Genomic DNA, 144,179 nt, shown 5'->3' with positions numbered 1-144,179 from the left:
AAAAGCCTTCAAATAAAATAATTTACCTTTGAAGAACTTCGGATGTTTTCAATGAGGAGACTCTCAGTTAGATAGCAGATGCTCAGTTTTTCCAAAAAAGATTATTTGTGAATTCGAAATAGCTCCGTTTTCTACATCACATTTGGCTACCGAAAAAAAAAGAAAATTCAGTCCTCAAAACGCGAACTTTTTTCCAAATTAACTCCATAATATCGACTGAAAATATGGCAAACGTTGTTTAGAATCAATCCTCAAGGTGTTTTTCACATATCTCTTCAATGATATATTGTTCGTGGAAGCATGGTTTCTCCCCTCAATCAAATGGAAAAGTACAAGCAGCTGGCGTTTGCGCACCGAATTCCACGCAGGACACCAGGCGGACACTTGGAAAATGTAGTCTCTTATGGTCAATCTTCCAATGATATGCCTACAAATACGTCACAATGCTGCTAACACCTTGGGGGAACGACAGAAAGTGTAGGCTCATTCCTTGCGCAATCACAGCCATATAAGGAGACAATGGAAAACAGAGCTTCAGAGATTCTGCTCATTTCCTGGTTGACGCATCATCTTGGTTTCGCCTGTAGAATGAGTTCTGGGGCACTTACAGACAATATCTTTGCAGATTCTGAAACTTCAGAGTGTTTTCTTTCAAAAACTGTCAAGAATATGCATAGTCGAGCATCTTTTCGTGACAAAATATCGCGCTTAAAACGGGAACGTTTTTTATCCAAAAATGAAATAGCGCCCCTAGAGATCAAAGAGGTTAAAACCTCTTAAGTCTACCCCCTACTTTTTCGAACATTCTGTTAAAAATCGCGCAACATTTCAGCGTCCTGCTACTCATGCCAGGAATATAGTATATGCATATGATTAGTATGTGTGGATAGAAAACACTCTGAAGTTTCTAAAACTGGTTAAATCACGGCTGTGACTATAACAGAGCGTGTGTTTCATCTAAAAGCGCAAGAAAAACTGGTCACTGAAAGCTGAAAATAATATCCATGCGCCACTTGCATGTATTGTTTAAAGGACACCAAATTAAATATGGCCACGGATGCAATTCCTACAGCTTCCACACGATGTCACCATTGTCCGGAGAGTTATTTATTGGTCAAACAAAGGAACTGGATTCCATTTCTTCCGGTCTCCGACAGGATGTTTTGGAGGAGAGATTTTCGACCATTGATTTCAAGACGTGGAGCTATTGAATACACATCGCCCCGTGATCATTTTGATAGATTATAAACGTTTTCTAATACCTAAAGTTGGATTACAAAAGTATTTCGAAGTGTTTTGTGAAAGTTTATCGTCAACTTTTTTAATTTTAAAAAATGACGCAGCGTTTTGAAACAATGTTTTTTTCTGAATTACACAGTTTCCATAGATGGCTATTTTGGGTAAATATGGACCGATTTAATCGAAAAAAAGACCCAATAGTGATGTTTATGGGGCATATAGGAGTGCCAAGAAAGAAGCTCGTCAAAGGTAATGAATGTTTTATATTTTATTTCTGCGTTTTGTGTAGCGCCGGCTACGCTAATTCTTTTGTTTACGTCGCCTTCAGGCATTTTGGGGTGTTGCATGCTATCAGATAATAGCTTCTCATGCTTTCGCCGAAAAGCATTTTAAAAATCTGACTTGTTGGCTAGATTCACAACGAGTGTAGCTTTAATTCAATACCCGGTATGTGTGTTTTAATGAACGTTTGAGTTTTAACGAGTACATTTAGCATTTAGCGTAGCGCATTTGCATTTCCAGGTGCCTAGTTGAGACATCTGCGTCTCAGATAGGAGCAACTGGTTTTAACTGGCCTCTCAAAGCACTTCATGATGACCGAAGTGAGTGCTACGGGGCAATAGTCATTTAGTTTAGTTACCTTTTCTGTATTGGGTACAGGAACAATGGTGGACGCCTTGAAGCAAGTGGGGGCATCAGACTGGGATAGGGAGAGATTGAAAATGTCCGTAAACTCTCCAGCCAGCTGGTCTGTGCATGCTCTGAGGATGCGGCTAGGGATGTTGTCTGGGCCGGCAGCCTTGAGAGGGTTAACACTTAAATGCCTTACTCGTGTTGGCCACAGAGATTGAGAGCCCACAGTCCTCGGGAGCAGCCCGCGTCATTGTCACTGTGTTATCCTTAAAGTGTGCGAAGAAGGTGTTTAGCTTGTCCTGGAGCTAGACATCGGTGTCTGAGACGTGGCTGGTTTTCTCATTGTAATCAGTGATTGTCTGGAGTCCCTGCCACATATGTCTCTTGTCTGAGCTGTTGAATTGTGACTCCACTTTGTCTCTGTACTGACGTTTTCCCTGTTTAATTGCCTTAGAGGGCATAACTGAACTGCTTGTATTCAAACATATTCTGAGTCACCTTGCCGTGGTTAAATGCAATGGTTCGCACTTTCAGTTTTGCACGAATGCTGGCATTTATCCATGTTTTTGGGGTTTGGGTACATTTTAATAGGCATGGTGGGAGCAACATCCCCTATACACTTCCTGATGAACTCAGTCACCGTGTCAGTGTATGCATCAATGTTATTCTTAGAGGCAAGTGTTTAAAACAATCTTGACACATGGATTCCGATTGGTCAGACCAGCGTTGAATGGACCTTAGCACAGGTACTTTCTGTTTGACTTTCTGCCAATAGGAAGGGAGGAGCAGAATGAAGATCTGATCTGATTTTCCAAAGGGAGGGACTTTTAAAACAGAAGTGCGAATAACAATGGATGAGAGTTTTTAAAGTGCTAGTACTACAGGCAAAGTGTTGAGAAAATGTTGGTAGCGTTTCTCACATTTGCTTTGTTAAAGTCCCCAGCTACAATACATGCAGCCTCAGGATATGTGATTTCCAGTTTGCACAAAGTCCAGTGTAGTTCCTTGAGGGCCGTCGTGGTATTGGCAGGAGGGGGAATATACACGGCTGTGACTATAACCGAAGAGAATCCTCTTGGTAGGTAATACGGTCGCCATTTGATTGTGGCATATTCTAGTTTGGCTGAACGAAAGGACTTGAGTTCCTGTACATTATCACAATCGTACCATGAGTAGTTAATCATGAAACATACACCACCGCCCTTCTTCTTCCCGGAGAGTTCTTTATGCCTGTCTTCGCAATGTACTGAGAACCCAGCTGGCTGTATGGACGGGGACAGTGTATCCAGAGAGAGCCATGATTCCGTAAAACAGAGTGTGCCACAGTCCCTGATGTCTCTCTGGAAGGAGATCCTAACCCTGAGCTTGTCTACTTTATTGTCCAGGGACTGAACATTAGCAAGTAATGTACTCAGAAGTGGTGGATGGTGTGCACACCTCCTGAGTTCGACTAGAAGTCCACGCCGAATACCTCTTCTCCGCCAATGGCATCTTGGGGCAGCATCTGGGGTCAGTTCAATTGCCTTGGGGGGTACGAACAAATGATCCAATTCGGGAAAGTCATATTCCTGGTCGGAATGCTGGTGAGTTACCACCGCTCTGTTATCCAAAAGTAATTTCTGGCTGTGTGTAATAACACAGAAAACTTTCTGGGCTAATAATGTAAGAAATAACAAAAATGTATATATATATATATATACACCGCAAAGATGCAGAGTGATCATGTCTGTCTGTGCCATCTCACTACATTGCAGCAGGTGTTTTCAGTGTAAACAAGACATTTTATGTTGGTAGTGAAATTCATCCTGCACTGCGGCAGTCTTTTATGTTGAATAATGTGTGCTATATGGACAGCTGGGCTATAGAATTGCAGTAACTAGCATCGACCTAGCTAATAATACTGCCGATAGCTACCTAATATAGGAAAGCAAAGCAAATCTAGTTCCGTCTGTTTGATAACCTAATTTTGATCTAATGTGAGCATAAAGACGTCATCATTCAACATCACTTATTTAGCTTGACCTTTTCTTACATCTAGCTACAGATGGGCTGTGGACCGTACCTCTCTTTCCACTAGCTTGCTACCGCGTTTCACGCTCACTCCCCGTGTCGAACAGAGTTGCTCGTTGCTGTGTTGACTGCCGGTCTGTGTTTCCAATACTGTACCCTGAAAAGTTGAATATGGAGGGTACTGCATCTGGTTTCAGGTTATGGGTCTTCATCTTTCTTTAGCATCCCAGAGGCATTTCACTTTTTTTATTCACAATCTGAGTATTTGATGTGGGCACTGCAAACTATGAATTTGTGAGTAAGAGGTGGGCTTTGGCGCTTCATAGCCACAAGCCATTGTTGCAACCCTGATTGTTGCTTGAGTGGTAGGGCATGGTAGTGGACTCCTTCTGTTCTGTAAAATTCATTATTACAGCCTGGGGCTATAGAGTAAAAACACCTTTTTGTCTCTTTTGAGCTGGTTCTGTTGAAGCGATTTTGAGATAGGTGCCATCTAGAGAAGCTATCAGTGCCACACACTGCCACTGCTTGCTGTCAGTGGGAAGTGACCATTCAGATGACATCACCGACGGTCAGTGAGAAGTGAGCATTCCAGGTGAAGCTGTCATCAAGTCAAAGGGTGGCTACATTGAAGAATCTAAAATATATTTTGATTTGTTTAACACTTGTTTGGTTACATGATTCCATATGTATAATTTAACAGTTTTGATGTCTCCACTATTATTATACACTGTAGAAAATAGTAAAACATAAAATAAAGAATAACCCTTGAATGAATAGGTGTGTCCAAACTTTTGACTGCTACTGTATATACAAAAGTATGTATATGTCTTCAACATAGTACTGAGCAATTAACCGAAATGGCTTATTTGTTTTTTAAACTAATTGTCTGACATGTTTTTTTTTTCTGGGTCACTGCCCAGTTTCTCTAGAATTTAATCAGATCAAGCCCTAATTGTGCGATGTAGTAGGGAGTTGATGTTTCCAACAGGCCAATATTCCACATTGTTTAGTGCAGAAAACCTGGTAATTAACTAAAAGGACCATAATCCATTGCGCACCTACTTGTCCTGTCTGTGTGTTTCTTTTACGCATGCTACATTAGCTTAGTTTAGCGCAGACACGGAAAGGGAGAGAAGAGAATACGTGATCGAGATGGATAGGGAGCAGTTGCTTCGCGAGGTATCTCGTTTTTCCACCATTCATTTTTCCCCATGGGGGATTTTAGAAACACTTTCAAATAAGGGCTGTGTTTCGTCTGGGCTTACCCTGGCGTGATGTTTTGATAACTATGTAAATCTCTCTTGGACAAAGTAACTTAATATGTTCGACTTGATTTACGCTCAGATAAGGAAAATGCTGATTAGCATCAAAGTAGCCCTCTTCCCAAAACTACAAATTCCTGCACGTCGTCGCTAGCTGACACCTTTGCTAACAGGTATTGTGACAATTTAAACTTGACAGTTCACAGAATTGTCAATTTAAAGAAATGTTGCCAATTTATGAATTACTACATTTAGCATTATAGTTAATCCAGAAATTCTTACCTTTGCCTCAATTCGCCAGTCTCGTCCAGATCATCATGGCATTTGTAGTTCATTATGATAGCCACATTAGCATTTCATTTTTGGGGGGAAAATAGGCAAATATATTGATAAAAGTCACGTTGTCCTAGAGAGATTTACATGGTTATCAAAATGTCATACCAGGGTAAGCCTACAAGAAACCACAGCCCTTATTTAAAGTGTTACTAAAATCTCCTATGGGAAAAATGAATGGTGGAAAAACTATTGGAACCATTTCCTTGTTTGACCACAAGGTTTTATGGGTATTATGACCTGTACTGTGGTACCCTATACCCATAAAGTAGCTAAACCACATAGTTGCCTCTGGTTACTATCATTAAGCTATCCCAGTCACTTAACTCAATACAGGTGTGGGTGACACTATAGGTCATCTACAGTAGCTGTTGTTGAGCATTGGTTAAGAAAGTGTTACATAGTCCATATTTAGTGTATCCCTTGGTTGTAAAAATGTATGTTGTAAATGGAACATAAAACAGACTTACCATTCTTAACATTGTAACCCATTCCGTTCAACACGGCTAAATCAAATGGCAGTAGAGTGCAATAAAAAAGGAACAACATCTTGTTTTTAGCCTGACATGGGCAGTCCCAAGTCAAAGAAAACGTATAATAATCATTAAAAGGAATGGCAAACTCATCCGTTAGTAACAGAATAAGTATTAACAATACCAGGCTATATAATAACATAACAAAATCTTGGGTGAAGCACAGAGCTTTTGCAAGTGTGTTAATGAATCACGGTTGCTGGAAGTGAAATATTTCAGGAGGTTATCAACACTTCACAACACCCAAAGCATATCTTAATATCTTAGTTTGAAAGATAAAAAAAAGTTTTAAAAAATAAAACACATTTTTGCAGAAAGTGGACAATGTTGTAAACCCTGTACAAACCAACATAGACCCAACTAAATAAGTGACTAGCCTCTGTAGTTCATTCCATTGAGTCTAGTCTAGTGGTGATAGTCCAATTAGAATGCATGACTAGGGGTGGCCAGAGATAATCTTTTACAGCTGCCTGGGCTGATCCTGGACCTGCCAGGGCCTACACCCTCAGAGTAAGCCACTGCTATTAAAGACATTGTCTGGAAAACCAACATTCAGCCAACCTGTTCAACAGTGGGGAACTGTGGTGAAATACACATTTCTACATCTACCCAACCTGCACAGTAGTGGCAACTGCTTCTTTCACTCTCACCCCTCCATTTTAAAGTAATTCAATGAGATCAGTTTGGAAGCTCTGGGTCTTGTATGAAGCATGTTATAACATGACGTGTGCTACCATGAGCTGTCGCCGCGACAACTATAAGCTGGATGGTTCTCGATGGATGAATGGATGACCTGACCACCTAACAACAAGGACAAGCTACCTCTAGATGTGGCTGCTCTACAACACGGCACAGTGTATATAATAATCAGGACTGGTTTCATGACAAATAAAGGAGCTTAAGGTGTGTCGATACCGCGTTCCCTCAGATCAACAATCAAGTCATAATGCATGCATTTCCCATCACTGTGAGGTATTCACATTATTGTATCTATATACTAGAATTCCCCCCCCCCAACACACCGGAGTCTCTTTTTTAAACAGACACGACTTTGGAATGGCAGTCTGTTCCATGCAAACCTGAAAACTCTTGACTAACGACATCTCTTTTTGACCAACCTAACTCTCCTATGACTCCCTTAACGACCTGCACACAGCGGTTGACTTTTAAAAGCATAGATCACATTCGCTTTAAATGCCGCAGATGTCGACTCAAGCAGTTGAAATCATCTTTAAAAATGTCAATCCCAGTGCAACAGGACATATATCTATTGTTCAATCTATTTGGATTCTATCGGATCACAATTTGTCAGATACTCTGCACATGTCGGCTCAATCACAATTTCCCTTTAAATGTCAAGCGGGCTGTAACGTAAATCTACAGCTGATCGGATTGAATTCCGGCATAACTCCTGTTTCACCTTCTCTCCCCTGAGTAATGGAAGAAGATTGCCTTCCTCTGAACATACCAGCCCAGCCACTTCCAATAACAACCGGCTACAAACGTCTCCAAACAAATAGGCATAGAAGGTAGTATCGATTTGATGGAATCAATTTGCCCTGCTACAATCATGACAACTTCTGTATTATTGCCAAACAAAACAGAAATCGTGGTATAGTTGCAATGTATACACCCTTCAAACAAATAGTATGGAAAGCGATCATTTAAAAATGGCTGCTACAGTTGTGGTGAAAATGATTCAAGGCTGGGAAACGTGGTTTTTGAATCAATGAAGAGGGTTAAGATCAGTTTACAAATATGAAGATTCAAATTAACCCTGAAATGCTCCATTTCAATAGAATGATTTTAAAAAATGCTTAAGTACAGCTTAATTAAAGCAGACAGTACTGCAGAGATCAATAAAGTGGAATGAATGAGTGCAGAATGTGGGGCAGTAGTAGCAGAGATTTAAATCTAACAAAACAGTTCAGTGTGTATTTTGCTAAAATACATGTTTTAATATTCACATTTTTTATTATTTCAAAACAAAATAGAGCTCTTTCATTATATATTTTTTTAAATATGAATTGCATATAACATTTTTTTCTAATTTATTTTAAATGGATTTTTTTTGTATCTCTAGCACCCTTGTCTTCAACTAAAGGCTTGCAGAAAAGAAAGTCATGCAGAGTAATCATGCTGGTAAACAAAAAACAAAAAAATGCATTTTCATTTCTTCATTTGTTTAAATGCAGTGTCCACCCACTCTGGCCATCCCCACATCTTTTCTCACTCACGAGTCCATTATTCTCTTTCTTGTTGGAACACAGATGCTAATGTCCACCCATCACATCATCTTTCCAAAAAAGTAATTTTCGTATATTATTCCTTCGCCTTTCCCTCTTTACTTCTTGCAAAACCAGTTCCGATATAGATCTTTATAATATTAACAGACATTTGCAACTGATTTTCCAAATAGCATTTTTTTGCTAGGAAGGATGTTCCTTCTCCATCTGAAGCCATGGATAGTTTATCAAAATATACATTTGTTCTCTTTGTACACACCCCCACTTTTGTACTTTCCTTGGTCCATTGGTCCTCGGTTTTCCTTTATTAAATGGTCTCATTTGGAGGGCCATCCCTATCTTGTTAGAAGCTTGACCCCTAATGCAGTCATTGGTCATTGATTGGCAGCAAGGGAAACGAGAGAGATGGGGGCAGTATAAGCATTAGGGGTCATATTTTCCTCATTGGCAGTATATATGCATCTGGAATAATAGTAATAAGTACATGTTTGGTTTCTTGCAAAAACCACAGAAGAGAACTTATTCCACCACCGGACACATTTTGATGCGACTTCAAGGTGTCCTTATTGTGGAGACGTCCTCTGTGCTGTAGTTAAGTTAGAACCGTAATCCCGCTGTTGGCAGGTCTCTGCATGGGACTTGACCTCAGTCAGTCTGTGCTCCACTCGTGATTGACTTGAGCTGTTGTTAGTCCATTTCTAGTGACCGATAGCAGTATCTGTCATACATGTGCATTAAGGGTTTTTGTTCAAGAAGAATGTAATTGTAATAAATAAGTCAATTCAATCCGTTTAAAAAAAATACTCAGCAATTACCTCTGTTATATACATTAATGGCATTTCTTACTTGTACTTTTGTACGAAAGTAAGGCGATAGCCAAGGTACCAAAGGCAGTTCAAAGCTTTGCTCTAGATATATGGAATGTTCATCCCATAACAGTATGGGCTGCTGTTACTTTATAGGCTGGTCATACAGCAAGTGAATGCGCAGGACCGCCAGTATATGCCACATAGATTTTAAAGTAAGTACGTGAGAGACAGTCTTGTTTATCCATTTTTTCTAGGGGGAAATACACTACATGACCAAAAGTATGTGGAACATCTCATTCCAAAATCATGGAGTTGCCCCAACCCCCCGTCGCTGCTATAACAGCCTCCACTCTTCTGGGAAGGCTTTCCACTAGATGATGGAACATTGCTGCTATAACAGCCTCCACTCTTCTGGGAAGGCTTTCCACTAGATGATGGAACATTGCTGCTATAACAGCCTCCACTCTTCTGGGAAGGCTTTCCACTAGATGTTGGAACATTGCTGCTATAACAGCCTCCACTCTCCTGGGAAGGCTTTCCACTAGATGTTGGAACAGTGCTGCTATAACAGCCTCCACTCTCCTGGGAAGGCTTTCCACTAGATGTTGGAACAGTGCTGCTATAACAGCCTCCACTCTTCTGGGAAGGCTTTTCGCTAGATGATGAAACATTACTGAGGACTTGCTTCCGTTCAGCCACAAGAGCATTAGTGAGGTCGGGCACTGATGTTGGGCGATTAGGCCTGGCTCACAGTCGGCTTTCCAATTCATCCCAAAAGTGTTCGATGGGGTTGAGGTCAGGGCTCTGTGCAGGCTAGTCAAATTCTTTCACAACGATCTCGACAAACACTTTCTGTATGGACCTCGCTTAGTGCACTAGCCATTGTCTTGGAAGCACAGAATCATCTAGAATGTCATTGTATGCTGTAGCGTTGTTTTCCCGTCACTGGAACAAAGGGACCCAAACCATGAAAAACAGCCCCAGACCATTATTCCTCCTTCACCAAACTTTACAGTTGGCACTATGCATTGGGACAGGTAGCGTTTTCCTGGCATCCGCCAAAGCCAGTCTGTTGGACTGCCAGATGAAAAGCATGATTCTTGTGTTTCCACTGCTCCAGAGTCCAATGGTTTTACACCACTCCAGCTGCGCATGTTGATCTTAGGCTTGTGTGCGGCCACTCGGCCAAGGAAACCCAATTCATGAAGCTCCCGATGAACAGTTCTTGTGCAGACATTGCTTCCAGATGGGCGGCAGGTAGCCTAGTGGTTAGAGCGTTGGGCCAGTAACCGAAAGGTTGCTGGATTGAATCCCTGAGCTGACAAGGTAAAAATCTGTTGTTCCACCCCTGAGCAAGGCAGTTAACCCAGTGTTCCCTGGGTGCTGAAGGCGTGGCTGTTGATTATGGCAGCCCCCCCAAACCTCTCTGATTCAGAGTGGTTGGGTTAAATGCGGAAGACATTTCAGTTGAATGCATTCAGTGGTACAACTGACTATATATATCCCCTTTCCCAGATGCAGTTTGGAACTTGGTACTGAGTGTTTGAGGATGACTTTTACACGCTTCAGCACTCGGCGGTCCCGTTCTGTGGCCTACCACCGAGCTGTTGTTGCTCCTAGACGTTTCCACTTCACAATAACAGCACTTATAGTGGACCAGGGTAGCTCTAGCAGGGCATTTGACAAACTGACATGTTGGTAAGATCACATCCTATGATGGTGCCACATTGAAAGTCACAGTTCTTCAGTAAGGCCCTTCTACTGCCAATGTCTATAGAGATGTCTATAGAGATGTCTATAGAGATGTCTATAGAGATGGCTATAGAGATGGCTATAGAGATGGCTATAGCATGGCTGTGTGCTTTATTTTATACCCCTGTTGGCAACAGGTGTAGCTGAAATAGCCGAATCCACTAATTTGAAGGGGAGTCCACATACTTTTGTATATATATCTATAATACTAATAGGTTCTCGGTTGATGCTACATCCATTTGGTATTGTCATCGACATACAGTATGCACTGTATCATAGTGTAATAAGCACATATGTTGGTGTCCTGGGATCATTGTTCCAAATTGAATGGAATACATAGAGATTGGTTATCATTCAAGCCTTTAACTTCCACAAGTCATGAACTCATGAGGTGGGAGAACAGACATGTCTAAATTCAGTTCTCTGTTCATTTAACCGGTTTAGTTGTTGTTACACATTTTACAAATAAACTTTTGAGGTGGAACCTGTCTTTGTCTCTCATGTACAATAGTTTCTTGTAAAGGTAAGTAACACAAGAGGAAAAAGGCATGTAAAGTTGAGATTCGGTGCGTATTTTCACATCACTCTGTTCAAACTGTTGATGGATAAGGCCACGACAATAATTTCCCTTCCAACAAATGCTACAGTGTTAGCAGAGGTGCTACAAAGTCAGTTAGACCTGCTCCCTCGTGTATAGGTGAGTGATAATTCATGGATTCTCTAAGTTACTCAGTAGATCAGCACGGCAGTCTGTTAATTGTTACTGTATGAGATGGTTGAGCGTCGCAATATACCGTCTTCTGGAATGTTGCAGTAGGAGTCCTTTTCTCTGCAATGCTCAGTCAGTTATTGTGATCTGTCGGACAGTCTTCAAAAGGGTGGTCGGAGTTGCCAAGAGGCTGCTTTGGTAACAGCATAAAGATCCAACCTAATGTTCATCTTGATTCCCCTCCGGTATTGCTCGTCACACCAAAGATCCTCCTTTTAACTGTCCATCTGTGTCACACGTCTTGGTAAAGTGGCTCCCTCCGATAATTTCTGATTAACCGACTCAGTATGTCTTCAGAGAAAAGGCCGATGCTAGAAACTTAACACTGCAAAGACAAGAATAAACAGCTGTTAATGTTGTACACTAAGATCAAATAGGATTACAATTAAGAAAAGTAATGCATTTGGGCAGTAGTATTAGAAATGAGCGTGCTATCAATGCTACAGTGTGTATTTCTGAATATAAAAGGTTAAATAAGGCATTCAACTGTTGCATCATCAACATAGTATTACAGAGTCCTTAGATTTCTCCACAAATGGGATTAAAATTATTTAATAAAATTAATAAAAATACTCTGTCAAAAATGGAAGAATAAAGCCATTTATTTTAAAGGAACATTTAAAAAATGATCTAGTTCATATTAATATCCAGCACCATCCCCAAACCAACACGTGAAAATGGTGTGTTTCTATATTTTGCAATGCCTACTCATAATTGGTAAAAATCACATGATGTACTCATCACTGGAAACCCTCATCTTCCTCACTACAAAACATAGAAACGCTTCATTTTGACATATGTTGACCGGTGGCGCTGGAGATGAATATGAAGTAGAAACATTTGGAAATTTCCCCTTTAAGAGGAATAAAAAAAAAATAACTACAATATTTGTTGCCGAAGTATTCAGCCCCTTCAATTAGGCAAGCTTAACCCTTGAGGTGTTCGTGGAACCCATTTTTTTAATGACATTTTTTTATTTTACTAGGCAAGTCATTTAAGAATAAATCGTTTTTTACAATGACGGCCTACCCTGGACGACGCTGGGCAAATTGTGCACCACCCTATGGGAATTCCCAATCAAGGCCGGATGTGACAGGCTGGATTTACAATCTTTACTAAAATAAGAATGAATAATTCTTTCAACCTGAGACTCATTGGCCTTGGCTCATTTTCAGTGAAGAACATGTACAAGGACACATTTTCATTGAGTGCACCCCCCAACACATCTATATTACATATGTGGTGTTTGGGTCCACTGGACCCGAGGGTAATACATGTGTGTGTGTGAAAACAAGTGCAAATTCAACAGAAAAAGGTTGGCCGTTTCACTCTGGGCCTGCTGTTTCATCATAGCACCAAGAACCTGCCTGTCTCCCTCTTTTCTCACACTCTTTACCCATTGTTAAGTGTGAAACTACACAATGTCTTGCGGGAACCTCCACAATGTTATTATAATACATCATAAACAATTCAGTTTTGTTCCGACACTCGACCCCAGCCAGGTGCAAATTGGAGGAGGGACACAACAGATAAACAGCTTTGCATGTGTGGCTCCTTACCACAAATCATTATGGCAAAAATATTCTCTGCTCAGAGGGCCTTAGAAATAAGTTTTGCTAGTGTGGAAAGTGACTATGCATGTGATAAACAGAGAGCAGCAGCAGTGTAAAAAAAGGGATGGGGGGGCGCACACAATGCAAATAGTCCTGGTAGCCATTTGATTACCTGTTCAGGAGTCTTATGGCTTGGGGGTAAAAACTGTTGAGAAGCCTTTTTGTCCTAAACTTGGCACTCCGGGACCACTTGCCATGCGGTAGTAGAGAGAACAGTCTATGACTGGGGTGGCTGGGGTCTTTGACAATTTTCAGGGCCTTCCTCTGACACCGCCTGGTGTAGAGGTCCTGGATAGCAGGCAGCTTAGCCCCAGTGATGTATTGGGCCGTACGCACTAGCCTCTGTAGTGCCTTGCGGTCAGAGGCCCGAGAAATTGCCGTACCAGGCAGTGATGCAACCATGCTCTCGATGGTGCAGCTGTAGAACCTTTTGAGGATCTCAGGACCCGTGCCAAATATTTTTAGTTTCCTGAGTGGGGTATAGGCTTTGTTGTGCCCTCTTCATGACTATCTTGGTGTGTTTGGACCATTCTAGTTTGTTGTTGATGTGGACACCAAGGAACTTGAAGCTCTCAACCTGCTCCACTACAGCCCCATCGATGAGAATGGGGGCATGCTCGGTCCTCCTTTTCCTGTAGTCCACAATCATCTCCTTAGTCTTGGTTGCGTTGAGGGATAGATTGTTATTCTGGCACAACTCGGCCAGGTCTCTGACCTCCTCCCTATAGGCTGTCTCATTGTTGTCAGTGATCAGGCCTACCACTGTTGTGTCATCTGCAAACTTGGTGTTGGTGTCGTACCTGGCCATGCAGTCGTGGATGAGGAGGGGACTGAGCACACACCCCTGGGGAGCTCCAGTGTTGAGAATCAGCGTAGCAGATGTGTTGCTACCTACCCTCACCACCAAGTCCAGGATCCAGTTGCAGAGGGAGGGGTTTAGTCCCAGGAACCTTAGTGATGAGCTTTGAGGGTACTACGGTGTTGAACGCTGAGCTGTAGTCAATGAATAGCATTCTCACATAAGTGTTCCTTTTGCCCAGGTGGGAAAGGGCAGTGTGGAGTGCAATAGAGATTGCATCATCTGTGGATCTGTTGGGCGGTATGCAAATTGGAGTGGGTATAGGGTTTCTGGGATAATGGTGTAGATCTGGTCCTTTACCAACCTTTCAAAGCACTTCATGGCTACGCACGTGAGTGCTAAGGGTCTGTAGTCATTTAGGCAGGTTGCCTTTGTGTTCTTGGGCACAGGAACTATGGTGGTCTGCTTGAAACATGTTGGTATTACAAACTCAGACAGGGACATGTTGAAAATGTCAGTGCAGACACCTGCCAGTTGGTCAGCACACGTCCTGTTAATCCATCTGGCCCCGCAGCCTTGTGTATGTTGACCTGTTTAAGTTCTTACTCACGTCGGCTACGGTGAGCATGATCACACAGTCGTCCGGAACAGCCGATGCTCTCCTGCATGCCTCAGTGTTGCTTGCCTCGAAGCGAGCATAGAAGTGATTTAGCTCGTCTATTAGGCTTGTGTGACTGGGCAGCTCGCGGCTGTGCTTCCCTTTGTAGTCTGTAATAGTTTGCAAGCCCTGCCACATAAGATGAGCGTCGGAGCTGGTGTAGTATGATTCAATCTTAGCCCTGTATTGGCGCTTTGCCTGTTTGATGGTTCGTCACAGGGCATAGCAGGACTTCTTGTAAGCTTCCGGGTTAGACGTCCTCGATGCACTTATTGATAAAGCCAGTGACTGATGTGGTGTAATCCTAAGTGCCGTCGGAAGAACCCCGGAACATGTTCCAGTCTGATAGCAAAACAATCCTGTAGTTTAGCATCTGCTTCATCTGACCACTTTTTTATAGACTTTTTTATAGACTGAGTCACTGGTGCTTCCTGTTTAAATTTTTGCTTGTAAGCAGGAATCAGGAGGATAGAGTTGTGGTTGGATTTACCAAATAGGGGGAGGGTGCTATGTACACGTCTGTGTGTGGAGTACAGATGATCTAAAAAAAAAAAAATTAGTAGAATTGATTTTAGTTTCCCTGCATTAAACTCTCCGGCCACTAGGAGCGCCACCTCTGGGTGAGTGGTTTCCTGTTTGCTTACTTCCTTATACAGCTGACTGAGTGCGGTCTTAGTGCCAGCATCTGTCTGTGGTGGTGAATAAACAGCCACGAAAAGTTCTAGCTTGCCGGTGCAGCGTGTATGCCGCTAGCTGAATATCCATGTCGTCATTCAGCCACGATTCCGTGAAACAGGATATTATACAGTTTGATGTTCGGTTGGTAGGATATTCGTGATCGTACCGACAGCTTTGCACACTCTTGCCATTCTCTCAAACATTTTCATGGGATAGTTACCTGGGATGCATTTCAATTAACAGGTGTGCCTTGTTAAATGTTAATTTGTGGAATTTCTTTCCTTCGTAATGCGTTTGAGACAATCAGTTGTGTTGTGACAAGGTAGAGGTGGTATACAAAAATAGCCCTATTTAGTAAATTACCAAGTTCATATTATGGCAAGAAAAGCTCAAATAAGCAAAGATAAGACATTCCATCATTACTTTAACACATGAAGGTCAGTCAATCCAGAAAATTAAGAACTTCGAAAGTTCTTCAAGTGCAGTACCAAAAACCATCAAGCGCTATGATGAAACTAGCTCTCATGAGGACCGCCACAGGAAAGGAAGACCCAGAGTTACCTCTGCTGCAGAGGATAAGTTCATTAGAGTTACCAGCATCTAAAATTGCAGCCCAAACAAATGCTTCAGAGTTCAAGTAACACACACAGCAACTGTTCAGAGGAGAGCGCATGAAGCAGGCCTTCATGGTTGAATTGCTGCAAAGAAACCACTACTAAAGGACACCAATAAGAAGAGACTAGCTTGGGCCAAGTAACACGAGCAATGGACATTAAACTGGTGGAAATCTGTCCTTTGGTCTGATGAGTCCAATGTGAGATTTTTGGTTCCAACAGCCGTGTCTTTGAGAGACGCAATGTGGGTGAAAGGATGATCTCCGCATGTGGTTCCCACCCACATTATATATACTTCAGGCGCCGACAGATGTGGCCGCCTTGCTTCGCCTTGCTTCGCGTTCCTAGGAAACTATGCAGTATTTAGTTTTTTACGTGTTATTTCTTACATTGGTTACCCCAGGTAATCTTAGGTTTCATTACATACAGGAACTACTGAATATAAGAGCAACGTCAACTCACCATCATTACGACCAGGAATATGACTTTCCCAAAGCGGATCCTGTGTTCTGCCTTCCACCGAGGACAATGGATCGGATCCCAGCTGGTAACCCAAAACAACGATTTCGTAAAAGAGGCAAACGAAGCGGTCTTCTGGTCAGGCTCCGGAGACGGGCACATCGTGCACCACTCCCTAGCATACTTCTCTCCAATGTCCAGTCTCTTGACAACAAGGTTGATAAAATCCGAGCAAGGGTAGCATTCCAGAGAAACATCAGAGACTGTAACGTTCTTTGCTTCACAGAAACATGGCTCACTCGAGAGACGCTAACGGAGTCGGTGCAGCCAGCTGGTTTCTTCACGCATCGCGCCGACAGAAAAAACATTATTTCTGGTAAGAAGAGGGGCGGGGGGGTATGCCTTATGATTAACGAGACGTGGTGTGATCATAACAACATACAGGAACTCAAGTCTTTCTGTTCACCTTACTTAGAATTCCTCACAATCAAATGTCGACCGCATTATCTACCAAGGGAATTCTCCTCGATTATAATCACAGCCGTATACAGTATATTCCCCGCCAAGCAGAAACATCGATGGCCCTGAACAAACTTTATTTGACTCTATGCAAACTGGAAACCACATATCCTGAGGCTGCATTCATTGTAGCTGGGGATTTTAACAAGGCTAATCTGAAAACAAGACTCCCTAAATTGTATCAGCATATCGATTGCGCAACCAGGGCTGGTAAAACCCTAGATCAATGTTATTCTAACTTCCGTGACGCATATAAGGCCCTCCCTCGCCCTCCTTTCGGAAAAGCTGACCACGACTCCATTTTGTTGTTCCCAGCCTACAGACAGAAACTAACACAAGAAGCTCCCGCGCTCAGGTCTGTTCAACGCTGGTCCGACCAATCTGATTCCACGCTTCAAGACTGCTTCGATCACGTGGATTGGGATATGTTTCGCATTGCTTCCAACAACAACATTGACGAATGCGCTGATTCGGTGAGCAAGTTCATTAGAAAGTGCATTGACGATGTCGTACCCATAGCAACGATTAAAACATTCTCAAACCAGAAACCGTGGATTGAGGGCAGCATTCGCGTGAAACTGAAAGCGCAAACCACTGCTTTTAACCAGGGCAAGGTGACCGGAAACATGACCGAATACAAACAGTGTAGCTATTCCCACCGTAAGGCAATCAAACAAGCTAAGCGTCAGTATAGAGACAAAGTAGAGTCGCAATTCAAAGAGGTATGTTGCAGGGTCTACAGTCAATCACGAATAACAAAAAGAAAACCAGCCCCGTCACGACAGACTAAATAACTTTTTTGCCCGCTTTGAGGACAATACAGTGCCACTGACACAGCCCGCTACCAAAACCTGCGGACTCTCCTTCACTGCAGCCGATGTGAGTAAAACATTTAAACGTGTTAACCCTCGCAAGTCTGCAGGCCCAGACGGCATCCCCAGCCGCGTCACAGCATGCGCAGACCAGCTGGCTGGTGTGTTTACGGACATATTCAATCAATCCTTATCCGAGTCTACTGTTCCCACATGCTTCAAGAGGGCCACCATTGTCCCTGTTCCCAAGAAAGCTAAGGTAACTGAGCTAAACGACTACCGCCCCGTAGCACTCACTTCCTTCATCATGAAGTGCTTTGAGAGACTAGTCAAGGACCATATCACTTCCACCCTACCTGACAACCTAGACCCACTCCAATTTGGTTACCGCCCAAATAGGTCCACAGACGACGCAATCGCAATCACACTGCACACTGCCCTAACCCATCTGGACAAGAGGAATACCTATGTCAGAATGCTGTTCATCGACTACAGCTCAGCATTTAACACCATAGTACCCTCCAAACTCGTCACCAAGCTCGAGACCCTGGGTCTCGACCCCGCCCTGTGCAACTGGGTACTGGACTTCCTGACGGGCCGCCCCCAGTGAGGGTAGGTAACAACATCTCCATCCCGCTGATCCTCAACACTGGGGCCCCACAAGGGTGCGTTCTGAGCACTCTCCTGTACTCCCTGTTCACCCACGACTGCGTGGCCATGCACGCCTCCAACTCAATCATCAAGTATGCAGACGACACAACAGTAGTGGGCTTGATTACCAACAACGATGAGACAGCCTACAGGGAGGAGGTGAGAGCCCTCTGAGTGTGGTGTCAGGAAAATAACCTCACACTCAACGTCAACAAAACAAAGGAGATGTTTGTGGACTACAGGAAACAGCAGAGGGAGCACCCCCCTATCCACATCGACGGGACAGTAGTGGAGAGGGTAGTAAGTTAAGTTCCTCGGCGTACACATCACGGACAAACTGAATTGGTCCACCCACACAGACAGCGTCGTGAAGAAGGCGCAGCAGCACCTCTTAAACCTCAGGAGGCTGAAGAAATTTGGCTTGTCACCAAAAACACTCAAACTTTTACAGATGCAAAATCGAGAGCATCCTGTCGGGCTGTATCACCGCCTGGTACGGCCACTGCTCCGCCCACAACCGTAAGGCTCTCCAGAGGGTAGTAAGGTCTGCACAACGCATCACCGGAGGCAAACTACCTGCCCTCCAGGACACCTACACCACCCGATGTCACAGAAAGGCCATAAAGATCATCAAGGACAACAACCACCCGAGCCACTGACCCGAGCCACTGGCATCAAAGCAGGAACCGAGAGACTGAAAAACAGCTTCTATCTCAAGGCCATCAGACTGTTAAACAGCCACCATTAACATTGAGTGGCTGCTGCCAACACACTGACTCAACTCCAGCCACTTTAGTAATGGAAATTGATGTAAAAATATATCACTAGCCACTTTAAATAATACTACTTAATAGAATGTTTACATACCCTACATTACTCATCTCATATGTTTTTACTGTACTCTATACCATCTACTCCATCTTGCCTATGCCGTTCTGTACCATCACTCATTCATATATCTTTATGTACATATTTTTTTATCCCTTTACACTTGTGTGTATAAGGTAGTAGTTTTTGGAATTGTTAGGTTAGATTACTCGTGGGTTATTACTGCATTGTCGGAACTAGAAGCACAAGCATTTCGCTACACTCGCATTAACATCTGCTAACCATGTGTATGTGACAAACACATTTGATTTGAGATGGTGTGATGGTGCTTTACTGGGAATTTGTTTTTAACCAGTGTGCACTACTTATGACTAACGATGACAAATATATTGTAGGTTCCTGCATCAGTCATTGACAGTCTATGTTTGCTGTGGAAGTATAGAGCCGTATTATAGAGAGGTACACAAAGAGCATGTACAGTGCAGTCGGGAAGTGTTCAGACCCATTCCCTTTTAGACTTATTCTAAAATTAATTATTTTCCCTTAACAATCTAGACACAATACACCATGACAGACTTACCTTTTTAAATGTATTTTTTACAAATTCCTAAAATAAACTTAAATACCTCATTTACAGTATTCAGACCCTTTGCTATGAGACTCAAAATTGAGCTCAGGTGCATCCGGTTTCCATTGATAATCCTTGAGCTGTTTCTACAATTTGATTGGAGTACACCAGTGGTAAATTCATTTGAGTGGACATGAACCGGAAAGGCACACCTGTCTTTTTAAGGTCCCACAGTTGACAGTGCATGTCAGAGCGTCATACCCAAGAAGACTCGAGCAGTAATCCCTGCCCAAGGTGCTTCAAAGTTCTGAGTAAATGGTCTCCATACTTATGCAAATGAGATCTGTTTTTGCCTTGCCATTTTGTGGTATTGCGTGTAGTTTGATGAGAAAATAAAAATGATTTAATCAATTTTAGAATAAGGCTGTAACATAACGAAATGTGGAAAAAGTCAAGGGGTCTAAATACTTTCCGAATGCAGTGTATACTTGGGATTTTCTCCTACTGCTAGGTGGAAAACATCTAGCATGCAATGCATACTTCCTTGATGTCTACAGTATTCCCTCTGGTATACAATTTGGTTTCCTCTCAGGTTATGGATGTGTCACTGCAACCTTAAAGGTCCTCAATGATGTCACCATTGCCTTAGATTCTAAGCAATGTTGTGCTGCTATTTTTATTGACTTGGCCAAAGCTTTTGATACAGTAGACCATTCCATTCTTGTGGGCCGGCTAAGGAGTATTGGTGTCTCTGAGGGGTCTTTGGCCTGGTTTGCTAACTACCCCTCTCAAAGAGTGCAGTGTATAAAGTCAGAACATCAGCTATCTCAGCCACTGCCTGTCACCAAGGGGGTACCCTAAGACGCGATCCTAGGCCCCACGCTCTTCTCAATTTACATCAGCATAGCTCAGGCAATAGGAAGCCCTCTCATCGATTTATATGCAGATGATACAGTCTTATACTAAGCTGGCCCCTCCCCTGATTTTGTGTTAAATGCTCTACAACAAAGATTTCTTACTGTCCAACAAGCTTTCTCTACCCATAACCTTGTTCTGAACACCTCCAAAACAAAGGTAATGTAGTTTGGTAAGAAGAATGCCCCTCCTCCCACATGTGTTTATTACTACCTCTGAGGGTTTAGTGCTTGAGGTAGTCACCTCATACCAGTACTTGGGAGTATGGCTCGACAGTGCACTGTACTTCTCTCAGCACATATCAAAGCTGCAGGCTAAAGTTAAATCTAGACTTGGCTTCCTCTATCGTAATCACTCCTCTTTCAACCCAGCTGCCAAACTAACCTTGATTCAGATGACCATCCTACCCATGCTAGATTACGGAGACATCATTTATAGATTGGCAGGTAAGGGTGCTCTCGAGCGGCTAGATGTTCTTTACCATTCGACCATCAGATTTGCCACCAATGTTCCTTATAGGACACATCACTGCACTCTATACTCCTCTGTGAACTGGTCATCTCTGTATACCCGTCGCAAGACCCACTGGTTGATGCTTATTTATTAGACCCTCTTAGGCATCATGCCTATTAACATTTTTTTATATATCTGAGATATCTACTGCAGCCCTCATCCTCCACATACAACACCCGTTCTGCCAGTCACATTCTGTTAAAGGTCCCCAAAGCACACACATCCCTGGGTCGCTCGTCTTTTCAGTTCGCTTCAGCTAGCGATTGGAACGAGCTGCAACAAACACACAAACTGGACAGTTTTATCTCAATCTCTTCATTCAAAGACTCAATCATGGAAACTCTTACTGACAGTTGTGGCTGCTTTGTGTGATGTATTGTTGTCTCTACCTTCTTGCCCTTTGTGCTGTTGTCTGTGCCCAATAATGTTTGTACAATGTTTTGTGCTGCTACCATGTGTTGCTGCCTTGCAATGTTGTTATCTTAGGTCTCTCTATGTAGTGTTGTCTCCCTTGTCGTGATGTGTGTTTTGTCCTATACTTATGTTTTTTTTTTAAATCTAAGCCCACGTCCCCGCAGGAGGTCTTTTGCCTTTTGGTAGGCCGTCAATTGTAAATAAGAATTTGTTCTTAACGGACTTGCCTAGTTAAATAAAATAAATTTTAAAAAATGGGATAGACAAGGAGAGACAAACTTGTCATGAACCTAAAATAAACTGATAAAACATATTGTACATGGAAACACTATATTATGCCATGTCTTTTCAGACCTAAGTTACAATATCTTTTAGCAAACCCAATTAAGCAGATATTTTTGAAAGACTTCAAAGGATAATTTGAAGTCTTTCAAAAATATCTGCTTAATGTGGTCTGCTAAAAGATCTTCTGAACCTAGAAATATAACACTTGTAGAGTGAAAAAAGTTAACTAGTATGGATAACACAATAAACATATTTACTTGTCAGTTTAACCCTAGTTAGAAGTTGGGTAAACTGACATGATTTAAATGGACCCCCACTCTCAGAAGAAAGGGTATGGTTAGGCTACAGTATTGTTGCTAGGGGTACTAAAATAACAATACCCACCACTGGTCACCAACCGGCCGATCGCGGTCGACTTGTCCATATCCATGCATTTCTAGTCGATCGCCAAACATTTCTGTAAAAAAAACAACGATAAAGCCTTGTGTTCCCATTTTTTTTAAATGAGTCTCAAGCTGTTGGTGGTAAGTGCAGCCAATTCAGCAGCCCTGCACACCGGGTCGGCAAACTGTTGCAATTTCATGTTTTCTGAAGGTGCCTTCCTGGTGGGCCTGGAGAGGAATTCAAGTGCAATATGCCACCGCTGGCCAATCAGACTGTGCAGATGACCGAGTCTGCAGTAACGTAGCAGGTATTAAAGAAAGCTACGGCAAACTTGATACTGTGAGATTTCAAAACCGTGACTATCAACGAATACAGCAAATAGCTGCTGTTTTTTTGAGTGAGTTCATGTTTCAGTTCTTACTCAGCACTGTCAACACTTTCATAACCCATAAAATGCGCGTTTTTCCTATTTCCACTCAGAGCTACAACAAACGGTGCAGCAGTAATGAATGAGTAGTACTCGAGGACCAGGGTTGGGGGAACACTGATATAGAGAGACTTAAAATGCTACTAACATAATTTAAGGACTGCATATGCAAAGATATAAGAAAGAAACCATGGGCAAAGCACACCAGTTTGAGAGCGCAATAGGGAATCCCACTTTATAACAAAGAAGGGAACACATCGTTAAGCCATTATTATTTCAGCTGAGGCAAATATTTTGGGTTTGTTCACCTCATTTCTAGCCGTTTGGTATTCAATTACATTTTTGGTCAATATGAGATTGAAGAGCAATGCTGCTCAGAGGCATTTTATTATTGGTTCAGGTTCACATGGATGCAATGATATTTCACTAGTATTAAATGTTACACATTTCAGGTTATAGAGGGAGGTCAAGGTTCTGTGGTCCTTGAATCACCCTACAGATATCAATACTCTAAGAATTTTTGAGGGCTGGAGGTTGGCATATAGAATTGGCACAAATATCGTAACGGGGAAGAACTAACTCCTAAAATGTTCTGGGTGTTATAGCCGTCTCTCAAACCAAACCCTTGTACCGCGATAACAAGAACATTAATTCAGTAAACACTGAGTGGCATCCTAACACCCTCTACGGCTTCCTGCTTAAAATGGCCTCCTTTTTGGTTTTAAAGAGGGATTAAATGTAGGTTTTATAGAAATAAAAAAAATCCATCACCAAAGCAGTCAGAGGCTTCCAAGAGAGGAGTTCAACAACTCAAGGCTTGCGTACCTTAAATCAGTGTATCCCAACCTTGGTCCTTGAGCACCCCCAATAGTACACATGTGTATGGACATGCACACCTGATTCAACTTGTCAGCTAATCATCAAGCCCTCAATGAGCTCAATGAGGTGTGTTTGTCCAGGGCTACAACAAAAATGTGTACTGTTGGGGGTAATCGAGGACCAGGGTTGGGAAACACTGCCTTAGTTAGCAAGTTGTCAGTCAATCGGACTGTCATAGTCCCGAGTCGCACAGCGGTCTAAAGCACTGCATCTCAGTGCAAGAGGCGTCACTACAGTCCCTGATTCGAATCCAGGCTGTATCACATCCGGCCGTGATTGGGACTCCCATGGGCGGCGCACAATTGGCCCAGCATCGTTTGTGTTTGGCCGTGGTCGGCCATCATTGTAAATAATAATTTGTTCTTATCTGACTTGCCTAGTTAAATACAGGTTAAATAAATAAAATAAATACAAATACTGTCTGTCTGGCAGTGTGATGTCAGAGCCAATCAGTGTTTCAGTCACTAGGTGCAGCTTACTGTATTGCTTTTGAACTACTCAGGTCACTACACTACAGACATATGATAATATGACTGAAAATGTTGTTCTAGTCCTGTGACCTTGGAGGCTCTGCTGACCCCACTGACCTTTGACCGTTGAAAGATGGCCACTGTTCATCATCGTATTCAAAAGCATCCATTATGCACGCATAGCAGGAATATGTACATGTCGTTCCATGCTAGAAATATTTGAGACTGAACATTTCGGCCAATGCAAAGGGAGATTTCTCCAAAGAGCGATGTGTCTTTTGTTGTCTGTCAGGGTGAATGTCAGCTGGGTAGAGACTGGCACCAGTGACACAAAGAAATAACATAGTAAAAGCCACAGACAACAGCAACACAAACACTCAGATGGCAATAAAACGTTTGATTTGATTCGGAGTAGGACAGAGACACAGTGTAAAGTGTAAGGAGGAATAAGCCAACATACAAATGCGTGAAATGATACAACCTGAAGAGAGACACAACAACACAGAGCACATTAAGACAACGTGTGACCCGCTGTTCCTGATACCCTGCATTAAATATGGAAAACACAACGTAGATCGTTGTTTCATAACATTACTTTTGTTACTCTTTTTACATGTATGGACAAATGGTTGGTGTATGTACATTATATGACCAGTTATTATAAGAATGTCATTGAGTTCATACTTCATATGATGTAATTGTGGCGCATCAGGCAGAGGTTTAGTTAACAACAAAAAAGATCAGGTTATTCTGAATAATAGATTATTCTGATTGGATGATACTCTGAGCAATAGAATGCAATTGGCTTTGATATTCGAATTACAGTTTTACCCAACCTTAGCTCAATAGCTTGGTGATGTTGCTTACCTATCTGTTGACTCCACTATTCAAACTCACTTACATTCACACAGAATGCAATTCATGGGTGATATTTAAACTCTACCAAACGTACTGTACAAACACAACACAGTGAACACAGTGGGTAATAATTGTGATTTGCAGTCATCTAGTGTATCTGTGAGTGTGTTCTGTGTCCAAGTGTGTCTGTGGGTGGTATGTTTGAGTGGCAACTGCCAACAATCAATGTCATGGAGCTGAGAGAACATTAAATGTTTGGCTGACGGATTAAGTAAAAAAATGATGAAAAAACAGGGTTCCATTTTGGTTACCTGTGATTTTAAGGTGTTACCTCTTGGCCTATAGTTTTGGAGGTGGAGTTTGCATTGAGGTCCTGATGTAGCAGAGACCCTTCCAGCTTATACCATTCTTCAGCCAAAGGGGAGTCTGGGCCGGCTGACAGGGCTGGTGCCTGTAGTTTAGTGTCAACAGGGATGTGGAGGGTTTGGGAGGAGTGTAAAGGAAAAGTGTTTGATGCAGGTTTGGTTGTAGGTGGTTAAAAAAAAGTTTGTTGCAGCGATAAAGAAATGGAATGCGGTATTGGATTTCAGAATGAGCAGAACAGTATACATGGGGTAAACAGGGGTAATTAAGGTGTGTTTTGGAGAGGAAAGAAAAGGAAGGGGGAAAAGAATGGGGGCCAAAGAGAGAGGGTGGGGAGGAGCATGAAGTGGGAGTCAAAGCCAAACAAGGAGGCGGAGGGGAGACGAGAGGGAGAGGGAGAGCATGAAACAGAAGTGACAAGAGGTAAATTAATGCACGGTCAACTGTCTGGGTCCAAGAGACAGAGATAGAGAGAAACAACGAGAGTGAGAGATGGCGAGGAGACCGAAAGAAATACAAGGACAAAATGGAGGATGACAATTTGAGGCCATGAAAGGGGGACGGAAAATACAGACAGGAGGAAAGGAAAGGCGGTACCAAGTGGATGAAAACAAGGACAGTATAGAGGTTGTCATGGTTTTCTCTATGTGAAGGAGAGTCAGACCAAAATGCGGCGTGGCTATTGCGATCCATGTTTAATGAAACTGAAGCAACACGAATCCAATACAAAACAATAAACGTAACGAAAACCGAAACAGCCTAATACTGGTGCACATACACACGACAGAAAAAGGCCATAAGGACAATCACCCACAAAACCCAACACCAAACAGGCTACCTAAATATGGTTCCCAATCAGAGACAATGACAAACACCTGCCTCTGATTGAGAACCATATCAGGCCAAACTAGACAAACTAGACATGTAACGTTGAATGCCCACCCAGCTCACACCCTGACCAACCAAAACATAGAAACATACAAAGCAAACTATGGTCAGGGTGTGACAGAGGTGAATAAGTGGAAACATAGAGCGGAAGAGTAAAGGTGTTGGTGTAGGTAGGGCGTTGTTGTGTCCTGTCAGAACATAGAGTTCCTCCCTGTCACACAAACACAGTCATGTCTCTCCCCATGATGCTGTTGGCCGTTGCTTGTGTCTGCCTGTGTGTTCTCTCTAATGAACCACAAATCAGTTCCCATATAGGCTGTATTTGATCATGTATACATAATTAGTGTGTATGTATTTGTGTCTTGTGCACCTTCTCTGTTGGCATCTTCTATATAGGGAGTATCTGTATCAGTGCCTGTGCCTTATGGCATCTTATGTGTAGCTCTGTTGACTACGTGGTGTGTGTTTACAGTTCCGTCCGCTGCGGGACCGACATACCTTTCCGCACATTCCCATCTGTGGCACGGAATTCCCTGGTGTTGAGCAGGAAGCAAGCACGGTCCTGCTGGTAGCGTTCCCGTGTTGTTCGGGCGCCCTCTCGCTCCGGACTCAGCACCTGGTCAATGGTGGGGCAGTCCTCGTTCGCCAGGACCGCAGTGGCAGCGTCGCCGTTCTGCTTGGACTCTTTTGGAAAAGAAGGGGAGATGGGGAAAGAGGGGAAGGGAGAGCAAGGGAGAAGGAGAGAGTAAAGGAGAAGGAAGGAACTACTAAACAAAAACACAATGCAATAGACTATTTTATTAGGACTTAAACATAAATGATCTTTTCACTGTGTGTGATAAAGTAAATGGCATTAGTGAAGAGCAGTCGTTTCAAATGGAGGCTAAATGCACATGATGTTGCTGAGGGGAGGACGGCTCATAATAATGGCTGGAACGGAGCAAATGGAATGGCACCAAACACGGAAACCATGTTTTTGATGTATTTGATACCATTCCACCTACTCCGCTCCAGCCATTACCACGAGCCCATCCTCCACAATTAAGGTGCCGCCAACCTCCTGTGGCTCTATGTAGTTTAGAGCTCAGGGCCGAGTACCATCTTCTACTATGATATGTAATTGATAATTGCCAATGTGTCAAAGTTCATGTTTATCCTGGCTTAGCAAGACGGCATGGTAAACTAAACACTGGACGTAGTGATAGAAGAGGTGGTTCGGGGTGCGAGTTGATGCTACAGGGTGGCTGGTGCATATATGCTCAGACACAGCTGTCAAATCTTATCTCACATGACTTCCTGCTCATGAACTTACTGACAACCTACAACAAAACTCTTATAAAAGAGAGTGTGAAAGATAGAGAGAAAGTGGTGGGGTACTATAGGTGCTGATGCAATAAAATACTATAACTGCAGACTCACTGTTGATTTCTCAACAAAATACACGACATGTGCCATATTGTCGTGTGTGGATATTGGGTTCATAGGTCATACACAATCATGCCAAATGAAATAGGAAGTACTGCACATATTAGGTACTAAATATTTCAATTCAGTTTTTCTACAATTTTTTGTCTAACATTTAAACCAAACCATTGAACTAAATGTAAGTATATTAGGCTGTTGTGAAGAGATCAAAATTAGATTTTAAAGTACTGTGTTTGTTTTATGCAGACAGATGGAGGCCTGTCGGCAAAAGTGGACTCACCAGTTGATCATCAATTCTGATGGGTTAGCTATCTCTCAAGGGCAGATTCAGAATCAGCCCTCCTCTCTCAAGGGCAGATTCAGAATCAGACCTCCTCTCTCAAGGGCAGATTCAGAATCAGACACTGCCCCCCATCCCTATCAGAGTCACCCACAAACTGTGAAAATCCCTGTGCCAAGTTTGATTGAATGGATGTCTATTGACACTAAACTGTACAATTTGACAACATCTTTGCCAAAAATATAATATTTTGCCAGGGTAATTTGAGTTCTACGCCCTTGTTGGAGGCCAGTAGTGGTGTGCCCAGATGCTCAGCGAAGCTCCATGTTGTGTTTACAAACTAATACCAATCTTATGAGTCAAGGTCGAAGCAATTTTGTTAACTTGCAGTCTGTGTCTTAAAATAGGGGGCTGAGGATTAAAAATAGAAATGTCTCACCTCGGTTGATCTCTGTGATCTCCTCTTGAGCGAGGGGGCAGTCAAGGCCTCCGGACCAGATCACCTCGCCGAGTACATTACCCAGGATCCTATGGGGCGAGGCAGTGGCCAGGGCGAGGGCGTCGGGCTTGCAGTAGTTGGGCGAGCCTGGCATGTTGGGCCGGGGGATGTGCTTGCCCTTTTTCTTGGGCAGCTTCTGCTTAGCCATGGCCAGTGAGTAGTACATGCCAAAGTTGTTGACGATGACGGGCACAGGCATGGCGATGGTCAACACCCCCGCCAGGGCGCACAGCGCGCCCACCAGCATCCCCGACCACGTCTCGGGGTACATGTCCCCGTAGCCCAGAGTGGTCATGGTGACCACAGCCCACCAGAAGCCAATGGGGATGTTCTTGAAGTTTGTGTGTTTGGCAGCCGTAGGGTCGTCGGGGTCTGCGCCAATGCGCTCGGCATAGTAGATCATGGTTGCGAAGATGAGCACTCCGAGAGCAAGGAAGATGATGAGCAGGAGGAACTCATTGGTGCTGGCGCGGAGCGTGTGGCCCAGGACGCGAAGTCCCACGAAGTGGCGGGTCAGCTTGAAGATACGCAGGATGCGGACGAAGCGGACCACACGCAGGAACCCCAATACGTCCTTGGCGGCTTTGGAGGACAGGCCGCTCAGCCCCACCTCCAGGTAGAAGGGCATAATGGCAATGAAGTCGATGATGTTGAGGGTGCTCCTGAAGAACTCGACCTTGTCCGGGCAGAAGACCACGCGTGCCATCACCTCAATGGTGAACCAGACGACGCACATGCCCTCCACGTACGTAAGCCAGCTGTCGGTCACCACCTCGTAGACGATCACCTCGCGCGTCACGTTTCCCTCCGTCACGTTCTCCGTCTTGTTGTAGATGGTGTTGAAGGCCTCATGCGTCTCCATGCAGAATGTAGAGATGGAGATGAGGATGAACAGAAGGGAGACGAATGCGCAGTACTGGAGGAAGGGAACAGAAAGAAACAGAGAGTGGAGGGACAGAGGGAACAGGGGAAAGGCCAAGAGACAGAAGGAAAAGAGAAAGTTGAAGATAGAGGGACAGTAAAGGAGAAAAGAAAGAGGAAGGAGAGAAGGTTTACAGTCATATACAAACAACAGAGCAATACACAGATGGTGTATTGTTCAACAGTTTGTCAGCCCCTACAGGACATGGAGGAAAGCTGGAATGAGAATACAGACGACTACTGTTTCATTGGCGCAGCACGGACACAGAGTAAAGGGGAGTAAAAGAAAGGTGGAGAGGACACAGAAGAAAGGGGAGTAAAAGAAAGATGGAGAGGACACAGAAGAAAGGGGAGTAAAATAAAGGTGGAGAGGTCACGGAGAAAAGGGGAGTAAAAGAAAGGTGGAGAGGACACAGAGTAAAGGGGAGTACAAGAAAGGTGGAGAGGACACAGAGTAAAGGGGAGTAAAATAAAGGTGGAGAGGACACAGAAGAAAGGGGAGTAAAAGAAAGGTGGAGAGGACACAGAGAAAAGGGGAGTAAAAGAAAAGTGGAGAAGACACAGAGTAAAGGGGAGTAAAAGAAAGGTGGAGAGGACACAGAGTAAAGGGGAGTAAAATAAAGGTGGAGAGGACACAGAGTAAAGGGGAGTAAAAGAAAGGTGGAGAGGACACAGAGTAAAGGGGAGTAAAAGAAAGGTGGAGAGGACACAGAGTAAAGGGGAGTAAAATAAAGGTGGAGAGGACACAGAGTAAAGGGGAGTAAAAGAAAGGTGGAGAGGACACAGAGAAAAGGGGAGTAAAAGAAAGGTGGAGAGGACACAGAGTAAAGGGGAGTAAAAGAAAGGTGGAGAGGACACAGAGAAAAGGAGAGTACAAGAAAGGTGGAGAGGACACAGAGTAAAGGGGAGTAAAAGAAAGGTGGAGAGGACACAGACTAAAGGGGAGTAAAAGAAAGGTGGAGAGGACACAGAGTAAAGGGGAGTAAAATAAAGGTGGAGAGGACACAGAGAAAAGGGGAGTAAAAGAAAGGTGGAGAGGACACAGAGTAAAGGGGAGTAAAAGAAAGGTGGAGAGGACACAGAGAAAAGGGGGGTAAAAGAAAGGTGGAGAGGACAAAGAGAAAAGGGGAGTAAAAGAAAGGTGGAGAGGACACAGAGAAAAGGGGAGTAAAAGAAAGGTGGAGAGGACACAGAGTAAAGGGGAGTAAAAGAAAGGTGGAGAGGACACAGAGAAAAGGGGAGTAAAATAAAGGTGGAGAGGACACAGAGAAAAGGGGAGTAAAAGAAAGGTGGAGAGGACACAGAGTAAAGGGGAGTAAAAGAAAGGTGGAGAGGACACAGACTAAAGGGGAGTACAAGAAAGGTGGAGAGGACACAGAGTAAAGGGGAGTAAAATAAAGGTGGAGAGGTCACGGAGAAAAGGGGAGTAAAATAAAGGTGGAGAGGACACAGAGTAAAGGGGAGTAAAAGAAAGGTGGAGAGGACACAGAGTAAAGGGGAGTAAAAGAAAGGTGGAGAGGAAACAGAGTAAAGGGGAGTAAAATAAAGGTGGAGAGGACACAGAAGAAAGGGGAGTAAAAGAAAGGTGGAGAGGACACAGAGAAAAGGGGAGTAAAAGAAAGGTGGAGAGGACACAGAGTAAAGGGGAGTAAAAGAAAGGTGGAGAGGACACAGAGAAAAGGGGAGTAAAAGAAAGGTGGAGAGGACACAGAGTAAAGGGGAGTAAAATAAAGGTGGAGAGGACACAGAAGAAAGGGGAGTAAAAGAAAGGTGGAGAGGACACAGAGAAAAGGGGAGTAAAAGAAAGGTGGAGAGGACACAGAGTAAAGGGGAGTACAAGAAAGGTGGAGAGGACACAGAGTAAAGGGGAGTAAAATAAAGATGGAGAGGACACAGAAGAAAGGGGAGTAAAAGAAAGGTGGAGAGGACACAGAAGAAAGGGGAGTAAAATAAAGGTGGAGAGGTCACAGAGAAAAGCGGAGTAAAATAAAGGTGGAGAGGACACAGAGTAAAGGGGAGTAAAAGAAAGGTGGAGAGGACACAGAGAAAAGCGGAGTAAAAGAAAGGTGGAGAGGACACAGAGTAAAGGGGAGTAAAAGAAAGGTGGAGAGGACACAGAGAAAAGGGGAGTAAAAGAAAGGTGGAGTGGACACAGAGAAAAGGGGAGTAAAAGAAAGGTGGAGAGGACACAGAGAAAAAGGGAGTAAAAGAAAGGTGGAGAGGACACAGAGTAAGGGGAGTAAAAGAAAGGTGGAGAGGACACAGAGAAAAGGGGGGTAAAAGAAAGGTGGAGAGGACACAGAGAAAAGGGCAGTACAAGAAAGGTGGAGAGGACACAGAGTAAAGGGGAGTAAAATAAAGGTGGAGAGGACACAGAGTAAAGGGGAGTAAAAGAAAGGTGGAGAGGACACAGAGTAAAGGAGAGTAAAAGAAAGGTGGAGAGGACACAGAGTAAAGGGGAGTAAAATAAAGGTGGAGAGGACACAGAGAAAAGGGGAGTAAAAGAAAGGTGGAGAGGACACAGAGTAAAGGGGAGTAAAATAAAGGTGGAGAGGACACAGAGAAAAGGGGAGTAAAAGAAAGGTGGAGAGGACACAGAGTAAAGGGGAGTAAAATAAAGGTGGAGAGGACACAGAGTAAAGGGGAGTAAAAGAAAGGTGGAGAGGACACAGAGTAAAGGGGAGTAAAATAAAGGTGGAGAGGACACAGAAGAAAGTGACGGGGAAACAGAGAATATTGTCGTAAAAGGATTAAACGGATGAATTATAAATATCCATGTATCTCAGAGTGCACTGAATGGGTTTCAAAATCAGGATGGGGCCCCTTCATACTGAATGTTCAACATAAAGGGCCTGAAACATGTGTCAATGAGTCTGTTTGTGGCCCAGCATGATTCATTGTGGTCCCAGTTTATGTTCCAATAACTAGCCAGATTATTTGAAAATATGTCATGTTGAAATAACAATTCACACAAAGTGAAAGGACTGACAGCCCTATTGTACATTATGTATTGGCCACCATTTGGACCCTTACAACTACTACATTAATCACACAGTGGAAATCCCTAAAGCCCAAAGTGCTTGAGATAGCGTTCTATTTTAACACTTAATTTCAAGGTAACAATAATGGGGAGCCAATACTCCCCATTCAGTCATGTAATTAACCCCCTACTTTTAAAGAGTTCTGCGAATGCAAAAATGTCTAAAACACCCTACAATCACCCTCCAATTAGCCAGATAGGTACTCCGTATACTCCTTATAATACCACTACCACTATTATGGTGCTACTGTATAAAGCATTGTATGATTGGTAACTGAGTAAATATCAATACGTCCTGTGAGATCCTCTTCATAATACCTTATAAGTAGATTTATTATACGTTTTGAGCAATGCATAACGCCTTACAATGCACTAAAAACTGGTACTTATTTATTAACCATTGATAAAATCAGACGGTACAACATGAGTACAATCAGTCAGAGACATCCAACAAGACCTCAAGCTGAATGAATCAAATCAAAGTTATTTATAAAGCCCTTCGCACATCAGCTGATATCTCAAAGTGCTGTACAGAAAACCCAGCCTAAAACCCCAAACAGCAAGCAATGCAGGTGTAGAAGCACCCTCTCGAAGGGTTCATTTGAGATAACCAAACAGGCAGACTTCATTTCAAACTATATTATAGGTCGCCCTATATGTACTAAAACTGAACGACAACATCCAGTTTATAACAATAGTCATTTAACCATATATGGTTGCAGTGGTCCTGTGTGGCTCAGTTGGTTAGACTGTGTGGTTAGCAATGCCAGGGTCATTTGTTCAATTCCCACAGGGATCTCAGACACCAACTAAAAATGTATGTACTCCACTGTAATGTTACTCGCGTTGGATAAAAGCATCTGGTAAATGGCACATATTATCATTAGCTAATTAAAACATACAGTGCATTCAGCTATTTAATCTGGTTTCTGAGCTGGTCATGGGTGCACCTCAGCCAAGCTCAAGGTACTAAACGATATCATAACCGCCATCGATAAGAGACATTACTGTGCAGCCGTATTCATTGACTTGGCCAAGGCTTTCGACTCTGTCATTCATCACATTCTTTTCGGCAGACTCAACAGTCTTGGTTTCTCAAATGGCTGCCTCGCCTGGTTCACCAACTACTTATCAGACAGAGTTCAGTGCGTCAAATCGGAGGGCCTGTTGTCCGGACTTCTGGCAGTCTCTATGGGGGTGCTACAGGTTCAATTCTCAGGCCGACTCTTGTCTCTGTATATATTGAACGATGTCGCTCTTGCTGCTGAGGATTCTCTGATCCACCTCTACGCAGACGACTCTCTGCAATTATATTCAATGTGCAAGGCAAAATTGAGGCTGTGATTAAGAAGTTGGAGCTCTTCTCTGTCTGCATTAACAAGGACAACACACAGGTCTTTCCATCATTGTATGATTTTTTTGTGTGCAAATGAACTCAAGCTTACGGGCAATGTCAAATGTGATATAGTGAAGCACCTGAGTGAGTTGGGTGCGCAATTACGCAGGTACTTTCCTGAAACGGATGGCACAAACAACTGGATTCTTTATCCCTTTCATGCCCTGCCTCCAGTCCGCTTACCAATATCTGAACAAGAGAGCCTCATCGAAATTGCAACAAGTGGTTCTGTGAAAATGTTATTTAACCAGAAGCCACTGCCAGAATTCTGGAATGGGCTGCGCTCAGAGTTACATGCCTTGGCAAATCGCGCTGTTATGACACTGATGCCCTTTGCAACCATGTGCCTATGTGAGAGTGGATTCTCAGCCCTCACTAGCATGAAAACTAAACACAGGCACAGACTCTGTGTAGAAAATGATTTAAGACTGAGACTCTCTCCAATACAACCCAACGTTGCAGAGTTATGTGCATCCTTTCAAGCACACCCTTCACACAATTTACGATGAACAAGTAAGGTTTTATCTGTAAGATGGTTAAATAAAGAGCTAAATTATTTATTATTATTTTTTATTATTTGTGCTTTGGTCTTTGCTCTTTGTCACTTCCAACTAGCCGGGTTGTGACAAAAACTCAAAACTCTTTCTTATGTTTAATAAATGCATTGTATATAGTGTGTGTGTGGCAGGCTTACAATGATGACAAAAAACAGCATTTGAGAGGGCGCTGACACTGGTGCTGGAGGGGGTCCGCAGCTGGAGGTAATGTTTGAAGGGGTACGGGACTATAAAACATTTGGGAACCAGTGCCATAGGGGAACCATTTTCAGGCTTCTGAAGAACCACAAATGTGATTGCTCTTTGAAGAACCATATAAACCAGAAATGTTTTGTCCCTCCAGGGCCGGAATTGAATAGCCCTGCTGTATGGTTATAAGCCTTATTTGCACATTTCCCAGAGTGCCTTTCGAGTGAATTTTAGAGTTACCAATATCACCCATGACTGTGTTTGCTAGTGACGGAGAAATAGTTGATGCATTCATTCAGTTTCATCGTTGTGGCCTTCACCAAGTGAGATTCTAAGTAAATATGCTGTCATTAAAATGCCATTGTTAAGACAAAAATATTTAATGAGGCCTTTTATTGAGGGCCTATTATTACACTAATACAGTGGCCTGAAACTCCATACTACACCTGCAAGTCACATTATGCTGGCTTGCAAAGTGATGTGTAGTTCCTATTGGAATCCAGCCAGTGTGGGGATATCCAACATTTGGCATTTTTATTCACCCGCAAGTGGCATTCAGAATGACTGCCAGCGTTGGGAAGACTAAGTTATGAGACTACTTTAAACATCTAAACTGGAACAAACATTTCAGTAATGAGTCCAATAAATTCAAGTAACAGATTAGAATAGTTTAGAAAAATTTGAGTAGCATAAGGTTAATGAATCAATCAATGTGTATGTGTAACGGGAGTCGTCGTCTGAAGAAGAGGAATCGGACCAAAGCGCAGCGTGGTAAGTGTTCATGCCTTTTTATTGTAACCGAACACTATACCAAAATAACAGAGAGAAACGAAACCATCCTGTCACTAAACAGAAAATAACTACCCACAAAAACCATGTGGGAAAAGGCTACCTAAGTATGGTTCCCAATCAGAGACACCGATAGACAGCTGTCCCTGATTGAGAACCATACCCGGCCAAAACAAAGAAATACAAAAACATAGAAAAGGGAACATAGAATGCCCACCCAAATTACACCCTGACCAAACCAAAATAGAGACATAAAAAGCTCTCTAAGGTCAGGGCGTGACAGCATGCAAAAACATAGATGTTGAAGCAAACAATTCTAAAAATCAACTGCAATAAAGCATGCTGGGAAATATGTTAAAGATAGGTGTGGTTTTGGTTAAACTCTGGGTGTTAATTTATCTCTTTACATGTGCTATGTGCTATGAAAGGGCCACATCTGCAGGCTTCCATACATTTCAAGAACCTTTAAGAATTCCGAAGATCTGTAGATGCCACGTCAAGGACCCCACAGCTAACTCAAAGGTTCTTAATCTGGCAAGAGTTCTCCAAGGAACCTTAAGAGCTGAGGAAGAAGCATTTAAGAACATTTATTTTCTTCAGTGTATATAATAAACAATTGAAGTCGGAAGTTTACATACACCTTAGCAAAATACAAGAATGTGAAATGTCAGAATAATAGTAGAGAGAATTATTTATTTCAGCTTTTATTTCTTTCATCACATTCCCCGAGGGTCAGAAGATTACATACACTCTTAGGTATTTCATAGCATTGCCTTTAAATTGTTTAACTTGGGTCAAACGATTTGGGTAGCCTTCCACAAGCTTCCCACAATAAGTTGGGTGAATTTTGGCCCATTCCTCCTGACAGAGCTTGTGTAACTGAGTCAGGAGTTGGCCACTCCAATACCTTGTCCTTAAGCCATTTTGCCACAACTTTGGAAGTATGCTTGGGATCATTGTCTATTTGGAAGACCCATTTGCGACCAAGCTTTAACTTCCTGACTGATCTCTTGTATTGTTGCTTCAATATATCCACATAATTTTCCTATCTCATGATACCATCTATTCTGTGAAGAGCACCAGTCCCTCCTGCAGCAAAGCACCCCACAACATGATGCTGCCACCCCTGTGGTTCACGGTTGAGATGGTGTTCTTCGGCTTGCAAGCCTCCCCCATTTTCCTCCAAGCATAACGATGGTCAATATGACAAAACAGTTCTATTTTTGTTTCATCAGACTAGAGGACATTTCTCCAAAAAGTACAATCTTTGTCCCATGTGTAGCTGCAAACCGTATTCTGAGAGTTTCAGCTGTAGTGTTAATTTGATGGTGTTGGTGGTAATGATTATGGTGGAGGCAAGATTTTCTTCTCGTAGGACAATAAACGTTTTTTGATTGGGAGATGATGATGGTGATGGGGATGATATTTAGTAATACTACTCAAAGTACTGCTGGTCATAGCACTTTATGGTCACCATCATTTTCATGTGTATGGAAAACATTATACAGTAGATGGTTTTACCATCAAGGTATGCTAGACTTACCTGAGAGGCATTTATCTTCTCTGTTTGTTTCTCTCTTTCAGTCTCTCTCTCTACTACTCTCTCTAACACACACATGCACACAGTAGACTTGGGTACACATAGCAACAAAAAAGGCCTAACACAGTAAAATGGGTAGAACATCTGATCTTGTATGTAGGCTGTACAGGGGGGCAGACAAGAGGGAGGGAGTGGGGGGACAAGTTGATGTAACAACCACATGCAGGGAATGACAGGAGAACATGAGAGGTGGTTAGGAGGATATAAATGGAATAGAGGAAAACAAAACACAAAAACATGACCAAAAGATAAATGGATGTGTTATCAGAGGACAAGACCGGACAATCTGAACATCCTCTCGTGCCTGTATTACTTAAGTCGGGTAGGACTTGTTAGTGGAAGGCTAGGCATTGGCCCAGAGCTAGCATAGGTTAGGCTAGGCATTGGTCCAGGGCTAGGTTAGACTAGTTATTAGGCTAGTGGTAAAAAACAACAGCATGCAACACCAGGGAAGACAGGAAAAGATGGAGGTAGATTAAAAAATACCTATCTTTTACCAAAAATGGTTGACCAAATTCCTAAAATTTTTGAAAGGTATTGGGGTCAATTACAATACGTAAATCCTATAGAAGTAACGTATGCCTTCAACACATTTTGAATCATAAAAAATGGTCAAACAATGGTTAGCATACATGCAACAACCTGTATATGTTTATAGTAATACCCTACTGTACTGTATATGTCATATACACTAAGGTGAGATTTAAACATTCTCAACAGTCGTGTTTAGAAAAGTGGTGTAAAACTTACCCTGCCACAGTAGTAGCTGTATAAACTATAACACTCATACAGTAGTAATAGTATGCATTATTTTCTCAATGATAAAAATGTAGATCTGTACACCAGATCAAAGATAAAAGCATCACACCAGTCCGGATGTGATTACATGCAGTACAGCTGAAGTCGGAAGATTTCATACACCTTAGGACTTTGTTGTCCTTAAGCCATTTTGCCACAACTTTGGAAGTAGGCTTGGGGTTATTGTTCATTTGGAAGACCCATTTGCAACCAAGCTTTAACTTCCTGACTGATGTCTTGAGATGTTGCTTCAATATATCCACATAATTTTCTACCTCATGATCCCATCTATTTGTGAAGTGCACCAGTCCCTCCTGCAGCAATGCACACCCACAACATGATGCTGCCACCCCCGTTCTTCACGGTTGCGAAGTGTCACACCCTGACCATAGAGAGCCTTTTTATTCTCTATTTTGGTTGGGTCGGGGTGTGACTAGGGAGGGTGTTCCTATCTAGGTTGTTGATTTCTATGTTGGCCTGGTATGGTTCCCAATCAGAGGCAGCTGTTTATCGTTGTCTCTGATTGGGGATCATATTTAGGCAACCATTTCCCCCACTGTGTTTTGTGGGATCTTGTTTTTGTGTAGCTGCCTGTGAGCACGCCAGTACGTCACGTTTATTATTATTATTTTTTTTGTTCGGTTCTCTTACTACAATAAATAAGATGTGGAATACAGATCACGCTGCGCTTCGGTCCAAGTGTGCTTCCAATGACGATCATGATAGGATGGTGTTCTTTGGCTTGCAGGCCTCCCCCTTCTTCCTCCAAACATAACAATGGTCATTATGGCCAAACAGTTCTATTTTTGTTTCATCAGACCAGAGGATATTTGTACAATATCCCCCCACTCCCAAGTACAATATTTGTCCGCATGTGCAGTTGCAAACCGTATTCTGGCTTTTTTATGGCGGTTTTGGAGCCATGGCTTCTTCCTTGCTGAGCGACCTTTTCAGCTTATGTCAATAAAGGACTCATTTTACTGTGGATATAGATACTTTTGTGGAAAAAAAGTAGGAATTGGAAAAATTACTTGTGTCATGCACAAAGTAGATGTCCTAAAACTTGCCAAAACTATAGTTTGTTAACAAAAAAATTGTGGAGTGGTTGAAAAAGGAGTTTTAATGACTTGCATACAACCTAAGTGTATGTAAACTTCCAACTTCAACTGTATATATAGTATTCCTTTATACTATTCTATTGTGCTTGTGAAGTGATAATACACTGAAATACTCCCATGGCTTGACCTCTAATAATATGTACTTCAAGCTATTCATCATTGGCCCGATTCAGAAATCTATTAAATCATCTTGATTTAAGCGTTTCTCCGTAGTTGCTATTCAGACTTGGTGCGTAACGGGCTTTGCAGGTGTGGCTCCCTTGCGACGCTGAATAAATTGAATTCAACCATTGAAAACCCTGCCACATACTGGTCGAACAGATTTTCTCGTGGAGTTTTCATTCAATACGGTTTTCAGTACGTTTATCAAAAGCCTTCCCTTTAAATGCGGTGTACCTTTAATTCGATTCTTCTCAACCTACTATATATCAAGAGAACGGTTTCAGAATAGTGATCAATGAAAAGAAACTATCTAAATAGACACATATTCGTCTCCTTTTCAGCACCAATTGGTAGATTTAAAAATTCTCTGATCTTATATATATATTTTAGGTTTAGGAAAGTATTTAGGAATTATACACAAACAGGTTCGGAGAGCAGTGGGTTTGATTCATCTTGAAAGTTGCCATATTCAGTTGTTCAATCCATGAAATCCTGGAAAGGTAGAAAAGTGTACAATAGGTTGACCCGTAGTCCTATAAATTTAACCTAATAGTCCTCACTAATCATGAAACTGTGATGACAACGTTCCAGTGTCATGAACCATGCGCCAAGCTGCTACGTGTGGTTTGCGTACCATAATTATTAATGTTCCAACTTGTAATACGTGATATGGTCCACTATTGCTAGCGATCCTTAGGAACAACCACACAAACGTGACAGAGGAAAGAATGGTAAATGAACCATGTAATGGAATGATGCCAAATGTAAGGAAACTAACATTATAGTGACAGTTATAAATGTATGTTGGTTTAACTGACGGTGGCTTATATTTAACAATGGTATAAAAATTATGGGAAAAAGTACAGGCATATAATTAAAACATTCTAGAAATCATAAATCAACTCGGTTTGGCGCTATACTGTCATTTGCTTATGGCTACAGATTTCATATCTGCAAGTTATAAGGCCAGCATTTAATAAACTTCATTGTGAAAAAGGTGATATGTTTGTATGCTTCAGTTTGCTGCCATGTGATTGGTTTCACAGTCGTCTCCAGCGATCATATGGTAAAGTATACTGAACAAAAAATATAAACACAACATGTAAAGTGTTGGGCCCATGTTTCATGAGCTGAAATCAAATATTTTTCATATGCACAAAAATCATATTTCTCTCAAATTCTGTGCACAGATTTGTTTACGTCCCTGTTAGTGAGCATTTCTCTGGCATATCAAGAAGCTGATTAAACAGCATGATCATTACACCTTGTGCTGGGGACAATAACAGGCAAGTCAATAGTGTGCAGTTTTGCCACACAACACAATGCCACATATGTCTCAAGTTTTGAAGGAGCAGGAAATTGGCATGCTGACTGCAGGAATGTTCCCCATAGCTGTTGCCTGAGAATTGAATGTTAATTTCTCTACCATAAGCCACCTCCAATGTAGTTTTTGAGAATTTGGCAGTACGTCGAACCGGCCTCACAACTACAATCACTGCCAGCCCAGGACCACATCCGGCTTCTTCACCTGTGGGATCGTCTGAGAACAGTCATCCGGACAGCTGATGAAACTGAGGAGTATTTCTGTTTAATAAAGCCATTTTTGGGGGGAAAAACTCATTTAATTGGCTGGGCCTGGCTCCCCAGTGGGTTGGCCTGGGTCCCAAGTTGGTGGGCCCACCTATGGATGCACACCTACGCAGTCATGTGAAATACATACAGTAGATTAGGGCCTAATGAATTTATTTCAATTGATTGATTTTCTTATATGAACTCGGTAAATTCGTTGAAATGATTGAGTGTTGTGTAATTTCTTGTTTGTTCAGTATAGATATTAAACAATTGTCATTTATATTTACAATCCACTTATCCAAAAGGTTAGCTCTTATCAATAGCTCTTAGCAATTTGTAAATGACAGTGCTGGAAAATTGATTTATTTCTATCTGAAAAAAATAAAGTACATGATGTTGCGCTTGGAACCGACAGGTTGCTTGACCTCATTCATTGTTTCACCTCACGTAAAGGTGGTAGAATTACGAGGGAATTCATTCAAGGTCAGAATACGCCGTCTCTCACCTCTGCCACACCTTCATTTATTTGATCTTCACCCAAGACTGTGAAGAGACTAGAGGTCTAAAAAAAATAAAATAAAAAAAAACACCTTATGGAACAGCGGGGACTGTGAAGCAACACTAACATTGGCACAGACACATGCATACACATACACACACACAAACACACACACACACACACACACACACACACACACACACACACACACACACACACACACACACACACACACACACACACACAATACATGCACTTAGTACTGTAGATATGTGGTAGTGGTGAAGTAGGGGCTTGAGGGCACACAGTGTGTTGTGAAATCTGTGAATGTATTGTAATGTTTTTAAAATTGTATAACTGCCTTAATTTTGTCGGACCCCAGGAAGAGTAGCTGCTGCTTTGGCAGGTACAAATACAAAACTAATAGCGGGTGAATAGCATGCAATTCTCAGGCTTCATTTCAAGGTCAGAAAATGCGTAGATAGAAAGGTGCATAAAAAGGGAATATCGTTCCATTTACGCTTAACTTGGGTCGGAATCACGGCCTCCAAGTGTGTATCTGTGTAGGTCTAGGTGTGTACGTGTACAGTGTGTGTGTGTGAACAGTATGTGTGAGCGTGCTGTCGCACATGTGTGTATAGTAGAAAGAAGATAAACATCCTGGTAGCTACATGAACACTGCATTAAGGCAACCATGAAGGATGGACAGAGGTAGGAGAGATGATGGGAGAGTAGAAGAGAAGGAAAAGAGGAGGAGTGGAAGATAAAAGGTGAAACAGCACTCTGTTACTTCATACTTTTATCTCCAGAGGCATTCTCTCTGTCCCCCCCCCCCAACCCACACAGGAAACCGTAGTATGCCAATTCACTGCGCTTTCTCAATGTCCGTCCATAGATTGCTTTGTGAGTGCCGTATGGACTTTCTGTTCTGTCCAGAACCCCGCCCATCCCTTTTTATACTGTCGTTCTGCCCCTGAACAAGGCAGTTAACCCGCTATTCCTAGGCCATCATTGAAAATAAGAATTTGTTCTTAACTGACTTGCCTAGTTAAATAAATGTAAATAAAATAGAATCTATGAGAAAGTGCAGTGAATTAGCATACTATGCTCTACGGTTCCCTGTGGGAATAACGCAGGTAATATACATTGCAGGAACGTAGTCCAATGACCTTCAAGCCTCAGTAGTCTCTCTGCAAGGCCTGGAATTGGATTGGGAAAGATCATCAACATAAATTGGAGGGGTGGAGAGAGAGAAAAAGTGTTTGAGAGAGAGATGCGATTGTGTGGGGATGGAAAGAAGTGAGGGAGCAAATGTCTGTAAGGAAGAAGGTTAGGAGAGCATTTTCGCTAACCCTTTTCATAACCTCAACCTCAGTCTCCTAACCTTCTAGGTTAATTCTCCTAACCTGCTGCGTAAATTCTCGTCGAAGTGGCGTGAAAAGAGTGTTTCCCTTATTTTGACAGTATTACCAGGACCTGCCTGTGTCACCATGACAACCACTGCATGAGCTAGACCCTCTCTTCTTTCAGCACCAAGGACACCAAGGACACTGCTGGGTTTTAGGAAGCGAGCCTCTGCCAACACTGTAAAACCAAGTGTTTAGGATCTGAACACATAACAGTCATAACAGTTTTGTCTCACCAGGGGTGATGGTCGGATTCGCATTTATCATCGAAGGAATGAGCGTTACACCAAGACCTGTGGTCTGGAGCGGGATCAATTTGGAGGTGGATGGTCCGTCATGGTCTGGGGCGGTGTGTCACAGCATCATCGGACTGAGCTTGTTGTCATTGCAGGCAATCTCAACGCAGTGCGTTACAGGGAAGACATCCTCCTCCCTCATGTGGTACCCTTCCTGCAGGCTCATCCTGACATGACCCTCCAGCATGACAATGCCATGATTGATGATGTAAATGATTTCCTGCAAGACAGGAATGTCAGTGTTCTGCCATGGCCAGCGAATAGCCCAGATCTCAATCCCATTGAGCACGTCTGGGACCTGTTGGATCGAAGGGAATGGCCCTCCATTCCCCCCAGAAATGTCTGGGAACTTGGTGGAAGAGTGGGGTAACATCTCACAGAAAGAACTGGCACATCTGGTGCAGTCCATGAGGAGGAGATGCACTGCAGTACTTAATGCAGCTGGTGGCCACACCAGATACTAACTGTTACTTTTGATTTTGACCCCCTCCTTTGTTCAGGGACACATTATTCCATTTCCGGAACTTGTGAGGTCTCAGTTGTTTCTTTTTTTGATTAGTTTAGATACTGCATTATTAGTGTGCACTTTTCTCAATACCACAAGCAAAGCAAACTTTCAAGCGCATTTATACATTTGAATAGTAAGACAGCAAGAATGATGAAGTGCCACAGCTCCACAATACGAAGACACGGGAAACCATAGCAATGGAGACACCAGATTGGGCTACGTTCCAATGTCCGTACTAGCCACCTACCACTTAGAATGCATGCCCAACACATGCATTAACTGGAAGGCACACATTTGTTGTGTTGGTGAAACACTGTAGTAAGCAGAAAAACAGTTCAAGTGGTAGACAGGGACCCCTCTGCCGCCAGCCACTCCTCTGCTGCCAGTCACACCCCCACCACCCCTGCCTCTTACCTTGGTGGTAAGGGGGACCTGGTGACAGCTACCTGGGGGAAAATGAGGGAAAACGCAGGGCAAAGCAGCACCAGATATACTGGAGGAAGTGTGGAGGAAGGAGCACTGGCAAGGTCAGAACCACAGGTAGACTAGACTGAAGAGGGGGAGAGGAAGAAGACCCAGCAGTGGAGCGAGACTGAGACTGGAAACTCAGGCAGGGGTCACCCAACGTGGGGTGTGATTGTGAGATGCGTGTGTGTGTGAGTGGCAACTTGCATACGCACGTGAGTTTGTGTGTTTCAAAATATTGTGTTTGGGCTTAAGAATACGTGTGTGTGTGTTACATGTGTGTGTGTATTTACACGAGTGTGTAACCTACACGTGTGTGTGCACGTGTACTGTATATGTACTGTACACTGGAGACACACACCAAGGACATGAGTAGAGAGAAGTAGACTGGATGGTAGCCACAGGATGTTACTAATAAATCACATGCTAGTCTCTACTATGTTGTTAAATGACACACACACAAATCATACTCAATGATTAACACGTCACATGTCCATTTAATTTTTTACTGTGGAGTCCAACATAACAAGCAAATGAGTTTGGAGCGTACTATGTGTAGTTTGTCCTTATGACACAGCCCCCCTTGCCCTCTTCGTCCCTTCATCCTCCACCTCTCTTCTCCCAACCCACCTCGTCTCTTCCCCCGTCCCCCTGCCCCTCCCCCCGTCCCCCTGCTTACATAGTCTGAAAGCTAGTTTGGCAAAGCTGTCACTGTTCTATTACCTGGGATGACCGAGTGTCTGTCAGAAAAGACACTGGGCACACAGATGAACTGCAGATTCCCGCGGTTTATGAGCCACCTGTTACATTTCAGAGATCTAACCAGAATCAGCCCACTCACTCGCCACCCCAACCTTCACCGGCCAAAAGCCAATGGGCAAATCTCCAGGTGAATAAAAATGTCCTCGTAATCCTAGTGCCTACGTTGTGAGAACACTCAGAATTGTGTGTTGTGAGGACCATGAACCCTGTAGCCCTTTTCCTGCATCCGATGATCTAAACCCCCCATCTTCGGCCTCATGTGGAATGTTATTCATATTTTTCACTATTTCATCATTAACAAAGTTTTTTTTATGATGAAAATCCTGTGTTCTTATATCAAACAAATTTGTTATATTTCAGTCTTCTGTGATGAATAAAGCTTAGTATTGGGATGCAAACTCAACATTGACTACACCTCAACTCTATATCTGACATGGTACAGGTGTCTTTTTTTAAAGCTCATAATGTGTGTGAGGTGTATACTTTTGTTTCAAAGTAGATTTGTTTAAGACTACCAAGAATCATTCTGCATGACCCTGATTAGCCCATTGTGTTAAAAAGGTGGTCCATCTGAGACTGTACAATTTAAATCCTTCCTGGGACATTTTAATAACCCTTCAATATGACACAATATGACATTTTTTGTTTGCTTGCTCGCTCTTTCCTCTACAGCGACTTACGTGTTGGAACCATCGTGAGCCAGCAGATGGTCACACAGGAATTGTTCTAGTGTCGCACCCTCCCCACTAATGTAATTTTCCATTGGAATGAGCAGGGCTCCAGCTTGACTCTTGTAGTGCCACAGAGAGCTACAGTACAGCGGAACCGAACGTCAAGCATAGTCAAACCATGCATACTCACTCACAAACCTTATACCAGTCCAGATGTACAGATGTACTGCATCTGGGTCTTACCTTCATACCTGATAGTACAAACTGGCCATGACTGACCCAGCAGAACAGGACCAGCTGCTCAACGCCATGTCCTCCCAAGGAGCCTACATTGGTAGGCATGAGGAATTGCTTCGTGAGCTGATGGAGGGGGTCCAAACGTTGGCTGAGTGCCATGACCGGGCGTTGGACATGCTGCTGGTGTCACGTCCTGACCTTAGTTCCTTTTTTATGTCTCTATTTTGGTTTGGTCAGGGCGTGAGTTGGGGTGGGCATTCTATGTTTTTCATTCTATGTTTTGTTCTGTGTGTTGTTTTTCTATGTGTTTGGCCTGGTATGGTTCCCAATCAGAGGCAGCTGTCAATCGTTGTCTCTGATTGAGAACCATACTTAGGTAGCCTGTTCCCACCTGTGTTTGTGTGTAGTTGTTTTCTGTTTTTGTATTCTGTACCAGACAGAACTGTTTCGGTTTCGTTCATTCTCTTTTGTTGTTTATCCATTCAGTGTTCAATTCATAATAAAAGATGAACACATACAACGCTGCACCTTGGTCCTCACCTTCTTCAACCCACGACAGCCGTTACAGCTGGAGCAATTCTGTGGGTCGCCCGCACTGTAGCCAGCTATGCGTTGGATTTCCATGCATTGGCAGCCGAGAGTGCGTGGAACCCAGAAGCACTGTTTGACATGTTCCTGCACGGTATCTCAGAGTACCTGCCACTGCACAAGGGTGAGCAAGGCCTGGTAGACATTTCTCCAGGATCATGGCTTTCCAGCTTCAAGCAGCCCAGAGACTGTTGTACAGTGACGGTTCTAGCTTGGTCGACACAGCCTACACATGAATGAGGAGAACGAGCTGTTTGGGCTTAGACAAGCATATTTTCCTCTTAAAGCTAGAGGGGGTGATTTGTCTGGCCTGACTTCATTTTATGAGTCTGTTATGCAGGCTTGGAGAGTTTTCGTCATGTCCTGTAAGGCCGGCATGCCACCAGGGATTTGGCTTTTTGAAGAACATATTTTTTATAATACTGCCATCCAGTCCCATGCTATGGGTTCAGCCAGCCTATGTTCATGTCTGTTAGGTGTGGGGTGTACTAAGCTGGGTCATCTGAGCAGATCGTTGGAGGAGCTGGGAGAAACAACTACTCAGGAAGGTCGTAGCTGAGGTCTGCGATTCCTTGCCAGTACTTCATCGGCAGTATGTGACTGATACTTACAATTCTGATCGGTGGACGGAGGGTCTGGATTATGTGTTCACTGCGCTGAATGTTAGTGCTGCGGCGGGGGCATTTGAGGAGGAGGGGGGGGAATGATGCTTTCCTTCGATACCCCGGAGCTGGGGGAGTTCAAGAAGTTGGGAAAGAAGGCCATTGTCACGTGTGCTCCTGCTCCTCCCCTCCGGCGTACGATGTCACCAGAGTACTAACCACCGGTCCTGGGGTCCATCAATACACACACCTGGCACTCATCATTACGTGCACCTGTGAATCATTATGATTCACACCTGGACTCCCTTACCTTCATCATTTCCTCCCCTTTATATGTCACTCTCCCAGGTTCACTCATCAGTTGGTAGTTCTTGTGTCTTGGCGTACTGCCTTATGTTAGTGTCGTGTTCTTGGTTTTGTTGTTTTATTAAAACATTTCACCTGCACCTGCTACCGACTCACGGCCCCATCAATCACAGCCATGTACAAAATCTGTGTAAAAGTGTCCCGTGCTTCTTCCATGGAAGCAATAAAATCGACGAGGTGGGCGGGTGTGTTTGGTCCAGGTGCCTCCCCAAAAGGCTGTTGGAAGTCTTTACATAAACTGCCTATTGAAAAGAGGACAGCTGACCTTCAATGGAGGATAATACATGGAGCCATAGCCACCAAAATGCATCTGGTATACCTGGATCCTACTGTTGGGGAGGGGTGTCCATTCTGTGCGAGAGTCAAACTGCCACATCTGTTCTTACATTGTCTCAGGTTGGTCGGGATGATTGACCTGATCACTAGTTGCTTCTCAGCTCTGGGAGAGGTTTTCTCTTCCCAATTGTTAATATTTTGGCTAAAGTACACGTTTAGTCGAAGGGGTGTAGTTATCTTGCTTAAATTTGTGTCAGGGTCAGCTAAATTAGCAATTTGGAAGACACGAAATAATAGTATTTGGGGACAGGGGTCTGTGGATGTGGTGGGAATGTTTTCCAATTACAAAATGGCTAACAACATGAGTAGATGGAGTATTCAGAGGCTGTTGTTTTCAGTTACTGTAGAGGAAGATTTGGTGTTGTATTTTTAATTGATGTGTAACCTTGGTTTTGTTTGAGTGTTTATTGTGTTGTGAGTTCCCAGACCCAATAAAAGTTATTTTAAACTCAAACTCTCACTCACTCCCTCTTTCCTCTCTTTCTCTCCCCATTTAAGGAATTCAGCTTGGCACCACTTTAACCGTTTCTGGCACCACCCTAGCTCTCCAACCACGGCGGTGTACAAGCAGATTTCAGTTTAAAGGGAGTGAGGAGGTTGTGAGGAAGGGGAGAAAGAACAAGGAAGAGGAAGGAGATTGGGAGGGAGCGAGGGTGGGAGTGGGGGGTACAAGGTATTGTCATCAAAATGTGGTATCCAGTATTTTGTTAAACATAATACTTATAAGGATAGTACATTTATAAGTTAAAAACACTGAGTTTTTAAAAAGCTTGTTTACAGTAAGTGCCCAATCAGTTGCAAATCGCGTGATTGTTGTGTCCACTTTTCTTCTTTGGCATGATGTCATGCATCCATCCACTTAAATAGCAACAACAGACAGATAATTATATTGTCTCTACACTAAATACAGGGGTTGGGATTGCCAGGTTTATTCGAACACAAGACGTGAAGACCTGGGCACAATACTTCGTCAAGGTAAATTGAGACCGAACACGATGGATTTCCCAAACGCAGGCACCGAAAAGGGAAGTTGGCTAATCATTAGTCATGCCCTTCCCATGACTCCTCTCATGACAAGCCGTGTACCATAAGAAACTTGCTTGATACTGAGAGTGTCTCCTAAATGAACAACCCTATTCCAGGGCAGCAAAACATTTCCTGTGGAGTCATGGCTATGCATCTTAAAGCATCTTAAGGCTAAGTTCATCGCTACAAAATTTGTAGGAGCATCTTTAAATCTCCAACTGTTTCCCAAAACCATCAACCAACTTTGCACTTGAAACTCTCGTAATCTATTGCCTGCCACAGACCACTCGTAGAACAGAGTGCTGTCCCGCGTCACTTTTTACAGAATATTTCCACTAAACATAGAATCACATGGTTTATCCATCTCTCTGTGACCGCCAATAACTTCAGAATGAAGTTCACTACAAATGCAAAGTTGGCAATGTCTTTGCAATTGATACAAACAAGTGACGTTTAAAAATATGCTTCAAATTAAAACCGAGATGGCTGCATTAAAATATTAACAGTAGGCTGTAGGTGTTTCCCATCATATTGAAATACATTTCATGAGTTGCTACTTGTAAGCTACTGTCTGTAATTTGTCTTGAACATATTTCATGATGTGTAGCCTAACATCGTGCAATGATCTGCCAAATCTGTGAGTTAGTGGATTTAGCATTATAAAGAAGCCTCAATATTTGTTTTTAACCTTCATTTAACTAAGCAAGTCAGTTAAGAACAAATTCTTATTTTCAGTGATGGCCTAGGAATAGTGTGTTAACTGCCTTGTTCAGGGGCAGATTGACAGATTTTCACCTTGTCAGCTCGGGGATTCGATCTTGCAACCTTTCGGTTACTAGTTCAAAGCTCTAACCATATTGCTGCCCACTATTTGCAGCAGCAGGTGGTAATATCGCTCTAGGAGCTGATTGTCATCAATATTGTGAAAAAATTAAAATGGTAAGTAAAGATTTGATTGGAAAAAGCTGATCCGAGAGCAGCACTCCCTTTCTTTCGATCCTATCAGTATCGACACATGCCCCAACGATGCACTTAGTGACCATTCTCTGTGTGGTGTTTTGGGAAATGCATGTTACATCTTTGGCCATTGTAGGAAAGATACATTGTTAAAACACTCGTAAGCCTAAGTTACATTGTTATCGGGAAACCGGACCCAGATCATATTCTGACAGAAAAAGAGGGCCAAGCCTGCAAAGAGAGAATGGGATTAAAAACGTCTCATTATATTTTAAAAGGGATTAAATAGGGGAAAGAGCCAGAATGAAAGTGAAAGGCCATCGTTACAATCAGGTTTTGAATGAACACACTGTATCAATAATAGCGTAGTGGAAGGCAAACTACCTCCTCACAGGCCCTACGATTGTGCCATCGTTCCTCCTGTCCGGTACCGTTCCTCCTGTCCGGTACCACTCCTCCGAGAAGAGGGCTGTATTCTCTCTCAGGTCCAGAGACTGCAGCCATTGAGGGGGTGCTGGCGGCTGATTTTACTTCACCTGCAGGAGCTGGTTTTTTCTTTGTTGGGAAGAAGGATGGGGGATTATGTCCTTGTATCGATTATAGGGGTTTAAATAACATTACCATCAAGAACCGTTACCCCATTCCTCTTATGTCATCACCTTTTGCGAGACTCCAGGGAGCTACGGTTTTCTCTAAATTGGATTTACGGAATGCGTACAAGCTGGTGCGCATCAGACAGGGAGATGAGTGGAAGACAGCTTTCAACACTTCTAATGGACTTTGAGTACCGGGTCATGCCGTTTGGACTTACTAATGCTCCAAAGGTTCTCCAAAGACTCCTCGCTCATCACTTGTTTGTGAAACCCGAAAAGTGTGAGTTTCACGTTCCTCAGATCTCCTTCCTGGGGTACATCGTGTCTCAGGGCTGTGTACTGATGTAGTCCCAGAAGGTAGGAGCAGTGGTCAACTGGCCACGACCCAGCACGGTCAAGCAAGTTTTTTTGGTTTTGCTAATTTCTCCCGGAGATTTGTGAGAAACTTTAGTGCTTTGGCAGCGCCATTGATAACGCTCACCAAGGGCTCGTCTGGGCATGTATGCTGGACCCCTGCTGCTGAGAAGATGTTCCAGGACCTGAAACGTCAGTTTTCTTCTGCACCCAGTCTCGTTCATGCGGATCCTTCTCTTCCCTTCATGGTAGAGGTGGAAGCCTCTGAAGTTGGCGCGCTTCTGTCAAAGCGCTCGGCGAAAGACCAAAAGCTTAATCTCTGTGCCTTCTTCTCCAGGTGTCTCACTCCAGCGGAGAGGAACTATGATGTCGGTAATCGAGAGCTTCTTGCGGTCAAACTGGCTTTGGAGGAGTGGGAGCACTGGTTGGAGGGCTCGGAACATTCCTTTACGGTTTGGACTGACCACAAGAACCTGGCCTACATCAAGGAGGCTAAACACCTCAATCCCCAACAGGCTCGTTGGAATCTCATCTTCACTCAATTCTGATTCATGTTATCTTACCGTCCGGGGTCTAAGAACGTGAAGCCGGATGCCCTTTCTCGCCAGTTCCCCAGCTCCAGTGAGGATCGGCTGCTTGAACCCATCACCCCCAGGACGCTCATCCTCACGCCGGTGTCCTGGGGTATAGAGAATGTAATGAGGGACGTGCAAGGTAGGGAGGCAGTTCCAGACGGCTGTCCACTTAACATACTTTTTGTTCCTCTTGGGGCCCGGTCCTCTTGGGGCCCGGTCCAACTTCAGTGGGCTCACTAGTTGCTTCTCACCTCTCATCCGGGAGGACAGCGAACGCTAGAGTTTTTGAGAAGGAGGTTTTGGTGGCCCTCGGCGGAGGCGAACACTCAAACCTTTGTGGCTGCCTGTTCGACATGCGCCCGGAACAAGACTCCTCGTCAGCAGATTCTGGGGCTTCTTCATCTGCTGCCAACACCTTCTCGACCCTGGTCCCATCTCTCTATGGATTTCATCACGGGCCTTCCATTTTCAGAGGGACACACGGTCATTCTGGTCATTGTGGACCGCTTTTCCAAGGCGGCACATTTCATTCATTTTATGCTCAGCTAGTCATTCAGCATGTTTTCCGCCTTCACAGACTTCCTCTGGACATAGTCTCTGACCTGTGCTCCCAATTTGCCTCCAGAAGTTGGAGGGCATTCTGTACTATTCTGGGGTCATCAGCCAGTCTGTCCTCGAGTTATCACCCTCAGTCCAACGGTCCAACTGAGCGGATGAACCAGGATCTGGAGACCGCCTTACGGTGCTGTGTGTCCGCCAACCCCGCCACTTGGAGCCAGCACATTCCCTGGTTGGAGTATGCACACAACACTCTCCAGTGTTCCTCCACTGGCCTGTCACCATTCCAGGTGTTGTACGGTTACCAGCCCCCCCCCAACCACAGATCTGTTTCCAGATCAGGAGATTGAAATGACGGTTCATCCGCTCAACGCCTCATCTCTCGTTGCCGCCGGACCTGGAAGAGGGCTCGGTCAGCGCTCGAGGTCCTCAGCTCATGTTCTATGACAGCACAACCATCATCACCGCCGAGTCCCCTCCTGCGTCCAGGTCAGATGGCCTGGTTGTCTACTAGGGATCTGTCTCTACGCGTGAAATCTAGGAAGTTGGCTCCCCAGTACGTTGGGTCATTCAAGGTTCTACGATGCATCAATCCAGTGGCCTATTGCCTTTGTCTTTGTTCATCCCACCATCCACATCTCCAGACTCAGTCCTCTGGTTCTGGCCACTCAGCCTCCACCTCGCATGATATGATGCATCCTCTCCAGTCGTCAGTTCTGGCGAGGGTCTCAGTATCTCGTGGACTGGGAGGGTTACAGGCCTGAGGAACGTTCCTGGGTTCCGGCCAGGGACATTTTGGACCCCGGGACTTCCGTCGACGTTCAGCTGGTGGAACGTAGGGATCCATTCCTTGAAGGGTGTGGGTCCTGTCACAGATCAGGTTGTCTCCCTTGAGTGTGCTACCTGAGGTTGCCACTGGAGAGCATCCTTGGGTTACATCTAGTATCCAGGTGACCCTGATTGGGGTTATTGGGCTCACCTGCTGGATGACTATTTAGGTTCCTCTGTGGACTGGGCCAGGTGCTCAGGTCTCATGTTTTGTTCAGTGTTATTGTGTGCCCTTGCGTTGTTGTTTTGCTATGAAGTCCTTATTTAAATATTTTGGATGTACCCTTACCTCTGCCTGCTGTGTTTTTTTGCACCTGGGTCCGAGTTCGTACTAGCACTAATGTCACAATTATGATCTTGAGTGAGTGGTTCCCTTTTAATGAAAGAAACCCTGGCTCTGGAGTCCCTTGATGATGTTGATGGTGATGTCATGGAAATCAGAGCAGGGGTCCTTGGGATCTCCTCCAATCACAGTGCAGTGAGGAGAGAAGAGTGAGATCACACCATGATTGGCTGGGAGGCTCACCATGATTCGCTAACTCTCAAACAATCCCCAGTCACCTTCAGCACGGGTCGCAACAAACACAGACTGCACAGAGTAGGAGGTGGAGTTGCTTCAGGGCAGAAATATGGTATGAAAGAAACTCAGAAGACTATGCAAAATAGGATCTGACCCAGTAAAAAATAGAGAGCCCACAAGCAGTCTATGCTAAACGAGGACAGAAGGATGTTATTGTACATGCTGGGTGGAAGTACGAGTGCTTTCAGATTCTACGCCAATTTAGATATCTACACCAATTATATTTTATTTGAAAGCCTCCACTTCTGTCCCAAACATACCATTCGCTCATTCTCTCCTTTGAGAATTCAAGCTTCCAAGTCCCGAGGTCCCCGAAAATGAACGCAATGTCCCTCACTGAAAAATGGCTAAGTCACCCAAACCCTTCCCCAAGCATTTTGTCCAATAAACCCTATTGACAGGCTACCTTTTAATTTTCTGGTCAGTGTTTTCTAGATACACCCTGTTCTGGTGCTGCGCTGGGTCATACTTGTGTTTATGACAGCAATGTTGCGTTCTGACACTGTGGAAAAGAAAAGTGGAAAAGAACAGCAAACAATGAACCACGAGATCAGGGGGTCTGAACACTCAACTGATATGCAAACGCTGCCTCAACAACACATATAGCCAACACAGCCACATACAGTCATACTGTATGTGTGAGGCTTGAGAGAGGGAACAATGCGATAAGATTATATCAGAGCCATCATAGTTTTGGATGGGAGGGCACAAGAGTGTTGAAAAAGGTATGGATGAGGTTCAAAACAGGGTTAAATTCAGGAAGTAAACAACAAAATTACTATTCAATAATTTAAAAAAGGGCACTTATTTTCAAAGAATACTCAATAAACTGAAAAGTAGAAGCTAATTATGAAAATGAGAAAAGTTAATTTTTTGTTTTATTTTACCCCTTTTTCCCCATATTTCAATCTTGTCTCATCGCTGCAACTCCCTAAAGGGCTTGGGAGGCAAACTCATGCGTCCTCCAAAACATGACCTGCCAAATCGCTCTTCTTTAACACACGCCCGATCAACCCAGAAAACAGCTGCACCAATGTGTCAGAGAAAACACTGTTCAACTGACGACCGAAGTCAGCCTTCAGGCGCCCAGCCCGCCACAAGAGTATGATGAGCCAAGTAAATCCCCCCCAGCCAAATGGACATGGAACATGGAAGAAACCACAATTTACATACCTATAGGCTGCTATAGCCTACATATTTATTTAGTTTGTCATTCTATCGTTTTCATGGAATTTTAGTAGAAATTCAATCATTTATTTTGAATTTATCAGAATGCATTTTTCAGAAATATTTTTTACAGCTCTGTGTATTCTGCACCGCTCCCCCGCACTACGGCATCACTATATCCTGGCTGAAACTGTCTCACGGGATAAAGCATCTGAGTGAGCTGTCTTACTATACTGCACGTAGCACATGTATCTGATGCTGTCTGGACAAATAGAGTATGCCCTACTCTTTTTGTCCAGACAGCATCAGTTACAGGGGATAAACATACTGAGACAAAGGGGGCAATTTCGCTCACTCGGATGCTTAATCTGAGATTGATGGATCTTTCTGTCAGCACGCATCTTGGTCTAATATATTATCAATATTTAAAAAAAAATAATATATATATATATTTTTTTTGACTGGCAAGGAGGTATGGTAGGGCGGGCCAGGCCCCCTAAGGCCGGCCATAACGTTGGCCCTGGGTGGGGCTGTGTTCAGCCCACCAATAGATCTTGGCTGGTATGATGAATACAGTCAACAAGCTACCCTCTGATTTATATAACACAGACTGACATGCTTTAACACACAGACCATCATCAGTAAAATATAGACAACCATGGAGATGGATATGGGTGTAATGAGATGCAGGCAGGTTAGGTTGCACACATGCAAATATGAAACAAAGATGTATGGTGTTGTACAGAATAGTTTACCATACAATATATATGTTTTAGTTACTGAAATATAGTTATTACAGTATAATAACTGGATATCAAATCAAAGTGTACTTGTCACGTGCACCAAATACAACAGGTGTAGACCTTACAGTGAAATGCTGAATACAACAGGTGTAGTAGACCTTACAGTGAAATGCTGAATACAACCGGTGTAGTAGACCTTACAGTGAAATGCTGAATACAACAGGTGTAGTAGACCTTACAGTGAAATGCTGAATACAACCGGTGTAGTAGACCTTACAGTGAAATGCTGAATACAACAGGTGTAGTAGACCTTACAGTGAAATGCTGAATACAACCGGTGTAGTAGACCTTACAGTGAAATGCTGAATACAACAGGTGTAGTAGACCTTACAGTGAAATGCTGAATACAACCGGTGTAGTAGACCTTACAGTGAAATGCTGAATACAACAGGTGTAGTAGACCTTACAGTGAAATGCTGAATACAACAGGTGTAGTAGACCTTACAGTGAAATGCTGAATACAACAGGTGTAGTAGACCTTACAGTGAAATGCTGAATACAACAGGTGTAGTAGACCTTACAGTGAAATGCTGAATACAACAGGTGTAGTAGACCCTACAGTGAAATGCTGAATACAACAGGTGTAGTAGACCTTACAGTGAAATGCTGAATACAACCGGTGTAGTAGACCTTACAGTGAAATGCGGAATACAACCGGTGTAGTAGACCTTACAGTGAAATGCTGAATACAACAGGTGTAGTAGACCTTACAGTGAAATGCCAAATACAACAGGTGTAGTAGACCTTACAGTGAAATGCTGAATACAACAGGTGTAGTAGACCTCACAGTGAAATGCTGAATACAACAGGTGTAGTAGACCTTACAGTGAAATGCTTACTTACAGGCTTTAACCAATAGTGCAAAAAAGGTGTTAGTTGAACAATAGGTAAGTAAAGAAATAAAACAACAGTAAAAAGACAGGCCATATACAGTAGCGAGGCTATAAAAGTAGAGAGGCTACATACAGACACCGGTTATTCAGGCTGATAGTAGTGTGTACATGTGAGGCACGTAGATAGAATATAGATATAATAACGGTCAACTGCAAGACAAGGTTAAAGTTACTGTATATCCATTTGTCAGAAATGCTAGGTGCATCAGTGTAGCTCTGTCCACATATCCACTACCCTCTGAGTCTACCAGTGCATGGTCAACAAACACACACATGCGCATACACACACAATGAGACATATGTAGATCCATAAGTTCAAGCATGTCACCCATATGTCCCGGGTCAAGAAACACTGGACTTAGGGGTGACGGTCGGGAATCGATCCCATTCGTGTAGTCTCCGTCATCAGCGAGAGCACCCAATAGAGAGGCACTTCCTGTTACACTACATTAAAGCCACAGGAAGAGATCAGGTGACCCAATCCAGACTAATGTATCTATCTAACCCTGACACGGAGCTCTTCCTGTGCAGAGACCAGATACTGGACCTGGACAGCTACAACGTTTCTACAGCCAGGTTAGACTGTACTAGAGAGAGAGATGCAGTATGTGTAGGATGGGGTGTGTGTGGTGTGTGTGTGCAGGGGTGGATGTGTGTGTGTGCGTATGTGCTACTTGGTTCTGTATGTTGGCATGTTTTGTTGAGAATGCATGTAATGATGTGTATTTGTATACAGTACCAGTCAAAAGTTTGGACGCACCTACTCATTCCAGGGTTTTTCTTTATTTTTTATTATTTTATACATTGTAGACTAATAGTGAAGACAGCAAAACGATGAAATAACACATAAGGAATCATGTAATAACCCAAAAAGTTTTTAACAAATTAAAGTATATTTTATATTTGAGATTCTTCAAAATAGCCACCCTTTGACTTTGATGACAGCTTTGCACACGCTTTGGCATTCTCTCAACCAGCTTCATGAGGTAATCACCTGGAATGCATTTTAATTAACAGGTGTGCCTTGTTAAAAGTTAATTTGTTTGAGCTATTCAGTTGTGTTGTGACAAGTTAGAGGGTGCTATACAGAAGATAACCCCATTTGGTAAAAGACTACGTCCAGATTATGGCAAAAACAGCTCAAATAAGCAAAGACAAATGACAGTCCATCATTACTTTAAGACAAAAAGGTCAGTCAGTCCGGAACATTTCAAGAACTTTGAACGTTTCTTCAAGTGCAGTAGCATTAACCATCAAACGCTATGATGAAACTGGCTCTGATGACGACCGCCACAGGAAAGGAAGACCCAGAGTTACCTCTGCTGCAGAGGATAAATTCATTACCAGCCTCAGAAATCGACAATTAACTGCAACTCAGATTGCAGCCCAAATAAATGACACATCTCAACATCAACTGTTCAGAGGAGACTGAATGAATCACGCCTTCATGGTCAAATTGCTGCAAAGAAACAACTACTAAAGGACACTTACAACAAGAAGAGACTTGCTTGGGCCAAGAAACACAAGCAATGGTGGAAATCTGTCCTTTGGTCTGATATTTCCAAATGGGAGATGTTTGTTCCAACCGCCGTGTCTTTGTGAGACGCAGAGTAGGTGAACGGATGATCTCCTCGTGTGGTTCCCACCGTGAATCATGGAGGAGGAGGTGTGATGATGTGGGGGTGCTTTGCTGGTGACACTGTATGTGATTTATTTAGAATTCAAGACACACTTAATCAGCATGGCTACCACAGCATTCTGCAGCGATACGCCATCCCATCTGGTTTGCACTTAGTAGGACTATCATTTGTTTTTTAATAGGACAATGACCCAACACGGCTGTGTAAGGGCTATTTTATCAAGAAGGAGAGTGATGGAGTGCTGCATCAATGACCTGGCCTCCACAATCACTCAACCTCAACCTAATGTCACGCCCTGATCTGTTACACCTGTCCTTGTGCTTGTCTCCACCCCCCTCCAGGTGTCGCCCATCTTCCCCACTTATCACCATGTGTGTTTTCTGTCTGTCTGTCTGTGCCAGTTCCTCTTGTTTGTTCAAGCCCACCAGCATTTTGTGTCTCTTCGCCTCGTTTTTCCAGTCTCTCTTTTCTTACCCTCCTGGTTTTGACCCCTGCCTGTCCTGACTCCGAGCCCGCCTGCCTACTCTGCCTGCCACTGACCCTGAGCCTTTCTGCTGTCCTGTACCTTGGCCCCACTACTCTGGATTATCGACCCCGGCCTGCCTTGACCTGTCGTTTGCCTGCCCCTGTTGCTACAATAAACATTGTAACTTCTACACAGTCTGCACCTGGGTCTTACCTGAAACCTGATACCCAATTGAGATGGTTTGGGATGAGTTGCATGCAGAGTGAAGGAAAAGCAGGCAACAAGTGCTCAGCATATCTGGGAACTCCTTCAAGACTGTTGGAAAAGCATTCCAGGTGAAGCTGGTTGAGCGAATGCCAAGAGTGTTCAAAACTGTCATCAAGGCAAACGGTTGCTACTTTGAAGAATCTGAAATATAAAATATATTTTGATTTGTTTAACACTTTTAAACAAATCCATCTTATTTTATAGTTTTGATGTCTTCACTATTAAACCCTTGAATGAGTAGGTGTGTCCAAACGTTTGACTGATACTGTATGTTTGCATGTACAGTACAGATACTTGGATCTCTAATGTTTTTGCTGCAGGTGTCTTTATGTCTGTTGTGTGCCTGTGTTTATATGAGCTACCTGGTTACATACATTCATACAGAGTGTGTATGTGCTTAAGGAGTAGTGTTTTGCATTGTCATAAACCAGGAAAAGTACTGTACTCAAAATAAAAAGGAGTGTGTGTTACCATATGCATGAATGTAAAATCTCTATACACAAAGCAAACCACATGGTCAGCTAATTAGGCATTGCATGCATGTTAATTCCTAAGAGCATGTGGGGATAAAGAACCATAGCCTATTCGATTCAATTATTCAATCCATAATCTTTATCAAAACCCTGTATCATGGGGAAAATAGGAAAACATTAATCTTGTTACCCTTACAGTATATTACACTATATGTGACTTCTGCACTTTCAAGGATAATCATTCATCAAACAGTGAAAGCCTGTGTACATTCCACTCATCGGCTCTCATTACTAATAACTTGAAATCCAACTGATTCGAATCGAAGGCACCTTCTAGGAATTAGGTAAGAAAATATTGCATAAAGGGGATTTATCATTGCCTAAGCTAACTAAAAAAGAGAATCCCCAAGGACAAATGGATAAAAACGAAAAGGGGACTTGTTTTATGTTCAAGCTTCGATGTATAAAGGCTAGGATTAAATGAGCGCTCATTTCCGATCACAACTTGCAGACTTGTTTACGTGTTGCTGTGCGTTTTGTTGCCAACCTTACTTTGCTACCTGACAACTTTACGTTTTTTACTTTTTAATTACCGTTTATATTTTTGGTTTTTCCCTCACTCAACTTTTTTTTTTGTTCAACTTTTTCACTCCGGACGCTTTATCGGGACATGGTTCGTCAGGACCTCCAACAGCCGTAGTAAGTACGTAAGTAAGTAGTAAGCCGTAATGTTACTAAGTAGTAACATTAACATGATGCCTTCTAATTGCAGTCGCTGTACTCATAATATACAGGAGAACGATCGCCTTACGGCGAGGATAGATGTGCTACAAGCCCAGCTTCAGACGCAATCGTTAGGCAAGGGTAATTTCAGTGTAGGAAAGGATGAAATAGCGTCTGTGCCACCAGTAAGTACAGATAGTAATGTTAGTATAAATCCCCTCGCACGGTCCCTGCAGCCGAACAACTTTCTCACGGTTTCTGGAGGGAAATGCTGTAGGAATGCTCAACCGGTGTCGCTCATTCAGCTGACAGAAACTTTCAACCGGTTTTCCCCATTAAGCAACGAGTCGGAGTCAGAGGCCGAGCCTTCTCTTGTCTTTAATCCTCCCGTTACGGGGTCTGAAACGCCGAAGCTTCCAACCATTAGCTCTGACAAATTGAAAACTCTAGTCATTGGCGACTCCATTACCCGCATTATTAGACTTAAAACGAATCATCCAGCGATCATACACTGTTTACCAGGGAGCAGGGCTACCGATGTTAAGGCTAATCCGAAGATGGTGCTGGCTAAAGCTAAAACTGGCGAGTGTAGAGAGTATAGAGATATTGATATCCTCGTCGGCACCAACAATGTTAGGATGAAACAGTCAGAGATCACCAAGCGCAACATAGCTTCAGCGTGTAAATCAGCTAGAAAGATGTGTTTGCATCGAGTAATTGTCTCTGGCCCCCTCCCAGGTAGGGGGAGTGATGAGCTCTACAGCAGTCACACAACTCAATCGCTGGTTGAAAACTGTTTTCTGCCCCTCCCAAAATATAGAATTTGTAGATAATTGGCCCTCTTTCTGGGACTCACCCACAAACAGGACCAAGCCTGACCTGCTGAGGAGTGACGGACTCCATCCTAGCTGGAGGGGTGCTCTCATCTTATCTACCAACATAGACAGGGCTCTAACTCCTCTAGCTCCACAATTAAATAGGGTGCAGGACAGGCAGCAGGCTGTTAGCCAGCCTGCCAGCATAGTGGAGTCTGCCACTAGCACAGTCAGTGTAGTCATTTCAGCTATCCCCATTAAGACCGTGTCTGTGCCTCGACCTAGGTTGGGCAAAACTAAACATGACGGTGTTCGTTTTTGCAATCTCACTAGGATGAAGACCTCCTCCATTCCTGTCATTATTGAAAGAGATCATGATACCTCACATCTCAAAATAGGGCTACTTAATGTTAGATCCCTTACTTCAAAGGCAATTATAGTCAATGAACTAATCACTGATCATAATCTTGATGTGATTGGCCTGACTGAAACATGGCTTAAGCCTGATGAATTTACTGTGTTAAATGAGGCCTTACCTCCTGGCTACACTAGTGACCATATCCCCCGTGCATCCCGCAAAGGCGGAGGTGTTGCTAACATTTACGATAGCAAATTTCAATTTACAAAAAAAAAAATATGTTTTCGTCTTTTGAGCTTCTAGTCATGAAATCTATGCAGCCTACTCAATCACTTTTTATAGCTACTGTTTACAGGCCTCCTGGGCCATATACAGCGTTCCTCATAGAGTTCCCTGAATTCCTATCGGACCTTGTAGTCATAGCAGATAATATTCTAATCTTTGGTGACTTTAATATTCACATGGAAAAGTCCACAGACCCACTCCAAAAGGCTTTCGGAGCCATCATCGACTCAGTGGGTTTTGTCCAACATGTCTCTAGACCTACTCACTGTCACAGTCATACTCTGGACCTAGTTTTGTCCCATGGAATAAATGTTGTGGATCTTAATGTTTTTCCTCATAATCCTGGACTATCAGACCACCATTTTATTACGTTTGCAATTGCAACAAATAATCTGCTCAGACCCCAACCAAGGAACATCAAAAGTCGTGCTATAAATTCACAGACAACACAAAGATTCCTTGATGTCCTTCCAGACTCCCTCTGTCTACCCAAGGATGCCAGAGGACAAAAATCAGTTATCCACCTAACTGAGGAACTCAATTCATCCTTGCGCAATACCCTAGATGCAGTTGCACCCCTAAAAACTAAAAACATATCTTATAAGAAACTAGAACCCTGGTATACAGAAAATACCCGAGCTCTAAAGCAAGCTTCCAGAAAATTGGAACGGAAATGACGCCACACCGAACTGAAAGTCTTCTGACTAGCTTGGAAAGGCAGTACCGTGCAGTATCGAAGAGCCCTTACTGCTGCTCGATCATCCTATTTTTACAACTTAATTGAGGAAAATAAGAACAATCCGAAATTCCTTTTTGATACTGTCGCAAAGCTAACTAAAAAGCACAATTCCCCAAGAGAGGATGGCTTTCACTTCAGCAGGAATAGATTCATGAACTTCTTTGAGGAAAAGATCATGGTTATTAGAAAGCAAATTACGGACTCCTCTTTAAATTTGCGTATTCCTTCAAAGCTCAGTTGTCCTGAGTCTGCACAGCTCTGCCAGGACCTAGGATCAAGAGAGACACTCAAGTGTTTTAGTACTATATCTCTTGACACAATGATGAAAATAATCATGGCCTCTAAACCTTCAAGCTGCATACTGGACCCTATTCCAACTAAACTACTGAAAGAGCTGCTTCCTGTGCTTGGCCCTCCTATGTTGAACATAATAAACGGCTCTCTATCCACCAGATGTTTACCAAACTCACTAAAAGTGGCAGTAATAAAGCCTCTCTTGAAAAAGCCAAACCTTGACCCAGAAAATATAAAAAACTATCGGCCTATAACGAATCTTCCATTCCTCTCAAAAATGTTAGAAAAGGCTGTTGCGCAGCAACTCACTGCCTTCCTGAAGACAAACAATGTATACGAAATGCTTCAGTCTGGTTTTAGACCCCATCATAGCACTGAGACTGCACATGTGAAGGTGGTAAATTACCTTTTAATGGCATCAGACCGAGGCTCTACATCTGTCCTCGTGCTCCTAGACCTTAGTGCTGCTTTTGGTACCATCGATCACCACATTCTTTTGGAGAGATTGGAAACCCAAATTGGTCTACACGGACAAGTTCTGGCCTGGTTAGATCTTATCTGTCAGAAAGATATCAGTTTGTCTCTGTGAATGGTTTGTCCTCTGACAAATCAACTGTAAATTTCGGTGTTCCTCAAGGTTCCACTATTGTTTTCACTATATATTTTACCTCTTGGGGATGTCATTCGAAAACATAATGTTAACTTTCACTGCTATGCGGATGACACACAGCTGTACATTTCAATGAAACATGGTGAAGCCCCAAAATTGCCCTCGCTAGAAGCATGTGTTTCAGATATAAGGAAGTGGATGGCTAAAAACTTTCTACTTTTAAACTCGGACAAAACAGAGATGCTTGTTCTAGGTCCCAAGAAACAAAGAGATCCTCTGTTGAATCTGACACTTAATCTTAATTGTACAGTCGTCTCAAATAAAACTGTGAAGGACCTCGGCGTTACTCTGGACCCTAATCTCTCTTTTCAAGAACATATCAAGACTGTTTCAAGGACAGCTTTTTTCCATCTACGTAACATTGCAAAAATCAGAAACTTTCTGTCCAAAAATGATGCAGAAAAATTAATCCATGCTTTTGTCACTTCTAGGTTAGACTACTGCAATGCTCTACTTTCCGGCTACCCGGATAAAGCACTAAATAAACTTTGGTTAGTGCTAAATACGGCTGCTAGAATCTTGACTAGAACCAAAAATTGTTATCATATTACTCCAGTGCTAGCCTCCCTACACTGGCTTCCTGCCAAGGCAAGGGCTGATTTCAAGGTTTTACTGCTAACCTACAAAGCATTACATGGGCTTGCTCCTACCTATCTCTCTGATTTGGTCCTGTCGTATATACCTACACGTACGCTACGGTCACAAGACGCAGGCCTCCTAATTGTCCCTAAAATTTCTAAGCAAGCAGCTGGAGGCAGGGCTTTCTCCTAAAGAGCTCAATTTTTATGGAATGGTCTGCCTACCCATGTGAGAGACGCAAACTCGGTCTCAACCTTTAAGTCTTTACCGAAGACTCATCTCTTCAGTGGGTCATATGATTGAGTGTAGTCTGGCCCAGGAGTGTGAAGGTGAAAGGACAGCCCTTGCTGTCTCTGCCTGGCCGGTTCCCCTCTTTCCACGGGGATTCTCTGCCTCTAACCCTATTACAGGGGCTGAGTCACTGGCTTACTAGGGCTCTTTCATACCGTCCCTAGGAGGGGTGCGTCACTTAACCTAACCTACTGTTGGGTAGGTTAGGTCGTGAAATACAGCGTGCCTAGGCGCATCATAAAACAGGCTAATGGAGAATGTTGGGTAGGTTAGGTAGTGAAATACAACGTACCTAGGCGCATCATAAAACAGGCTAATGGAGAATGTTGGGTAGGTTAGGTCGTACCTAGGCGCATCATAAAACAGGCTAATGGAGAATGTTGGGTAGGTTAGGTCGTGAAATACAGCTTACCTAGGCGCATCATAAAATAGGCTAAAGGAGAATGTTGGGTAGGTTAGGTCGTACCTAGGCGCATCATAAAACAGGCTAATGAAGAATGTTGGGTAGGTTAGGTCGTACCTAGGCGCATCATAAAACAGGCTAATGGAGAATGTTGGGTAGGTTAGGTAGTGAAATACAACGTACCTAGGCGCATCATAAAACAGGCTAATGGAGAATGTTGGGTAGGTTAGGTCGTACCTAGGCGCATCATAAAACAGGTTCATGGAGAATGTTGGGTAGGTTAGGTCGTGAAATACAACGTACCTAGGCGCATCATAAAACAGGCTAATGGAGAATGTTGGGTAGGTTAGGTCGTACCTAGGCGCATCATAAAACAGGCTCATGGAGAATGTTGGGTAGGTTAGGTCGTGAAATACAACGTACCTAGGCGCATCATAAAACAGGCTAATGGAGAATGTTGGGTAGGTTAGGTCGTGAAATACAGCGTACCTAGGCGCATCATAAAACAGGCTAATGGAGAATGTTGGGTAGGTTAGGTCGTACCTAGGCGCATCATAAAACAGGCTAATGGAGAATGTTGGGTAGGTTAGGTCGTGAAATACAGCGTACCTAGGCGCATCATAAAACAGGCTAATGGAGAATGTTGGGTAGGTTAGGTCGTACCTAGGCGCATCATTAAACAGGCTCATGGAGAATGTTGGGTAGGTTAAGTAGGATACGGGAGTGAAACGGAGAAAACATTTCGCTTGGATGCAGGTATGGAACCTCTTGTAGCAGGTTAAATTATGTAGCTAATATTAATATGAAATCATGAATTTAAAAAATGTGTGATTAATATCGATGGCAACTGTTTGATTGGGCAGCACCCTCATATCGAAATAATATCAACACGTAGGCTAGCCGATAGTCTACAATCTGAAATGAAAATAGCAGCAATATCATTTTTCCTTTGCTATCACAATGAATTATTCTTTATCCGTGAGTCTATATATTGCTATTTAACACAAGCAAACTGTCAAGGAAGTCATAGCCTACCTGCTCGCTTGAATGAAAATCTAGAATTCATTATTCATAACAACTATGCATATAGGTTGATCATGGAAAGCTAATGTTATAAACTTTCAACAACCTATTGTAACTCAGACGTTGGTTGTCACAGTTGAAATGACAAATATGACATTTAAAGCAATCAATGAAGAAAAAAACAGTCACTCACCCGGGCATATTTTGAGGAATAGGGGTCTTCAAAAAGAGCCCACATTCTGGGCCGCCAGATTTCCCACCAAGTCTTTTTCCTTCCGTCCTCATGCAAGCACAGTCTTTTCATGTCCCATTCATGTCCTGGTAGCGCTGGGTCACCCTCTGCCAACTCCGGTTCGGGATTCTCAAAGCTGTCCAACGCCTCCTCTGCATCCCTGTGCTGGCGGTAATTCATCCAGCAACACGCCTCCACGTCCGTCTCATCGATGCCCCAGAATGCCAGCTCCTCTTCGAACAGCGGGCCGCACACATCTTTCGGACAGTGCAACTTCCCTGTGCGGTAATAGTTGAGGATGAATGAAAAGACGGATGGGTGGCGATCGAAGAAGAACTCGTCGCTTTTGTGGTCGTAATCGAAGTTCCTAAAGGCGTCTGACTCGGTAAGCCAAGATAAGCGGGTACCGGGCAACGTTTTTAGTGTGCTTCGATAGGTTTCATGCCGCATCCCCCCGCAGTTTATCACGATTTTCTCGCTTTCCGACGGACAAGTCATGTCTGCAGTGTAACATGCTTTGTTGGACGAGTTGTTCACACTCTTGCACCCTTTGAAAGAGGAGACACAGACCGAACTGAGCGTAGAGGAACGGAGTGAGCGAGAGGAGGAGAGAAAACCGGGGAGCAGGAGGGAGGAGTCTGCGGGGAGAGAAAGGAATGTAATTGTATCTATGGATAAAATATGAACATTCAAATTCCAATGAAGTTATAGTAATAGTCTACACTACAGTTATGCTATGATTCCTAATGTAAGGTGCATAGAGTGTAGTAAATGACATTGCAGCAGTTGCATAAACTATACGATTTCAGTAGATTAAACAGGTTGGCTGTAAAGTTGGTTTAGAAAAGCAATATTCACCAGAAGACTGTAGAGGTGTAGGCCAAGTTCATATTAATTTACTAACATACAGTAATACATTTGTGAAATGTGGGGAATGTCACGTTTGATTTAATAACAAGGATGATGGTTTAGTTAAAAATGCATGTTGTGTTATGAATGTGCTATAAGCAAAATATCTTCCATGTAATATTACAGCACCCGGGTGTCATTCTCATTTGACTAGTTACACGTTGTGCCTCCTGCTGCTCTTACTGTAAGATGATGTGTACATGATACAAAAATTATTCAAATTTCTCCCAATTCATTGAAATAGTATCTCTAATTAGGCCACTATAAGACATCAACAGAGCCAACCCCCGCCCCCTTCCTCTGCTATCTGCTTGCCTCGGTACCCAATAGGAGAGAGAGCGAGAAGAGAGAGAGAGAGAGCCGGGGAGTGTGTCTGTCACTGGGGAGAGGGACAGCATCTGAGGAATGAGAATGAGAGAGAGTGAAAGCGAGAGAGAAAGGGAAAGAGGTATAGCATAACAAATTGGGGATACAACTCGCTCCTTCACATCTCCTTTCGCTCGTCCCTAATGCTTTTCTGATGTAAGGTGGCGGAGCATTCGATGTGTGTGTATTTGCGTGTCTGCATGTGTGTGTGTGTGTGTGTGTTTATTGCTTCCCAGGAGTGCAGTGCCCGTACTAATGTTACATCACCTCAATCAGTCTGCTACAGGCACCATGCTTCCCTCTATCCCTGTATCCCTCTACTCCAGTTACATTCAACTAAAGCACGGTTATGTCATGATGTTCCATAGCTTCTTCTGTATTGTATGTGTTTGTGTGTGTGTGTGTGTGGGGGGGGGGGGGGGGGGGGGGGGGGGGGGGGGTGTAAGAGAGAGAATGAGAGGCAGTCAGAGAGATTGAGATGTAGGGAGAGTCAGAGAGAGGATGAGAGGAGAGAGAATGAGAGGCAGGGAGAGAGGGAGAGAGAGGATGAAAGCCAGGCAGAGGGAGAGAGAGTGTGCTATAAAAGTGAATGAATTCCACTGCAGTAAAAAGCTAGTTATGTGCTTTCTTTCCTTCTCCTCGCTAGATCAGCACAGCTCCATTGCTTCCAAAAAGGAGGCGTTCTTCATTGCAAAGCCTCTACATGCTGTATACTAATCTCCTTTTCTTGCTCTCTCTCTCTCCCCACCATGCTCACTCAATCTCATATCCCGCATAAGGGATTCACATTCCATTCAAGGGGAATCTGGACTTCAGTTACCCCCTCCTCTCACACTCTTTCTTTTCTCAGTCCCTCTCTCATCCCATCTCTGCACTCCTTATCTTTTCCTCCTTTTTACTGCATTTTACTTGTGTGTTCTCTTTTTTCCCTCACTCTTATTTTCATATCCCTTTTCCCATTTTTACTAATTTCCCCTAATTTTGTATTTATTTCACAAAGTAAGCTTCTCTCACTTTGCTCTTTACTTTTTTGTCCCCTGTTCATTTTTGGGACTTTTTCTTACCCATTCACATTTAGCTTAATGCATTTTTTTCTCTTCAACAACATTGTCCATTTTTTGACTTTACCTTTATGTTTACTCTCTCAAATTCACACACAGGCTTTTCAGTTACACAGATAGATCTGAGAACATTACGTAGAAGAATTAGAGACCGACCACTATTTACAATGACTGCCTACCCAGGCCAACACTGGGCCAATTGTGCGCCGCCCTATAGGACTCCCAATCATGGCCAGTTGTGATACAGCCCGGAATCTAACCAGGGTCTGTAGTGACACCTCTAGCACTGAGAAGCGGTGCCTTAGACTGCTGCACCACTCAGGAGCCCCTAATAGTCCCCTTAGTCTTGAATGTCAAAGTAAAACATGGCAATAGTCTTCACTGTAGTACTTATTTTGCTTGCTCACCAAAAAAATGCCAGGAGCTTTTTGAATTTAGGAACACGCCAATATCATATCAAAGTGTTTTTCTGTGTTTACTGCGTTTCTTGCAGTTGGAAATTAACTATTTCAAATGACAGTGTAAATATATAGGACATTTGAAGCATGAAAGAAAGAGAAATGAAATAACTTAAAATAAAATATTTTGACAAAAGCATCCCCCCCAAAATAAAATGATAACAGAAATAAGATCTAACCAAAGGACAGCTTAGAACTGAGGGAGATTCCAGCAGAGTAGCACTGGTACCATTTTTATAAGTAAGCCTCCTAAACAGCGCAATTAAAAAAATAAAAAAACTTTTGCAAAGGGTGAAGTCTACAAAACTTAGTCCGTTTTGTTCGGAACAGAAAACTGTATTGAGATTAAATGTTTAATTGATGAGAAGATTTGCAGAATGTCGGCCAAAATCCATCTTGTTCCATCTTCTCCCACTGCCCGCCAGTGGGCTCCATATTTGGTAGTGAGTGGAAACGCCAACCGGATGCGTCACACTTATACATCCAGTGAAATATCTGTCTCATTGTTCTATCTGTGCTTGTACTGGTTGAGTCAAGTGCACCCAAACTTCAAAATGGGAAACAAAGAATCTTGAACTACAGTGTATGTGAGTAGTCCAATGTATTGCTAAGGGATCACATTTCAGCATCATGGAAAGCAGACACTGCTGTTTACCTATGCATGGGATGGGATAGGGGCTCCAGTCAACTCTAGTGCACTCAAAGTCAAAGGCGGAAACAAACATTTTTAAACTATCTGCATAGATGGACCAATGATTTGTTGAGGGATATGATTTCAGTACCATGGACAGTAGCGCTGCTGACATTTGCATGGGATGGGATAGAGACTCTAATGCACCCAAACCCCAAGGGGGAGTATGAATCTTGAACTATATGCGTAGATCACTGTACAGTATTGAGGGATCATATTTCAGCACCATGGACAGCGGCACTGTTTATGCATAGGATGAGATAGTGGTTCTAGTTCTGGCACCCAATGAATCTTGAACTATCTTCATAGACCAATGTTTTTCTTTCAAACCCTATTTCTCAAAATGAGGAACTTTTAGTTAGCTTACTTTATGGGGCCCACTTTGTTATTTAACGTCCCAGTACTCGACTACGTTATGTAGAGTTTTGGTTTATCGGGTCACTATTTGGTCATAATTAATAGCCTACATGAACAGTAACAAATCTTCAACATTAAGACTGCAGATAAATCCTAAACACTATCTAGCCAAGATGGTTGTCCGCAATACAACCACATGGTGAGAACATTTAGATTTTATCATTGTAATTAAAGACATCTAACCATTATAGATACTTAATGACAGAATAGAAAGCAGAGAAGACCTATAGACTTTTACTATCGAATCCATATACCTTTCCTATGGAAGTGATTAACTACTTTTAACATTATAAGTTAATTGCTACTTGATATAGCTTAAAGCTAATTTTCAAAGGGAAATGTACAGTGCCTTCAGAAAGTATTCACTTAGTATTGACTTGCTCCACATTTTGTTGTGTTACAGCATGAACTTAACACGGATTCAATTGATTACCCATCTACACACAATACCCGTATCTACCCACAGTACCCCATAATGACAAAGTGAAAACGTTTTGAGCAAATGTATTGAAAATGAAATACAGAAATAGCTCGTTTCCATAAGTATTCACACCCATGAGTCATGTTAGAATCCCTTTGGCAGTGATTACAGCTGTGAGTCTTTCTAGATCTCTGAGAGTTTTGCACACTGGGATTGTACAATAATTGCACATTATTGTTTAAAAAAATATTCAATGGTTGTTGATCGTTGCTAGACAGACATTTTCAAGTGTTGCCATATATTTTCAAGCAGATTTAAGTCAAAACTGTTACTCGGCCACTCAGGAACATTCACTGTCTTCTTGATAAGCAACTCCAGTATATATTTGGCTTGGTGTTTTAGGTCATTGTCCTGCTGAAAGGTGAATTAATCACCCAGTGTCTGTTGGAAAGCAGACTGAACCAGGTTTTCCTCTAGGATTTTGGCTATGCTTAGCTCTGTTCTGTTTCTTTTTATCTGTATTGATACACCATCCAAAGTGTAAGTGTAACTTCACCATGCTCAAAGGGATCTTGAATATCTGCTTTTGTTAGTGGAAAACCTCACTGGTCTTTGTGGTTGAGTTTGAAATTCACTGCTCGACTGAGGGACCTTGCAGTTAATTGTATGTGTGTGATACAGAGATGAGGTAGTCATTAAAAAATCATGTGAAACACTATTATTGCACACAGAATGAGTCCATGCATCTTATTATGTGACTTTTTAAGCAAGTTGTTACTCCTGAACTTATTTAGCATTGCCATACCAAAGGGGTTGAATACTTATTGACTCACAACATTTCAGATAATCATTTTTTTATGAATTTGTAAACCATTCTAAAAACATAATTCCACTTGGACATGATGGGGTATTGTGTGTAGGCCAGTGACAATACATCTCAATTTAATCCATTTTAAATTCAGGCTGGAACACAACAAAATGTGGAAAAAGTCAAAGGGATTGAATACTTCTGAGTCTTAAATGGTTGTGTAGCAATGATCAACAACCAATCTGACAGACCTTGAAGAATTTTGAAAAGAATAACGGGCAAATGTTGCACAATCCAGGTGTGGAAAGTTATTAGAGGGTTACCCGGAAATACTCACAGCTGTAATCGCTTCCAAAGGTGCTCCTACAAGTATTGACTCAGGGGTGTGAATACTTATGTAAATGAGATATTTATGTATTTCATTTTCAATACATTTTCAAAACATTGTGTGTGTGTGTGAGTGTGTTCAGCCATTTTTTCCGCCACCTCATCACAAGGTTTCTCGCTGTTCTCTCTACATTTTTACCCTCCCTCATTATTATTATTATTATAAGAGATATCCACCATGTTGTGTCATCAACATTAGTCAGAACTAGCATTATAAATATTCACTTACCTTTGATGATCTTCATCAGAATGCACTCCCAGGAATCCCAGTTCCACAATAAATGTTTGATTTGTTCGATAAAGTTCATAATTTATGTCCAAATACCTTCCTTTGTTAGGGCGATGGGATACAAATCCAAACGCGCATGCAAGTCCAGCCGAAAGGTCAGACGAAAAGTCCAAAAAGTTCCGTTACAGTCGGTAGAAACATGTCAAACTAAGTATATAATCAATCTTTAGGTTGTTTTTAACATAAATCTTCAATAATGTTCCATCTGGAGAATTCCTTTGTCTGTAGAAAAGCAATAGAACGCGAGCTACGAGCTCAAAGCATTCTGCCAGACCTCTGACTCATTCCCCTTTCATTTGGCCCCACTTCACAGTAGAAGCATCAAACTAGGTTCTAACGACTGTTGACATCTAGTGAAAGCCCTAGGAAGTGCAACATTACCAATATTCCACTGTATCTTCAATAGGGAATGAGTTGAAAAATGACCAACCTCAGATTACCCACTTCCTGGTTGGATTTTTTCTCAGGTTTTCGCCTGCCATATGAGTTCTGTTATAGTCACATACATCATTCAAACAGTTTTAGAAACGTCAGAGTGTTTTCTATCCAAATCGACTAATAATATGCATATATTAGCAACTGGGACAGAGTAGCAGGCAGTTTACTCTGGGCACCTTATTCATCCAAGCTACTCAATACTGCCCCCCAGTCACCAAGAAGTTAAAGGTCGAGGGGCTTTAACCTGTTGCAGCCTGGACGAAGGTGCGACGAGGCACTGGGCTGTCTTTTCCTGGTCAGACCATTTTTCTCCTCGCACCGTTTCTGCATCATCTCGACGGTGGGACCGAAAAGGCTTTTAGGGTCTACTGGAGCATCCAGGATCTTCAGCTTCTCACTATCAGACACCGTGGATAAGTTGAGCCATCGAGCCCTCTCCTGAGATATCATGAGCCCCATCGCTCTTCCTGAGACCTGGACAGCTGGACAGCTGCTTTAAGCAGATGTAGGTCATCCCACAGACCTGGCTTCGGTGTGACCAATAGCGCCTCCTGTAGCTCAGCTTGGTATGCCAAGAGCATGGAGGTGGAGATGAGAGCCCTCACTGCTGTGGCAACCAACTTTTATACCTTCTCTGTCACAAAGGACTGGAAGCGCTCATACTTGGTTGGTAAGGTGGGGCCAGTCAAGGTCACGGAGGACTTCTGGCTGGGGTGTAGATGAGAAGCCACCAAGGTTTCGATGGAGGGCATGTGGGCAAGCCCCGCCATGCCAACACAGTCCAAGACCGACCCACCTTGGACAGGGTTCTTGGAGGAGAAAGGTGTACTACAGGTAACGGTAACCTCCTCTATGCATTCTGGGAAGACTGTTAGTAATTGCCTGGCTGCCCGTTTGGTTTTGAGTAACCTCTTCCCCTTGTAGCAGGACGTGGTGGTCTCTGCTACTGCATTGGGCTAGGGAATCACCAGTTTATTCGCAGCGCATTTGCACATGTTCTGCAGGTCCACACGAGAACTGGTGAGGATGGCCGCCCCGCCTTCATGTCTGGTGACGGATTCCCCCGGTAGGAGGCTTGGTGGCATGGCCTGAGGGGAGTCTTTGTTTCTATCCGATGATTCAGAAAGGAGGCTGTCGGAAAACCCTGTGGAGTCGTTATCGTCTCCAATCAGGAAACCCAGCAGGGAGGCTACGAGGTCGTTGCTGGAGTCCTCCAATGGCAGGTTGCCCCAGCTAGTGCCATCACTCCACAATTCCCTGTGGGGATATCCATCGCCTCTGGTGAGCCGTCTGTGACATCGTCCCCCATGTCAGCGTCCTGTTGACTCAGGCTAGCTTTGCGTGCTAGCCTGCGACTGTGGCTCCTCACAGGGAAGAGGGCACAGTGCTGACAGGAGCCAGGGGAGGCTAAGGCTTCCTGGGCATGTTGCAGCCCAAGGCAAGCGGAGCACACTGAGTGGGTGTCTTTGGCCGATACCTTGTTTCCACAGGAGCAGATATGTCCCGGGACCGTCTCTTCGTTTGGGGTGGGAGATGGTTTTGTAGCCACTCGGTGTGATGGCCGGATACCGTTTCCGATAGATACCTTGGTGTAGCTAGTAAAAAACTTTTCTTGCGGACTTAAAACCACAAAAGCTAGCTAGCGTGGTGGCTAGCTTGCTAACAAATAGTTACTGTTTGGATACAGCTAACTTGGTTGTGAACTAGTTAGCTGTGTCACAGCTGTACCCGTTCCTGCAGTGCGTTAAAATGCAATTAGTTCGGCGTCAACTGTACTGTAGCCTCAGGACAGGCTTCAATAGGGAAAATGCCCCATTTTCCAATGGTTCAATGATGTGGATTTTGTAAATGATTTATGCTTTTCAGTTTGGAACTACAAGAAACTCAAAGTACAGACACACCATTGGAGAGTTTATTATTATAATCATTACAATAAGGTGGATGTCTCTATTTTGACCATCAATTCAACCATCATTTTTTTTTTTTTATCACAGGCAATAATTATCATAGTGCACTTTGATGTTGAAATTATGATAGACATTTCGTTTTTAAAACACCTTATTCTACTGACCTTAGGAATTAAGAATAGTTTACAATCTTAGCTAGATTAAGGATGATGAATATGATGATCGTGGTGATGAAGATGACAGTGAACAATCATAGGATAAATACCGACAGTGACACCGACTTGTACAGTGGTATCAAGTGATCTGCACAATGTGATTGCTAGAAGTGGTGATGACTGACAGACAGGTCAAGGGGGAAAGCATAAAGAAAGACATGGGAGCAGAATGAGCATTTTGATGTTGTTGAGGAAAGGTGTATGATGATGGTTGCTAGTGTCGGTCAATGAATGTGGACAGCTGAGCTTGCCAGAGAATTGTGCTCACTGCTGGCTCAGTCACTTTATACAGAATGCTTGAAGAGAGTCCCTCTCATCTCTTTGCCTGTAACCTGGTCACAGGTGGTGCAACAGATCTGATATATAAATCCCCGACTCAGACATGGACTACTTTCCCATTATCAAAACTGGGTCGTATTCATTGGTGTGCACAAAACGCTCGTTTGCTTCCATTTCATTCCTAGTGAATACGACCCTGAACAGAGCATGAAATATACACTGAGTATACCATTTTTTTTTTTTTTACCTTCCATGACATAGACTGACCAGGTTAATCCAGGTGAAAGCTATGATCCCTTATTGTCACATGTTAAATCCACTTCAATCAGTGTAGATGAAGGGGAGGAGACAGGTTAAAGAATGATTTTTAGGCCTTGAGACAATTGAGACATGGATTGTGTATGTGTGCCATTCAGAGGGTGAATGTTCAAGACAAAAGATTTAAGTGCCTTCGAACGGGGTATGGTAGTAGGTGCCAGGTGCACCAGTATGTATCAAAAACTGCAACACTGCTGGGTTTTTCACGGTCAACAGTTTCCTCTGTGTATCAAGAATGGTCCACCACCCAAAGGATATCTAGCCAACTTGACTCAGCTGTGGGAAGCATTGGAGTCAACTTGGGCCAGCATCCCTGTGGAATGCTTGCGACACCTTGTAGAGTCCATGCCCCGACGAATTGAGGCTGTTATCATTGGAAAAAGGGGGGGTGCAACTCAATATTAGGAAGATGTTCCTAATGTTTGGTATACTCTGTGTATAACTAACTCATACAATAGAAACTAACATTTAGACAGAAAGGTGGGAAGGAATGTAACAGTTCAAAGTTCATGATCTTAAAACAATATTGGTGTCAGGGGAAAGAGAAAGAAATCAAAGATATAAAGTGCATTAGATCCTGATATACAGTACCAGTCAAAAGTTTGGAAACGCAGACTCATCAAGGGTTTATCTTTATATTTACATTGTAGAATAATAGTGAAGACATCAAAACTATGAAACAACACATGTAGTAAGCAAAAAACTGTTAAACAAATCAAAATATATTTTAGATTCTTCAAAGTAGCCACTGGCTACTTTGAAGGGTCTAAAATCTATAATATATTTTAGTAGCCAGTGGCTACTTTGAAGAGTCTAAAATCTAAAATATATTTTGATTTGTTTAACACTTTTTCGCTTACTACATGTGTTATTTCATAGTTTTGATGTCTTCACTATTATTCCCTGGAATAAGTAGGTGTGTCCAAACTTTTACTGGTACATTATTTGTTGGTGCAATATGAATTTCCTAAATAAATAATATATTAATAAATACATACAGTAAATAAAACAAGTAAATAAATACATTACAAGGAAACATTCTGCATCTGTTGTAAGGAAGACTGGTAATGTGACTGGTAATGTGTCTAGTCTCTATCACCTAATACTGTTGTGATACATGATCATCATGCTTGTTGAGTGGTGATAGTAAGGTGGACTTGGGTGCAGAGGATATATTACTTGGTTCATTGGTGATGACGGGACTCACTTGTTTGCCTTTTTTAAGTCTTGGATAGCAAGGAGTAATATGTCAGCATTTTGAGAATGTCCATCGATGAATAAATGTTCAAATCTATATTTGGATTCAACATGTGAACTGTGGTAATATGAGACGAGCTCAGAGAGCAAATGGAGTCTGTCCGATCCATGGGTCAGGAATGCACTTTTTATCGAGTCACCGACAAACAGTGGTCCAATCCATGTAACTGTTTGCCCATGTCTTTTAAAATATATGTTCATATTTCTCATCAAATCAAAAATACTTTTCTTCAGAGCAAAAGGTTTCCAACAAATGTATCTTGGTTACATTGTATTTGACTCTGAGAAAAAAGAAAATACAAAAATAATTCCAAAACACATCAATGGCAACTTCGTTCTGACCCTTTAAATTCCCATCGGCTTGGGTTCCACATTCAGATGCTGGAGCAGATACTGTATGTCCAAGATGTCAATTCTTCCTGATGTCATTCCTCTCTCCTATATCTTCGCTGAGTGTCGACATCCCTGAAATCAATATATAAATCATCTTAACTAAACCTAAATAAAAAAATATTCTTCACATTCAACTTAGCTTAATTTGTATTTCTTGACAACAGAAGACAAAGTTTACATGTATTTTTTTCAAGGACATAATTTCTCAATTTTAAAGCAGGATCTTTAGGTGTTGTCAAACTCATTCACTGAATTAGCAGCAGGTTCTATCTTCTGGAATGGGTGGTCTGTGATAATAAGCAAGAGGGTTCTACATGTCTCCATCGTCTTTCATTGTCTTTTGAGTAAATGTATGTACACTGTTGGGCACATCAAGGTATTCATCAGGTCTCCTTTGCTGCTGAGCGGTAAAGGTACAGGGGAGGGGGGAGTTCTGTATTTTAGAGAACCGTCTCAAGATTGTTCAAAGCGTTCTTATCTTTTGGCTTGAGTTATTGGATTGGTCCTCTGTAGTTTAGTTGGTATAGTATGGCATTTGTAATGCCAGGATAGTGGGTTTGATTTCCGGGACCATCCATGGTACGCTAGCAGGTCTTATCATCTATATTGAAGTTGCACTATGTAGATATCACTCTGCCATTTCCTGGTTGCTAAAACACTAACAGTTTGCCAAATTTCAGTTTGTGATAAAATAAGTTAGTGTCGTGTAGAGAATAATGTTACCATCTAAACAGCTGCTTGAAGCTGGTGTACAGTAAAAAAAACTAAAGTAAAAGACGCAAAAACTAAAAACTAAACTTAAGAACAGGAAGCATAGAAATTGCACACAGAACAGATCTACCGCTTCTTAGACTTGCTTCCAAGTAGAATGATAGATCTATAACTCACATTTCTATGTGAATTTGGTCAGGTCGCGCTAAAAGTTACATATTGCCACTTTTAAACATATTTTTGCACAATGACTTGCTAACTGGCATGCAAACTAGAGCTTCTTCAAAGTTCCTAGTTTGACCTTTGATGTGTCTAGCTCATCCATGACTCCCTTTTGACATTTAAAAAAAATGTTTTATTACTGGTCTGGATTGGATCCCTGCTTGATTCAGTGAATGAATGTACATTTCAACACAGAAAAAAACGACAGCTTGTGTTTGGGCTTAAAGCAACTTGTTGAGACATGTTCTCGGGGCAGAATGGGAGATATATCATGGTTTGTGAGGGTGTGAGGTTTTGTTTGACAATTTGTCTGCTTTTTTCCCCCAATGGCGCTTGGACACCTGCTACCCGACTGGTCTCTCTTTCTCTCTCAGGGTTGGGACTGTGTTCCGTTGGAGGACAGTAGCTGGGTCCTCTCCTTCCCAGAGCCTCTGCGTTGTAGGACCCCCCCACTGCCTCCGATGCCTCCTCCGTCGCCTCTCTCGCCCCACTCACACCGATCACCTCCGCCCTCGGAGCGGCGGGAGTTCTGGCGAGTGGGGGTCCCGTGGGGCTGATTGTTCTTCTCGTCTGGGAAGGGGTCTGTAGAGAGAGAGAGAGAGAGAGAAAGAGAGAGTAGGGGGTCAAATAGATTCAGCCACATGACAAAAAAAAATATTGAGAGGATGGTCGGTATGCCGGAATATAATTACAAATAATTTGTAGACTGCAAATTGACCGCAAGAAGCCCAATATGACTAAAACATAATAATTTCAAACCTTGCTTAAATTTGTATACGATCACGTTTCTCTCTATTATGAGTCAGAATACTTGGGAACAAATTTCTATAATTAAAATAATTTGGCACTGATTTCCTGGTGTTTTTACAGTATTTTACAAATTATAAAAACATATATATAATTATAGGGACCCTGGGCATCTTTCTTGTGGTGTTTTTTTTTCAGAGTCAGTAGAAAGGCCTCTTAAGTGTCCTAAAATTTCATAACTGTGACCTTAGTTGCCTACCGTCTGTAAGCTGTTAGTGTCTTAACGACCGTTCCACAGGTGCATGTTCATTAAATGTTTATGGTTCATTGAACAAGCATGGGAAACAGCGTTTAAACCCTTCACAATGAATATCTGTGAAGTAATTTGGATTTTCACGAATTATCTTTGAAAGACAGGGTCCTGAAAAAGGGACGTTTCATTTTTTGTTGATATATATATATATATATATATCACACACTACCATTCAAAAGTTTGGGGTCACTTACAAATGTCCTTGTTTTTGAAAGAAAAACATTTTTTTTGTCCATTCAAATAACATGAAATTGATCAGAAATACAGTGTAGACATTGTTAATGTTGTAAATTACTTTTGTAGCCAGAAATGGCATATTGTTCATGAAATATCTACGTAGGCATACAGAGGCCCATTATCAGCAACCATCACACCTGTGTTCCAATGGCACGTTGTGTTAGCTAATCCAAGTTTATCATTTTAAAAGGCTAATTGATCATTAGAAAACCCTTTTGCAATTATGTTAGCACATTTGAAAATAGTTGTCCTGATTAAAGGAGCAATAAAACTGACCTTCTTTAGACTAGTTGAGTATCTGGAGCATCAGCATTTGTGGGTTTGATTACAGGCTCAAAATGGCCAGAAACAAAGAACCTTCTTCTGAAACTTGTCAGTCTATTCTTGTTCTGAGAAATGGAGGCTATTCCATGCGAGAAATTGACAAGAAACTGAAGATCTCGTACATCACTGTGCACTACTCCCTTCACAGAAAAGCGCAAACTGTCTCTAACCAGAATAGAAAGAGGAGTGGGAGGCCCTGGTGCACATCTGAGCAAGAGGACAAGTACATTAGTGTCTAGTTTGAGAAACAGATGCCTCACGAGTCCTCAACTGGCAGTTTCATTAAATAGTACCCGCAAAACACCAGTCTCAACCTCAACAGTGAAGAGGCGACTCCGGGATTGTCATGACTTCTACCGAAGGTAACTCCTTTCCCTGTTCAAGCGGCGCTCGGCGTCGCCGGTTTACTAGCCTCCACCGATCCCTTTTTCCTTTTCTGGTTATTTTGTCTGTGTTCCTTTTCACACCTGGTTTCATTTGCATTTATTTCTGTGTGTATATAGGGCGCATGTTCCCTGCCTTAGTTCGTGCGGGATTAAGCTTGTGTGTATTTGCGCTCGATCATCTTTGATGTTTATTGTTTTCACTATTTTTTATTTATTTTTATTTCACCTTTATTTAACCAGGTAGGGTAGTTGAGAAAAAGTTCTCATTTGCAACTGCGACCTGGCCAAGATAAAGCATAGCAGTGTGAACAGACAACACAGAGTTACACATGGAGTAAACAATTAACAAGTCAATAACACAGTAGAAAAAAAGGGAGTCTATATACATTGTGTGCAAAAGGCATGAGGAGGTAGGCGAATAATTACAATTTTGCAGATTAACACTGGAGTGATAAATGATCAGATGGTCATGTACAGGTAGAGATATTGGTGTGCAAAAGAGCAGAAAAGTAAATAAATAAAAAGAGGTATGGGGATGAGGTAGCTAAAAATGGGTGGGCTATTTACCGATAGACTATGTACAGCTGCAGCGATCGGTTAGCTGCTCAGATAGCAGATGTTTGAAGTTGGTGAGGGAGATAAAAGTCTCCAACTTCAGAGATTTTTGCAATTCGTTCCAGTCACAAGCAGCAGAGAACTGGAACGAAAGGCGGCCAAATGAGGTGTTGGCTTTAGGGATGATCAGTGAGATACACCTGCTGGAGCGCGTGCTACGGGTGGGTGTTGCCATCGTGACCAGTGAACTGAGATAAGGCAGAGCTTTACCTAGCATGGACTTGTAGATGACCTGGAGCCAGTGGGTCTGGCGCCGAATATGTAGCGAGGGCCAGCCGACTAGAGTATACAGGTCGCAGTGGTGGGTGGTATAAGCTGCTTTAGTGACAAAACGGATGGCACTGTGATAAACTGCATCCAGTTTGCTGAGTAGAGTGTTGGAAGCAATTTTGTAGATGACATCGCCGAAGTCGAGGATCGGTAGGATAGTCAGTTTTACTAGGGTAAGTTTGGCGGCGTGAGTGAAGGAGGCTTTGTTGCGGAATAGAAAGCCGATTCTTGATTTGATTTTCGATTGGAGATGTTTGATATGAGTCTGGAAGGAGAGTTTACAGTCTAGCCAGACACCTAGGTACTTATAGATGTCCACATATTCAAGGTCGGAACCATCCAGGGTGGTGATGCTAGTCAGGCGTGCGGGTGCAGGCAGCGAACGGTTGAAAAGCATGCATTTGGTTTTACTAGCGTTTAAGAGCAGTTGGAGGCCACGGAAGGAGTGTTGTATGGCATTGAAGCTCGTTTGGAGGTTAGATAGCACAGTGTCCAAGGACGGGCCGGAAGTATATAGAATGGTGTCGTCTGCGTAAAGGTGGATCAGGGAATCGGCCGCAGCAAGAGCAACATCATTGATATATACAGAGAAAAGAGTCGGCCCGAGAATTGAACCCTGTGGCACCCCCATAGAGACTGCCAGAGGACGGGACAGCATGCCCCCCTAGTTCGTGCGGGATTAAGCTTGTGTGTATTTGCGCTCGATCATCTTTGATGTTTATTGTTTTCACTATTACGCACGTGTAGTTAAGTTTCGGAACTGAGTTTGTTCCTCCGTGCGTTTTTGCACAAGTTTCTGTATTGTTTTCAATATTTAGGCACGTGTATGTAAGTGTCGGAACTGTGGTTGTTCCTCCGTGTGTTGGCACGAGTTTCTGATCCTTCGAGAGCGTAGTTTTGGATTTTCGTCTGTGCCATTTTTGTATTGGTGGACTATATATATATTAAACACGCTTCTCACAAATCCCTGCTCTCCTGCGCCTGACTCCTACACCTCTCACCGAGACACGCCTTATCACAGGGATGCTGGCCTTCTAGGCAGAGTTGCAAAGAAAAAGCCATATCTCAGACTGGCCAATAAAAAATAAAATATTAAGATGGGCCATTTTGAGCCTGTAATAAAACCCACAATTGCTGATGCTCCAGATACTCAACTAGCCTAAAGAAGGCCAGTTTTATTGCTTCTTTAATCAGAACAACAGTTTTCAGCAGTGCTAACATAATTACAAAAGGGTTTTCTAATGATCAATTCGCCTGTTAAAATGATAAACTTGGATTAGTTAACACAATGTGCCACTGGAACACAGGAGTGATGGTTGCTGATAATGTGCCTCTGTATACCTATGCAGATGTTCCGTTAAAACGATCTGCCGTTTCCAGCTACAATGGCCATTTACAAAATTAACAATGCCTACACTGTATTTCTCATCAATTTGATGTTATTTTAATGGACACATTTTTCTATTCTTTCAAAAACAAGGACATTTCTAAGTGACCCCAAACTTTTGAACGATAGTGTACATTTTTTATGCATTTTTTTGTTGTTATATATATATGCATTTTTCTGTTCAGAAAACTTGAGGTGTCAAATAAACCCCCCGTGGACCAAATTCAGTCCACAGGCCACCAGTTGGGGAACCCTGGAAGAAAGTGACTCCATTCATGTAGGTGAAACCAATGTGGTGTAAGAATGTGGAGAAATAATAATAAATAATTTTCATGAATAATGAATACGTTATCAATACATAGTGTGCATACTATTAATAAATTAGCATTTCATTATTTGTAAACATATACAAACATTTATAACAATTACAATAATTTATAAAGCAAATGATAGATTATTAATTTCAGTTATTAGAAAGTGTAGCCGAATGTGAGGAGGTTGGTGTGTGTGAGTAGAAGAGAATGTGTATGACTCACCAGAGACCCCCACGGGCTGATCATGGGAGCTGTGAAGCTGGGCCTGAATGGTCTCCACCACTCGTTTGAACCTGCGACTAGGACCTGCGAAAACACACACACACACACACAAAGGCATTGAGAAGATGCAAGCTTTTACCAGCACATGAGACACACACCTGCACCGCGTGCGTGCGTGCACAAACACACACACACACCCTTCCACCATAACAAACCTGCCCTACTTTCTTTCATTAATTCGTGGAACTGTACCAATTCAAGCCACCATATATAACCAGATATTGTAAAATCACCAACGAACAGCACTAGAATGAACAGTTATACTTTCTATTCCAAGTTCCACTTGCCTGATATGAGGGTGAATGTCACACTGTAGATGCCTGTCTCTCTCTTGACTTCCCTCTCGGTTTTCTCCCTATCCCGCTCTCTCTCTCCCTCGGAGAAGGCAATGTCCACCTGGAACTTAACAGGCTTCTGGAAGACGGAGGGGCCGCAGGAAGTCTTGTACTCGGCCCTGAAGCTGGTCTGGCAGATGACGCTGTGGATGAGGGAGGGGATCTAATGAGGGGGGTAGGGGGAGAGAGAGGATGCGTAGGGTAATGTTAAGAAAGAAAAGGAGAGACGGGTAGAGAAAGTAAGAGACCAAGGGGAAGATTGTGTGAGGGGGAGAGACAGAAACAGAGTCCGTGTGAGATGGGGTAGTAGAGAGCAAGAAATGTTTGTCATTAAAACGGATTGCATTGAAAATATAAAGGTTCACAAGAAAAATTCCTAGCACTTTAAAAACATATTACTAGGACTGAAGACGGATGACAGTGTGACGGTGTGACGTGGTGAGGTTGGACCCAGCTGCAGAGAAGAGACCAGACGAGGAATCAGTGGTTAAGGATAAACATAAATACTTTACTGATAAACAGTAGCCGCAGGATTACAGTACACTGGAAAAAACAACAAACACTAAGCCTCAAACTCACTCAGGAAACAAACTTACACACACGGTAAACAATTCAAGCTTCTGCAAAGGACAACAGAAAACACACCTCTAACAGAGAAATCATAATGAGTAAATTGGACACACCTGAGTATCGTTAATGTCTCTAGGATGGTCTCTGCCGTACACCCCCTTCTAGGAGCGTCTCCAGCCGCAGAGCCATGACGACTCCCACGTAGTTGGTTGAAGTCCCAAACAAGTCCCGGATCCAGGATGTCCCGGGCAGGCACCCATGCCCGCTCCTCAGGGCCATAGCCCTCGCAGTCCACCAGGTAGTGCAGGATGCCTTGGACCCGACGAGCCTTCAACAGACGCCAGACAGTTTAGGCTGGGCGACCATCAACAAGTCGAGGGGATGAAGGGGCAGGTGTGGGGGGAGGGAAGGGACTGGTCCTTAACAACTTGAGACGGGAGACATGGAAGGATGGACAGACCTTCATAGACCTGGGAAGCTGGAGACAATAGGTTGATGCGACTCGGGATCTTGAATGGTTCTATGCAGCGCGGAGCAAGCTTTTGCCAGTCCACCTTTAAGGGAAGATCACGGGTGGACAGCCACACGCGTTGACCCGTCAGAGGAGCCCGAAGAGGCCTTCAGTGCCGGTTTGCCTGGTGTTGGTGTCAGGCAGAGGAGCGGAGCAAGGAGGATCGTGCTCTGATCCAGGTGCGACGACATCGTCGAATGAACGCCTCAGCTGATGGCACCCCCGCTTTGGCCTGTTGTTCAGGAAACAGGGGGGGGGAGGGGGACCTCAAATGACGACATTCCAGTGGACGATTTCGGCAGTGTGTTATGAGCACTCCCTGCCCAGGACAAGGAACTTGCTCCGGTTGCTGACCTGGGTGGAGAAGAAACAGCAGAGGAACTTCTCCAGCTCCTAGTTGGCCCGATCCGTTTGCCCATTCGACTGTGGGTGGATTCCCAAGGAGAGACTCACAGACACGCCCAACAGGGAGCAGAAGGCTTTCCAATTCCGTGCGACGAACTGGGGCCCACGATCCGAGACATGTCCTGTGGAAGTCCTTGTAGTCGAAAGACATCATGAGATGTAATCATGAGATCAGCGTCTCCTTCAATGAGGGCAACTTGAGTAAAGGCAATGAAATGGGCTTTCTTGGAGAACCAATCAATGACCACCAGGATAGTGGTAAGCCCTTGGGATGGAGGTAACCCTGTGATAAAGTATACTGACAGGTTGGACCAAATAGCTGGCTCTGCAGGAGGCGTCTCAGGCTTTGGAGGACGTGCAGTATGTGTTCCAGAAGAGTTTTGGAGAAGATCAGGATGTCGTTGAGGTAAACAAAGATGAACCGATTCAACATATCGCTAAGAGTGTCATTGACCAATGGTTGAAAGACTGCAGGTGAGTTTGATAATAAGGGCATGACTAAATAGTCATAGTGACCACCATTCATCTCCCTCCCTGATTCTCACCAGATAGTGGTAAGCGTTGCAGAAGTTCAGTTTGCTGAAGAATTGGGCCCCATGGGCCAACTCCAAGAAGGTGGACATCAGGAGTAGGGGGTAACAATTCTTAATCGTAATTTTGTTCAGCCCTCTGTAATCTATGCAGGGACACAGACCTCCATCCTTCTTTCCTGCGAAGAAGAAGCCTGCACCAGCTGGGGATGTAGAGGAGCGAATGAAAGCTGCCTCCAGCGACTCCCGGATGTAGTTGTCCATGACTGCTGCTTCAGGGGTCGAGAGGGCCCAGGGGAGGGGTGGAGCCAGGTAGGAGTTCTATGGCGCAGTCGTATGGATGATGAGGAGGGAGGGTGGCAGATTGCCTCTTACTGAAGGCTTCCCGGAGGTCGAAGTCCTCGGGAGGGAGAGTGTAAAAGTCTTGGTCTTCAATGGATGCCGGGGAACACGGTGAGGCTCTTGGTGGGGGTCTTAGGCATTTAGTCTGGCAGTTAATACCTCAGTCTAGTAGGTGTCCCATAGACCAGGAAAATAGCGGGTTATGTAGCACTAGCCAGGGATACCCTAGGTGAGTGGGTGCTCGGGAGCAGTGTTCAAAAGAAAACTAAGAGTCTCTGAGTGGTTCACCCCAAACTGCAGTAGAATGGGCTGATATTCCACCTGGGGCATCCATAGAGGGCTTGAATCTGCAGAGGGATGGAATGTGGTGCTGACGGTTGTCCCAATAGAGGGTTGCGGGTAGTGTCAGACGGTGACTGGGTAGCTGGGGTGTAACTGCACAGCTCGTCAGGGTCTCCCCTTGCCCTGGAGAGCCTGGTGTTTCCCGTCAACTCTGGGCATGTAGAACGGAGATGGCCGAGGCCTCCACAGTAGAGGCAGCATACCCCGCGCAGGCGCCTGGCACATTCCTGTGGGCTCAGACGAGTGCATCCCAGCTGCCTGGGCTCCTCAATGCTGGGCTCGGGGTGCTCCGGAAACTGGGATGCGGTTTCAAAAAGGCGCTGTCTTACACATTCTCAGATGCGGTTGTCAAATCTGATGGCCAGCGTTATCAGGGAATCGAGGTCCTCGCCCAGTTCACGAGCAACCAGTTCATCCTTGATGGACATTAGACATTGCCCACCCCAGGGCCTTGCCCGAGAGTAGAGAGATGATGTAGGTGATCATGGCCCGACCGGTGTGGAACGAGGAGGACTGTAGCTCGAACACCAGAGAGCACTGAGTGAGGAACCCCTTGCATCCTCCCGGATGGCTGTCATACTGCTTCGAGGGCTGGGATCTTGGGTTCCCGGTGCAGGTTCTCTGGATGAACTATGACGACGCCTGTAGAACTGGGTGATGAGACTTGGGCATTGGCTCCGCCTGGGTTGAGGTTGGGCCATGGTTGGAGGGAATCGGTAAGTGCCCAGAGGGTCTCCGATATCCGAGAGAGTTGTTCTTCCTGCCGCCCCAGCAGTGCTCCTTGTTGGGTTATAGCATTCTGGATCTGGGTGAGATCTGCTGGGTCCATTTTGAGGTAAGAAGCTTGCAATGACGTGGTGAGATTGAACCCAGGTGCAGAGAAGATACCAGACGAGGAATCAGTGTTTAAAAATATAAAAAAATCTGAATGGTTTGTCCTCGGGGTTTCGCCTGCTAAATAAGTTCTGTTATACTCACAGACATGATTCAAACAGTTGTAGAAACTTCATAGTGTTTTCTATCCAATATTAATAATAATTTGCATATATTAAAATCTGGGACAGAGTAGGAGGCAGTTCAGTTTGGGCACGCTATTTATTCAAAAGTGAAAACGTTGCCCCCTACCCCAAACAGGTTAACCTTCATAAAATCACAAGTGTAATACATCAAAATAAAGCTTAACTTCTTGTTAATCCAGCCATTGTATCAGATTTCAAAAAGGATTTACGGCGAAAGCACACCATGCGATTTTCTGAGGACAGCGCCCGCATACAAATCCATGAAAAACATATTTCAACCAGGCAGGTGCGACACTATCAGAAATAGCGATATAATAAATGCCTTACCTTTGATGATCTTCTTCTGTTGGCACTCCAAACGGTCCCAGTTACATCACAAATGGTCCTTTTGCTCGACAATGTCCTTCTTTATATCAATAAAAACTCAAGTCAATAATCCACCCAGCTTCCCTTCTTCAAAATGCATAAAAACATGTATCCCAAACGTTACTAATAAACTTTTCCAAACAAGTCAAACAATGTTTATAATCAAACCTTAGGTACCCTAATACGTAAATAAACGATAAAATCTAAGACGGAGAATCGTTATTTGCTTTACCGGAGAAAAATACCAAAGAACGCGCTCTCATTCACGAGCTTGGAAACACTACAGCCAAAATGGGAGCCACCTAGAAAAACTACAATTTCTGGCAAATTTTTCCAAAAACCAGCCTGAAACTCTTTCTAAAGACTGTTAACATCTAGTGGAAGCCCTAGGAACTGCAATCTGGGAGAACTTCACCTTATAATAAAAGTGACAGCCATTGAAAATAGTGGAAGGCTTAATTTTTTATTTTTTTGGGATGGTTTGTCCTCGGGGTTTCGCCTGCCATATCAGTTCTGTTATACTCACAGACATTATTTTTAACAGTTTAGGAAACTAGTGTTCTTAAGAGTTTTCTCGATCCAAATCTACCAATGATATGCATATCCTAGCTTCTGGGCCTGAGTAACAGGCAGTTTACTTTGGGAATGCTTCTCATCCGGATGTGAAAATACTGCCCGCTACCCAAGAGAGGTTAACTGACTTGCATAGTTAAATAAAGGTTCAATAAAAAATATGACTAATTGAAGATGTTCAAAGCGGAACCAGATACTTACAGAGAGGAAGGCATGGACGATGTCTGCTTTCACAGAGCTCAGCGGCTTGTCTCGGATCACCACAAAGATCTGCTCCTCCTTCTCCAGGCTGACGAAGTTCCCAAACCATGACTTCTTAGCCAGCCTGACACAGAGAGAGAGAGAGAGAGTAGAGACGAGAGAGAGAGTAGAGAAGAGAGAGAGAGAGAGAGAGAGAGAGAGAGGGACAGACGGGTGATAGACAGAAAGACAGAGAGAGACGGGAGAGAGAGAGAGGGACAGACGGGTGATAGACAGAGAGAGAGAGAGGGACAGACGGGTGATAGACAGAGAGAGAGAGAGAGAGAGAGACACACACACACACACACACACACACAGGGATAGAAATGGACACACAAACTCATAGTTATAGCGAGGTAGGGCATCTAAGAGGCATGTTCATAAGTGTGTGTCTGTGACTTACTCAGGGCTGGACTCAGGGGTCAGCCTGGACATATCCTCTGATGTGGGCACTGAAAAAAACAGGTCAATAGTTGATTTATGGGGTTGACAGGACGTGCATTTAGTAATGTATGCTAATTTGCTCAATTTAAATTTTATTAAATGTTAACTATTGCTATTAGTGCTGAGCGATTAGTGCTTTTTGCGGTCGGTTAGGTTTCTGTTCGGCTATTAAAAATCATCACATTCAATAATTTTTTAAAACATGAAATACATTATGAAATGATTTTAGAGCTTTTTAATGGAAATTCCAAAGCTCCAAATAGTGAACCTTCAATTGCCAAAACAATGACAACATTAATTGTTAGGTCCACAATGGGTAGACAATAGCAGCCAGCCAGCCAGACAACCATCTAACTTTATCTCTGTGCTCCCCATACTGTACTGTCTTTGTCATCCTATTTAGCTAGGCTAGTAGCTAGCTGGCTAGAAGCCTATGTATTCTGCAGAGATGTCTGCAAAATAATTTTACTTGGTCTTCAAAGTACATACATTCAAGACTGCTAATTACCAACTACTACAACTATCAATGGGGTAGTGCTACCTCACAAACTGTCTCTATCCCTCTTTGTTGTTGTATTGTGTACACACCTCTCTCATGTGTTCTGTGTAGGCTATCTGTCTCTGTCCAAGCAGGGAAGAACAGGCGCAGCGGATTAGGGCCACTGTAGTTAATTACAATTTTTCTGCGCTGAACTAGGTTGAATAATGAAAACTACAACTGCCTTCAGCCCAGTGTCCCACATCGTTCTTGACTTAATTGGGGCATTTCCATGATGATATGTTGCTGATGCCTGACAGATCTTACAACGCCTGGATAGGTATTTTACGTATCAGCTAATCACATCATATGTTATAACAATTTGTCAGTCGATGACACAGTCGATAACGTTGTACACAACCATTAGTTTTTGCGTTGCTTTGCCTTAGCTGTGGAACGCGCCCAATTTCTCTCGTGAATGATTGGTGTGTTGAGCTCACAAAAAACTAAGTCAGATTTATTTCTGCTTTTATTTCTTTCATCACATTCCCAGTGGGTGAGAAGTTTACAAACACTCAATTTGTATTTGGTAGCGTTGCCTTTAAATTGTTTAACTTGGGTCAAACGTTTTGGGTAGCCTTCCACAACCTTCCCTCAATAAAGTTGGGTGAATTTTGACCCATTCCTCCTGACAGAGGAGGAACTGAGTCAGATTTGTAGGCTTCCTTGCTCGCACATGCTTTTTCAGGTCTGCCTACAATTTTTCTATAGCATTGAGGTCAGGGCTTTGTGTTGGCCACTCCAATAACTTGACTTTGTTGTCCTTAAGCCATTTTGCCACAACTTTGGAAGTATGATTGGGGTCATTGTCCATTTGGAAGACCCATTTGTGACCAAGCTCAAGACTGATGTCTTGAGATGTTGCTTCAATATATCCACCTAATTTTCATCCTATTTTGTGAAATGCACCAGTCCCTCCTACAGCAAAGCACCCCCACAACATGATGCTACCAACCCCGTCCTTCACGGTTGGGATGGTGTTCTTTGGCTTGCAAGCCTCCCCCTTTTTCCTCCAAACATAACAATGGTCATTATGGCCAAACAGTTCTATTTTTGTTTCATCAGACCAGAGGACATTTCTCCAAAAAGTACGATCTTTGTTCACATGTGCAGTTGCAAACCGCATTCCGATTTTTTTTATGGCGGTTTTGGAGCAGTGTCTTCCTCCTTGCTGAGCGGCCTTTCAGGCTATGTCAATATAGGACTCGTTTTACTGTGGATATAGATACTTTTGTACCTGTTTCCTCCAGCAGCTTCACAAGGTCCTTTGCTGTTGTTCTGGGATTGATTTGCACTTTTCACACCAAAGTACATTCATCTCTAGGAGACAGAACACTTTTCCTTCCTGAGCGGTATGACATTGTTTGTACAGATGAACGTGGTAGCAGGCGTTTGGAAATTGCTCCCAAGGATGAACCAGACTTGTGGAGGTCTACTGTTTTGGCTGATTTCTTTTGAATTTCCCATGATGTCAAGCAAAGAGCCACTGAGTTTGAAGGTAGGCCTTGAAATACATCCGCAGGTACACCAATTGACACCAAATGATTAGCCTATCAGAAGCTTCTGAAGCCAGGATATAATTTTCTGGAATTTCCCAAGCTGTTTAAAGGCACAGTCAATTTAGTGTATGTAAACTTCTGACCCACTGGAATTGTGATACCGTGAATTACCGGTATAAGTGAAATAATCTGTCTGTAAACAACTGTTGGAAAAATGACTTGTGTCATGCACAAAGTAGATGTCCTAACCGACTTTCCAAAGTATAGTTTGTTAACAAGAAATTGGTGGAGTGGTTGAAAAACGAGTTTTAATGACACCAACCTATGTGTATGTAAACTTCTGACTTCACCAATATGCACGCACCCCTGTTCCGTTTCTTTTTTGAATTTTTTTAAACAAGTTATTTAAAAAAAAATCCCTTCAACAATTTGGACTATTGTAAGTATGTCCATTACATGAAATACAAATACAAATCTATTTAAATTACAGGTTGTAATGCAACAAAATAAAATAAAAACCAAGGGGGATGAATACTTTTGCAAGGCACTGTACCAATGATGTACCAAAGACACTATCTTTTTCTGCCATGTGTAATATGCGGTAGGCTATGTATTGTATAACTGCACAATCATTATTTTAGTTCGGGGGTGGTTTTTTCGGGCTTGGGCTCTTATATAGGCCTATGCTTATGCATAAGCTCTAAAATGCATTAGGGTGTTTTGAATTCATCCTAACCTTAGAAAGCACTGTCCATTTTGTTGTGTTAGGCTTTGAAACAACATCCACAGCGACCATTTCAATTTGTTGAACTTCTATCTTCAAATTGATCAAAAACAGTGAGGTAAGTGAGTTTTAAAAGCACATACTGTTTTATGATGTGTTTGTTATTTTCGATTGCTTTTGCATTGATGTCAGATTGGTTAGAGGAATAATAGAGCCCTGAGTACCAGTCCATTAGCGACCTGATGATTATTAGCGAGTTGGGTATTACTAATGCATGTCCAGAGTGCATAAGAGGAGATTTACCGTGACGTAGAATTTTACTGCGGCCATGACTCATGACTGCTGGTGTGCCGGTAATGCTGTCACCGCAACAGCCCTAACTGCAACTTCCTTTAGGGGAAACACCTAAAGAAACCTTGTGACCTCTCACCCTGCATCTTGCGGCGGTGGAAGCGGGGTGAGCCGAGCAGGTTGTTCTTGAACGAGTTGAGCCGGGTCCTCCAGTGGGCGGAGCTGCTAGCTGCCATGCCGCACCCTCCGGGGCTGGAGGGAGGAGTCAGGGACAGGGAGCCCACCCCTCCGCCTCCCTCCACCCGCAAGGAGGAGGACGAGGAGGAGGAGTTAGAGGGAGGGGTGGAGAAGGGGTGGTGGACGGGGGTGCCCATGGGGGTTGGCAGCGGAGAGCCCTGGGGAGTAACCTGCGACACAGAGTGGGCAGAGTTGGGGTAAAAGCTCTTAGTGACCGACTTGAGCATGGATGGCGAGGGGAAGAAGCGGGGGATGGGCGAGAGGAGGGGCGAGGGCGAGCAGGAGGGTGAGTTGTGGATGGGGATGGACATGATGGGTTGGAGGTGGGGCCGGCCGCCCTTGGTGGGGGTGGGCAGGGTCTGGGTGTTAGGGTTCTGCGACGGTTTGGGTTTGTCGAGAGCTCGGGCCGGCCGAGAAGTGGTAGCCCTTCCTGATTTGGATGGGTCCTTAGTGTGAGGGGTGGCGGAGGTGACGTCTGATTGGCTAAACGTGAAGACGGGGCTCTGATAGGACTAGGGGAGGGGTGGAGGATTGGAAAAGAAGAGAGAGGAATGGAAAAATTGAAAAAGGATGGAAATGAGTGTTATGGGTTATGACAAAAGAGTGCTTCTTGTATGATGGTGAAGAAACTGCACTGACAGTGTGAGCTATTTGTATAACTAATTGGAAAATCATTAGTTCTGACTGCGAATTCAACCATTTATATTCCAACCTCACTTTTTTTTTATCATTTTAAGCTATCATATTAGATAACCCAGTACACAAAAATCCCTCCATGTCAGAAACAGTATGGAAGACAAACACTACAACATGGCATAAGCAATACATTATGACTCTGTTCTGTGAACTTCCTCTTTCAGTAGTGATGCTATGACTGTGGTAAAACAGGGTTTCTGCTTTTGCTGATCCAGAACAGAAACAATTTAACCAGTATGTTGACATTTTCACAGTTAGTGGAACACAACTTCTCAAATTGAACAAAAAGCTTAAACCAACAACGACTTCCAATGATGACCAACTAGAGGAAGGCCTAAATATATATTTTTAAATTCTGCAAACCAAACATGTTACTTGATGCGCAACAAAATGTGCATCTATCAAGTTGGTGGATATAGTAGAAGGTATGGTGTAGAGAAGCAGAAAAAGAAAAAATGACAAAGAAAATCCCAATGAGTAAGAATTATTCCGATAAGAGTGGTGTTATTACATGTAAAATGGCTCTGAATGATCAAGAAGCTTGAGTGAGATGGACAATCTCGGAAGGAACGCTAAAGCAATGTTAATGCATTTTCAATCAGCCATAAAAAACGGATCTTTGAGCATTGCAAAACAATACACTGACATACATATGAACAGACAGTTCAGAGTCAACGTTGTATACTTTATCACTTCAGAGTTGATGTTAAAAGTGTTGGCCAACAGGTCTCTTACCCTGGGACTGCTGAGAGGGCTGGAGGAAAGGCCGGTGGACGCCCCACTGACTGAGCGAGACCTGTAGAGGGGTCACGAGGTCATAAGGTTAAATGTCATCATCATAGAGGTGAAGAAAAGGTAATTATTCCACCATTAAGTAGGTCCACTGTTGGCTTATTTACTAGTATATGTATTATAATCTATACTCTGTGTATTCTATGTGGCTAGAAACAATTTTTTTGTAGAGTAAGCATGTTCAGTCTTTATGTGTGTTTCTGGACTGTGTGTGTGAGACCCCCAGTACCTCTGGCTGTTTGCGGCCGTGTCCAGGGCCCTGCGTGGTGGGGTGGGAGACCCCTGCTCGGTCACACTCAAAACCTCCAGGCTCTTTCTCTCCGGGCGGCAGCGGCTGTGACGTGTCAGCATGGGAGAGTCCACACGCTTACGAGGGGGGTCCGCTGAGGGACACAAGGGTGGAGTTAGCACAGCATGCAGTAACACCAACCCCAACTTCCCCTTAAATCGGATCATACCACGTGCAGTCAGGTCCAAATTTGACACCCTTGATAAAGATGAGCAAAAGACTATATAAAATAAATAATACCAATACTGCACTATTTTGTATGCTCCCCAAAAAATGGAAAAGTATATTACTTTATACTAATATAATTGCTCAAAGAAAGATTACCTGTTAAATAATGTTTTTTTCTCCAAAAAGATAGGGGTCAAAATGATTGTTTTCAATAGCTCACCTTGACAGGATAATGGCACTGAGCCTTTTGTAAAATGTTTTATGAGATTGGAGAACACATTGGGAGGGAACCTTGACCATTTTCCCCATACGGAATCTTTCCAGATCCTTGATATCCTTCGTCTGCGCTTATGCATTGCCCTCTTCAATTCAAACCACAGGTTTTCAATGGCATTCAAGTCCGGAGAGATGGTAATTGCAATATGTTGATTTTGTGGTCAATGAAAAAAATTTAAGAAGTGTGGACTTTGATGTGTGCTTGGGGTTATTGTCTTTTGCTGGAAGATCCACTTGCGGCCAAGTTTCAGCCTCCTGGCAGAGGCAACCAGGTTTTTGGCTAAAATGACCTGGTACTGGGTAAAGTTAATGACGTCGTTGACAAGGGCCCCAAAGATCCACCACCATATTTTACAGTAGGCATGTGTGGCTCAGTTGGTAGCGCATGGTGCTTGCCACGCCAGGATTGTGGGTTAGATTCCCACGAGAGACCAGTATGAAAATGTAACCACTCAGTACTGTAAGATGCTCTGGATAAGGGTGTATGCTATATTACTCAAATGGAATGTATGGGGTTACTATTTTTTTTCACCCCATTTTTCAATTAAATTCTTGTCTCATTGCTGCAACTCACCAACGGGCTCAGAAGAGGCAAAGGTCGAGTCATGCGTCCTCTGAAACAGGACCAGCCAAACCACGCTCCTTAACACCCGCCCACTTAATACGGAAGCCAGCTGCATCAATGTGTTGGAGGAAACACTGTTCAACTGACGACAGCTGACAGGGAGCCCGGCCTGACACAGGGGGTTGCTAGAGGGGCCTCACCCCCGGCCCGGCCAAACCCTCCCCTAACAACGCTATGCCAATTGTGCGCCGCACTATGGAACTACTGGTAACAGACGGTTGTGACATAGCCTGGGATTGAACCCAGGTCTGTAATGACACCTAAAGCCCTTAGACCGCTACACCACTCGGGAGGCCCCTTTTCTGCATCTTTTTATCGATACAAAATTAACCACTGGTGTGAATGGCCAATTTTCATGTTTTCATGTCATCCAACAAATGTAAACAGCATTGGCATTTGGATTGGAACCGGTGCTATGGTCAAATGACAGGAAAATAAAGCTCTTCGGCCACGCACACCAGGTAACCCCATTAAATAATACCTTCCTTTTTTTTGGAACATACAATATAGCTCAGTATTTGTATTATATATTTTATACCAGAGGTGGCACCACGGGTTCAAATGTGGTGTGGCAAAATTCGTACGTGTCTTTTCTGGGGCCTGGAGTTTTTCCTGATCTCATGACCTGGTTCAGGTAAAACTCTGGGTCCTACTCGTAGACTATGACAAAATATTATTATTATAGACAGCTTCCCTTTTCATCTGTGCTATGACTATAGGGCTTGTGGTTTTCTTGTTAGGTCATTTTAATTCCTACGCTACGGTGGGTCAAACCCTTTCAAACTACCACAAACTTTGTTATTATTCATTCTGAATCTGATAACAAAAGAGCTAGAGACAACAACTTCAACAAACTACATAGTTTGGTGAACTACTATAGCAGGGCTGAGCAATATGCAAAGAATGGTTACAATGTCTTTAAATATTAATTTCACTCTATATACACACAACGTTAAGCAGTGGACTTTGAAAAATGTAAAAGATAGACAGGTTTTAATGTTGTAAAGTATTTTAATTGTATGTCATAAAACCTATTATTTGTTTGTCTGACTACAGCACTCTTCTGCAATTATTAATTATGTATGCTTTATGTAAGAAGGCAGGTTTACATATACACAGTAGAGTTTGTAACAAAACATGTTTTATGTGTAGCCTAAGTCATAAAACCACTAAACTTGTGTTGTTGTCCTGGTCTCCATCTGGCCCACCAGAGGTTGGTTCCCTGGCGCGCACTGTAGGAACTGATTTCCTGTAAAATCCATATATTCAATCTTAAATCAACTACTTTCAACATATTCATTAAATAATAACCCCCTTTTCATTAAGTAGATTTTATTGAACGTCATTCATTCTATTGCAATCTATTCTAACCAAACCTGCATTACCAGTTCATATCAGTAAGTGTCACTAATGCACTAGCTAGTCAAAAAAGACTGACACCATGATGGCTGCCTGTCTCTGTATTTGTGAAAGTTATGGTAGTAACAATCAATAAATTCTCTCTTTCTGCAATTCTGTTATGGTTGGAAAAATGTGTGCATATTGTCTGTGTAGACTGTTCTTTGGCAGAATGTGTAGGTTTTTTACTTATAAGATTGTGAAATGTGCACCACAAACACCAGAGGTGGAAATAAAATAAAAAGTCCAACATTACGGGACTGACATCTCGCTGACTAACCTTTCAGAAACTTCAGTATGGCCTTGGATAGCAGCAGTAGGTCATTTAATCTTCTTTATCCTGTGCCAAACACATTTATTAAGTGATTCTAAATTGTGAACGTTAGCTGCTGGTTACATTATTGCATTAACCTAGCTAAATACTGTTAGCTATCTAGCTAGGTTTCTAAAGCTAACATTAGTAGTTTTGTTAGTTAGCTATATATTGGGTCTAGCTAGTTTTAGAGAATGACTAAACTGATTTTATTAACACATACCTTGTTTCCCATGGAAATGTGTGTTCGCTCTCTCACGAGGCAGGCAACCAAGCAGGCAGGTGAGGAGCGTGAGCGAAGAAAGAAACCAAGTGTAGAGTGCAGAGTCAAACAGCAAGGTGCTGGTGCAACCAAACCTAGTTGTTGAGAGGCGCGGTTGTTGCAGCTCTGTAGGCTGCAGCTAGTAGACCACTGTGACTGACAAGCTAATCCACTTGTAGCTGCGAGTTTGGAGGTTGCATGAAATCTCAGGAACAGGTTTGTACTCACTAGATAAAACATAGGCAAACGGGATGAAATTGGGGGAGGCACCAGGTCAACTTGTCCAATAAGAAACAGCTGTTTTCTATCATGTTGCAAAACGTTTTTCTAAATTTTTCTATGATGTGAACTAATGAATATGTCTGGTAAACACGTTCGGTGCTGCTGCTTTGAAAGTGGTGTGGCAGATTGAAAAGTACTGGGGCAAATGCTGTGTTGCCACACGTTTTCCAGCAGCTCTGTTTTATACAGTATTTTTGCTCATCTTTATCAACAGTGGCAAAAAAATTTACCTGGCTGTACATAGTAACTCGAGGTCGACAGATTAATCGGAATGGCCGATTAATTAGGGCTGATATCAAGTTTTTTTTCCGGTAATCGGCATGTTTGGACACCAATTATGGCCAATTACACTGCACTACACGAGGAGACTGCGTGGCAGACTGACTACCTGTTATGAGAGTGCAGCAAGGAGCCACGGTAAGGTGCTAGCTAGCATTAAACTTATCTAATAAAAAACAATCAATCTTAACATAATCACTAGTTAACTACACATGCATGATGATATTACTAGTTTATCTAGCTTGTCCTGCGTTGCATATGATCGATGCGGTTAATTTATCATAGAATCACAGCCTACTTCTCCAAACGGGTGATTTAACAAGCACATTCGCAAAAAAAGCACTTTTGGAGCACCAATGTGTACCTAACCATAAACATCAATGCCTTTCTTAAAATCAATACATAAGTATATATTTTTAAACCAGCATATTTAGTTAATATTGCCTGCTAACATGAATTTCTTTTAACTAGGGAAATTGTGTCACTTCTCTTGTGTTTTGTGCAAGCAGAGTCAGGGTATATGCAGCAGTTTGGGCCGCCTCGCTCGTTGCGAACTGTGTGAAGACCATTTCTTCCCTAACAAAGACCGTAATTAATTTGCCAGAATTTGACATAATTATGACATAACATTGAAGGTTGTGCAATGTAACAGCAATATTTAGACTTATGAATGCCACCCGTTAGATAAAATATGGAAACGGTTATGTAATTCACTGAAATAATAAACGTTTTGTTTTCAAAATGATAGTTTCCAGATTTGACCATATTAATGATCTAAGGCTCGTATTTCTGTGTGTTATTATATTATAATTAAGTCTATGATTTGATAGAGCAGTCTGACTGAGTGGTGGTAGGCAGCAGCAGGCTTGTTAGCATTCATTCAAACAGCACTGCGTTTGCCAGCAGCTCTTCGCTGTGATTCAAGCATTGCACTGTTTATGACTTCAAGCCTATCAACTCCCGAGATTAGGCTGGCAATACTAAAGTACCTATTAGAACATCCAATAGTCAAAGGTATATGAAATACAAATGGTATAAGAGAGAAATAGTCCTATAATAACTACAACCTAAAACTTCTTACCTGGGAATATTGAAGACTCGTGTTAAAAGGAACCACCAGCTTTCATATGTTCTCGTGTTCTGAGCAAGGAACTTAAACGTTAGCTTTTTACATGGCACATATTGCACTTGTACTTTCTTCTCCAACACTGTGTTTTTGCATTATTTAAACCAAATTTAACATGTTTCATTATTTATTTGAGACTAAATTGATTTTATTGATGTATTATATTAAGTTAAAATAAGTGTTCATTCAGTATTGTTGTCATTGTCATTATTACAAATGTATATATAAAAATCGTCCGATTAATCGGTATCGACTTTTTTTTGTCCTCCAATAATCGGTATCGGTATCGGCGTTGAAAACTCACAATCGGTCGACCTCTAATAGTAACCCTCTCATAAATACAAAAAATATCCCTATAAACACACAGACAGCCCATACATGCACCCCCCCCCCCCCCCCACACACTGTCAGACACCAAATTGAGCACGCCCAGACACAGAGACGGGGGCAGGAGGAAGACAGTAGACCAGACAGGGGTGGAGAGTGTCAGTGTGGTCAGTGGCTCGCTCCTGCCACCTAGGGACTCACCTACGTCATTTCGGGGCGGCAGATCTTCATCCTCGTAACTGGGGTAACGCTCCTTCCTGTCCAACAGGAGATAGTAGATCATCTTCTCCTGGTTGTCTCTGGGGGAGGGAGGGAGAGGGGGAGGGGATTTGGGAAGTGCTCAAAGAAAATGAAATCCTATCTTGAGATATGCAGTTGAATGTTCTCAAAAATCATACATTAAAGGCCAATTGCAGTCAACAAAGTGATTTTCCTATGTTTTATATATATTTCCACACTACGAAGTTGGAATAATACTGTGAATTTGTGAAAATGATAATGCCCTTTTAGTGTAAGCGCTGTTTGAAAAAAGCACCTGAAATTTCTGCCTGTTTTGGTGGGATGGAATTTGTTAAATGAGTTAATAGACCAATAAGAAAGCGTTCCAAACCGCTCTGCCAATAACAGCTAGTTTTCCCTCCCCACTCAGACCACTCCCAGAAAGTCATAGCAAAATTCTAGCTTGAGATATTGCGCTTCGCATAAGCTATTTTGGTTTCTTTTTTAACCATTTTAATTGAAAGCAATCACAGTAAGGTACTTAATTGTTACCCAGAAATTAATTGATTTTAATACTGAGTCAAAGGGAGAATGTGTGTAGAAATTTGCACAGATTTCAATTCAGGATTAAAATATGGAGTAAGGCCTCCCGGGTGGCGCAGTGGTCTAGGGCATTGCATCGCGGTTCGCGCCCAGGCTTTGTCGCAGCCGGCCGCGACCGGGAGGTCCGTGGGGCGACACACAATTGGCATAGCATCGTCCGGGTTAGGGAGGGTTTGGCCGGTAGGGATATCCTTGTCTCATCGCTTTAGTGACTCCTGTGGCGGGCCGGGTGCAGTGCACACTAACCAGGTCACCAGGTGCACGGTGTTTCCTCCGACACATTGGTACGGCTGGCTTCCGGGTTGGATGCGCGCTGTGTTAAGAAGCAGTGCGGCTTGGTTGGGTTGTGTATCGGAGGACGCATGGCTTTCGACCTTCGTCTCTCCCGAGTCCGTACGGGAGTTGTAGCGATGAGACAAGATAGTAGCTACTAAAACAATTGGATACCACGAAATTAGGGAGAAAAGGGGGTAAAATTTAAATAAATATAAAGTGGAGTAAGGCAGCAAGACGCGAGACTGGTTACAAACAAGGAGAAAGAAGACAAAAAAGGGAGTTGCACAAGAAACTAGAGCCCCTTTCAAGCACAATATATCTGATATTCAGCACCACAGATAGAAGTCGGCTCAAATCTGACATTCAGTGTCCCAGAGCAGCGGCCACAGCAGCTGTCTGGTGAAGTTGCAGGGAGCATCGCATCTTGTACAGTAAATATGCCTCAGGAGTGATACTCCTGGTGATACTAGTTTTTGATTTATAAACCACCAGTGAATAATTGAAATACACACACAGATACACAAGTGTTATAATGAAACAGAAGGTTTGATTATAATCAATATTTATTTTACTGCTTTAAGTGTTGTTTGTTTCTTTACTTTACTTTTATAAATGAGAAACTTGCCCATTCAGACAGGCCTAGTCTGCAAACTTTCAGCAACAGAAACTTAACATGGAACAGGCTGTTTTTTTTTTAAGATCAGGTTTTAACATGTATTGTCCTGTAGATTTTAATGTAGCCTACTTCAGATAGTCCCAATCTTTCCAAACCCATCTATTTCTGATTGAAAAATGTTACATATGTATTTGTTTTTTGGGGGGGAATCTATAAATAGCCAGGGAGCCGCGGTTGCAGCACCCTGAGCAAGACAACACAACTGGAAAACTAGAAATTAGAGAGAAGAACCTGGGCACACAGATGAACAGACACACACTTACTCTTCACACTGCAGGTTGCACGTGAGTTTCCCGCTGTCTCTAAAGCAGCCCAGAGAGTGCATGCTGTCCAGCACGTCCGGGTCCAGCTCGGTCAAACACAGGATGCGCCCCATACACACATGCCTGGGAGGGGGCTGCTCGGGACATGGCTCGTTACGACCCGACCTGAGACAAACAAACACGCAGACAGACAAACAAACAAACAGACACATGCACACAATACCCCCATGTTAGTGACCCAAAAACTGGGCACAATACACAAAGTTTGACATCAACTTCAAATTCTCAATAGAATTCAAAGGCAGACAGAACTAATCTATACTTACTGATACCAGGAGTGCTTCTGGACGGCCTCTAGCTGGAAGGGCGAGAGGGCAGATGGAGCAATTAGGCCAGTCTGTTCACACACAGATGGCTGCTAGCACAAGGTGTAAACAATTCCTGCTAGGCCTGACTTTTGCAATTGGAAAATACATCCTCATCAGTTTTGCATACATTTTGGGCATCTAAATCTTATTTAGTGTGCCCCAAATGGCACCCTATTCATCCCCAAATGGCTCCCCCTTCCCTACCCCGACCCGCCCTGTCTCCTATCTTGGGATGGCAGGTAGTCAAGTGGTTAGAGCGTTGGGCCAGTAACCGAAAAGTTGCAAGATTGAATCCCTGAGCTGACAAGGTAAAAATCTGTCTTTCTGCCCCTGAACAAGATAGTTAACCCACTGTTCCTAGGCTGTCATTGTAAATAAGAATTTGTTCTTAACTGACTTGCCTAGTTAAATAAAGGTAAAATAAATAAAACAATTGTCAGGGTTGACTGCTCCCTCCCCTCTGCCTCCCTATCCCCCTCTCTTGTACCTTAAGTCTCTTGTCGGGGTCAACCTCAATCATGCCTTTGAGCAGTGCCTGGCAGTCTGGTGGGATGAAGTGAGGCATGTGAAACACCCCGCTCTTCACCTTCTCAAGGAGCTGACGTAGGTTGTCATGGTCAAATGGTAGGGCGCCCTACAGAGAAGAGAATGTTACTGTTAAATAAGCCCTTTTACAAACAATGGGAGGCAGGACTACACTTACGAACACGTAGGGCTGGTTTTCCGTACAGATTAAGCCTAGTCCTGGACTAAGAAGCAGCTTCAATGGCAAATCTCCATTGAACATGTCTAGGACTAGGCTTAATCTGTGTCAAGGAAAGCAAGCAGTAATATTGGGTCACAAGGTTATAACCCAACTCCATGAATACTAAATTCCAAATTGACCCCTAGTACCTCCACCCAAGGCCCTCCTGTAGATCTGAAAGAATTGGGTAGGTGTTAGGGCATAAGGCAAAAAATATCAGAAGACACATTCTCACCACCAGCAGAGCAAAAAGGATGACTCCACAGCTCCACACATCTGCCCTGCGACCATCATACTTTTCTCCCTAAGAGAGACAGATGGAGAGATCAGAGAGAGAGAAATCAAAATGTGAGATCAAAATGTCAACTATGCAACAACGGTTAACTATCCAACATGTATCTTTCCCTACTTACACATTGTTGGTAATAGCAAACTCAAATACTTACATTTCTTATGTCTTACCAATCATTACATTTCTATCTCACTTGGTTAAATGATCTTAGCCACTTAGAATTATGAAAAGGGAAGATGATCAGGAACCTACCCGGATCACTTCTGGACAGGCATAGTGTGGGGATCTGAAATGGTTAGAAATGAGGCATTGAGAAGATGTAAGCATTTACCAGCACATAAGACCCACACACGAACACCCGCACGCACACACAGCATACTCACCCACAGCTGGTCTCCAGCAGGCTGTCCCCCACCTGTAGGGAGGCCATGCCGAAGTCTGCGATGCGGATGTTGTTCTTCTCATCCAGGAGCAGGTTCTCCGGCTTCAGGTCTCTGTGACTGTAGGATGGAGTGAATAAAGTAGATTAGAGAAGAGCAGGATAGAATACATTGGAATATAATGACTTTATTAGTGAGATATTGAATTATCAACGGATGTAAGTACAACACTGAGACCGCGGATGTATAGAATATAATTACTTAATAATTAAGGAAGCATAAAGACATTTAGACCCCACCAGACCATTTGATTGAGCGTGCCTGTAGTGTTATATGGCCGGAGATTGCATTTCTGGACCATTCCGGTGGTCCCATTGAACCAGGCAAGCTCAATCAGGTGCTGCTAATTTACTTGAAAGAAGAAAAAACTGATACAAATTGTTCAAGTGGGCAGTCCCAACTGTTTAAGGTTTGTTGTGCATTTATTGAAAAGATAGGATCGTAGAGGAAAGACAGGAAAGGAGGTAGGGGGTGGATGAGTCAAAGAGCAGTTGGCCGGATTCGAAACCATGACCTGACCTCTGGCATAATGTGTGCCAGGGTCAGCAGCTCTAACCGCTCGACCACGCAGGCCCCTCACAGACTCACAATGATTTTGTACATGAATATAGTCGTTTACCAGATAGAATGACTGTGACAGAAGTCCAGGGCCGATATGATTTGTCGGAAGAACTTCCTGGCCTCTTTAGGTGTCAGCCTACCTTTCTTCACCAGATAGTCAAATAACTCCCCACCTGACACATGCTCTAACACCAGGTACCTACAGAGAGAGAGAGGGAGAGAGAGAGAGAGAGAGAGAGAGAGAGAGAGGGACAGACAGGTGATAGACAGAGAGAGACGGGAGAGAGAGAGAGAGAGAGAGAGAGAGAGAGAGAGAGAGAGAGAGTAAGAGAGAGAGAGGGACATACGGGTGATAGACAGAGAGAGAGAGAGTAGAGAAGAGAGAGAGAGAGAGAGAGTAGAGAAGAGAAAGAGAGAGCGAGACAGAGAGGGACAGATGGGTGATAGACAGAAAGAGAGAGAGGGACAGATGGGTGATAGACAGAGAGAGAGAGAGAGAGAGAGAGAGAGAGTAGAGAAGAGAAGAGAGAGAGAGAGAGAGAGAGAGTAGAGAAGAGATAGAGAGAGAGAGAGCAAGACAGAGAGGGACAGACGGGTGATAGACAGAAAGAGAGAGATAGAGAGTAATGGGTGGTATAGATGGGGAGAGAGAGGGGTGAGTGGAAGAAATACAATGAAAGGGGTGAAGGTTGGGGAGAGAGAGAGAGAGGAATTGAGCAAGCATTTCAAGTGGGTTGAATCCTAACCTGAGGATAGGCCTGTGTAATCAGGATTTTTGCATAGAACATACATTGAAGTCAATAGGAGATTTGATAACAGAAATCTACACAGACTTCAAGAGACAGACAGAGCGGATTAATACAGTCATTTGAGTAATATTTACACATCACACCACGGGTCTAGAGCTATAGGGTACAGGCAGAACAGAGGGTCGCTCCTGAACGTACAATGAATGAACTCACAGATATTTGTTATTCTCGTAAACGTCATGCAGCTTCAACACATGCGGATGCTCAATCAGCTTCAGGATGGCAATCTCCCTCTCCACCTAGACAGAGCGGGAGAAAGAGAGGGGTAGAGGGAGAGAGAGAAGAGATGGGGATAGAAAGAGAGGGGTAGAGGGAGAGAGAGAAGAGATGGGGATAGAAAGAGAGGGGTAGAGGGAGAGAGAGAAGAGATGGGGATAGAAAGAGAGGGGAATATAAATAGAGAGGGGGAAGAGAAAGATATACAAATTGTAATTTGAGAGGAATTTACATTCCAGTGTTCACTCTTAAGGCATACTTGATGAAACGTGTCTTGTTACAGAGTGAGAAAGCCAATGTATGCATATCATTTTATTACTATTGGAAATTGTCTTTACTATGTACATTGCCTATTGTAACTATTGCAAACAGACAGTTAATCATGAAATTGTCAGTCTAGAAAAGTAGGCATCATACTGGGATATCCTTATTTTCATCATTATTATCATCATCATCATCATCATCATCATCATCAACGTCTTACCTTCATCAGAACTGACTCTGACAGCTTCTCCCTGTTGACTATTTTGATGGCCACCTTCTGTCCTGTAATGCAGTGAACTCCAAGCTTCACCAAGCCTGAGAGAGTCACATGTTCACCCTTTTAATATAAGTATTATGCATTCATAACACAGTCACAAAACATATACAGTCACCGGCCAGATTATTAGATACACCACGCCATTCACGAAAATGGATCGTACCTACAGACAGTAAGTTACGTGGCAGTGGCTTGCTATACAAAGCAGGCAGACAGGAATCAAGGCATTCAGTTACTGTTCGATTAGAATGAGTTAGAATGAGAAAAACGAGTGACCTAAGTGACTGAGTGCGGTATGATCGTTGGTGCTAGGCTTGCCGGGTCCAGTATCTCAGAAACGGCCGCCCTCCTGGGCTTTTCACGCATGACAGTGTCTAGGGTTTACCGAGAATGTCGAAGAAGAAAAGCATACATCCAGTCAGCGGCAGTCCTGTGGGTGAAAACAACTTGTTGATGAGAGGTGTCAAAGGAGAATTACAAGAATTGTGCAAGTTAGCAGGCTTGCCACAAACAGACAAATAATGTCTCAGAACAACAGTGGTGTGCAGAACGGCATCTCTGAATGCACAACTCGTCATTCCGGAAGGGCTATTGCAGCAGACGACCACCCCGGGTTCCACTCCTATCAGCTAAAAACAAGAAGCAACAGCTCCAGTGGGCACACCATCACCAACACTGGACAATGGAGGAGGAATCCCAGTTTATGTTGCGTCATGCTGAGGGCAGAGTCAGGATTTTGATGTAAGCAGCATGAGTCCATGGACCCATCATGCCTGGTGTCAACGGTACAGGCTGGTGGCGGTGGTGTACTGCCGTCCAATCTGCAGCAACTGCATGATGCTATCGTGTCAGCATGGACCAACTTCCCTGTGGAACATTTCCGACTTGTATAATCCATTCCCAGAAGAATTCAGGCTGTTCTGGAGGCAAAGGGGGTCCAACTCTGTACTAGATGGGTGTACCTAATAAACGGGCCGGTGAGTGTATATTACATCCATCTATCTATTCACCCACCCACCTGTCATCCAGCCCTCCATCCCATGATAAACCCACACAAACACATTATTATTTACAAGTGAGCCATTTTGAACCGAACAATTCAGAACTCACCTGTCTGGCCCTTTCCCAGTGTTTTTTCCATTCGATATGGCCCAACATATTGAGCTGTCTGACTTAGTGACAGTTCCTTACTCATACTGCTCTAACTATTGACTACAACTTATAGTGAACAATGTTGATAACTAGCTCTATATCTTGGTGAATTTCACGAATTATTGTCCCCAAATAAAAAAGGAACTCTGTATAACAATGGCAAGTAATGGTTAGGAAAAGATTGCTATGCTACTTTGAGATGTAGACCTATAACTAAAGTCTGAGTTAAAGGCAGGATAAATCCTGAATTAAGAATTGTGGGATATATTTCACCTTCCCAGACAAAACCTACTACCTCCACTGATTTGTGAGGTTTTACTTCTTAGTGAATATAGACGTCTTATATTGAAACTGAACAATCAACCGCTGAGTAAATGGATTGCCGACACAAATATCATGTTATGCACTAGCCTAAACTCAAAATAGCGACACCTACCATGATAACAAGTATGACAAGATTGATAACATGGTTGGTCTATATGTCAGTTTTCAGGTTTTAACTAGCTTCGTTTTTGATACATTGGTCAATCCACATAGCATAACAAGTACTAATAGCTATTTCAGTTTGAAAGCAACAATCATTTATAGATATTTATCAACGTTCGTGTTGACTGCACCATTTCTTGTCTATATTCAACCTGCTACATCCATTCATTCAAACAATGTATTGCAACATAAAACGTCCTTATAGTTCAATGCAGACTGATGTAAATGGTATTCACTGTCAGGCCGGTTATCACAAGTGGAGCAGCATGTTTTCTTCGAGTTAGCTGCACAAGTGCTGCCACACACTGTGGTAAGCCTGTATCTATCCACGTCTGTCAAAATCGGATCATTTTGAAGTTTCTTTGTAAAGTGAAAATATATGTTACGTCCAACAGCTACATTGTAGCGATTTGTTTTGAAGAAAGATGCACCCCTTGCAAAACAACCATCTTTACCGTATCACCCCCTCCCTCCCTCTCGCTCTATCACTGCCAGTAGGCGTATCACAGCATCTTCTCTCTCTTCTTTGGCGTGTCTCCCTTGCCGGTTCCAATTTCAATAATTCAACGATTTGCTAGTGAAAAATAACTACATATGTATTGACATTTTACTAGATATACTCATTTTTATATAATTGCACACATTGCCTGAGAGGGCCTCCCCGTTTATAGTCCGTTTGCTTTTCTTGCCGTAAATCGATATATTCTCTCTCCTCTTCCTTTGCCTTATTTGCATCAGCATCCGGGTCCCACTCCCTCCTCTCTCCGCCCTTCCCTCTCATCTTCGTCAAATACGCGTCTTTCTCTCAATTCAATGCGCGACTGCCTTTTTTCAAGCACATTTTCACGGAATTATGGAATAAATTCTTACCAGGATTATAAAGACAATCTTTCTTTGCACTATATTTCTCCTTACAGACCTAATGAACAACATACTTATTGTATTGGACAATTACACTATTTTATTGCATGTTGGTGGCTTTGTTATTGTTTGCAGATGTAACAGTCTAACTTTAGTCCGTTCCTTACCCGGGCTCGAACCAGGGACCCTTGCACACTAACACCCCATCACGCCACAAAGGCCTCGGTCCTTGCAGAGCGAGGGGAACCAGTACTTCAAGGTCTCAGAGCAAGTGAGTCGCCGATTGAAACGCTATTGGCGCGCACCACCACTAACTAGCTAGCCATTTCACATCGGTTACACAGATTGCCCCTTTAACTTTACTGAAGTACACATGTTCTATCTAAAGTGTTGTATCAACAACTGAATATTTGCAGAATTTTTGTTTTCTGATTTTTGATTGATCTTTGCTACTTTCAGAGGATTGATGAGGGGTATCCTACGCACTGCCGTGTATTCATGGATGCCAAGGGAAACCAGGCTGTCCCCAATTTTTTTAACGAAAAAAATAACATTATTCATCTTTTGTCTCTCTGTGTTTCATAATTGGCTTTCAATTCGCAAGAGGCTGACTATATTACCGGAGGAAGAATCCTAGTGAGCGAAACAGACGGCCTACACATACTAAGGGGTGCTATCTGATACTGTCAGGTCAAAAAGAGTGACATTGTTGCCACCCATAGCATTGAATGCAAGGAAAGACAGAGAGCATATGCCTTACCTTGATTTTTTTTTAAATATATATACAGTGGGGCAAAAAATGATTTAGTCAGCCACCAAGTTCTCCCACTTAAAAAGATGAGAGAGGCCTGTAATTTATATCATAGGTACACTTCAATTATGACAGACGAAATGAGAAGACAAAAATCCAGAAAATCACATTGTAGGATTTTTAATGAATTTATTTGCAAATTATGTTGGGAAATAAGTATTTGGTCAATAACAAAAGTTTATCTCAATACTTTGTTATATACCCTTTGTTGGCAATGACAGAGGTCAAACGTTTCTGTAAGTCTTCACAAGGTTTTCACACACTGTTGCTGGTATTTTGGCCCATTCCTCCATGCAGATCTCCTCTAGAGCAGTGATGTTTTGGGGCTGTTGCTGGGCAACACAGACTTTCAACTCCCTCCAAAGATTTTCTATGGGGTTGAGATCTGGAGACTGGCTAGGCCACTCCAGGACCTTGAAATGGTTCTCACGAAGCCACTACTTCGTTGCCCGGTGTGTTTGGGATCATTGTCATGCTGAAAGACCCAGCCACGTTTCATCTTCAATGCCCTTGCTGATGGAAGGAGGTTTTCACTCAGAATCTCCCGATACATGGCCCCATTCATTCTTTCCTTTACACGGATCAGTCGTCCTGGTCCCTTTGCAGAAAAACAGCCCCAAAGCATGATGTTTCATCTGACCATATGACATTCTCCCAATCTTCTTCTGGATCATCCAAATGCTCTCTAGCAAACTTCAGATGGGCCTGGACATGTACTGGCTTAAGCAGGGGGACACGTCTGGCACTGCAGGATTTGAGTCCCTGGCGGCGTAGTGTGTTACTTTGGTCCCAGCTCTCTGCAGGTCATTCACTAGGTCCCCCCGTGTGGTTCTGGGATTTTTGCTCACCGCTCTTGTGATCATTTTGATCCAACGGGGTGAGATCTTGCGTGGAGCACCAGATCGAGGGAGATTATCAGTGGTCTTGTATGTCTTCCATTTCCTAATAATTGCTCCCACAGTTGATTTCTTCAAACCAAGCTGCTTACCTATTGCAGATTCAGTCTTCCCAGCCTGCTGCAGGTCTACAATTTTGTTTCTGGTGTCCTTTGACAGCTCTTTGGTCTTGGCCATAGTGGAGTTTGGAGTGTGACTGTTTGAGGTTGTGGACAGGTGTCTTTTATACTGATAACAAGTTCAAACAGGTGCCATTAATACAGGTAAAGAGTGGAGGACAGAGCAGCCTCTTAAATAAGAAGTTACAGGTCGGTGAGAGCCAGAAATCTTGCTTGTTTGTAGGTGACCAAATACTTATGTTCCACCATAATTTGCAAATAAATTCATTAAAAATCCTACAATGTGATTTTCTGGCTTTTGTTTCTCATTTTGTCTGTCATAGTTGAAGTGTACCTATGATGAAAATTACAGGCCTCTCTCATCTTTTTAAGTGGGAGAACTTGCACAATTGGTGGCTGACTAAATACTTTTTTGCCCCACTGTATATATCAAAACTATGAAATAACACATATGGAATCATGTGGTATTGAAAAAAAGTGTTAAACAAATAAAAAATAGTTTAGATTCTTCAAAGTAGCAACCTTTGCCTTGATGAAAGCTTTGCACACTACTGGCATTCTCTCAACCAGCTTCACCTTTTCCAACAGTCTTGAAGGAGTTCCCACATATGCTGAGCTCTTGTTGGCTGCTTTTCCTTTGGGTTGAGGTCGGGTGATTGTGGAGGCCAGGTCATCTGATGCAGCGCTCCATCACTGTCCTTCTTGGTAAACTAGCCCTTACACAGTCTGGAGGTGTGTTGGGTCATTGTCCTGTTGAATAACAAATGATAGTCACACTATGCGCAAACCAGATGGGATGGCGTGTCACTGCAGAATGCTGTGGTAGCCATGCTGGTTAAGTGTACCTTGAATTCTAATTAAATCACAGACAGTGTCACCAGCAAAGCACCACAACACCATCACACCTCCTCCTCCATGCTTGATGGTGGGAACCACACATGCGGAGATCATCCATTCACCTACTCGGCTTCTCACAAAGACACAGTGGTTGGAACCAAAAATCTTCCATTTTGACTCATCAGACCAAAGGACTTGGTATTTCTTGGCCCAAGCAATTCTCTTATTTTTATTGGTGTCCTTTAGTAGTGGTTTCTTTGCAGCAATTCGACCATGAAGGCCTGATTCACACAATCTCCTCTGAACAATTGTTGTTGAGATGTGTCTGTTACTTCAAATCTGTGAAGCATTTGTTTGGGCTGCAATTTTAGATGCTGGTAACTCTAATGAACTTATCCTCTGCAGCAGAGGTAACTCTGGGTCTTCCTTTCCTGTGGCGGTCCTCATGAGAGCCAGTTTCATCATAGTGCTTGATGGTTTTTGGTACTGCACTTGAAGAAACATTCAAAGTTATTGAAATTTTCCGCATTGACTGACCTTCAAATCTTAAAGTAGTGATGGACTGTCATTTCCCTTTGCTTATTTGAGCTGTTCTTTCCATAATATGGACTTGATCTTTCCAAAATAGGGCTATCTTCTGTATACCACCTCTACCTTGTCACAACACAACTGATTAGCTAAAACGCATTAAGGAGGAAATAAAATCCATAGATTAACTTTTAAGGCACACCTGTTAATTGAAATCCATTCCAGGTGACTACCTCATGAAGCTGGTTTAGAGAATGCCCTGGAATGAATAGATGTATCCAAACTTTTGACTGGTACTGTATATATAGCCAACTGTGACTTGTGCTAACGCACCAAAAACAATGTGTCAAGGGAAGCCAGTTTGGATTTGGCTTCACACCAATCTCAAGCCAAATGTAATTTACAGAAAAAAACGTAATTGTTTTATCTCGTTATGTCGTTGTTCTCTGGTGGCTAGATAGCTAGCTAAAATTGTCCATTTCCTAAGTTAGCCATGAATGGAGATAAGGATTTGGCTGTGGTTTTACTTAATTCTCCATACTGGACAATGCTTATAATCGCGATTCTGATCTAACCATGAATTCATACATTGAGCCCCTGGCCTAAGTTCAATATGCAGCTAGATCTAGCTGGATTGGCACATCGTTGTCCATGAAAGGAAGTTAGACTTGCGGGCAAGCAATTTAGCCAGGTAGACAACACAAACTAAAAGCATGTACTGTATGACAGAGTCATGAAAGAGAGGAGGAGGGCATTGGCGTTTCTGGGTGAGTCAACATGTTCTTTCTACTTACACACACACACACACACACACACAGAATGAAGTACCATGGACATCCATATCATATTTAGCTTATGTTTGTAACACTCAATGAGTGAATAGGTGTGGAGTCAGGCGCAGAGAGCAAAGGATGCGGGAAAAAAACACGTTTTAATGTCCAAAATAATCACAGGAACAAAATAGTATACTCAACCCAGGTATAAATACAAAACAAAAATGTACCCTATCGTGAAATACAAGGACAGCGAGAAACCCAAAGAAAACACTAACTACTCTAACACATACAGATGAACAAGCCCGCACAAACAGAAGCGGGCTGAACGAACTTAAATAACCCCACCCTAACAACCAAACAAGGAACAGGTGAAACCAATTAGACAAAACCAAACGAACACAGAACAAAGGATCGGTGGCAGCTAGTAGACCGGCGACGACGACCGCCGAGCGCCACCCGAACAAGAAGGTGAGTCCCCTTCGGTAATATTCGTGACACCCCCCCCCCCCCCCCCCCCCCCCCGACGCGCAGCGCGCCGACGCCGGCCTCGGGAACGACCTGGGGGCCGAGGCGCAGGGCGATCCGGATGGAGGCGATGGAACTCTCTCAACATAGATGGATCCAGAATATCCCCCACCGGGACCCAGCACCTCTCCTCCGGACCATACCCCTCCCAGTCAACGCGGTACTGCAGGCGTCTTGAGTCCAGAATAGCTCATATCGTGTACGCCGGGGACCCCTCGATGTCCAGAGGGGGCGGAGGGACCTCCGGAACCTCACCTTCCTGCATGGGACCAGCTACCACCGGCCTGAGGAGAGACACATGAAACGAGGGGTTAATGTGATAATACGAAGGAAGTAATAATCAATAACAAACCTCGTTTATTCTCCGCAGGACTTTAAATGGCCCTACACACTGCGGACCCAGCTTCCGGCAGGGCAAGCGGAGGGGCAGGTTTCGGGTCGAGAGCCAGACCCTGTCCCCCCGGTGCAAACACGGGGGCCTCACTGCGGTGACGGTCAGCTCTCTTCTTCTGCCGTCCACTCGCTTGGCGGAATGACTCCTGGACGGCCCTCCAGGTCTCCTTAGAGCGCTGCACCCTCTCCTCCACCGCAGGAGCCTCAGTCTGGCTCTGATTCCATGGTGCCAGGACCGGCTGGTACCCCAACACACACTCAAATGGTGACATGTTGGTAGAGGAGTGGCTTAGTGAGTTCTGGGCCATGTCTGCCCAGGGGATATATCTCGCCCACTCCCCTGGCCGGTCCTGGCAATACGACCGCAGAAACCTAGCCACCTCCTGGTTCACTCTCTCCACCTGCCCATTACTCTCCGGGTGATACCCTGAGGTCAGGCTGACTGAGACCCCCAGACGTTCCATAAATGCCTTCCACACACGGGAGGTAAACTGGGGACCCCGATCAGAAACAATATTCTCGGGCACCCTGTAGTGCCGGAAGACATGGGTGAAAAGGGCCTCCGCAGTCTGCAGGGCTGTAGGGAGACCGGGCAACGGGATAAGACGGCAGGACTTAGAGAACCGATCCACAACGACCAGGATCGTTGTGTTTCCCTGAGAGGGGGGAAGGTCAGTAAGAAAATCCACCGATAGGTGAGTCCACGGCCGTTGTGGAACGGGGAGGGGTTGTAACTTCCCTCGTGGCAGGTGCCTAGGAGCCTTACTCTGGGCGCACACCGAACAGGAGGAGACATAGAATCGCACATCCCTCACCAAGGTGGGCCACCAGTACTTCCCCCCAAGACCTCGCACTGTCCTTGAAATACCTGGGTGACCCGACGAGGGTAGACTATGAGCCCATCGAATCAATTGATCACGAACAGCGAGCGGAAGGTACCTACGACCCTCCGGACACTGTGGAGGCGCAGGTTCCTCCCTTAGCGCCCGCTCGATGTCCGCGTCCACCTCCCATAATAGTGGTGCCACCAGCTTAGCCGCCGGAATGATGGGAGTAGGATCGATGGACCGGTCCTCAGTGTCATAGAGGCGGGACAACGCGTCGGCCTTAGTGTTGAGGGAACCTGGTCGATACGAGATAGTAAAACGAAATCTGGTGAAATACATGGCCCACCTTGCCTGACGAGGAATCAGTCTCCTAGCTGATCGGATATACTCCAGGTTACGGTGGTCAGTCCAGATAAGGAAAGGGTGCTTAGCCCCCTCAAGCCAGTGTCTCCACACCTTCAGGGCCTTAACCATAGCCAACAACTCCCTGTCCCCGACATCATAATTCCGCTCCGCTGGCCCGAGCTTCTTCAAAAAAAAAAGCACAGGGGCGGAGCTTCAGTGGCGTACCCGAGCGCTGTGAGAGCACCGCTCCAACCCCAGCCTCGGATGCGTCCACCTCTACTATGAACGCCAAAGAAGGGTCCGGATGCGCCAACACCGGCGCCTCAGTGAACAGCGCCTTCAACCTACGGAAAGCTCCATCCGCCTCTGCTGACCACTGCAAACGCACCGGCCCCCCCTTCAGCAGTGAGGTAATAGGAGCTGCTACCTGACCAAAACCCCAGATAAACCTCCGGTAGTAATTGGCAAACCCTAAGAACCGCTGCACCTCCTTTACCGTGGTCGGAGTCGGCCAATTACGCACAGCCTTGACGCGGTCACCCTCCATTACCACCCCCGAGCTGGAAATGCGATAACCCAGGAAGGAAACGGCTCGTTTGGAAAACTCACATTTCTCCACCTTCACGTACAGGTCATGCTCCAGCAATCGCCCAAGAACCTTGCGCACCAGAGACACATGCGCGGTGCGTGTAGCGGAGTAGATCAAAATATCGTCAGTATACACTACCACACCCTGTCCGTGCAGGTCTCTGAGAATCTCGTCCACGAAGGATTGAAAGATAGCTGGAGCATTCTTTAACCCGTACGGCATGACGTGGTACTCATAATGGCCAGATGTGGTGCTAAACGCGGTTTTCCACTCATCTCCCTCCCTAATACGCACCAGACTATACGCACTCCTGAGATCCAGTTTCGTAAAGAACTGCGCTCCGTGAAATGATTCCACTGCCGTAGCAATGAGAGGTAGTGGGTAACTAAAACCCACCGTGATGGAATTGAGACCTCGATAATCAATACACGGACGCAAACCACCCTCCTTTTTCTTCACAAAAATGAAACTTGAGGAGACAGGTGACATAGAGGGCCGAATGTACCCCTGTCCCAGAGCTTCGGTGACATATGTCTCCATAGCCAACGTCTCCTCCTGGGATAAAGGATACACATGACTCCTGGGGAGTGCAGCGTTTACGTGGAGGTTTATCACGCAATCCCCCTGTCGATGGGGTGGTAATTGGGTCGCTTTCTTTTTACTGAAAGCGATAGCCAAATCGGCATACTCAGCGGGAATGCGCACGGTGGAAACCTGGTCTGGACTCTCCACCGTTGTGGCACCGATGGAAACTCCTACACACCTGCCTGAACACTCATCAGACCACCCCTGGAGAGTTCCCTGTTTCCACGAAATCGTCGGATTGTGAATGGCCAGCCAGGGAATCCCCAGCACCACCGGAAACGCAGGTGAATCGATAAGGAACAGACTAATCCGCTCCTTATGATTCCCCTGTGTAATCATCTCCAAAGGAATTGTGGCCTCCCTGACCAGCCCTGACCCTAATGGTCGACTATCTAAAGAGTGCACGGGAAAAGGGGGGTCTACTTTTACTAATGGAATCCTCAACCTCTGAGCGAGTCCGCGATCTATAAAGTTCCCAGCTACGCCTGAATCGACTAGCGCCTTATGCTGGAGAGAGGGAAACATTTTAAGGAAACAAATTAATAAAAACATGTGACCAACAGGAAACTCTGGGAGAGTGTGGTGCTGACTCACCTGGGGTAACCGAGGAGTGTTCTGCCTGCCCTCTCGACTCCCAGATGAACTCCTCCAGCACCGAACTGAAGTGTGCCCTCTCCGGCCACAACTGGTACAGGAGGAGCCTCCTCCTCCGATCTCCCTAGATGCGGCCATTCCTAGCTCCATCGGGATAGGAGCGGAGGTAGAACTAACAGGATCCTTTCAGAACGTCCGCAAGCAGCTAGCAGATGGTCTAACCAGATCGACAGGTCTATCAGTTCATCCAGGCTAAGCGTAGTGTCCCGACAAGCCAGCTCCCTGCGGATGTCCTCTCTCAGGCTACACCTGTAATGGCCTATCAGGGCCCTGTCGTTCCACCCTGCTCCAGCGGCAGCTTGGTCGCAAATGGGTCTTCCAAATGGACAATGACCCCAAGCATACTTCCAAAGTTGTGGCAAAATGGCTTAAGGACAACAAAGTCAAGGATTGGAGTGGCCATCACAAAGCCCTGACCTCAAGCCTATAGAAAAGGTGTGTGCAGAACTGAAAAAGCATGTGCAAGCAAGGAGGCCTGCAAACTTGACTTAGTTACACCAGCTCTGTCAGGATGAATGAGCCAAAATTCACCCAATTTATTGTGGGAAGCTTGTGGAAGGCTACCTGAAACGTTTGACCCAATTTAAACAATTTAAAGGCAATGCTACCAAATACAAATTGAGTGTTTGTAAACTTCTGACCCACTGGGAATGTGATGAAAGCAATAAAAGCTGAAATAAATCATTCTCTTCTATTATTCTGACATTTCACATTAATAAAATAAAGTGGTGATCCTAACTGACTTAAAACAGGGAATTTTTACACGCTCTAATGTAATCCAAGGCGAAATCAGCACAAAACTGCCACCTACTGACAAGATTCGCTAGTGCAAATTTAACTGCGCATGCGTATGACGTTACCCATCATGCACCTGACGTGAAATAATGTTATTTCTTTACTATCATATTTTAAAACAGGAATATATTTATACCATCCTAATACTCTGCAATGCATGTTTATGACTGGACACGTTGAACAGGGCACGAGATTTGGTTCGGAGTGCCGATATTAATATAATCGCTATAGGGAATGTCATGACCGTGAATCCCTGTCCAGTTTGACTTTTTCTACAGGTTTTTTTCTGCCGTCCACTCGCTTGGCGGAATGACTCCTGGACGGCCCTCCAGGTCTCCTTAGAGCGCTGCACCCTCTCCTCCACCGCAGGAGCCTCAGTCTGGCTCTGATTCCATGGTGCCAGGACCGGCTGGTACCCCAACACACACTCAAATGGTGACATGTTGGTAGAGGAGTGGCTTAGTGAGTTCTGGGCCATGTCTGCCCAGGGGATATATCTCGCCCACTCCCCTGGCCGGTCCTGGCAATACGACCGCAGAAACCTAGCCACCTCCTGGTTCACTCTCTCCACCTGCCCATTACTCTCCGGGTGATACCCTGAGGTCAGGCTGACTGAGACCCCCAGACGTTCCATAAATGCCTTCCACACACGGGAGGTAAACTGGGGACCCCGATCAGAAACAATATTCTCGGGCACCCTGTAGTGCCGGAAGACATGGGTGAAAAGGGCCTCCGCAGTCTGCAGGGCTGTAGGGAGACCGGGCAACGGGATAAGACGGCAGGACTTAGAGAACCGATCCACAACGACCAGGATCGTTGTGTTTCCCTGAGAGGGGGGAAGGTCAGTAAGAAAATCCACCGATAGATGAGTCCACGGCCGTTGTGGAACGGGGAGGGGTTGTAACTTCCCTCGTGGCAGGTGCCTAGGAGCCTTACTCTGGGCGCACACCGAACAGGAGGAGACATAGAATCGCACATCCCTCACCAAGGTGGGCCACCAGTACTTCCCCCCAAGACCTCGCACTGTCCTTGAAATACCTGGGTGACCCGACGAGGGTAGACTATGAGCCCATCGAATCAATTGATCACGAACAGCGAGCGGCAGGTACCTACGACCCTCCGGACACTGTGGAGGCGCAGGTTCCTCCCTTAGCGCCCGCTCGATGTCCGCGTCCACCTCCCATAATAGTGGTGCCACCAGCTTAGCCACCGGAATGATGGGAGTAGGATCGATGGACCGGTCCTCAGTGTCATAGAGGCGGGACAACGCGTCGGCCTTAGTGTTGAGGGAACCTGGTCGATACGAGATAGTAAAACGAAATCTGGTGAAATACATGGCCCACCTTGCCTGACGAGGAATCAGTCTCCTAGCTGATCGGATATACTCCAGGTTACGGTGGTCAGTCCAGATAAGGAAAGGGTGCTTAGCCCCCTCAAGCCAGTGTCTCCACACCTTCAGGGCCTTAACCATAGCCAACAACTCCCTGTCCCCGACATCATAATTCCGCTCCGCTGGCCCGAGCTTCTTCTTCAAAAAAAAGCACAGGGGCGGAGCTTCAGTGGCGTACCCGAGCGCTGTGAGAGCACCGCTCCAACCCCAGCCTCGGATGCGTCCACCTCTACTATGAACGCCAAAGAAGGGTCCGGATGCGCCAACACCGGCGCCTCAGTGAACAGCGCCTTCAACCTACGGAAAGCTCCATCCGCCTCTGCTGACCACTGCAAACGCACCGGCCCCCCCTTCAGCAGTGAGGTAATAGGAGCTGCTACCTGACCAAAACCCCAGATAAACCTCCGGTAGTAATTGGCAAACCCTAAGAACCGCTGCACCTCCTTTACCGTGGTCGGAGTCGGCCAATTACGCACAGCCTTGACGCGGTCACCCTCCATTACCACCCCCGAGCTGGAAATGCGATAACCCAGGAAGGAAACGGCTCGTTTGGAAAACTCACATTTCTCCACCTTCACGTACAGGTCATGCTCCAGCAATCGCCCAAGAACCTTGCGCACCAGAGACACATGCGCGGTGCGTGTAGCGGAGTAGATCAAAATATCGTCAGTATACACTACCACACCCTGTCCGTGCAGGTCTCTGAGAATCTCGTCCACGAAGGATTGAAAGATAGCTGGAGCATTCTTTAACCCGTACGGCATGACGTGGTACTCATAATGGCCAGATGTGGTGCTAAACGCGGTTTTCCACTCATCTCCCTCCCTAATACGCACCAGACTATACGCACTCCTGAGATCCAGTTTCGTAAAGAACTGCGCTCCGTGAAATGATTCCACTGCCGTAGCAATGAGAGGTAGTGGGTAACTAAAACCCACCGTGATGGAATTGAGACCTCGATAATCAATACACGGACGCAAACCACCCTCCTTTTTCTTCACAAAAATGAAACTTGAGGAGACAGGTGACATAGAGGGCCGAATGTACCCCTGTCCCAGAGCTTCGGTGACATATGTCTCCATAGCCAACGTCTCCTCCTGGGATAAAGGATACACATGACTCCTGGGGAGTGCAGCGTTTACGTGGAGGTTTATCACGCAATCCCCCTGTCGATGGGGTGGTAATTGGGTCGCTTTCTTTTTACTGAAAGCGATAGCCAAATCGGCATACTCAGCGGGAATGCGCACGGTGGAAACCTGGTCTGGACTCTCCACCGTTGTGGCACCGATGGAAACTCCTACACACCTGCCTGAACACTCATCAGACCACCCCTGGAGAGTTCCCTGTTTCCACGAAATCGTCGGATTGTGAATGGCCAGCCAGGGAATCCCCAGCACCACCGGAAACGCAGGTGAATCGATAAGGAACAGACTAATCCGCTCCTTATGATTCCCCTGTGTAATCATCTCCAAAGGAATTGTGGCCTCCCTGACCAGCCCTGACCCTAATGGTCGACTATCTAAAGAGTGCACGGGAAAAGGGGGGTCTACTTTTACTAATGGAATCCTCAACCTCTGAGCGAGTCCGCGATCTATAAAGTTCCCAGCTACGCCTGAATCGACTAGCGCCTTATGCTGGAGAGAGGGAAACATTTTAAGGAAACAAATTAATAAAAACATGTGACCAACAGGAAACTCTGGGAGAGTGTGGTGCTGACTCACCTGGGGTAACCGAGGAGTGTTCTGCCTGCCCTCTCGACTCCCAGATGAACTCCTCCAGCACCGAACTGAAGTGTGCCCTCTCCGGCCACAACTGGTACAGGAGGAGCCTCCTCCTCCGATCTCCCTAGATGCGGCCATTCCTAGCTCCATCGGGATAGGAGCGGAGGTAGAACTAACAGGATCCTTTCAGAACGTCCGCAAGCAGCTAGCAGATGGTCTAACCAGATCGACAGGTCTATCAGTTCATCCAGGCTAAGCGTAGTGTCCCGACAAGCCAGCTCCCTGCGGATGTCCTCTCTCAGGCTACACCTGTAATGGCCTATCAGGGCCCTGTCGTTCCACCCTGCTCCAGCGGCAGCTTGGTCGCAAATGGGTCTTCCAAATGGACAATGACCCCAAGCATACTTCCAAAGTTGTGGCAAAATGGCTTAAGGACAACAAAGTCAAGGATTGGAGTGGCCATCACAAAGCCCTGACCTCAAGCCTATAGAAAAGGTGTGTGCAGAACTGAAAAAGCATGTGCAAGCAAGGAGGCCTGCAAACTTGACTTAGTTACACCAGCTCTGTCAGGATGAATGAGCCAAAATTCACCCAATTTATTGTGGGAAGCTTGTGGAAGGCTACCTGAAACGTTTGACCCAATTTAAACAATTTAAAGGCAATGCTACCAAATACAAATTGAGTGTTTGTAAACTTCTGACCCACTGGGAATGTGATGAAAGCAATAAAAGCTGAAATAAATCATTCTCTTCTATTATTCTGACATTTCACATTAATAAAATAAAGTGGTGATCCTAACTGACTTAAAACAGGGAATTTTTACACGCTCTAATGTAATCCAAGGCGAAATCAGCACAAAACTGCCACCTACTGACAAGATTCGCTAGTGCAAATTTAACTGCGCATGCGTATGACGTTACCCATCACCCACCGACGTGAAATAATGTTATTTCTTTACTATCATATTTTAAAACAGGAATATATTTATACCATCCTAATACTCTGCAATGCATGTTTATGACTGGACACGTTGAACAGGGCACGAGATTTGGTTCGGAGTGCCGATATTAATATAATCGCTATAGGGAATGTCATGACCGTGAATCCCTGTCCAGTTTGACTTTTTCTACAGGTAGTACACTCTGGTTTCTCTTCAAATCGTATAAATCTTTCGCCTTTTACTAAAGATTTCCGTGGAGAGGAACATTATGAGTATTAACTAATTTTTTGATGCCCTGTTTTACGGCGGGGCTTCCTTTCAATGTTGAAAAAAAAGTAATGACGTCATGTTTGTTCTAGGTGGTGTCGTTTCCAGATTGTCTGGATGATTTATCCTCAATTTGGGTCCCAAGTAGTGATGAGTTTTCCGGCTCTTTTCATTGAACCGGTTTGTTCGGCTCAGCTCACCAAAAAGAGCCGGCTCTTTTGGCTCCCAAACGACTCTTTTAAAAAATATATGTTTTGTATTTTTTCAAGTCAAACAGTTTTCGATAGTTTGACTATTATTGGTTTTAAAACAATTCAAATTAAATTATTAAGTGAAATCATACTATATATTTAAAAATGCATTGGTTTGTTATTAAACATTTGCATTTAAAGTATAACTTTTATGTATATAAATGTATATAGACAAAGTGCATATAAATCTAACCATTCAAAAGGGATTACAATCTGAACAGCAAAATAGAATATTGCACCATATCAAAGAAAAATAAATAACAATTTGCAAATCTGCAGCATCCCACAAATTGAAATAAATGTAAGAAAGAAGGATGCTATTACACATGTTCATTTAAAGTATAACTTTTTAATATATATAAACAAAGTGCATATAAATATAACAATTCAAAATGAATATAATCTGAGCAACATAATAATAGAATATTGCTCCATACTTTTTAAACCTGGGGTCAAGTGCCGCGGTTTCTGATAGCACCTGATTATATTCCATTCTGTGGAACTTTCTCTTCATTGATGAACATAGGGTGTCCATCAACTCTGTCACATGTCCTGTCACATTTGCTTCTCTCTGGTGGCTAGCTGTGATTCGCTGCAGACTCTTACACGGGAGTATCATTTTTGAGGATGTCACATAGTTCAGGTTCATGCTTTGTTTACTGATACTACATTCTTATCTACTGCTCATATACATATATAATACTGGATTAAATAATGATGTAGTAATAACTGCTTACTGTACCTCTCTCCACTGATCTCCACAGTGACCTACTCAAAGGGTTCCAGGACTCTGCACATCTCCTCCACCACCTCCCATTCCTCTTTGGTCAGAGCATCAACAAGTGCATTGACAATGGCCAGGGTAGAGATGATGGCATCGTTTGACTCAAGAAACCGCTTCAACATATAAAATGTTGAATTCCACCTTGTAGTGCATCCCCATCTGGCTAAGTGGATACATCTCTATGTGTGCAGGTGCTGGCTCCACCACTATCACTAGCAGGCCTACTTGACTGAGTGGGCCTACTTGACTGAGTGGATAGATCTCTACGTGTGGAGGTGCTGGCTCCACCACTATCACTAGTAGGCCTACTTGACTGAGTGGATAGATCTCTACGTGTGGAGGTGCTGGCTCCACCACTATCACTAGTTGGCCTGCTTGACTGAGTGGATACATCTCCACGTGTGGAGGTGCTGGCTCCACCACTATCACTAGCAGGCCTGCTTGACTGAGTGGATACATCTCCACGTGTGGAGGTGCTGGCTCCACCACTATCACTAGCAGGCCTACTTGACTGAGTGGATACATCTCCACGTGTGGAGGTGCTGGCTCCACCACTATCACTAGCAGGCCTACTTGACTGAGTGGATACATCTCCACATGTGGAGGTGCTGGCTCCACCACTATCACTAGCAGGCCTACTTGACTGAGTGGGCCTACTTGACTGAGTGGATAGATCTCTACGTGTGGAGGTGCTGGCTCCACCACTATCACTAGCAGGCCTACTTGACTGAGTGGATACATCTCCACGTGTGGAGGTGCTGGCTCCACCACTATCACTAGCAGGCCTACTTGACTGAGTGGATACATCTCCACATGTGGAGGTGCTGGCTCCACCACTATCACTAACAGGCCCGCTAGTTTCTCAAAGCTAGTTTACAGTTGGGTGCACAGTTCGCATATGCCAGATTAAGGTTGTGCGTAGAACTGGCTTTATTTGGGATTTTGTTTTGGCAAATTCTACACTGTGCTCTAACATTGTCTAAATTATTAAAATTAATCCAAATGCTCCTGTGCTTCCGACTCATTTTCCACCTGTTGTTTTCACAGCTGTCCTTCCTCTCTCCTCGGCTGCTAAGTGTTTGACTGTGAGTGAGTTGCCTCATCCCTCCCTCACGCATCTTTGGTACATTGGTTGACACTGTGTGTCTGATTGACAGGAACAACAGGTGAGGCTGTTAGTCTGAGCAGACAGTCAGAACGAATGTGTGCGCTTGAGCATTTAGGCCTATATCATTTTAATTATCTTTTCGTTCTTTGAATTTATTCATTCTTTTCATTTAAATCTTTTGATTATTCATATCTTTTTTTTTTTTTAAATTTAATAAATAGATTCAGCTCTTCTGATATGCAAGCCGGCTCCCAACGTTCACCTACAAGAGCCAGCTCTTAGAGCCGACTCGTTCGCAAATGACCCATCACTACTTCAAGGTATCAACGTCAACGAAAGCGAATCTTAATCAAACCTAATCTACATGGGTAAAAATATAAACCATGGAAGTAAGTGAGACTGTTATTATTCATAATGTACTTTGTAATATTCATGTTATACCAGTGCAGTGGTACATTTTTATATGACCAACTACCGCACCAATGTTAGCATAGCGTTAATTAGCACCTATTTGCACGTGAGTTATCTAATTGCTCACAATGAGAGAATCTTATTTGGACAAATTTGTATACTTGAGCAGTAAGCCTAGGTTTACATGTACAGTTATGTAATCAATTTGATCGTTGATTTTCTGTGTTTCTTCAATGTATGCCTTGTTGTGTTTGGCTCTAAATGTGTATCGTTGATGCCATTCCCTTAGTTACACATAGCGAGTCTACACAGCCTACACATAATATATACAATAATTGAATCACCTGGTCCCAATGTAACAGTTTTGCTTCCTTTCCTCTCCTCGCCCCAACCCGGGCTCGAACCAGGGACCCCCTGCACACATCAACAACAGTCACCCACGAAACATCGTTACCCATCGCTCCACAAAAGCCGCTGCCCTTGCAGCGCAAGGGGAACAACTACTTCAAGGCCTCAGAGCGAGTGACGTCACCGAATGAAACCCTATTAGCGTGCACCACCGCTAACTAGCTAGCCATTTCACATCGGTTACACCAGCATACATGGCAAGTCAAGAAAAGTAATTGTACACTGCAAACTGAAGGTAAAAAAGAAAAACTTCAAAACACATCTACGAAGAAAGCAAACACATTGCTTTGGAACAGTGTCCGAGGAACGGTTTTTGGCATGTGAGTGCATTGATGTGAGATGGTGTGTTTGCAGTCGAAAATACATTTTCTGGTCCAGCAACACCCATACATGTTGTGAAAAATACTTGGGCTAATTCAGATCCAACTGTGTTCAAAACTGTTTTGCATGCTGGAGTATAAAAAGCTGCTGAATTGTACTTTTTCTCTACTTTCACATACACTGTGTTCACAGAAACATTGCTCGGATCTTGTCCCCTGGACCTTTGAGGACTTTTGGTATGGATGATGTTCAGATTATATATTCCTTTAAATTATTCCACTGAACTGTACCATTTAATTGTCATTCCTTTATTGAAGATTGTACCTTGTTCACACCACAGGGCCTCGAAAAGCAAGGTTTCTCAAACAACTGGAGTGTTTGTTTTGATGGTAAGATGCTATTCAGTATATTAAATTTGTCCTCTTTTCTGTTATAACATATGAAAAGTTATTATTGCTTGCAGCATGCAGAGCATACTATCGTTATTGATAAAAGTTATTATTATTTCTGTGCTTGCAGCATGCAGAGCACACTATCGTTATTGATAAAAGGTATTATTATTTCTGTGCTTGCAGCAGGCAGAGCACACTATCGTTATTGATAAAAGTTATTATTATTTCTGTGCTTGCAGCAGGCAGAGTGTAACGCTCAATGAGTGAATTGGTGTGGAGTCAGGCGCAGAGAGCAAAGGATGCGGGAAAAAACAAGCTTAAATGTCCAAAATCAAAGAAACAAAATAGTATACCCAAACCAGGCGTAACTATAAAAACAATATAGTACCCTTAGGTAAAATACCAGGACAGCGAGAAAACCCAACAAACACTAACACCTCTCACAAATACAGAAGAACAAGCCCGCACAAACAGAAGCGGGCTAAACGAACTTAAATAACCCCACCCTAACAAACATAACAATGAACAGGTGAAACCAATTAGACAAAACCAAACGAACACGGAACAAAGGATCGGTGGCAGCTAGTAGACCGGCGACGACGACCGCCGAGCGCCACCCGAACAAGAAGGGGAGCCACCTTCGGTAATATTCGTGACACAGAGCACACTATCGTTATTGATAAAAGGTATTATTATTTCTGTGCTTGCAGCATGCAGAGCACACTGTCGTTATTGATAAAAGTTATTATTATTTCTGTGCTTGCAACAGGCAGAGCACACTATCGTTATTGATAAAAGTTATTATTATTTCTGTGCTTGCAGCAGGCAGAGCACACTATCGTTATTGACAAAGGGTATTATTATTTCTGTGCTTGCAGCAGGCAGAGCACACTATCGTTATTGATACAAGTTATTATTATTTCTGTGCTTGCAGCATGCAGAGCACACTATCGTTATTGATAAAAGTTATTATTATTTCTGTGCTTTCAGCATGCAGAGCACACTATCGTTATTGATAAAAGTTATTATTATTTCTGTGCTTGCAGCATGCAGAGCACACTGTCGTTATTTTTAAAAGTTATTATTATTTCTGTGCTTGCAGCATGCAGAGCACACTATCGTTATTGATATAAATTATTATTATTTCTGTGCTTGCAGCATGCAGAGCACACTGTCGTTATTTTTAAGTTATTATTATTTCTGTGCTTGCAGCAGGCAGAGCACAGTATAGTTATTGATAAAAGTTATTATTATTTATGTGCTTGCAGCATGCAGCGCACACTATCGTTATTGATAAAAGTTATTATTATTTCTGTGCTTGCAGCAGGCAGAGCACACTGTCGTTATTGCTCATACTTTTTATTGTTTATTATTCTTGACACTTTTGGGGACCGATTTCTTACAGTTTTTACGCTACAATCACAATTCATACATCAAACTCCTGGATGCTGATGTGACATGCTGTGACTTCTTGGGGGAGGGGATGTCTTCTACATCCTGAAATATATTCCTGGGGGTGGGGGGGGGGGGGGTGTATTATTATTATCAATCATAACTATCAAACCTAACAACCTACTATTTATTAACTTACAGTACGCTCTGTACATTGCAATGGAAGCACAGTGGTATGCATAAATTATGAAATTCTCATCACTAGTGGATACAATGTTTTTTTGGATACCCATCCGATTGTGTGATTTTCTTTTTCAAAGGAAATCATGCAGCAAATTAGGTGATGGTGGTACCTAGTTCTCCTGCAGAACTTTCCCATGCAGTAAGTCTTGAACATCATAAAAACTTTTCATTCGCATCCTTAAAATCATTTGTTTCACTGTAGCCAGACTGACCTGAATATATTTTCATATTGAATGTATATCATTTATTCACTAAGGTCTGAAGAAGAGAGGTTGAAAGATCAAAAAAGGAAGCAAAAACAAAACACACTACAGGTTGGAGGTGTCATATGATGAGACGTCTTGTCTTAAACCAATGTTTAAAGACTTAACCCCCCCCCCCCCCCTCTCCAATATATTTCAGGATGATATAGAAGATGCCACCCCCCCAAGAAGTCACAGCAGGTCACATCAGCATCCAGCTCTGCAGGATCAAGTACTGTACTTAGCTAAAAATGCATTCCTGTACACATATCCCTAGAGGTTCCTTTACATTACTTAATGACCACAACCTGTTTTCTTTCTAGACGATACTGAAAACAAAATGTAAGTAAGTCATACATTCTTATTCCACTTCCTATGCCTTATAGTAGCACCCTCTTGTACTAGAAATATATTTGCATAAACATCTAATTTGCTTCTCACGTCTGTGTGTGTTATCTTGCCAAGTTTTTGAGACCCATGTGTACACTCGCAGTGATGGTGCAACACGACGTTTTACATTAAAAATGTTGTCTAAACATGCTATTAAACTGTTGTTTTACTATCTTCTGTTACCAGCACAAGAGAATGTTTCAATCATTGACTTTAGCATTGAAAACGAAGAGCCAACCTCAGATCAGCCAGCAGAGATACTCCTGATGTCCCAACAATTGTATGTGACAATACTGATCAGTATGATCCATCTGAATCTTTTGAGGAAGTGTTGCCTATTTTCATGGATTGGCCCTATGATGATAACTGTATCTTTGGTGAGGGATTTGAAAAGGTGTCTAGTGAGGAGGGTGCACATACAAAATCTAATGACACAACAAATACAGGCAAACCATTATATGACAATGCATCCATAACCGTTGGAGAGTGCCTTTTGGTAATCATGGCTTACGCAAACGGTCATAAAGTAACTGTTAAGGCCCTTAGTGATTTGCTTAAATGAACAACATTGCTTTGTGCAGATAGTCTCAACACAGACTGCTTGAGCAGTGTACAGAAGTTCAGAGACTTTTATCCCCACTCTGCATCTTCCCCTAATTCTGATGCATAAGCATTGCAGCAAATGTTTTGCGTCAGTAGAGAGTGAACAATTGCAATGTCTGACCTGCGGGACCAGCATCTCAGAAACATGATCAGAATCATCCTTCATGGAGGTTCAAATTGATGCTCAAAGAAGATCATTGTTTCTCAGGCCTGGTTTTCAGGAAAAGCTTAACTTTAGATTTTGTAGGAAGAAGAACGATCCTAATAATATAGAAGATATACAATACAGTGCCTTGCGAAAGTATTCGGCCCCCTTGAACTTTGCGACCTTTTGCCACATTTCAGGCTTCAAACATAAAGATATAAAACTGTATTTTTTTGTGAAGAATCAACAACAAGTGGGACACAATCATGAAGTGGAAACGACATTTATTGGATATTTCAAACTTTTTTAACAAATCAAAAACTGAAAAATTGGGCGTGCAAAATTATTCAGCCCCCTTAAGTTAATACTTTGTAGCGCCACCTTTTGCTGCGATTACAGCTGTAAGTCGCTTGGGGTATGTCTCTATCAGTTTTGCACATCGAGAGACTGAAATGTTTTCCCATTCCTCCTTGCAAAACAGCTCGAGCTCAGTGAGGTTGGATGGAGAGCATTTGTGAACAGCAGTTTTCAGTTCTTTCCACAAATTCTCGATTGGATTCAGGTCTGGACTTTGACTTGGCCATTCTAACACCTGGATATGTTTATTTTTGAACCATTCCATTGTAGATTTTGCTTTATGTTTTGGATCATTGTCTTGTTGGAAGACAAATCTCCGTCCCAGTCTCAGGTCTTTTGCAGACTCCATCAGGTTTTCTTCCAGAATGGTCCTGTATTTGGCTCCATCCATCTTCCCATCAATTTTAACCATCTTCCCTGTCCCTGCTGAAGAAAAGCAGGCCCAAACCATGATGCTGCCACCACCATGTTTGACAGTGGGGATGGTGTGTTCAGGGTGATGAGTTGTGTTGCTTTTACGCCAAATATAACGTTTTGCATTGTTGCCAAAAAGTTCAATTTTGGTTTCATCTGACCAGAGCACCTTCTTCCACATGTTTGGTGTGTCTCCCAGGTGGCTTGTGGCAAACTTTAAACGACACTTTTTATGGATATCTTTAAGAAATGGCTTTCTTCTTGCCACTCTTCCATAAAGGCCAGATTTGTGCAATATACGACTGATTGTTGTCCTATGTACAGAGTCTCCCACCTCAGCTGTAGATCTCTGCAGTTCATCCAGAGTGATCATGGGCCTCTTGGCTGCATCTCTGATCAGTCTTCTCCTTGTATGAGCTGAAAGTTTAGAGGGACGGCCAGGTCTTGGTAGATTTGCAGTGGTCTGATACTCCTTCCATTTCAATATTGTCACTTGCACAGTGCTCCTTGGGATGTTTAAAGCTTGGGAAATCTTTTTGTATCCAAATCCGGCTTTAAACTTCTTCACAACAGTATCTCGGACCTGCCTGGTGTGTTCCTTGTTCTTCATGATGCTCTCTGCGCTTTTAACGGACCTCTGAGACTATCACAGTGCAGGTGCATTTATACGGAGACTTGATTACACACAGGTGGATTGTATTTATCATCATTAGTCATTTAGGTCAACATTGGATCATTCAGAGATCCTCACTGAACTTCTGGAGAGAGTTTGCTGCACTGAAAGTAAAGGGGCTGAATAATTTTGCACGCCCAATTTTTCAGTTTTTGATTTGTTAAAAAAGTTTGAAATATCCAATAAATGTCGTTCCACTTCATGATTGTGTCCCACTTGTTGTTGATTCTTCACAAAAAAATACAGTTTTATATCTTTATGTTTGAAGCCTGAAATGTGGCAAAAGGTCGCAAAGTTCAAGGGGGCCGAATACTTTCGCAAGGCACTGTATATGATACAGAAGTTTACAGACAGTATACAGATGAGGATGGTCCTCTTTAAAGCAGTAAATTGCCGTGTGCTGCATAGGCCCCCCATTGTGACTCGCTTGTGGGCGTGCTGGCAGCATATTAAGGCAGCATGTTCGAAATTGCATCAAGAATTCAGCATAGCCAGTTAGTATGAAGGTCTGGTTATTAAATGGGTAAATAGTTTAATAGTAATATGCTTTAAAATGCTCTGTTGACAGACAAACTTTGCTGTCCTGTTTCCAATTGTCCACATGGCTGGGAGAACCTATTCAAGTAAGTCAATACACTTAGAAAATGTTTTTAAAAAACAATGTATTATTAGCTAACTAGATACAGTGCAGGCTAACTAAAATGAGCTGCTAAATTTTCTAATTTAGCTAACTTGTGGTGGCAGGGTAGCCTTGTGGTTAGAGCGTTGGACTAGTAACCGGAATGGTTGCAAGTTCAAATCCCTGAGCTGACAAGGTACAAATCTGTCGTTCTGCCCCTGAACAGGCAGTTAACCCACTGTTCCTAGGCTGTCATTGAAAATAAGAATTTGTTCTTAACTGACTTGCCTAGTTAAATAAAGGTTAAAAAAAACTTTAGTTGGCTAGCTTGCTATCTAACCAACATGACATACTGTATATATAGCTAGCTAAGTGAATGAAATATCACCAGCTACCTAACTTCATATTAGCTAGCTATCTTGATGTATTTATCACTGTAAAAAACAAACTCCAAATCCATTTGTAGGTAGCTAGTTAACAGCCATGGAGGAGGGTGAAAGGATAATGTTAGCAGCCCCAACTTTCAAAGTGAGAGAGTAGGCTATTCTGGATAAGGCAGGTACTTTTATGTAGTTCCTGTCCCTAGAAGTGAGGATGGAGATAATAGTAACATAATATTCAGTGCGGTGTAATTTGATTATAATGAAGTCTGTTTCTTGTGAGGTTTCCTGCCCTCAGATAAAGAGAGCTATGAAAGCCTGTCTACAGATGAAGAGGTCCCAATGAAGAGCAGTGGTTCTCAGTCCTGGTCCTGGGGACTTAGAGGTTCACATTTTAGTTTTGGCCTTAGAACTGCACAGCTGATTCAAATGATCAAGTCATCATCAAGTTTCAAGTGGTATTTATGTATTCATTTGTGATGCTATCCTTGTTATGATTCTGTTATTGCCACATGCTGCATATGCACGTGTGTGCCCATGCATCTATCAATCCAACGTTATCATGATTTGTGGGATGTCATACTTTAGTAATCCACAATGACCTGGGGATGTAAAAGTCTAATAATGACATTATCTTCCATATTCCTACAGATTTCTTCAAAACAATTGGATACAATTAACGTGTAGGGCACTGCAAGGTTGGGTGACCAGGGCCATCTGGGACTGCCTCCTGGAGGACTTCAGGTGTGTGAACCCTACCTGTGTCCTGCATAACTTCATGAGGATGGACACGAGGACCAGGAGGGGATCTGCAGCTCGCCAGAGGAGGAGTCTGCTGCTCTGTAGGATGTTTAAAAGATGGGGTCCAACAACACAGCAAGAGAGGCAATCTGTGTGCGGGAGATCTTCACCTTCTACTTCGAAGAGGGTGCTGTTCCCTGGCAACAACAGACTACACTATGCACAACCAAAGGCTCTTTTAAGAGCCATCCACATTGCAATAAGAGCATTCTTCCATTTACTTAGCTATGTCAACTGCAGTTATTCAATTCACAGTTTCTGTCCTTTTGATTTCTACTTCTCATGTGAGGGTGCTGTTTATGTAAGGGTGTGATGTCTGTACAAAAACAAAAACAGGCTATTTTAAATCACCCATATTGAAAAAATGTAGAACAATTAGACACCCTATAACCCACACCTACACACTCATGTATCAATCTGATTGATAGATTGTGTTGTGCAGTAAGCAGGCTCAGGTGTATAACTGTGACTCCTTCCACCTTCAAAGAATAGGCAAGAGGGCCAACCATTGAAAATAGTAAGACACTTCATTATTTCTATAACTACGCTATATTGTTTTTCCTTGTGTCTGTTCATGTTTTTCAGCATAAAATACTCTACAGCCACTTAGTGTGGTGTGGACACCAGGTGAGGCCACACAGATTCCTGTTGAACACTGTCCCTTTAACTACCTTATTTTCTCAATAACAGTCTCTCCGTCACTTCATCCCTCTCTCCTCTTCTCCCTAAATCCTCTAGGTTATATCAGCTGTGTCGGTGAACCCCTCCCGCATCTGAACTGGCTACATAGCATGATCAGAGGTGAGAGGTCACTTGGTCAGGTCAACAGGAAGTATTATTAAAGAGATGATTTGCATTGAAATAGAGGTGCAGTAGTCCCAGAGTTAATGATCCAAGGCCAGTTTTGCATTTCACCTCCTGATTATTATGATGAGTAACAATGTTAGAATAAAAAATAAAACCACAAGGCTTAAACATGCACTCTCTCTCTCCATCTGTCTCTCATCTGCAGACATGTTTTGATGTGAGAGAGGATGCCAGTCCCATCATCGCCACATCACCCGCTTTTAAGATAAGTGTTTCTAGTCGGCCCTAAGGTTATGTATTTGTGATGAACTGAGATAATATTTGGGTAGGACTGATTCATTAATCATATCCCTGCTCCTATGTTCTTACCTCTGTCTTTTACACCTCTCTCGCCACCTCTTTCTTTCTCTGTTTTTATAATGCACAACAGATGTGGATTGAAGTACAGATTGAACTTCTATTCATAATATTACAATTATAATATTAATGCATGTATTTATAACACTTGGATAATGATCTTCTTTCAATAAAGTGTTTCACATTCTCTACTGGTTGAAATTGTCTCTCATTTGATGAAATACTACACCTATCCTGTGTTTATCAGATCAATGCAGATGAATGGCATTAGATATTGCGATGAACCGGTTTTAGAGTATTTTAGAGTACTATTTTTTTGTTGTTGCTATTTCTGTATTTGGAACCAAGATGGCGTAGCAGTCTTGTGTTTGTCTTGTCCCGTGTAAATATAGTAAGTCTTTCTTTGTTTTAAAAAATCTATATTTTAATCTCACTTTTCATCTACGAACTAAATATACTTTCCTGCAACCCGCCTCACCCAATATGGTACGGATCTGCTATTTTTATACGTTATAGCTGGCTAGCTCCTGTTGGAGGTTCCAGTTAACTAGCTACTAGTCACTGCTAGCTGTCTTCACCTTTTAGCTCAGACACCAGCTAGCTTTAGCTCGGTCAATACCTGCCAGTCTGCACAGCGCGCTATAAAGCATATCGGACTGCTTTTTTCTACCACCTCACCAGATTCCTGCCGCATGCTCTGGACCATATCCGCATGCTCTGGACCATTACACCGGATCATTGCAGCTAGCTAGCTGCAACCGAGTGACTATTGTTGGCTAATGCCTCTGTCCCGAAGCAAGCACCAGTTAGCCCTGAGCTAGCCTCGAGCTAGGCCCATCTCCCAGCTAATTCCTGGGCTACAACACCTCTTTTACCAATTGGCCTGGACCCTTTATTGTCAACACAGAGCCCCGCCAATCCATCACGACTGGTCTGCCAACGTAATCGTCCGATGTGGTTTCAACAGGCTTTTCCGTTGCGATGTCGCCGAAGACCCATCTGCTTGCCTCGGCCCGCTAGCTTTCGAACGCCGTGTCTCCCGCTCGCCTAGCGTAGTAGCGACTACCAAGCGGCTCCCTGACTCACCTATTGCTGCTCATTGGACCCTATGATCACTCAGCTACACAGCTGATGCCTGCTGGATTGTTCACTAACACAGTACCTCATTGTGTTTATCGGTTGGCCACAGCCTCGAACTCAGGTCCTGTGTGTACCTAACCGACCCTCTCTGCCCATTCATCGGCATTTACCCATTGTTGTCTTAGCTCTCCTGATCAACACCCGTGATTGCTTTATGCCTCTCTCTAATGTCAATATGCCTTGTCTACTGCTGTTTCGGTTAGTTATTGTTTTATTTCACCGTAGGGCCCCCAGTCCCTCTCGACAAGCCTTAGATCCTTTGTCCCACCCACCACACATGCGGAGAACTGACCTGGCGTAACTTCTTGGTGACGGGCAGTATTTTCACGTCCGGATGAAATGCATGCCCAAATTCAACTGCCTGCTACTCATCCCCAGAAGATAAGATATGCATATTATTAGTAGTTTTGGATAGAAAACACTCTGACGTTTCTAAAACTGTTTGAATTATGTATGTGAGTATAACAGAACTTATGTAGGAGGTGAAACCCTGAGGAAAAAACATTCAGATTTTTTTTTAGCTGAGGTGGCTGAGTATCGCCCCATGGACCCCATCGACTTTCTTGCACAGTGGATTTACAAGTATAAAGAAAACATGGACCATGAGAAGAGAGTGAGTAATGTTCTTCAGTTTATTGCCAGTGGGGGGAAGCCTTTACCCAAATGTTGTCAAGACAATATCATTGTTCCACTGCGACAATGTTTATATTAGGCTGGACACATGACATTTTTAAAAACGCTTTTTTTCAGCTAAAAACTAGTCCATTGCATCCGCCGTGGAGTCCAGTTTTGTAATATTACCATATGTACTAGCTGCTTTCCGTAGTTCTGAAGTTATCGCGAAAGAACAGGCCTTATTTTAAGGAGATTTTTCACCCTGCCAGCTCATATTAGTTATGTTGAGCACCGTTCCTATTCACAGCCCAAGTTCTGGGTCACAGCGCCTGTTTCGTCAATGCTGCCAATGAAACCTGCCCACGTAGAACTAGTAGGCTTGCCTCAGGTAACCCATTATTAACAAAGACGATTACTTGGTGAGCATGCACATTGGTCGCCTTAGTACACGGTTGGACACCGAGCCCCGCCAATCCAACACAGAGCCCCGCCAATCCATCACGACTGGTCTGCCAACGTAATCGTCCGATGTGGTTTCAACAGGCTTTTCCGTTGCGATGTCGCCGAAGACCCATCTGCTTGCCTCGGCCCGCTAGCTTTCGAACGCCGTGTCTCCCGCTCGCCTAGCGTAGTAGCGACTACCAAGCGGCTCCCTGACTCACCTATTGCTGCTCATTGGACCCTATGATCACTCAGCTACACAGCTGATGCCTGCTGGATTGTTCACTAACACAGTACCTCATTGTGTTTATCGGTTGGCCACAGCCTCGAACTCAGGTCCTGTGTGTACCTAACCGACCCTCTCTGCCCATTCATCGGCATTTACCCATTGTTGTCTTAGCTCTCCTGATCAACACCCGTGATTGCTTTATGCCTCTCTCTAATGTCAATATGCCTTGTCTACTGCTGTTTCGGTTAGTTATTGTTTTATTTCACCGTAGGGCCCCCAGTCCCTCTCGACAAGCCTTAGATCCTTTGTCCCACCCACCACACATGCGGAGAACTGACCTGGCGTAACTTCTTGGTGACGGGCAGTATTTTCACGTCCGGATGAAATGCATGCCCAAATTCAACTGCCTGCTACTCATCCCCAGAAGATAAGATATGCATATTATTAGTAGTTTTGGATAGAAAACACTCTGACGTTTCTAAAACTGTTTGAATTATGTATGTGAGTATAACAGAACTTATGTAGGAGGTGAAACCCTGAGGAAAAAACATTCAGATTTTTTTTTAGCTGAGGTGGCTGAGTATCGCCCCATGGACCCCATCGACTTTCTTGCACAGTGGATTTACAAGTATAAAGAAAACATGGACCATGAGAAGAGAGTGAGTAATGTTCTTCAGTTTATTGCCAGTGGGGGGAAGCCTTTACCCAAATGTTGTCAAGACAATATCATTGTTCCACTGCGACAATGTTTATATTAGGCTGGACACATGACATTTTTAAAAACGCTTTTTTTCAGCTAAAAACTAGTCCATTGCATCCGCCGTGGAGTCCAGTTTCGTAATATTACCATATGTACTAGCTGCTTTCCGTAGTTCTGAAGTTATCGCGAAAGAACAGGCCTTATTTTAAGGAGATTTTTCACCCTGCCAGCTCATATTAGTTATGTTGAGCACCGTTCCTATTCACAGCCCAAGTTCTGGGTCACAGCGCCTGTTTCGTCAATGCTGCCAATGAAACCTGCCCACGTAGAACTAGTAGGCTTGCCTCAGGTAACCCATTATTAACAAAGACGATTACTTGGTGAGCATGCACATTGGTCGCCTTAGTACACGGTTGGACACCGAGCCCCGCCAATCCAACACAGAGCCCCGCCAATCCATCACGACTGGTCTGCCAACGTAATCGTCCGATGTGGTTTCAACAGGCTTTTCCGTTGCGATGTCGCCGAAGACCCATCTGCTTGCCTCGGCCCGCTAGCTTTCGAACGCCGTGTCTCCCGCTCGCCTAGCGTAGTAGCGACTACCAAGCGGCTCCCTGACTCACCTATTGCTGCTCATTGGACCCTATGATCACTCAGCTACACAGCTGATGCCTGCTGGATTGTTCACTAACACAGTACCTCATTGTGTTTATCGGTTGGCCACAGCCTCGAACTCAGGTCCTGTGTGTACCTAACCGACCCTCTCTGCCCATTCATCGGCATTTACCCATTGTTGTCTTAGCTCTCCTGATCAACACCCGTGATTGCTTTATGCCTCTCTCTAATGTCAATATGCCTTGTCTACTGCTGTTTCGGTTAGTTATTGTTTTATTTCACCGTAGGGCCCCCAGTCCCTCTCGACAAGCCTTAGATCCTTTGTCCCACCCACCACACATGCGGAGAACTGACCTGGCGTAACTTCTTGGTGACGGGCAGTATTTTCACGTCCGGATGAAATGCATGCCCAAATTCAACTGCCTGCTACTCATCCCCAGAAGATAAGATATGCATATTATTAGTAGTTTTGGATAGAAAACACTCTGACGTTTCTAAAACTGTTTGAATTATGTATGTGAGTATAACAGAACTTATGTAGGAGGTGAAACCCTGAGGAAAAAACATTCAGATTTTTTTTTAGCTGAGGTGGCTGAGTATCGCCCCATGGACCCCATCGACTTTCTTGCACAGTGGATTTACAAGTATAAAGAAAACATGGACCATGAGAAGAGAGTGAGTAATGTTCTTCAGTTTATTGCCAGTGGGGGGAAGCCTTTACCCAAATGTTGTCAAGACAATATCATTGTTCCACTGCGACAATGTTTATATTAGGCTGGACACATGACATTTTTAAAAACGCTTTTTTTCAGCTAAAAACTAGTCCATTGCATCCGCCGTGGAGTCCAGTTTCGTAATATTACCATATGTACTAGCTGCTTTCCGTAGTTCTGAAGTTATCGCGAAAGAACAGGCCTTATTTTAAGGAGATTTTTCACCCTGCCAGCTCATATTAGTTATGTTGAGCACCGTTCCTATTCACAGCCCAAGTTCTGGGTCACAGCGCCTGTTTCGTCAATGCTGCCAATGAAACCTGCCCACGTAGAACTAGTAGGCTTGCCTCAGGTAACCCATTATTAACAAAGACGATTACTTGGTGAGCATGCACATTGGTCGCCTTAGTACACGGTTGGACACCGAGCCCCGCCAATCCAACACAGAGCCCCGCCAATCCATCACGACTGGTCTGCCAACGTAATCGTCCGATGTGGTTTCAACAGGCTTTTCCGTTGCGATGTCGCCGAAGACCCATCTGCTTGCCTCGGCCCGCTAGCTTTCGAACGCCGTGTCTCCCGCTCGCCTAGCGTAGTAGCGACTACCAAGCGGCTCCCTGACTCACCTATTGCTGCTCATTGGACCCTATGATCACTCAGCTACACAGCTGATGCCTGCTGGATTGTTCACTAACACAGTACCTCATTGTGTTTATCGGTTGGCCACAGCCTCGAACTCAGGTCCTGTGTGTACCTAACCGACCCTCTCTGCCCATTCATCGGCATTTACCCATTGTTGTCTTAGCTCTCCTGATCAACACCCGTGATTGCTTTATGCCTCTCTCTAATGTCAATATGCCTTGTCTACTGCTGTTTCGGTTAGTTATTGTTTTATTTCACCGTAGGGCCCCCAGTCCCTCTCGACAAGCCTTAGATCCTTTGTCCCACCCACCACACATGCGGAGAACTGACCTGGCGTAACTTCTTGGTGACGGGCAGTATTTTCACGTCCGGATGAAATGCATGCCCAAATTCAACTGCCTGCTACTCATCCCCAGAAGATAAGATATGCATATTATTAGTAGTTTTGGATAGAAAACACTCTGACGTTTCTAAAACTGTTTGAATTATGTATGTGAGTATAACAGAACTTATGTAGGAGGTGAAACCCTGAGGAAAAAACATTCAGATTTTTTTTTAGCTGAGGTGGCTGAGTATCGCCCCATGGACCCCATCGACTTTCTTGCACAGTGGATTTACAAGTATAAAGAAAACATGGACCATGAGAAGAGAGTGAGTAATGTTCTTCAGTTTATTGCCAGTGGGGGGAAGCCTTTACCCAAATGTTGTCAAGACAATATCATTGTTCCACTGCGACAATGTTTATATTAGGCTGGACACATGACATTTTTAAAAACGCTTTTTTTCAGCTAAAAACTAGTCCATTGCATCCGCCGTGGAGTCCAGTTTCGTAATATTACCATATGTACTAGCTGCTTTCCGTAGTTCTGAAGTTATCGCGAAAGAACAGGCCTTATTTTAAGGAGATTTTTCACCCTGCCAGCTCATATTAGTTATGTTGAGCACCGTTCCTATTCACAGCCCAAGTTCTGGGTCACAGCGCCTGTTTCGTCAATGCTGCCAATGAAACCTGCCCACGTAGAACTAGTAGGCTTGCCTCAGGTAACCCATTATTAACAAAGACGATTACTTGGTGAGCATGCACATTGGTCGCCTTAGTACACGGTTGGACACCGAGCCCCGCCAATCCAACACAGAGCCCCGCCAATCCATCACGACTGGTCTGCCAACGTAATCGTCCGATGTGGTTTCAACAGGCTTTTCCGTTGCGATGTCGCCGAAGACCCATCTGCTTGCCTCGGCCCGCTAGCTTTCGAACGCCGTGTCTCCCGCTCGCCTAGCGTAGTAGCGACTACCAAGCGGCTCCCTGACTCACCTATTGCTGCTCATTGGACCCTATGATCACTCAGCTACACAGCTGATGCCTGCTGGATTGTTCACTAACACAGTACCTCATTGTGTTTATCGGTTGGCCACAGCCTCGAACTCAGGTCCTGTGTGTACCTAACCGACCCTCTCTGCCCATTCATCGGCATTTACCCATTGTTGTCTTAGCTCTCCTGATCAACACCCGTGATTGCTTTATGCCTCTCTCTAATGTCAATATGCCTTGTCTACTGCTGTTTCGGTTAGTTATTGTTTTATTTCACCGTAGGGCCCCCAGTCCCTCTCGACAAGCCTTAGATCCTTTGTCCCACCCACCACACATGCGGAGAACTGACCTGGCGTAACTTCTTGGTGACGGGCAGTATTTTCACGTCCGGATGAAATGCATGCCCAAATTCAACTGCCTGCTACTCATCCCCAGAAGATAAGATATGCATATTATTAGTAGTTTTGGATAGAAAACACTCTGACGTTTCTAAAACTGTTTGAATTATGTATGTGAGTATAACAGAACTTATGTAGGAGGTGAAACCCTGAGGAAAAAACATTCAGATTTTTTTTTAGCTGAGGTGGCTGAGTATCGCCCCATGGACCCCATCGACTTTCTTGCACAGTGGATTTACAAGTATAAAGAAAACATGGACCATGAGAAGAGAGTGAGTAATGTTCTTCAGTTTATTGCCAGTGGGGGGAAGCCTTTACCCAAATGTTGTCAAGACAATATCATTGTTCCACTGCGACAATGTTTATATTAGGCTGGACACATGACATTTTTAAAAACGCTTTTTTTCAGCTAAAAACTAGTCCATTGCATCCGCCGTGGAGTCCAGTTTCGTAATATTACCATATGTACTAGCTGCTTTCCGTAGTTCTGAAGTTATCGCGAAAGAACAGGCCTTATTTTAAGGAGATTTTTCACCCTGCCAGCTCATATTAGTTATGTTGAGCACCGTTCCTATTCACAGCCCAAGTTCTGGGTCACAGCGCCTGTTTCGTCAATGCTGCCAATGAAACCTGCCCACGTAGAACTAGTAGGCTTGCCTCAGGTTACCCATTATTAACAAAGACGATTACTTGGTGAGCATGCACATTGGTCGCCTTAGTACACGGTTGGACACCGAGCCCCGCCAATCCAACACAGAGCCCCGCCAATCCATCACGACTGGTCTGCCAACGTAATCGTCCGATGTGGTTTCAACAGGCTTTTCCGTTGCGATGTCGCCGAAGACCCATCTGCTTGCCTCGGCCCGCTAGCTTTCGAACGCCGTGTCTCCCGCTCGCCTAGCGTAGTAGCGACTACCAAGCGGCTCCCTGACTCACCTATTGCTGCTCATTGGACCCTATGATCACTCAGCTACACAGCTGATGCCTGCTGGATTGTTCACTAACACAGTACCTCATTGTGTTTATCGGTTGGCCACAGCCTCGAACTCAGGTCCTGTGTGTACCTAACCGACCCTCTCTGCCCATTCATCGGCATTTACCCATTGTTGTCTTAGCTCTCCTGATCAACACCCGTGATTGCTTTATGCCTCTCTCTAATGTCAATATGCCTTGTCTACTGCTGTTTCGGTTAGTTATTGTTTTATTTCACCGTAGGGCCCCCAGTCCCTCTCGACAAGCCTTAGATCCTTTGTCCCACCCACCACACATGCGGAGAACTGACCTGGCGTAACTTCTTGGTGACGGGCAGTATTTTCACGTCCGGATGAAATGCATGCCCAAATTCAACTGCCTGCTACTCATCCCCAGAAGATAAGATATGCATATTATTAGTAGTTTTGGATAGAAAACACTCTGACGTTTCTAAAACTGTTTGAATTATGTATGTGAGTATAACAGAACTTATGTAGGAGGTGAAACCCTGAGGAAAAAACATTCAGATTTTTTTTTAGCTGAGGTGGCTGAGTATCGCCCCATGGACCCCATCGACTTTCTTGCACAGTGGATTTACAAGTATAAAGAAAACATGGACCATGAGAAGAGAGTGAGTAATGTTCTTCAGTTTATTGCCAGTGGGGGGAAGCCTTTACCCAAATGTTGTCAAGACAATTTCATTGTTCCACTGCGACAATGTTTATATTAGGCTGGACACATGACATTTTTAAAAACGCTTTTTTTCAGCTAAAAACTAGTCCATTGCATCCGCCGTGGAGTCCAGTTTCGTAATATTACCATATGTACTAGCTGCTTTCCGTAGTTCTGAAGTTATCGCGAAAGAACAGGCCTTATTTTAAGGAGATTTTTCACCCTGCCAGCTCATATTAGTTATGTTGAGCACCGTTCCTATTCACAGCCCAAGTTCTGGGTCACAGCGCCTGTTTCGTCAATGCTGCCAATGAAACCTGCCCACGTAGAACTAGTAGGCTTGCCTCAGGTAACCCATTATTAACAAAGACGATTACTTGGTGAGCATGCACATTGGTCGCCTTAGTACACGGTGTGATGAACCGCGGCGGTAGCGATGACTTATAGAAATCAACCGTAAACATTTTCTGGTCATGGTTAATTGTGAAAATTGTGTAAACCTAAACGAAAAGCATGTTCCTGTTCTCTTTTTCAAGAAATTGCCGATTCACTAAAAAAAATACCTTTTTATTTTGACGATTTGTGGTTTCTAAATGGCTACTGATTAAATTGGTATGCCTCGAAATCTGTTTGTTCGTAGGCATCGAATTGAGCGAATGCTGCGCAGGTTCACTGAGTTGCAAACTAAATATGTTTAGCTCATTGATTTGTAGATCTGACGCAGTTGCTACCTCAGATTATGAGCCGAAAAGTGTCGCGATTGAGTCATGTAGTACCCACAGCAGGCCACAGGAAGGAGCAAGAGAGCAATAAACCCATACTGTTTTTTTTGCCTTAAACCCTAAACCTATTTAGCCCTAACCACTAACAATAGGTATAATCTATTTTAGCCTTAACCCTAATTCTTGGGTAGGGTAACCCAGAACACTTTTATAAACTATTTTAGTAATAATATTATGTTAGTAAATATCATTATATTAATAAATAGCATTTTGATAGTAATTGTTTAAATCAAGACCTATGTAAGTATTTTGCTGTTGTTATTAGTTATTTTATTATATTTATTATTGCAAGGCAGAATGCTTTATTTTTAAATGTGGTTTGAATTGGGTGACCTAGTAACCTCTATGTGAAAGTCCCGCAATTGGCTGGGATAGGTGGGGCAGGTTTGAGAATGATCACAGGAATTCATAAGAAAAATACACTTTATTTCACAGCTGCCTTACTATTGTCTTTATGTGAATTAATAACTTTTAATTGCTAAATATTTCCAATAGATTGCAGTTAAAGACAACGAAGCATCAGTTATAGGCTATAGCGGCAATATGATTGACATAAAATAACAAACAACCAAAGACTACATGTCCCATGATTTTCTAAAATGGTTACTCATTAATTTAAAGATATATATATCCTACTCATTCAAGCATAAGACCACTAATTAACAATTCTATTTTTGTTCCATCAGACCAGAGGACATTTCTCCAAAAAGTATGATTTTTGTCCCAATGTGCAGTTGCAAATCGTAGTCTGGCTTTTTTATGGCGGTTTTGGAGCAGTGGCTTCTTCCTTCCTGAGTGGCCTTTCAGGCTATGTCGATATAGGACTCGTTTTACCTTGGATATAGATACTTTTGTACCTGTTTCCTCCAGCATCTTCACAAGGTCCTTTGCTGTTGTTCTGGGATTGATTTGCACTTTTCGCACCAAAGTACGTTAATCTCTAGGAGACAGAACGCATCTCCTTCCTGAGCGGTATGATGGCTGCGTGGTCCCATGGTGTTTATGCTTGCGTACTATTGTTTGTACAGATGAACGTTTTACCTTCAGGCGTTTGGAAAGGATGAACCAGACTTGTGGAGGTCTACATTTTTTTCTGAGGTCTTGGCTGATTTTTTTTTTGAGTTTCCCATGATGTCAAGCAAAGAGGCATTTTCTGGAATTGTCCAAGCTGTTTAAAGGCACAGTCAACCTCGTGTATGTAACTTCTGACCCACCGGAATTGTGATACAGTGAATTATAAGTGAAATAAACTGTAAACAATTGTTGGAAAAATTCCTTGTGTCATGCACAAAGTAGATGTCCTAACCAACTTGTCAAAAACTATAGTTTGTTAACAAGAAATGTGTGGAGTGGTTGATAAGCTAGTTTTAATGACTCCAACCTAAGTGTATGTAGACTTCCGTCTTCAACTGTACATCTCTGATCAATTCTGAAAAAGGCCTTTCAGCAGCAACTGGAGCAGGAGCATCAGAAAGCCATGGATGAGGCTGTGCACCAGAGGCAGATGGAGGACAAATATATGATCACAAGGGAGGTCCCAGAAGAACCCAGTGTACCAAATGTATGTATGTAGTGTGTGTGTGTGTGCACATGATTTAAAGCCCTTCAGGGTCAAACTTGTTTTTGTATCTTTACGGAAAGTTCAGGAACCACCTGCAACCCCTCCACCAGCTTCAGTTGTTTCAGAAAAACCCAACAAATTCAACTTTCCAAAGCCTGCTGCAGTGGATGAGGGCAATGATGGGCTATGGTTTTTGTAGAATTGTAAGACTTCCTCAGTTCGCCAGATATAACATTTTAATGTTTGGGTTAAAAACACATTTGACATATGGAATTGCTGACATACGGAATTGTTTTAAGATGCTCATACTATGGATCATTTAGCTATTCATTTTAGAATTTTAAGGGTTTGAAGTGTTTGTCCTAAATCTAGTAGATCTAGGAAAGCCAGGAAATATATATATAATATAATAATACAGTTGAAGTCGGAAGTTTACATACACCTTAGCCAAATACATTTAAACTCAGTCTTTCACAATTCCTGACATTTAATCCTGGTAAAATGTCTCTGTCTTAGGTCAGTTAGGATCACCACTATTTTAAGAATGTGAAATGTGCAAAGCTGTCATCAAGGCAAAGAAAGGGTGGCTATTTGAATAATCTCAAATATAAAATACATTTAGAATTGTTTAACACTTTTTTGGTAACTACATGATTCCATATGTGTTATTTCATAGTTTTGATGACTTTTGACTGGTGCTGTGTAAATATACTTAAATTATAAATATGTGTTAAAAAAATTAACCCCTTTTTTGGGTCGGCACAAAACCACCTTCAAGGTACCGGTTGCCTTTAGACTAATCCTGTGACACTTGTGGTCGTAGAGCAAAATGGAGAACACCATCGTGAGAGTCTCCCTTTTCCATAGAGTTGTCATAATAGTTTTGTATGCCAAACCGTTCGGAAAACACTACCGATGTTTTCTGAGAAGACAGATTTTTGGGATGTCTCATGGTCTGTCAAACACCGCTGTAGCTCTGCCACCTTCCACTGCAGATGTGGAAGTGCGACATGGGCGGATCTGGTGGAATTCAGGTCACTGAAGAAATTCTAGACAAAGATAACACAGAACAGGAGGTGACATCTTAACTGATCACAAGAATACTCTGCAAAAACCTGGGTGCCTTTGGTGGTTGCTATATTATCCTATCTTCTCACCTCTCTGTATCATCTAAGGGCTTTTCCGGTTCTAACCTTTGTTGATGGTGACTGCTTCTGCACATTCTTTTAAAGGATTGCCCTCTCCCTGAGGTTAAGAAATAAGGTTCGGAAAGGCTAGATGTGCAGGCTAGAGCTGAGAGCGGAGACTAGAAATCTATAGATATGGATGAATTTCTGCAATGATTGTAATGTTGTTTCGTATCACAAACTGGTCACCAGGTGAATGATACACCTGAGACCAGCGAACCTGCTGATTCTACCCAATTAAAAGCCGAGTCAATCTCAGTACCAGAGAATGATGATGTCAAACCGGACGAGACTCACTCAGAGGGGACAAACTGAGTATCCACAAGATAAACACAAACCTCTTTCTCCTGACCATCAGGGCCAAGAAAAGGTGATGGCTTTATACCCAACAAAGATGAGGGAAATTAGAAATAACATATAGGAATGTGTACCAGATGAGAGAGGGAAGGATATCTAGACAAGACAGAAGGGACACATTGGACAGACAGAGAAAGTTAACAGATGACTGAAAAAATGATAGCCAGTGGGAGACAGTCAATGTTGTTTTCAGGACTGAATGATAGAAAATAGAGTAGAAGCAAGAATACAAGAAGCAGGAAAGAGAAATGTTTTTCTGATTGATTACTCATCTTCTTTTTAGATTTTTGTCCAGTCAGAAAACACTTGTATCAAACATTTAGAGGACTGCTGTCAGAAAAGAAACACCAGCAAATGAGGGAGGATAAGGGCATTCAGTGAACTGAACCAAGACATTTCTTTCCAACAAACATTTTCAGCAGGTGATTGATGAACCTGATACACCTGAAACTAGTGAACCTGCTAATTCTACACAAGTAGAGTCAACCTCAGGACCAGAGAATGATGATGTCAAACCAGACGAGAATCACTCAGACTGAGGACCCACAAGAGACAAACCTCCATCTTACCATCAGGACCAAGAGAAGGCTTCATGTGACACATACCCAAAACAGATTTCAATTATTGATTATGATTTAGAATGTATTTTTAGAGATATGCTGAGCATTTCCATCTTCTGTTTTTACACAAAGACTTAGCAATTGACATTTCATTCAGGGAAGAAAATACTAAATAAATGGATGACAAACCAGGAAAATAAATAGGAAAGATCATGGAAAAATGGGTGCCGAAGAAGATGTTTAGAAAATACAGTGAGGAATCAAGTCTGAAGGAGGAATGTGTTGTGAGGTGTTCAGCCAGCCAAGAGATAACAGACAGGGATCATAATCTCAGAGGAGAAGGAGATAGGGCATGTGATGTCAGAGAAAGGTTACCCACAAAATGAGAGAGACGGGCTTAAAACATGGTTTCTTAATTAACCAGTTTCCCTCTGACAAACTCAACATAGGAGGCCGATGTGTGACGGTATCACAAGTGACACTATTGATCCCACACAAGAAGTCATAGCCTCAGAGAATGATGACGTCAAACCCGATGTGACGCAATCTGAGGAGGGAGCGGAGATGTCACTTGAACACACCACGGAGACACATTTACACTGTACAACTACAATATCATGCATAAGATAAGATACATTATAATCAAGTGTAGAGTGAATGACTCAGGAATACAGGTATAAACAGGTCTAGTAATTTACAAATCTATAGCCTTAGCTGCGGGAAGATGTTTGTTGGTGGGGGTGCCGAATCTTTGGGGACCTGCGCTACAGGCAGCTATATCGGTCTGCTAATACAGGACTAGTAAAGGCCCAGTACACAAAAATTCAACATTTTGGCATTGTTATTATTATTATTGATCGAAAAAATGTGATTTTTCCCACGGCTATGTTAGTAGCCTACACTTTCCAGTGAAGTGTGTAATTTCCATCTGAACCCTATTCTGTTTTTCAGGAGGAAAAGGAGGACCAGTAAGATGTGGAATTTTGATTTTCCTACATGACATTATCTGGACAAAGAAGTGCAATGATAGCATAAAGATCTATAGGTTATAACATTCTACATCTGATTCAGTTTATTTTGTTTATTAGGATCCCCATTAGCTACTGCACATGGAGCAGCTACTCTTCCTGGGGTCCACATACAATTTGCAAATACATGACAAAGTACAGAACAGTAATAGACGAGAACAACATGAGATATTAAAATTAAATTCAAAATATTTTTTTGTATATAAAATAAAAGTTATATATAGGAAATACACCAAGAGACAAAACATTATATTTACACACTATTCATATATAATATATACATATTCATATGTACAGTACAGTTAAAATCGATCTCTAGAAAGAGGAGAGGCGCTGTGATAAAATACAGATAAAAAAATATATTTGTAAATATTTGTAAAATTTCTTGCTTTTTGCCTGAGTAAACTCTGGTGGCAGAGCATTCCACAATGACATGGCTCTATACATAACTGAGCAATAAATGAAATATGTTTTTGGTTTGGGTACCATAAAGAAACCCATAGTGGTGTGCTATGGCAATTTTAGCATGTCAATCTTGGTGGGGCAAACGCAACCAATTTTTTTTAGATGCA

At 43.4% G+C, this 144,179-nt stretch overlaps 2 protein-coding genes and 1 non-coding gene across 4 annotated transcripts; 1 reads left to right on the top strand and 2 right to left on the bottom strand.

Annotated features, from left to right (window-relative positions):
* Positions 1-24,452: 24,452 nt before the first annotated feature.
* LOC139377470 (voltage-gated potassium channel KCNC1-like) lies at positions 24,453-65,356 on the bottom strand. The gene is made up of 4 exons (XM_071120500.1): positions 64,820-65,356; positions 28,329-29,304; positions 26,683-26,868; positions 24,453-24,556 (listed from the first exon to the last, which is right to left on the bottom strand). Exons 1-4 carry the CDS (start codon positions 65,354-65,356, stop codon positions 24,453-24,455), a joined length of 1,803 nt encoding a protein of 600 aa, XP_070976601.1.
* Positions 65,357-73,002: 7,646 nt separating this feature from the next.
* LOC139377469 (serine/threonine-protein kinase BRSK2-like) lies at positions 73,003-105,489 on the bottom strand. Of its 2 annotated transcripts, none has more exons than XM_071120498.1 (19): positions 104,199-105,489; positions 103,032-103,126; positions 102,485-102,570; positions 101,581-101,721; positions 100,905-101,021; positions 100,774-100,807; positions 100,465-100,533; positions 99,972-100,118; positions 99,443-99,474; positions 99,117-99,281; positions 97,281-97,378; positions 91,964-92,117; positions 91,678-91,738; positions 90,149-90,758; positions 86,917-86,965; positions 86,475-86,598; positions 81,568-81,778; positions 81,221-81,304; positions 73,003-76,987 (listed from the first exon to the last, which is right to left on the bottom strand). In XM_071120498.1, exons 1-19 carry the CDS (start codon positions 104,281-104,283, stop codon positions 76,776-76,778), a joined length of 2,574 nt encoding a protein of 857 aa, XP_070976599.1. In that variant the 5' UTR covers positions 104,284-105,489; the 3' UTR covers positions 73,003-76,775. The 2 variants fall into 2 exon arrangements, with proteins under 2 accessions (XP_070976599.1, XP_070976600.1); XM_071120499.1 differs by having other exon boundaries at positions 76,516-76,987; positions 90,149-90,416; positions 104,199-105,205.
* Positions 105,490-118,515: 13,026 nt separating this feature from the next.
* Positions 118,516-118,631, top strand: LOC139377741 (U5 spliceosomal RNA). Its single transcript, XR_011628216.1, has one exon. It is a non-coding gene; the product is annotated as a U5 spliceosomal RNA (small nuclear RNA).
* Positions 118,632-144,179: the final 25,548 nt, after the last annotated feature.

This window comes from Oncorhynchus clarkii, chromosome 20 (genome assembly GCF_045791955.1).
Source record: "Oncorhynchus clarkii lewisi isolate Uvic-CL-2024 chromosome 20, UVic_Ocla_1.0, whole genome shotgun sequence".
Classification (NCBI taxonomy): Eukaryota; Metazoa; Chordata; class Actinopteri; order Salmoniformes; family Salmonidae; genus Oncorhynchus; species Oncorhynchus clarkii.
This window is presented reverse-complemented; position numbering and strand designations above follow the sequence as displayed.

Excerpts from the sequence above, each read along its gene's own strand:
- LOC139377470 (XM_071120500.1), bottom strand. The coding sequence starts at position 65,356 with ATGACTTGTCCGTCGGAAAGCGAGAAAATCGTGATAAACTGCGGGGGG. Across the intron at positions 29,305-64,819 it reads ATTCCTCAAAATATGCCCGG|TACTGCGCATTCGTCTCCCT; the intron begins GTGAGTGACTGT and ends CCCTTCCTCCAG. Across the intron at positions 26,869-28,328 it reads GATCACAGAGATCAACCGAG|AGTCCAAGCAGAACGGCGAC; the intron begins GTGAGACATTTC and ends CTTTTCCAAAAG.
- LOC139377469 (XM_071120498.1), bottom strand. The coding sequence starts at position 104,283 with ATGAGTAAGGAACTGTCACTAAGTCAGACAGCTCAATATGTTGGGCCA. Across the intron at positions 102,571-103,031 it reads CAGAGTCAGTTCTGATGAAG|GTGGAGAGGGAGATTGCCAT; the intron begins GTAAGACGTTGA and ends CGCTCTGTCTAG. Across the intron at positions 76,988-81,220 it reads TCAGCCCGTGGGGGTCTCTG|ACCCCTTCCCAGACGAGAAG; the intron begins GTGAGTCATACA and ends CTCTCTCTACAG.